This window comes from Copadichromis virginalis, unplaced genomic scaffold (assembly GCF_057382275.1).
Source record: "Copadichromis virginalis isolate Kocher_CV1m ecotype Utaka unplaced genomic scaffold, C_Virginalis_male_GT1.1 unmapped_scaffold_1, whole genome shotgun sequence".
NCBI lineage: Eukaryota > Metazoa > Chordata > Actinopteri > Cichliformes > Cichlidae > Copadichromis > Copadichromis virginalis.
Genome location: NW_028188589.1, coordinates 8,571,479 through 8,715,657, shown reverse-complemented (window position 1 = coordinate 8,715,657; position 144,179 = coordinate 8,571,479). Strand labels below are relative to the sequence as shown.

At 43.0% G+C, this 144,179-nt stretch overlaps 5 protein-coding genes and 5 long non-coding RNA genes across 10 annotated transcripts; 3 read left to right on the top strand and 7 right to left on the bottom strand.

Moving 5' to 3' along the window:
- Positions 1–10,490: 10,490 nt before the first annotated feature.
- LOC146679765 (protein NLRC3-like) lies at positions 10,491–12,340 on the bottom strand. The gene is made up of 2 exons (XM_085450429.1): positions 12,316–12,340; positions 10,491–12,274 (listed from the first exon to the last, which is right to left on the bottom strand). The coding sequence occupies exons 1-2, from the start codon at positions 12,338–12,340 to the stop codon at positions 10,491–10,493; spliced, it is 1,809 nt and encodes a 602-aa protein (XP_085306555.1).
- Positions 12,341–24,204: 11,864 nt separating this feature from the next.
- Positions 24,205–25,446, top strand: LOC146679764 (uncharacterized protein F54H12.2-like). Its single transcript, XM_085450428.1, has one exon. It carries the CDS (start codon positions 24,205–24,207, stop codon positions 25,444–25,446), a length of 1,242 nt encoding a protein of 413 aa, XP_085306554.1.
- Positions 25,447–32,123: 6,677 nt separating this feature from the next.
- LOC146679763 (uncharacterized) lies at positions 32,124–32,519 on the bottom strand. The gene is made up of 3 exons (XR_014918646.1): positions 32,458–32,519; positions 32,300–32,374; positions 32,124–32,215 (listed from the first exon to the last, which is right to left on the bottom strand). It is a non-coding gene; the product is annotated as an uncharacterized LOC146679763 (long non-coding RNA).
- Positions 32,520–32,683: 164 nt separating this feature from the next.
- Positions 32,684–33,604, bottom strand: LOC146679762 (uncharacterized). The gene is made up of 3 exons (XR_014918647.1): positions 33,184–33,604; positions 32,927–33,106; positions 32,684–32,797 (listed from the first exon to the last, which is right to left on the bottom strand). It is a non-coding gene; the product is annotated as an uncharacterized LOC146679762 (long non-coding RNA).
- A 3,259-nt stretch (positions 33,605–36,863) lies between these two features.
- On the bottom strand, positions 36,864–38,592 carry LOC146679761 (uncharacterized). Its single transcript, XR_014918571.1, has 3 exons — positions 38,165–38,592; positions 38,013–38,073; positions 36,864–37,902 (listed from the first exon to the last, which is right to left on the bottom strand). It is a non-coding gene; the product is annotated as an uncharacterized LOC146679761 (long non-coding RNA).
- Positions 38,593–47,381: 8,789 nt separating this feature from the next.
- On the bottom strand, positions 47,382–83,338 carry LOC146679757 (protein NLRC3-like). Its single transcript, XM_085450169.1, has 8 exons — positions 83,053–83,338; positions 81,104–82,901; positions 79,502–79,675; positions 79,115–79,288; positions 78,762–78,935; positions 64,641–64,814; positions 48,360–48,406; positions 47,382–48,211 (listed from the first exon to the last, which is right to left on the bottom strand). Exons 1-8 carry the CDS (start codon positions 83,336–83,338, stop codon positions 47,673–47,675), a joined length of 3,366 nt encoding a protein of 1,121 aa, XP_085306295.1. The 3' UTR covers positions 47,382–47,672.
- Positions 66,326–68,667, top strand: LOC146679760 (uncharacterized). Its single transcript, XR_014918500.1, has 2 exons — positions 66,326–66,839; positions 67,650–68,667. It is a non-coding gene; the product is annotated as an uncharacterized LOC146679760 (long non-coding RNA).
- LOC146679759 (uncharacterized) lies at positions 68,620–70,385 on the bottom strand. Its single transcript, XM_085450154.1, has 4 exons — positions 70,104–70,385; positions 69,711–69,962; positions 69,053–69,142; positions 68,620–68,881 (listed from the first exon to the last, which is right to left on the bottom strand). Exons 1-4 carry the CDS (start codon positions 70,231–70,233, stop codon positions 68,622–68,624), a joined length of 732 nt encoding a protein of 243 aa, XP_085306280.1. The 5' UTR covers positions 70,234–70,385; the 3' UTR covers positions 68,620–68,621.
- Positions 70,660–76,367, top strand: LOC146679758 (uncharacterized). Its single transcript, XM_085450141.1, has 2 exons — positions 70,660–70,939; positions 74,033–76,367. The coding sequence occupies exon 2, from the start codon at positions 74,348–74,350 to the stop codon at positions 75,857–75,859; it is 1,512 nt and encodes a 503-aa protein (XP_085306267.1). The 5' UTR covers positions 70,660–70,939; positions 74,033–74,347; the 3' UTR covers positions 75,860–76,367.
- A 33,510-nt stretch (positions 83,339–116,848) lies between the features above and the next one.
- LOC146679756 (uncharacterized) lies at positions 116,849–118,424 on the bottom strand. The gene is made up of 2 exons (XR_014918518.1): positions 117,968–118,424; positions 116,849–116,959 (listed from the first exon to the last, which is right to left on the bottom strand). It is a non-coding gene; the product is annotated as an uncharacterized LOC146679756 (long non-coding RNA).
- Positions 118,425–144,179: the final 25,755 nt, after the last annotated feature.

Below are 144,179 nucleotides of genomic sequence, written 5' to 3'. Positions count from 1 at the left end.
AAGATATGAAAATATGGAACAAATACCAATCAGAAGGAGGATTAAGATAAAGTAATCCATCCCCCAAATCATTACACATACCTCAACATATGCATATGTTGAGGTATGTGTAATGAGTTCGTTGTATTTACCAGTTCCCTAAGGAAAGTTTCTCATTGAATGTCCCCATTTAGGTTAAAGCGGAGTGTATTTGTGTTAGAAACATCCCCAAAAGTCAGAAGTTTATGGCATTCTAATGACTATAGTTGGATATGCTTTGGGATTTTTTTAAAAGATGTTATCATGTTCCTTTTTTCTGTATAAATCTACCGATAAAGTCAACAAACAATTTATCAGTGATCTCCTTACTCAAGTAAGGGTTATATTTGTAAAATCCTTCATTATGTCTAAGATTTGAAAATATGGAACAAATACCAATCAGAATGAGGACTAAGATAAAGAAATCAATCCGAAAAGTAGTTACACATACCTTAACATATGCATGTGTTTAATGATCAGAGTTCATTGTATTTACCAGTTCCCTAAGGAAAGTTTCCCACTGAATGTCCCCATTTAGGTTAAAGAGGAGTGTATTTGTTAGAAATATCCCCAAAAGTCATAAGTATACTGTACGGCATACCTATGACTATAGTCAGATATGTTTTTGTATTGTTTTTTACAAATAGTGTCATGTCCCTTTTTCAGTATAACTCAATACATGAAGTTCGAGAACAATTTATCAGTGATCACCACACTCAAGTAAGGGTTATTGTTGTAAAATCCTTCATTATGTCAAAGATATGAAAATATGGAACAAATACCAATCAGAATGAGGACTAAGATAAAGCAATCCATCCCCCAAATCATTACACATATCTTAATATATGCAGATGTTTAATAATCAGAGTTCATTGTATTAACCAGTTCCCTAAGGAAAGTTTCCCATTGAATGTCCCCATTTAGGTTAAAGAGGAGTGTATTTGTGTTAGAAACGTCCCAAAAAGTCATAAGCATATGGCATACTAATGACTATAGTTGGATATGTTGCAGGATTTTTTTTCTAAAAATAGTATCATGTCCCTTTTTCAGTATAAATCTATCCATGAAGTCTGTAAACAATTTATCAATGATCCCCACACTCAAGCAAGGGTTATGTTAAAAGAAAGAACAACCCCTTCATATTGTCTAAGATTTAAAAATACAGAACAAATACCAATCAGAATGAGGACTAAGATAAAGAAATCAATCCGAAAAGTAGTTACACATACCTTAACATATGCATGTGTTTAATGATCAGAGTTCATTGTATTTACCAGTTCCCTAAGGAAAGTTTCCCACTGAATGTCCCCATTTAGGTTAAAGAGGAGTGTATTTGTTAGAAATATCCCCAAAAGTCATAAGTATACTGCACGGCATACCTATGACTATAGTCAGATATGTTTTTGTATTGTTTTTTACAAATAGTGTCATGTCCCTTTTTCAGTATAACTCAATAGATGAAGTTCGAGAACAATTTATCAGTGATCACCACACTCAAGAGTTATGTTGTAAAATCCTTCATTATGTCTAAGATTTGAAAATATGGAACAAATACCAATCAGAATTAGGACTAAGATAAAGCAATCCATCCCCCAAATCATTTGTGTTAAAAACGTCCCCAAAAGTCATAAGCATATGGCATACTAATGACTATAGTTGGATATGCTTTGTAATTTTTTTAAAAATAGTATCATGTCCCTTTTGCAGTATAAATCTATCCATGAAGTCTGTAAACAATTTATCAATGATCCCCACAGTCAAGCAAGGGTTATGTTTTCATTATGAAACATATGCATATGTTGAGGTATGTGTAATGAGTTCGTTGTATTTACCAGTTCCCTAAGGAAAGTTTCTCATTGAATGTCCCCATTTAGGTTAAAGCGGAGTGTATTTGTGTTAGAAACGTCCCCAAAAGTCATAAGTATATGGCATTCTGATGACTATAGTTGGATATGCTTAGTAGAATTATAAATGTCACATAGCCCCAAACATGTCTTTTTCAAAGCCTGCGGTGAAGAGAAAGGTTGGTGATGAGCACCGACAATTTCAGGAAAAGTGGGAAATGCAATATTTCTTTGTTGAGCACAGGGGCACCCCGACCTGTCTTATTTGCACAGAGAAAGTTGCGCTGCACAAGGAATACAATTTGAAACGTCATTACACAACTAGACATGCTGAGCTGGATGCAAAATACCAGGGAGACGAGAGAGCGAACCGGGTTGCCAGTCTTAAAACAGATCTACTGAGGCAGCAAGATTTCTCCAAGAAAGCAACCAAAGAGAATAATGCAGCAGTCGGAGCCACGTGGTTAGTGAGATGATTGCTAAAGCAGGGAAGCCATTCACAGAAGGTGCATTTGTCTAAAAGTGCATATTGCAGGCTGCAAATATAGTCTGTCCGGGAAAGAAAGGTCAGTTTAGCAACATCAGCCTTTCTGCCAACACCGCAGCAGATCGCATTTCTGACCTGTCAAGTGACATTTATGACCAACTGTGTGAGAAAGCCAAATGTTTCAGTGTATACTCAGTCGCTCTTGATGAGACCACATACATCACCGACACTGCCCAGCTCCCAATGTATGTCCGTGGTGTTGATGACAGTTTTGAAGTGATGGAGGAGCTGCTCACAGTAATTCCAATGCATGGCCAGACCAACGCTCAGCAGATATTTACAAGCTGTGTGATGCCATTGAGAATGTTGGTTTGCCATGGAAGAGGTTTGTTGGAATAACAACAGATGGAGCGCCATCAATGACAGGGAGGAAACATGGACTGGTGGCACAAAACAAACTGGAAGAGGAAGGCGTGGAGGAGGCCATTGCTCTGCACTGCATCATCCATCAGCAGGTCCTTTGCAGCAAATGCCTGAAGTTTGACAATGTGATGTCTATTGTTGTGAAATGCATCAACCAAATCAGATCCAGGGGCTTAAAGCACCGAAGGTTCTGTGCTTTTTTAGAGGAAATGGAGTCAGAATATGGGGATGTGCTCGACTTCACTGAGGTACGTTGGCTCAGCAGGGGAAATGTATTAAAGAGACTTTTTGAGTTGAGAGCAGAAGTGAAGCCTTCATGGAGAAGGATGGAGTTAGTGTTCCTGTGCTAACTGATCCCAAATGGCTCATGGACTCAGCTTTTCTTGTTGATATGACACATGAGCTTAATGTACTGAACAAGACGTTACAAGGCCAGGGGCAACTTGTCAGTGCTGCCTATGACAACGTGAGAGCATTCTCCACAAAACTGGCGCTCTGGAAAGCTCAGCTCTCTCAGACAAACCTTTGCCATTTCCCAGCATGCAAGGCACTCGTGGATGCAGGCACACCATTCAGTGCTGACGAGTATGTTGATGTCATTTTGAGGCTACAGGAGGAATTTGATCACAGATTTGCTGACTTCAAGACACACAGAGCCACCTTTCACATTTTTGCGGACCCCTTCTCCTTTGATGTGCAAGATGCCCCTTCTGTGCTTCAAATGGAGCTCATTGAGCTGCAGTGCAACTCTGAACTCAAAGCAAAGTTCAGGGAGGTGAGTGGAAAAGCAGACAAGCTTGGACAATTTTTGAGAGAACTGAGCCCTAGTTTCCCTCGACTTTCCCGAATGTTCAAGCGGACCATGTGCCTTTTTGGTAGCACATACTTGTGCCAAAAGCTCTTCTCCACTTTGAACTTCAATAAGTCCAAGTACAGGTCCAGACTTACGGATGATCATCTTCAAGACATACTGAGGGTCGCAACTGCTTCCTTCCTCCCTTTTTTAACCATGCCTTTATTGTGGAAAACCTTTCCTTATAACAATATGAGCAGCTAATGCTAATTTGATGTGAATTAGCATTATATTAGTGAGGAGTTAATGTTAAGTAGGCTACCATTAGCAGCTAAAGCTAATTTGAGGTGAATAAGCATTAGTAGCTTATGCTAATACCCTTTTCTCTTGTGTTATAATGATGTGAGACGTTAATGCTAAATAGGCTTCCATGAGTGACTCCTTTCCCTTGCATTATAAAGATGTAAAGAGTTTATGCTAAGTAAGCTGCCATTAGCAGCTAATGCTAATACTGTTTTCCCTTTCTTTATACAACTTGAGCAGCTATTGCTAAGAAGGCCACTTTTCTCTGCTAAGGATTTGTGTGACCATGATGGAAACTCTGATAAGCTAATGCTACTAAGCTAATGCTGTTTATGGGCCCTGTTAGAATCAATATTTCATTCTCATTCTGTTGTTTGAGAACAATAACAGAAAAATGTGCACTTGAGAACAAATTTATTGTGAATTCAGCTGTGAATGTACAGTTTGTCATTATTTAAGCTTCCATTTCCAAATGTTAGCTGACACTTTATTAGGTACACTGGTATCTATATCAGGTACACCTGTGACCTAAATGTTCCCGCAAACAGACTCCTTGGAGACCCCTACATAAATATCCATGAACTATCCAGCTAGACTAGTGTGTCTGTCCCTGAAAATATTCCTGCATGTGTGATTGTTCATGTGTCATCTGCCCGAAACAAACAGGAAGTGAGTGAAGGACACAGGAAATGTTTCCAGCTCTTCCTCCTCTATCAGATTTTCTCTCCATACCTGAGAGTGTCCAGTCTCCAGCCTGGATCCTTCAGTCCAGCCGAAAGCAGCTTAATTCCTGAGGGACCTGGATGATTGTAGCTCAGGTCCAGCTCTCTCAGATGGGAGGGGTTGGAGCTCAGAGCTGAGGCCAGAGAAGTACAGCCTTCCTCTGTGATCAGACAGCCTGACAGACTGCAGACACACAAAACAACAATCAATCTGTCAACAATCGTTTTCTCTTTGTCACAATAACATCTATCCATCCATACATCCATTCAATGTAACTTTATTTATAAGTGACAATACCCAACAGACAACAACAGTCATCTGAAGCTGTTTAACAGTGTAAGGTAACCGCCTCCACTGTGAGCAGCACTTGGTGATGGTGGGAAGAAGAACTCCCTCTGATACAAAGATCCTCCCAGTGAAAACAGGCTCCAGGAGGAGCATCTACCATGACTGGTTGCAGGGTGAGGGGAAAGAGAAGAGATGAGCTCAGAGAGACAAGAACAAAACAGAGAGACAAAAGTTAAGGACATGCAGTAGTGACATATAAAAGCATCAGGAGTGAAAAGAGGGGAGAAGAAAGCAGAGCATCATGGGAAGTCCACCAACAGCCTGAGCCTATAGCAGCATAACTAAGGGATGGTTCAGGGTCACCTGATCCAGCTCGAACTATAAGCTTTATCAAAAAGGAAAGTTTGAAGCTGATCTTCAAAGTAGAGAGGGTGTCTGTCTCCTGAACTCAAACTGGGAGCTGCTTCCACACCCAGTCCAACATAGCCAGGCTTTCTTTGCTGCTTTGACAAAACCTCAAATCCCAGTCAGAGATGATGAGCATCATCACAGTGATGATCATTTCTCTGTAACCCAGGCTTTCTGCTTCAGGATCTGTGCAGGCTCACAGAACAAGGAGACCTTTAAACATCATTTCACTAAATGGATGGACTGAGCTCAGCCTACAGATGAACTGGTGCCAGAGATCATAAAGAACATCAAACAGTCAAATTCAACACTTTTAATGGAAATATGAGATTAATGCTGCAGACAATCATGAAGCTGCTGAATTCATGAACATCAAGAATGCAGCGAGTGGTAAAATAAAGATTTGACCTCAGTGTGCTCAGTGTTCCTGTCTATTCCTAACATATTCCTAACATGATAGCTGCACTTTAGAGCTCTAAAACTGGAACTGACACATGTTTAAATTCTACATGTTACTCAGTACATTCAGCTCTGACACTCGCCCACAGTCCAACAAAGGAAACATGGAGATCACATCAGTTTGTCATCAAAGTCTAATTATTAGGGCAACTTAACCTGTTATAATCTCGTTAACTCATTAACTGATTAACGTCAGCAATTATTTTAATCACAGTTTTTAAAATCATGATTATTGTGAAAGTGCTCACTGGCTCTGAATATAAAAGCCATGGGTCACAGGAGGGATGTTGATCAGTGCTGGCTTGAAATGGGCGTCATTATGCGTCTCAGCCAATGGGAGCATTGAGGGTGGGCCTAATACTACTGCAGCGCTCACATGACCCAGGACAGAGAGAAAGGGGCGGGGACAGAAACATGGAGACAGGTACAGATCTTTGACATGTTCATTTTAAACTGTTCCAGGAGGCAGTGTTGATACAACTAAAGTTATCTGTTGTTAAAGAAGTCGGTCTGAGGAACGTTCTTAGGATCAACAAATGACGGCATGTATGAGCCTCAAGACGCAGCATCACAAGAAGAACACATGAGCTGTAGAAAAAGGAGAGACTACGAAAGCCACGGCGTTACAACATGAACCAGCTGTTACAGATGTAACACATGAGCTGCTATTAAACATGATGTATTTCTCAGTGTCCTGTCTGTGTGTGAGAGACAAACAGCCTCTGTATGTGTGTGTAAATACAGCATGAATATGTAGAGGACATGTTTGTGGATATAAGTAAATGAAAGCTCTGCGTCATTTGAATCTTCTTGTTTCTGTTGCAGGTCTGTGACTGAACTTCTGGGAGGAGAAACGTTGGTTTCATGCTCTGTGATTCTGTGTTTTGTCATCTCTCTCAGGTGATGGAGAGCTCAGATGATGACCCCGCCTACGTGGTCAAATTCAAGTCTACATTCAGAACAGACCTGGAGACACGCAAGCAAAATGCCAACATTGTATATGTGAAAACTGCTGCTGGAGCCAGATTCAAGGAGCTCAAGTGTTTACCCAGATCTTACTGAACTCACTGCAGGAACAGAGGGTTGTTGGAGGGAAACCTGTGGAAGCAACAACATCCGAGCCACCAGAGAAGAAGTTGGCCCTGTTGGTGCTTCATCAGAGTGTGAACAGGAGGAAGACTCAGCTGAGAACAGTGTGGTGGATACAGAGCAGAGCCCACCATCAGTACAGAGGCCTGTCCATTAAAGTGCTGCTCCAACATGCAGCACATGTACTTGGCCACAGCTGCAACATCTGTACCTGTGAAAGCTTCTTCTCTGTTGCTGCTCATATTGTGCAGAAGAAGAGAGTTTCTTTATCATCAGAAAATGTCAATGAGCTTGTGAGTCTTAGCAGCTGGCTCGGTGCAGAGGAGGAAGAACATGTCAAGTCAGAGGAAGATAAATGCAGTTCATGTTGTCAACTCAACCTGGACTGTTGAAAGAGTTTTTCTTTGTCTGGTTTCTGACTGAGATTCTCCAAAGGAAATCCAGCACAAACACACACTTCACACACTCAAAGTCCTGCACAGTAAATGAGCTGATGAGCGTTTGTGCTGCTGCCTGATAACAGAACAATAGTTCTGCTGCTTCCTGTTCTGCAAACACACATTTATAAATGTTCACTTGCTGTTGATCAAAGGTATGTTGGTGGCTCTGGACGCTGAGGGAACTTTGTAAAAAACTAGATCAAATGTTAACGTCCTGGCAGAGGCAAAGAACTTTGATTTGATATTTGATTAGATTCATGTTTCAGCTCAGACTGACAGAAATATTTGAACTGCTGCTGTGTTAAAGGGAACACTGCTGTTAGAAAGCACCTGATCTGTTTCTGCACACTGAATGTTGCACTTCTCATACTGCAGGACTATTAAAATAAGTACACAATGCACTACTTTTGAACTCATGATTGAATGTTGCTGTAACAAAGCCATTAATGTCATTCAAAGTGTTCATGGTTTCCCAGCACAACAAATGATTGCACAAGTGTGACTGATCCACTTTCTAATGTGTGTGTAGCCCACACTGTGTGTCACTGTGTCACAGGTGAGTCTGTGTGTCCAGGTTCTATGAGGACAACAGGATATAGTGACTGAGTCCAGCAGCTTAAAGTCTGACTCCATCCTCCATTTAAATAACTCACAGCAACAACTGAATAGCTTTGCCTTTGTGTAGCTGACACTTCATTTTAATGTCCTTCTATTCTGGTTCATCTGGTCTCAGTTTCTATAAGCACACAGGTTTCATCAGGACTCTATGACCTCAGTAATCTTTGCTGGGCCTTAATGCTCTGAACAAAGCTGCACATCACAAGACTAAATAGAAATGAATCAGTCTTTCATTCTCACTGCTGTTTGACTTCAGCTCTCAATGTCCCACCATAACCCATGGAAAGAATTACTGTCCATCCAGGCTGCTGAACATGAAGCTGAAGAAGGTGGAGTATTGTGAGGGCTGATGGAGATGATGAATCCAGGAGCAGTGGGTGGATGGCAGCATCAGCATGAAGGATCAGTGTGAGAACACATCATCATCCACAAAGGAAACCAGTCTGAGTGTCTGACGCTCTTGTTAGAAAGATGCAGTCCCAGCAGTTAGCTTGTCTGCTAGTTAGCTGAGAGCTAACTCACTTGTACATTGAATACCAAACTGTGTAAACCAGGGGTGTCAAACATATGGCCCGTGGGCCAAATCCAGCCCATGAGATAATTTCATATGTCAAATATTGATGAATTTTCAGGCTTGCTGATAATCAATGTGAGCACGGCTGAGGTTTTATTCTGATGAGCAAACCATGTGGCCAAACACTTTAAGAGACAGACTGGGATCATACCATTATGTGAAAGAGGACATGTCCCATAGACAGCAAGGGTAGTGGTAGAGACCAGTACACAGAGAAATGGGAGCTGTACTGAAATGCAAGCGTGTCAGGAAAGAGTGAAAAGGCAAAATGAGCAGCATCTGGCTGCATTTCAGTGATATTGGAGAGCACAAAGCTGAGTGCAACATTTATACAGGAGATATACAGGAGACGCTGAGAGTAGAACTGATAAAATTAGGAGCTGGCTAAAGTGAGACCCATTTTTATTTCCACCCATTTTCCACTGTGGAGGACAAAAGGTTTCAAACTGGTCCAGGTCTTAAACCTCACGTGTTCTTCCTAATAGCAGTAAATGGATAGAAATAAGGCTTTTATGAAAACACTGAATAAAACTTGCTGCCTTTAAAAAGACTAAATGTACAGTTCAGTATTGAATCCTACATAAAATAAACTATATATAAAGTGTGTCTGAATGGCAGAGATGCAGAAATATGTGCATGTAGCACAGAGCCACGGCTCAGTGTCTGAATGAGTCTCACAGACCTGAATGTGCTGTTGAAGCCATTTATAATTATAACGTAATTCTTTACTCGTTTGATCTGCTCCTTACCACAAGCCACCAGACGTGGAAGGTTTTGGACTTTTAACTATATTTTCTGAAGTTTTACAACTTTTCTTACTGTTAAAAACCTCGTTATGGCCATTCATGCTGTACAAAGTAATTAGACATGTGTGGTATCTACAGAAACGTCAGAATCTCAGCTAAAAGTTCACAAAACCATCTCAACAACCACCAAACAGCTGAAACAGCAGGTGAACAGATCACACAAAAAAAGATGTAAACACAAATCCCCCTGATCATCTGTTTTTTAAACATGAAGTGTAGTTTTGGATGTTCATTTACTGCTGGTTCAGTGAATTTTGGTTGGACAGTGATGAAACCTGCAGCCTCAGAATCTGTGAGAAGTCTGCTTTCAGCTCGCAACAGCATTGTTGTGTTGTGTGCTGTGGATTCACCTCTGCAAACTCATCACTGTTTCACCATCATGTTTCCACTTAGACAATAACAAAGGAAGCAGTTCCCAGGAACTACTTCCTGTCTTGTTAACATAAGAGTACGTTGCCCTCCAAAACACCTCCACTTCTCCTCTTATTAGAGGACTGCCTTATTATTAATCTGCTAATTCTGTCAGTTGATGAAAGAAAAATGCTTGATCTCACCTGAGAGTTTCCAGTGTACAGCGTGGACTCTTCAGTCCTTCAGACAGAAGCTTCACGCCTGAATCCTTCAGGTTGATGTTACTCAGGTCCAGCTGTCTCAGATTAGAGGTCTGAGAGCTGAGACCTGAGGCCAGAGCTTCACAGCTTCTCTCTGACAGGTCACAGTGACTCAGTCTGAAAAATAACAGATAAACAATTACAAAAATAAAACACTTATGTTGAAGCGTAATGAGATACTATTATATTTAGCAATATTTAATCTTGTTTTGTCAGGAAACTGAGCACTGATGCAGAGCAACATGTGGAGAGAATCAGAGGAGAAGAAGTGAAGAGAGAACAGCAGTAAAACAACACTGAATTGTTCAGTGTGCTTTTGATATCAACAGAATGTGTCAAATTTCTTTATTTTGTATTTGTTTTAGTAGAATTGATGATTATCACTTAGATAACAACCACAGGCCAGGTCTAAATTGTACTTTGGTGACAGTTACACCCAGAAATATTTCAGAAACGTGGACAATTTGTGCTCCATTGTATTCAGTATTGAACAAACTGAGTACCGATGACCACTTAATATTTTTGATATTTTATTTGAGTTGTTCCACCTGATCTGTGTTAACTAGAATAAACATTTAAAAGCTAAAGCTATGATCACAGATTTACTTACAGAGCTTTCTTGGAGGCTTTGACCACTGGCAGCAGCCTCAGAAGAGCCTCCTCTGAAGCAGAGTATTTCTGCAGGTCAAACACATCCAGATCTTCTTCTGATGACAGTAAGATGAAGACCAGAGCTGACCACTGAGCAGGAGACAGTTTATCTGTGGAGAGACGTCCTGATCTCAGGGACTGTTGGATCTCCTCCACTAGAGAACGATCATCCAGTTCATTCAGACAGTGGAACAGATTGATGCTTTTCTCTGCAGACAGATTCTCATTGAGCTTCTTCTTGATGTACTGGACTGTTTCCTGATTGGTCTGTGAGCTACTTCCTGTCTGTGTCAGCAGACCTCGTAGGAGAGTCTGATTGGTCTGCAGTGAAAGACCGAGGAGGAAGCGGAGGAACAAGTCCAGGTGTCCATTTGGACTCTGTAAGGCCTTCTCCACAGCAATCAGGTGGACAGATGGTTTAAACCACCAGTAGGTTGTTTGTGGTTGTTCCATCAGAATGAGTCCAGAGTTGATGAAGGTCAGATGGACATGAAGAGCAGCCAGAAACTCCTGAACACTCAGATGGATGAAGCAGAACACCTTGTCCTGGTACAGTCCTCTCTCCTCTTTAAAGATCTGTGTGAACACTCCTGAGTACACTGAGGCTGCTCTGATATCGATGCCACACTCTGTCAGGTCTGGTTCATAGAAGATCAGGTTTCCTTTCTGCAGCTGATCAAAAGCCAGTTTTCCCAGAGACTCAATCATCTTCCTGCTCTCTGGACTCCAGTGAGGATCTGTCTCAGCTCCTCCATCATACTTGACCTTCTTCACTTTGGCCTGAACCACCAGGAAGTGGATGTACATCTCAGTCAGGGTCTTGGGCAGCTGTCCTCCCTCTCTGGTTTCCAGCACATCCTCCAGAACTGTAGCAGTGATCCAGCAGAAGACTGGGATGTGGCACATGATGTGGAGGCTTCGAGCTTTCTTGATGTGGGAGATGATCCTGCTGGCCTGCTCCTCATCTCTGAACCTCTTCCTGAAGTACTCCTCCTTCTGTGGGTCAGTGAACCCTCTGACCTCTGTCACCATGCCAACACAGTCAGGAGGGATCTGATTGGCTGCTGCAGGTCGTGTGGTTATCCAGAGGCGAGCAGAGGGAAGCAGTTTCCCCCTGATGAGGTTTATCAGCAGCACATCCAATGAGGTGGACTTTCTAGGGTCAGTTAGGATTGTAGTTTTGTGGAAGTCCAGAGGAAGTCGACACTCATCCAGACCATCAAAGATGAACACAACCTGGAAGTCTTCAAAGCTGCAGATTCCTGCTTCTTTGGTTTCAGTAAAGAAGTGATGAACAAGTCCCACCAAGCTGAACTTTTCCTCTTGCAGCACATTCAGCTCTCTGAAAGTGAATGGAAATATGAACTGGATGTCCTGGTTGGCTTTGTCTTCAGCCCAGTCCAGGGTGTGTTTCTGTGTTAAGACTGTTTTCCCAATGCCAGCCACTCCCTTTGTCAGCACTGTTCTGATTGGTTCGTCTCTTCCAGGTGAGGCTTTAAAGATGTCTTCTTGTCTGATTGTTGTTTCTGGTCTGTCTGGTTTCCTGGATGCTGTTTCAATCTGTCTGACCTCATGTTCATCATTGACCTCTGCAGTCCCTCCCTCTGTGATGTAGAGCTCTGTGTAGATCTGATTCAGGAGGGTTGGGCTTCCTGCTTTAGCGATCCCCTCAAACACACACTGGAACTTCTTCTTCAGGGTGGATTTAAGGTTACGGTGACAAACTGCAGCTGGAAGTTCTGAATGAGAAGAAAAATAAACACTCAATTCCAAAAAGAACTAATCTTTAAAACATGTTGCTCCATCTTCCATCTCTGGGAAATGTTCATTTATCCAGCAGCTTAAATCTTTAGATAAATCCTCTTACTGCTCTGCAGACGGTCAGCCAGCTCCTCCTGCTTCATTCTCCTCAGGAAGTCCACTGTGATCTTCACAAATGCCTCTCTGCTGCTGCTCCTCTGATCCTCTAAGCATTCTGGGTAATCTGGACTTAGAACCTTCTGGATCTTCTTCAGCTCGTTCTTCACAAAAGTGATGATGTTGTCCTCCAGCAGCTGGAACAGAATATTTATGAATGAGCCAATCAGACTGAAATCATGGAGCCAAACATCAGATCCATGTTGGACACACTGACGATCCACTGGTCTACAAAGAGCAGCATGGAGATGACTGTGAACAGAACAGATGTAACAGTAGTTGTTGTACATGTACAGACCATAAATATGGAGTCCAGCTGTGTTTGATGCTGCTGGGCAGACTGACCACTGGGAACCTCTGAGCTCTGCTGGTCCACTCTGTGGAGGAACCATGAAGGATTAGATCCACACAGGATAAAGATCCAGGAGTTTCTGCTCAAATAACTTCATCTGAATCAAGTCTGTCAAGTTTTAAACTCTCAGATTGTGAACATATCAGTAATTTTCAGTCTGTTTTCATGGACGTCCTTTCAGTGGTGATGTCAGGGATGATTTTGAAGAAGCTCATCAAACTGAACCATCAGCAGATCACTGCTCCAAAACCAGAACATGATCCGAGTCTCCCTCCACCACCAGAACACTAGCTTTACTAACGTGGTAGATCAGTGTAGTACAGATCAATAACTGATGAGTCATTTGATCAAAATCACTGAGTGCTTCACGTCTGACCCTCTGATGCTTCTGTGGACATTTTGCATATTTAATGAATGTCTGACAGTTTTACATTCATTCTATGAACACAGTGGAAATGTTGTGTTATAGTCTCCATGTTGTTTCCAGCATCATAAATTCTTCAGTTCAGAAAATTAGATTCTTTCTTCACAGCTGAAAAACAACAACATTTATTCTCTATTGAAATCTGCATCGTCCACTCCAAAGGTCACAATCTGAAGGTAACATCTGGTTTTGTTCCCTGTGGTTAACTCTGAGCATCAGTATGGTGGGATTTATCCACTACATCCACACCACTGTGGTTCAGTGTTGTCCTGATGGAGTAACAGCAGCCAGTATGATCCAGGCTTTAGCTGCTGGGTCTCTGTGTGACCTCTCAGACTGTTTAACAGATCAGACACAAAGAGAATCAGAGCAGCTCTGTTCTTTAAAGACAAACATGAACCCACTCAGGTCACACTTTCCCCACAGATATGAGCATCACTGTCCTCAAACAGCAAATGACCAAGTCGAACATTTGGATCTTTTCTCTTTCATTGTTTTCTTTTTAATGAATCTTTGTAACAATCTGAGGATGTTTCAGGTCATATTTATCCAGGAAACACAAACATGTAAAGGAGTCATCACAGCTCTCTGACCTCGTTGCTCCAGGTTCACCACTGAAGAGTGGAGGTTCAAGTTTGGACCGGTCACTCCTCACAGACGGACAGCTGGACCCTGCAGACTGTGACCTCTGACCTCTGCAGACACAAACATGATTGAAGCAGCTGTGATCACACAGACTGCAGATAATGCAGCTGTTTCCTGTCAGTAACATCCTCTTAGATTAGAGTTCAGCTTTTTACAGGAAAACTGGACAAAACTGATTTTTGTTACAAACTCATTTTCATTTCCTCTCAGCTCACAAACACAGTCAGACAATCAACCAGAGTCAACACTGATTATAATGTCAGTGCAGAATTATTTCTGTTACTCAGTGAGTTCAGCTCTCTGACCTCGTTGCTCCAGGTTCACCACTGAAGGCTGGATTTTGACCTTTGGACCGGTCACTCCTCACAGACGGACAGCTGGACCCTGCAGACTCTGCTCTGTCCTCCTCTTCCTCCATCATCGTCTTCAGTCAGTCTGAGAGGTAAACCACAAACACTCAGTGAGTTCACATTAACAGGAGGAACTGACCTCTGACCTGTCATGTGACCATGAAACCAGGTCAATATGTCTGTAGGTTCAGTCATCCAGGTCATGTGATCTAAGGAGCTTGGAGAGAAAAGAGACGTCTTTAAGTTTCTGGAAGACGTTTCATCTGAGAAGCTTCTTCAGCTCTCAAACCAAACGGTGGAGAGTCCCAGATATTTAAACCTGAGAGGGAAAGAAAGCATGTCGCTGACCCACCACTGATGTTATTTCAAGGAGGAAACTGAGAGCCTTTGCACCAGGAGCACAAACATCAGCTCCAGCAATGATCCACTGATGTGTTTTTATTCCATGTATGAATGTTGTTATTGACAGAGATGACGTTTGTGTGTCAGTGATGCAGTGACTGTTGTTGTTACCTGTACAGGCTGGTTAGACTCTATGAAACAGATCATACAGATCTCTGCATGTTAGAAGAGACTATTAAAGGTCATGAATGAGACAAAGGCAGGGAGGCGTCCTTTACAGCTAAACAGCAGAGTGAGAGAACAGCCAGCACCTCTACATTTATCACATTATACAGCACATGTATGATACTGACAGGGATGAGAAGAATTTAGTGATTCTGATCCCATCATTGATATTACTTATTGATTCTCAGTAGCTCTGCTCTGACAGTCACCACCATCACTGAGCAGCATATCAAAGACATTTGTGCACATTAACTGCATGTTGTGGCTCAAATGTTTGTGCATGTTGGAGGCATTTCCTCTTTGTTGTGATCAGTGTTGGTCATTACTCAAAACAGTCATTATTACACATATTACACAGAACACTTTGATTAAAAGTAATGGAGTACGTTACTTCATTACTCCTCATAACATTACTTTGATGTTAAAATGAACAAATGAGCATGTAACAACATAAAGCTGAGGTACAGCCCCACACACCAACACAGATCCTGATGAGGTCACGTGATGTTTCTCTGAGTGTTTATGAACACAAATCAAAGATGAAACAGCACAAAGACACTTCAAAGTGATTCTACTGTAGAAACATGAACAGGTAGAAACCTGCAGCCTGACTGCTCATCACTTTGTTACCTGTTCAAGTTCAGCAGCAGCAGCTCACTTTATCACGGTGCTGGTCTGGGATCAGTGTTTACTCAGCTTTAACCTCACTCTGGGTTCTTGGCTAGCTTAGCGTTAGCTTAGTGTTAGCTTAGTGTTAGCTGAACGTTAGCTTAGTGTTAGCATGCTGTGTGCTAGCTCAGCGTCAGAGCTCTGCAGGTGTCTCCTGTGTAAACATTAATCACAGTGACAGTAAAGGAGGTAAAGGGCTGTGACGTCATCACGTACGCTGCGTCCTCTGTGGGCTCTGAGTGAACTCAAAGTACAAACTACAAGTACACAAACACGAACGTAGCTCAGAGTGGCGGACACACTCGGCCTCGTTGGTCCAGCTGTGAGTCCGTTACCGTGAACTATGGAGCGGCAGATTTGTGCTGAACTAAGCTGCACACAGCTGATGTTAGCCAGGAAACATTACACACTGACTTTAATGGAGAGACCGGAAATACAAACACACACAGTTTGTTGTGTGAAGAAATCAAACACGAGCTGAACAAACAGTAAAGTTCCTAAAGACAAACTGTTAAAGGAGGAAACAAAGCAAACTTACAGTTTCTTCACACCAACAACAAGCTCCACTAAACACGGACACACAGGTGAGCTGCTTCCTGGAAGGAGGCGGGGCTCCACCTGAAACTCAGCACAGGTGGGAGGGGCTCAGCTCTGTGTGTGCTGATGTGTTAACTTTAAAAATATGCCGTCTGACTGCTCAGACTGAGTCAGAGTAAAGTTCACATGCTGACGTGTGGAGACATGAAACCTTGTTGTAGCTGCAGGTGTGAACACACTGATCCCAGATCAGCTCTGCTGTATTTGTAACATGAACATTTCTGCTGCAAAGCTTCAAATGTTCAGCATGTTTCTCTGTTTCCAGTCTATAGATCCAGTCACACTTTCTACCTTCACCTGTGCAGTAAAGACTGAGAGCAGAGCTGAAACCAAGCGTCCAATCAGTGAGCAGCATCAACACCTGAGCTTCATTCAGACTCTGTTATTGAAGATGTTGTTGGTACAAAGTTCATCTGCTGCTCACATGAATCCATGAAAGATTTATTTCACTGAATGTTTCTTCAAAGCTCATTTCAACCTGTTGAAGTCATGAATGAAAGTGCAGACTGAGAGTGGATCACATGATGTTTGAGGTGTGTCATGTGACATGTTCAGTATTGTCACACATGTCTAGATTGTCCCTGATATCATAGCTGCTCAAACACTGATGATTATATTTGAAGAATTATTCCTGATGGCAGCAAAGTTTGAATGGAGCTCTCTGTCTGTGCTGATTTGTCGCCCTCTGGAGGTCAAAGCACAAACTGCATGATGTCACTGTAACCACCACAGTGACAGGAAGTGTTTTTATGACTGAAACACTGAAATGATGCTAACGGCTGTCGTTAGGCTCACTGACAGCAGTGCTGATGTGTTCATGTCAAACACTGGCTCAGGTCAGACTCCTTCATCCTTCTCCAGCGTGAGGCCGCCCTCAGACCTACAGGAGCTCTGACCTTTGACCTCCTGACCCTAACCATTTTAGTCTTGTTGCATCTTTAAATGCAAATCCATCCAAACTGTAGCCGAGCAAAAGAAACTGGAAGCTGTTCTATGAATGATGTTGTCGAAGGAGCTTGGAAAGAAAAGCAAATAAGTACAAATAAGTAACTGAAGACACGTGTGGTCTGCAGATGTCGATGTACATGGATGTACATGGAGTTTAATGTGCAAAATGAACTTAGTGTGCAAAGTGACCTGATGTGCAAACTGCAGTTTGAGGTCGGTCAGCTGTTCAGGAGTCTGATAGCAGTGGGGAAGATGGAGTTGTTGAGTCTGGATGTTCTACATTTCACACTTCTGAACCTTCGTCTCGAGGGCAGAGGTGTGTCTCTCCTCTGGACTCTGTGATGGTAGCTGCTCTGCAGAGAGGGCAGCGGGGTCCTGATGATCTTCTCCACAGTTGTTATCACTCTCTGCAGGCGTTTGCGGTTTGCAGTAGTGCTGCCGTACCATGCAGTGATGCAGCTGTCAGGCTGCTCTCCACAGTGCAGCTGTAGAACCTGCTGAGGATCTTGGCCAACATACCAAATTTCCTCAGCCTCCTCAGGAAATACAGCAGCTGCTGAGCCTTCTTGACCAGCTGTGTGAGTTTGAGTCCCTCACTGACTCAAACTCCTTCAGTGACACTTGCAGCCTTGCAGATTAGTTTGCTGATCCTGATGCATCTCTGGAGCTGATGCTGTCCCCCAGCAGACAACAACAACATAGATGCTCTCACTAGTCCACTTTACCCTCTAATCACATCTCTGACATCTGCAGGTTGCTCCATAGAGACTCTTGTGCAACGCCAGGTGTTTGTGTTTGTCTGTAGGTACACATTAGATATGACCATAGACGCACACACACAAGTGAACACAGCAGCACAGATGGTTTCCACCTGCTTCCCTCTTTCTTCACACAACTGTGAGGATGATGAAGAGGTTTCAGGACGAGGTGGTCAGCAAGCACAGGATAAAGCAGGGCCATGAAACTCTCTGGTGCAGCAGATGTTTAATCAGACTCAGCTTTAGGCTTCTTTTCCCACCTGGCAGCAAAGTAACAGCTTCACTAATGTGAACAGTCACAATGTTAAACGTTTCTATATCTTCATATATTTTTATCTGTTGATGCTGCAGAATAAAGTCTGTTAACAGAGTGCAGGATGTGTAGAGCAGGTCCAGCTCTCCCTTTACTGTGTCCACTTTCATCAGCCCCTGTGAAGTGACACAGAGTGCATGTGTGTCTGTCAGCTGTTGTTTGTTGTGAAGGATGGAACAAATGAACACACACTTTTAGAGAAATCTGAAAAAGCAACACGTGCTTGGGCTCCTTCTGTGCTCGTCTTCATTAATGCTGATCTTTCTTTCCTGTTTGTTCTTTGGCACAAGCTTCAGTCTTTTCTCCCAGGGCTCCTTCACACTTAGAAACACACCTACATTCATTTATACACAAACATCATGAAACAAAGGCTTTGTAAAAGAGGACATGAGATCCTCTCTGAACAGCACATTCATATCAAACACAGGACTGAACAGGATATACTGAGTCTGTGCTGTTTTCATTGTTACTTGCTGAGTATTTTTCCAGTGTTTGAAATGTGACTCAAGTCTGATTCTTCTACTGTGTGTGAACTCTAAGCAGCTGCATTAAACAGCTGCAGAGAGATAATACCATACAGCTTATGACAAAATTTGATCCGAAGTGATTGATGGCCCTAATCACGACCTTTTGACCTCCCCCCCCCCCTCCCCCCCCGGAAGTGTGTAATGAGCGTGACGAATCGCATCCGGAGAAGGGGGGGTGAACCCCGGAAGCGCGCCATCTGTTGCTAAGCGTGTCGAATTGCATCCTGAGAAGGGAGGGGGAAACCTCCGGAAGCGCGCCATCTGTTGCTAAGCGTGTCGAATTGCATCCTGAGAAGGGAGGGGGGAAACCTCCGGAAGAGCGCCATCTGTTGTTGGGAAAAAAAGTTTTTAGTGGGAGGGACTGCAGCGGGGGAGGAGAATAAAAAGCAGAGAGGAGGAGTCCGTCACAATTTCTAAGTCACAGACACACAAGATGGATTTCCTTCTGCAGCCCAGCAGCGCTCCTGTTTACTTGGACGGCGAAGAAATCTGCTCTCCCTCCGAACCCTCGAGCATGGGGGGCAGCAGCAGCGAGTGGTCCTCGTCGATTATCAGCGATACGCCCGTCTCTGTCTACAGTAGCAGATCCGAAGCAACCGCCACTCCGCGGAAAGAAGGAAGAAGTAAGAGCGTCTTCATGTTCCGCAGCCAAATTCCAGCACCGAGAAACTTGCGGGGAGAATGGACTCTGCCTGCTGAGGGTTGTGGAAAGTGGGGTTACATATTCAAATATGAGTCAGGGGAGCTCTGGCTTTATCAGCTTAACGAAGGCGAGAGCTTGACGGAATTGAGCAGCATTGTGAAGCTGACTCCCGGTGACTGGGCCGTGCTGAAGCTGCTGGTTGCGATGGTTATCGGAGAGACAAACGAGGATTTTCCCATTCCTGAAGAGGAAGATGTTGCCGCTAAAAGACGCCGGAGAGAGGTAGATTCTCCTTCCCCTCCTCCTCCTTCTCCTTTCGGCTCCGATGATGAAGAAGAAGAAGAGCATGATGCTGCTGATGATGAGAATGATGAAAAAGATCCTCCTTCCCCTCCTTCTGTCTCCTCTGATGAAAAAGAGGATACTGACCCTGCTGTTGAGAATGATGAGGATAAAGAAAAGACCCCCTCTGTAGAGGATGTTTCCTCCCCTGATGAATCAGCTGTTGAATCAGCTGATGATGATGATGATCATCCTCTCTACACAGTTACAGAAGAAGAAGATGATGAGCCCCTGGATGAAAAACTTCCAGAAGACGACGATGTTCCCCCAGCTCCAGAAATAAAAGAGGAGAAAGCAGCCCCTGAGAATAAAGAAAACATTCCCCCAGCTCCAGAAATAAAAGAGGAGAAAGCAGCCGCTGAGAATAAAGAAAACATTCCCCCGGCTCCAGAAAAAGCTACGGAAGAAGAAATAGAAGCTATTCCCCCGGGGGAACGGGGGCATACGCTTCAATGATGAGCAACTGATCAAGACTAAAACAATCTTGTCAACCGTCTGGTCTTCAGGAACCACAGCCACGGGGAGATGGAGAATGAGAGCCAGCCTGCATTCGACGGATGAGTCTGATGCGCCTGACATTTTTGTCATGGAGAAATTCAACCCCGACTGCGGATTATTTCGCAGCATGATGGTTTTACCAGCCAAAGAGTGGGTCGTAAGAATGCTGCAAGTGAGGAAGGATATTACAATTCTTTTTCAAACTTGCCGCTGCTGGAGGGATGCTGTAGGAGTAAGGAAATGTCTCAGCTTTTGAAAATCCCCGCCCCTCCCGGACCACGCCCCCCTTCCTTCTGTTTTAAAAAAGGAAGCCCGATCAAAAAGCCTTTTTTAGCTCAGAGAGAGATGGACTCTGCACCCCTGCTTCGCGATGAGGAGACCAGCTCCACCGATTGTTTTTCTGACGAGGGCGAACTGGTACCCGACACTCCCGGCTACTACGGGCCTCTGAAGCGACAGCGGCGGCAGCGGCAGCAGCAGCATGCCGACGAGATGGACGGCTGGGCGTCTTCTTTATTCATCGACACTGTGAAAACGGCTGTGTATCATCTGGTCAACTTGGTGATAAACAAGCACCGCACCGACGAATGTAACGGCTGTAAGATAGATCATCCCAGCCAGAGACAACACGAGTGCCTGCAAATTCTGGAGGATGATTTTTATTCCGACAACTATTATAACATCAGAAAGAAACTGCTCACCCCTCGCTTTGTCCCTTCCATTCAACGTATGCTGATTGCCCGCAACATCAAGACTGAGGACGTTAAAGTTGGGATGGTTGCGGAGACTCTGCTTCATGAGCTGAAATCGGTGAGGAAAGTCTTTGACGCCATCACAGACGCTTATGACAATTTGGTGGGGCAAGACGTGGTCAAAATCGGGGAACTCCGTTTGGTTACGGAGTTTTACAAAGGTTGCTGATTCTTATCCTGCATGCTTCCTATATTTAACCTTGTTTTTTAATCATGTATTCTGTTTCTTTTTAAAAAACAAAAAAACAAAAAACTACCTCGTTTTTTAATCCTGCTTTATTTTAATCATGTATTCTGTTTCTTTAAAAAAAAAAAAAAACTACCTCGTTTTTTAATCCTGCTTTATTTTAATCATGTATTCTGTTTTTTAAAATCCTACCTCATTTTTTAATCGTGTATGCTTTAAAAAAAAAAGTATCCTGTTTGTTTGTAACCTTTTAGCATGTTTTTAAAAAAAGGAAAAAAAAGAAAGAGTTTTTTTGTAACCGTTTGACTCTATAAGTGTGTTTTATCTCAGGGTTTTGAATAAAAGTGTATTCCTGTTTTTTTCGCATGTTAAACCTTCTGGTTTTGAATAAAAAAAAAAAAAGAGTTTTTGTATTCTATAAGTGTGTTTTATCTCAGGGTTTTGAATAAAAGTGTATTCCTGTTTTTTGCATGTTAAACCCTCTGGTTTTGAATAAAAAAAGAGTTTTTGTAACTTAATTCCTGTTTGATTCTATAAGTGTGTTTTATCTCAGGGTTTTTGAATAAAAATGTATTCCTGTTTTTTTGCATGTTAAACCCTCTGGTTTTGAATAAAAAATATTTAAAAAGCATTCATCTCTGGTTTTTGAATAATGTATTCCTGTTTTCTGCACATTAAGCCCTCTGGTTTCGAAAAAAAAACAAAAAAAACATTCATCTCTGGTTTTTGAATAAAATAATAAAAGCCGACTCCTGCGACGTTATAACGCAGACGGGCTTTTTATCAGAAGACGAGATGGCCGAGAAAAGTGAGATGAAAAAAGTGTATTACGACCCGCATCACCCCGGTAGTTTCGGAGGAGTAAATAGACTCCGACGTGCTTTAGAAGATGAAACTGGTAAAAAAGTTGATATCCGCAAGGTGCAGAATTTTTTATCCGAGCAGGACGCCTATACTCTACACAAGCCGGCGCGAGTAAGATTTAAGAGAAATAGAGTGTTTGTGACCAAACCCCTGAAGCAGCTTCAGGCCGACCTGTGCGACATGAGACACCTGTCTGAATACAACGACAGATTCAATTATTTATTAACCGTCATAGACGTATTTTCAGAAAAGGCTTACGCCCGCCCCCTGAAAAAGAAGACGGGTTCGGAAGTGACTGAAGCTTTCGAATCTGTGTTGAGAGAGAGTGAAATACCGGAAAATTTACAGACCGATGCGGGAAAAGAGTTTTTCAACAAGAGTTTTCAAGCTCTGATGAAAAATCACAGCATCTCCCATTTTGCTACCGCCAGCGACCTAAAGGCCTCGGTGGTGGAGAGATTTAACCGCACCCTGAAAACGAGGATGTGGAGATATTTCACCGCGCACAATACCAGACGCTATCTGGAGGTGTTGCCCGACCTGTTAGAAGGATATAACCGCAGTTATCACAGCAGCATTAAAATGGCACCTGCCGAGGTGCGCCCCGAGAACGCGGATCAGGTGTTTCGCAACTTGTATGGAAAGACACCCGCCCGTCCTAAAATAAAGTTGAAATTTAAGAGGGGGGATCTGGTGAGAATATCCAAATTGAGAGGAGTATTTGATAAAAAATACGAACAGAGTTTCACGGACGAAATCTTTACTGTGATCCGGGTCCTTCACCGATCGCCACCCGTGTATAAGCTAGAAGATTACGACGGCGAGTCTATCGAAGGGTCGTTTTATGAGCCCGAGCTGCAGAAAGTGAAACTGACCGAGGACAAAGCGTTTCATGTGGAGAAGATTTTAAAGCGGCGCACAGTCAGAGGGGAAAAACAGGTTTTTGTCAAGTGGAAAAACTGGCCGGATAAATTCAACAGCTGGGTGAAAGCCTCGGAAGTGGTAGGCGTATAAAAAAAGAGACCCCTCGCATCATTCGGCTCATTTTTTAAAATTCATCATGGAGTCCGAAGGGTTTTACGTGACCCTGCCTTCCAACGCCAGCAAGGACTTATTTAAAGATAACACCAGCGGCTGCTACACGGTGGATCTGGCCAAACCCCTCGAGCTGACCGGAGAATGGAGCGTGGGCTTATGCGAATTCATTTATCCGCGCACATGGTACAATCTACCGCCGGACGCCTCCTACTTGGAGCTGATGCGGACGACGGAGGAAGATCAGCCCCTGGTGATTTTAAAATTCGGCAGGGGAGGTCATTACGGACGCGTTAAAGATCTATTGGATCACCTGGTGCCGGCGATCCAAAAGTACGACCCCTCCTTCGAGGCCTCTTTCAACAACATCACCAAACGTCTGGATGTCAAAGGAGTCGGGAGCCATAAAATAAAGGTCTTCCCTCCTCTGGCTTACATGCTGGGATTGAAAACGAACGAGTGGTGGACTCTGTCGAAGCGCTCTACTCCGTATCCGTGCGATATGAACGCGGGCGTATATAACCTGTTTCTCTACACCGACATCGTTCAGTACCAGCCGGTCGGTGACAGTTACTCACCGTTGCTCAGCGTCCTTAACGTGAAAGGCGATTACGGAGACGTGATCAGCATCAGACATAATACGGTCCATTACTTGCGCGTATCTAAAAAATACATTAAAACCATACGCGTAGAAATTAAAACGGACCGCGACAGATTCGTGGATTTTGTTTACGGGAAAACGATAGTCAAGCTGCACTTTAAACCGGCTTGAGAATGGCGGCGCGTCTCCCACAGGACCCCCACCGTTTTGTGAGGTATTATGAGGGGCAGGTGGGAGGTTCCCTTCCGGGTTTTTACGGAGCGCCCGTGATGTACGGCAGAGGGATAGGATCCATCTTCTCCAGACTGTTTCGTTTCGTGTCTCCTCTCTTCAAATCCGGGTTCGCCGTAGCTAAACCTCACCTGAAAACGGCCGCAACCAATATCGCTACAGACGCTGTGAAAAGAGTGATGGGTAAGCTGACCGAGCCTCGCCAGGAGGGGGCGGGGGGTATGATGGTCCTCTCCCGCAGGAAGAGGAAACGCCCTCCGGGCGAGCGGATTAAAAATAAAAGCGCCGGAGTAAAAAGTAAATCAGTCAAGACCAGCGGTGGGAAGAGAAGGAAGCCCCAGAGGAGCTCGGACATATTTTAGAAGAAAATAAATAAATAAAAAATGTCTCTCTTACACAAGAAATCTGCCGAATGCACCCTTGCCGAACTGGATCTATTTTCGGCTCCCATGACCCAGCTATCCATAGAGGATAAAAAATATCAAGAATGTCAGCCCCTCTCTGCTTTGAACGACAACTCACCCATTGAATTTTTCATCCCCGGAGACGGGGAAAAGTATCTCGATCTGAACGACACCATGCTCCATCTCAGAGTGAAAATTACGGAAAAGGACGGGAGCAACATCCCACCCGATGCAGGGGTAGCCCTCATCAATTATCCTCTCAACACAATTTTCAGTCAGTGCGACGTTATTCTGGGGGATCGATTGATTTCGCAGTCCAGCGCCACCCATCCTTACAGAGCCATGATCGAGACGCTGCTCAACTTTTCAGAAGACACTCTAAAGAGTCAATTCAGCGCCGGTCTGTTTTACAAAGACACGGCCGGAGACATGGATTCTATAGTTATAAGCAACGGGCCGAACAAAGGGATAAAACAGAGAGCCGTTTTCACGGCCGAGTCGCGAGAAGTGGACCTGCTGGGTCCCCTCCACGCTGATATTTTCTTCTGCGAGAGGCTCCTGCTGAACTCTGTGGATTTGAGAATTAAATTGATACGCAACAGCGATGCCTTCAGTCTGATGGGAACTCGGGATTCGCAGTTTGCCCTGAAAATAACTTCGGCCTCTCTGTTTGTTAAAAAGGTCACGGTCTCGCCGGCCGTCAGGCTGGGGCACGTCGCGGCCCTGATGAAAGGAAACGCCCTCTATCCTCTTTCGCGCGTTTCTGTGAAAACCTACTCCATCCCTGAAAATTCCAGGATCTGCAACCAAGAGAATCTCTTTCTGGGAGCCATACCCAAATACGTGGTCCTGGGCATGGTTCATCACGACGCCTTCACCGGGAGGAGGGATCTGTCGCCTTTCAACTTTAGACACAACGATGTGGAGTATCTGGCGTTGTGTCAGGACGGCAGGCAGGTGCCCGCCAAAGCTTTCCAGCCACAGTTTGACCGCGGAAATTCGGTCAGGGAGTTTTATCACATGTTTTCCGCCACGGGGAGACACCTCAAAGATTTACCTCTGAGCATCGACTGCCGGGAATTTAACGAGGGGTACGCCCTGTTTGCCTTTAATCTGGAACCCAGCGAGGATGCTGACGCCCTGTCTCCCGTCTCCAACGGGAATTTGAGGCTGGAGATGAGATTCAGAGTTCCTCTGCCTCAGACCACCACTCTCATAGTGTACGCCTGCTACGACTCCATTTTGGAGATTGACTCTAAAAGACAGGTGCTGGTGGATTATTACTAAAAAAAAATATATATACATGGATAACCTTCAGCTGGAGCACATTCTACATCGCGCCTTGGGAGACGTTTTCTGCGGGGTTTGGGCCTCGGACCAGCTGGCCTTTTTGAGGCGCGACTTTAAACCCCCCGCCTACTTTATAGTAAACACTCACCCCTCGCACTTGAGGGGAGAACACTGGCTGGCTCTGACTCTGGAAAGGGACGGTTCCTCCACTTTTTTTGACTCTTACGGATTCCCTCCCGACTTTGCTCACTATCCCTCGGTCATCTCAGAGTTTCTGGAAGGCCGCTCTGACAAAATACTCTATCACGATCGTCAACTTCAGCACCCTATGTCTGTCGTTTGCGGACAACATTGCATTTTTTATCTATGTCACAAGGCTCAGGGGTTATCCGTCGGTAAAATACTTTCTCTGTACTATAACGATGTGTTTAAAAATGATGACATGGTGTCTGACTTTCTGAAAGGACGCTGCCCCTCTCGCTCTCGCAGAGGTCATCACGGGGCGTGCTCCTTACAAAAGTTTAAAGATGTGTGTATCGAATAAAGAAACGTAAACAAAAAAAAGTTTATTGCAGCGTTTTTTATTTCATTTGTAAAAAACAAAAAACATTTGATTTTACATAGAGATCCAGGTCGGGGAAAGCGTTATTTTGACCCGAGAAGGTTTTCTCCCCCTTCGCGCAGGTGTCTGTCCTCCCTCCTCCTCCACAGATTTAAGACGCGCATACTGGTCGCGAGCTCTACGGTTATGTATTGAGGATGAGGGAATGTTTGTTTCGACCAAAGTAGTTAAAAACGCGTTCCATCCTTTCGGTCGCGTTTGGTTTTTACTTTTAAAAGAGAGGGAGAGGTTTTTAAATAGATCGATCATGTGCGAACCCCGCACCGCATCCCCCTTGTAAACAAATTCACCCCTCTTTGTCCATCCTCCTCCACCCTCAGCTAATTTCTGCATAATGTAGCGGGCGTTTTTGCGATCTCGAGGGGGTAAGGATTTTAATACTTCTTCCATCATTTCATCATCCTCCTCTCTGGGCCGCTGCACCTGCACTTGTTGCTGCTGCTGCACTTGTTGCTGCACCTGCTGCTGCACTTGTTGCTGCACCTGCTGCTGCTGCGCCTCCTCGGGCGGGAGGTGGAAAGTCACCCTACTCTCCTCGTCCCGGCCCTGTTTAGAGAGTGTGAGATATCTCCGCAGCAGAGACTCGTATCTTTTGATTTTTTCATACGAATTTAGCCGCGGATCCTCCAGTATGGCTTTCATCTTTTCGTCCAAATCGTCTTTGGCAGTTTCTCTGACGGTAGGCTCGGTGGGTCGGGTCAGTTTTTTCAACTCGTGAGAGGGAACGAGAATCATTTTTTTAAACATCTCACCGTTTTTGAAATATTCCTCCCAGCAGGTTCCCCAGAATGGGTACGGCTGCGGACAACAGAGGGAAAAGAAACCCGCCCGTTTGTTTCTTTAAAACTTGACGTTTACGGTTTAAACTCGTTTTCTTGTCGGCCAGCAGCCTGATGATCTTTTTCTGGCGTTTCAGTTTTTGGTATTGAGAAGCGGAAAGAGGTATGTTTCCCTTTAAAAGATTTAAAGCTATCTCGCACAGCGCCTGGAGGAAATCCGGGGAGCTGTGAGCGAGAATGTCTTTGCGTTTCTGCGGCGACGCGTGGTACAGAGCTTGCAGTAAGACTGCGTTTCTTTTTATACGCTGAGACATGGCTACTTGGGTTTAGGCAGGTAAATGACGGGGTACTGCCCCGGAAGCAGACCGGCGCGCACTCTGTAGCGTTCTGGGCACGAGGGAGTGAGATCGAGGATTAAATACCCGTGGGGCTCCTCGGTGGCGTCTTTGAAACTGTCGGAGAAAAATGTTTTTTGCGAAGGGAAAATCTGACGGGCCAAAATCTCAATCTGCAGCTTGTCTCTGGGGTTTTTAAACAACACCATATAATTGGAGTTTAAGCTGATGGTGCGGCTGTATTTACCCTGATGGAAAACATTCTGGGTCAGCATCATGACCGAGACGTTTTTATGGTGGCGGTATTGAGTGAAAATTTTAACCACTTCCTGGTGATCCGAGGCCTGAAAGATGACGTCATCCAGCACCACCAGAACGTCTCGGAAATCTTCAAAAGAATCAGGCAGCCCCTCGACAAATTTAATGTTTTTATTGGTCTTTGAAAGCTCCTCGTACATGGGTTGAAAAGAAGTATAAATCCACACAATATTCGTGGGCACAGTATCCATGACGCGTTCACAGTTTTCCAAAACACACTTTACAAAATGAGTTTTCCCACACCCGCTAGGACCCACAACTAGACAGGAAAAAGGCACTTTCAGTCTGTGATCAAAATCAGTTTCCTCCATTTTTTTTAGAAGAAAACTAAAACAAAAACACTAGTACCCGAAAGGCAGAGTTGTGCCGTCTGGAAAGAGACGTCTCTTGTCGTAAACCACGCGAAACTTTTTCTGAAATGTTCTGTTTTTGAGCACAAAGCCTCTCTTATCCCTCTGAATCCCGTTCTGAGGGGTCTCGAGCTCCGCCTCTTTCATACCAGAAAGGTAACTTTCCACCAACCCGCTCATACTGTCGAAATTGACACGTTCGTAACATTCTCTCGTCTGCGTTATTCCTTTCATTTTTACCACCAGTTTCTTTTTGTTTCTGGTCCGGTAGGCGTAACTCTTTGGACCCGCGGAGACAAATTCCTGGATGGTGTCCCCGTCTAATTCGTCCGTGAGATCCCCTAGATAGTTGCCCAGCTCTAAAGGTTCCTCCCCCTCTTTCACTACGTAGATCAGAGAGTCGGTGTCGGTGTACAGAACGCTGCGCTGCAATTTTTCTAAATACTCGTAGAGTTTTAGACGGGCGTAGGGTGTGGTGAAAGCGGCGATGAAAACGTTATTGGTCGCGCCGGGAGGTATCACGCACCGCTCGTTATAGCTCCACTGAATTAAAGCCACTTCCTGTTTTTTGGTCTTTAAAAAAGAGACGTGTTTAAAGACGTACTGTCCTGAAAAGACGTAGTTAAAAAACTGACTCGGCTTTCTGACCAGAGCGGTCTGAGTCATGTTGGTTCTCTGAGCAAACTTTCCCCAGAAACTGTTGAGACACAATTTCGAAACTTGTCTTTTGGCCGGATTCACCTCTATTTTTGACGGGTCTAAACGTATGCCCTGATGCCTGTGGTACTCTTCCACGTATTTGTTCCTCTCATCCTCGTCGCGAGCTTCCGGAGGATAACCGGAGGCTTCCTGTTTGCCTTTGAGAAAAGTGTTAATATAACCGGCGAAAATATCGCTGCTGCGGCTATCAAAGTGCCAGACCTCTGTGATTTTAGCCACTCTGTAACCTAATTCTAAGGCTTTGTTAAACTCGACGGTGACCCAGACCCCGGTGAGAACTCTGGCCTCGTCGTCGTGAAGGCACGGACCGCTTTGTTGATTAGTCTCGGCGCAGGTGCGACAGAGAGAGAATATTAATTTACCTCCGGGGGTTTTGTACGGTAGAACGGGGAAATAGAGCCCGCGCGGCGGGTAAACGGTGGCTCTGATCAGCCCGAAATAACTGCGAGGGTCTGCAAAATTCTCTCTGATGATTTGGGGGTGATGCAGAGGGTAAGCGCGCTTGGCGTTGACGTAAGGATACAGGGATGTGACGTCTACGTAATACACATTTTCTCCTGGCGAGGCGCTGTAACGCAGCCTCAAGGCCGAAGTGCGGCCTCCGTAAAGTCCCGAGCGAGGAGACAGAGGTTCCGGGACTTCGTAGCTCCGCATAAAATTTATAACCTCCTCGTTCGATTTTTTCATCTTGTTCCATTCGTGCTCCCACAGAGTGACCGTGCGGACTCTGTAAACGTTTCTCAGCTCCCGGAGCCTCGCCTCGGCAGAGGCGTGCAGGTCCCCGTAAGGAGCGCGGGTCAAAGGGCAGATTTCCTCAGGCCTGTAGCATTTTGGACAGCCGTGATAAAAGCATCCCAGAAATTCCCACACCCGCTTTTCCCCGTTAATCAGCGCGTATCCGTCGACAAAGTACGGGCCTATTTTTTTCTCCCCACCGGTTGTGAGAGCGTGTTGAACGGGAATTTTCTGAGAGCGAGCTACCCACTCCAGCCACTGAATGGACGCGTGCGAATAGGCTTTGAACCTGCGCCCGTAGTTGTCGGGCGAGGGAATGGCCAGACTGTTTTCGGGTAGGAAATTGGTGAGAAACACTTTCATGCAGGCTGAAGCTATAGTGACGCAGCTGAAAGGGTCTACTTTAGTTTCGCCTATAAACCCGTCTCTGAACTTTACGCACGCCTCCCTCAGGATATTAACGTCGTTTCGGCAGTAATACAGGGATTCTTTTTCAAAGTTAAACACTCCCCGGGAGGCCTCGCAGTGCCAACGCAAAAACTCAGCCCGTTCGGGGAGTGACATGCGCTCCACCCCGTAATCTGAAGGAGGAGGATACGGACCCAAGTATTTTAATCGGTCCCGCGAGCTGAATTTGTGAGGAAAAAATCCCTTGGATTTGTCCTCGAAGCCTAAAGCTTTGGGCATAGCGCTGAGACGGATGGTGAGAAAAGAAAGCGAGTCTATGAATTTGAGAAGGAAATCGGATTCTGTGAAACATATAATTTTACTGCCTTGCATGATGAGAGAGGGCGTCATCCCGCCCCCCACCAGGTGACTTAGAATTAAATAGCTGTCAAACCCTTTCGCGTTGTGCGCAACGAACGTGGTCTCTCTATATCTTTTCCTTCTGTATCTTTGGAGAAACTTTTCAACACAGTCTACACCGTAAGCGTGCCACTCTTCTCCTTCTAGAGATTTTGTGCACACTAGGTAAGGGACGTGCGCCCCCTCCCTGTCTGGGAAGGTTTCAAAGTCATAAAAGATTATGGAAGCGTTATCAGAGTTTTCATGTTTCAAAGGTTGGATGTAACACAGGTGTTGATCGTTGTCGGGAGGAAGCTCCGCGCGACAGATTTTACATCTGGCGGCTGTGCACCTGTGCTTTCCGCGACGGGAGAGGAACTTGCAGTCCGGACATTTATACAATTGTTGACAAACGCTGAGGCCTGAACCGGAGTGAATTCTAGGTTGTTTGTGCTTTAAATAACACGCGCGTGTGCGACATGATCTGTTACAATCCGTACAGATTACAGAGTCCAGAAAGTGAGAGGGGCATGCGGGGTCAAAACAGAGGTTGCAGCGGTTTTGACAAAAGTGTTCCTCTCTTTTATAATACCCGCGGTGACACTCCTCGCAAATGTACTGGATTCCTAAAAATGTTTTTAGATTTTTTATCCCGTAATAGTGATGCTGGAATAAGAATAAGTACAGCGGGTGAGGCGTGTTTGGGTAGTCTGTTTCGATTAATGAAAGAGTTCTGTCCTCGGGCGGGCGGTAAAACACGACGATTTTACGTTTTAGTATTTGTTCGAATTTACCTATGTCGGTGAGAGTTACCTGAGTGCGATCACTCAACCCCGCTAAACGCTGCAGCTCTCTGCCGCGTTCCAGGGCCTGTTTATCTGTGAAATGAGGTTGAGTGAGGTGAATCAGGTTGATGGCAAAACACAGATTATCGTTTTTGTTTTTTACCACGTACAGACAGCGACGCTTTTTGACTAGAATTTCATCATCTAACATTTTGTGAATCTTTTTACGCGGGTCATTACTGCCACCGCCTCTAGGATTTCTAATTACTTGCACGACAATTTCTAGGGGAGAGCCTGCGACGATCGCTCCGTTTGATTGTATCAGCCTGGCTAGCAGGTCCTCAAAAACCGGTACAATGTTTTCAACGCTTTCGTCGACGTTAAAAACAGAGTGATTTCGCGCGTACTCGCTGATGATCTCCAGTTGAACCCGGTCGTTACGACTAACTTCCGGTCTGACCCTATCCGCTAGATCTACAAAATTATCCCTGACGTCGAGATAAAATTGAGCGAGGTCGCTCGCTTCATCCGGAGAGGGAATGTTAAATACTCGCCTTATTTCGAAATTATTAAAATGTTCGCGGCGAGTCACCGCATCGTTCTGTACCCGAGATCCTCCTCCTCCTTGTTGATGCTCCGCAGGCCGGTCCTCCTCCCTGGGCTGCTGATGATGCTGCTCCACCTGCACCTGCTGCACCTGCTCCTCCCCCTGCTGCTGGTCGTAGAGCTGAAGAGCATTTTCTATCGGCTGCAGAGGGTCAAAGTTCAGTAGACCGGCAAGCCGTTCGTTTTCAATGTTTTGAAGGAGGACCTGCAATGCGTTTTCTAAAGGTTGTAGTGGATCGTTCGGTGGTGGGGCTATATTGTTTTCTATCGGTGGGGCTAAATGTTCATCGTTTCTGTTTAATTCTGCCACGGCTTCCAACAAAGCCTCAGGAATGCTGCGTTCTTCCGACATGATTTTCTTTATTTCTTAATTCACAGACTTTTACATTCGTATGCTTTTACTTTACAGGTCCTTGTGTCTGTATATCGATGCATATGTGCGAACTGTTATGGCGTACATGAAAGCGAGGTTTTCAAGGATTCTCTTCTTATGAAGCAGCCGTCGAGCTGTAAGAAAAGACGGACAGAATGTATTTTTAAACCTTACATTTTTTTTTTTTTTTTTTTTTTTTTTTTTTTTATAGAGCAGAGAAGTTTAATAGGATCGATTCATCCCCCCGTCAATTACCTCTCAGTCTCCTGAGAGGAGCTCTCAGTCTCCTGAGAGGAGGAGCTCTGGACGGTTCCTCCTCCGCCTGATTTTCTTCCGCCTGATTTTCTGTATCGGTCTCTGTCGGGGAAATAAAACAGAAGAGATTTAAGAAAACAATCTCCTCCTTCCTATTTTTTGAGAATGAAAAAACTTTTTATTTACCTCGCTCCTCCGCCTGATTGTCTTCCGCCCGATTGTCTGTAGCGGGGGATTGGTTAGGTATATCCGCAATCTCGGCTGCCGAGAAATAAAACAGAAGAGATTTAAGAAAACAATCTCCTCCTTCCTATTTTTCGAGAATGAAAAAACTTTTTATTTACCTCGCTCCTCCGCGCGATTGTCTGTAGCGGGGGTTTGTATAGGTATATCCGCAATCTCGGCTGCCGAGAAATAAAACAAAAAGAGAAAGATTTAATAAATAAAAACTTTCTAGCACGCTTTATACCACTCCAAGTCGGGAGGGGCGGTATAGCACACTCGGATTACTCCGTCACATCCTGATATTTATCGAAATGACGGATATTGCATCATATTGTTTACCTTTTGGTTTAAAAGGTATTTTCCTGCAGTTCTCCGGGTATGCGTTGACGAAAATAACGTCGTCGTCTTCTTCTTCTTTTCGCTGCGGCGGCGGCCGGGTCTGTATATTCTCGATTACCTCTGTCGAGAAATAAAGCAAAACTTTTTAAAAATCTGCTCCGGGTCGGGAGAGGCGGTATAGCACACTCGGATTACTCCGTCACATCCTGTTATTCAACAAAATGGCGGATAATGCATCATATTGTTTACCTTTGGTTTTAAAACTTTTTTCTCCGCGGTTCTCCCGGTATGCGGAGACGAAAATAGCGCCGTCTTCTCGTTCTTCTTTTCGACGCGGCGGCAGCGGAGGTTCTGCGGGGATTATGGCGTCTAATTCGCCGCGGAAAACGGCCGGATTTTTGCTGCTACTCTCTGCACTATCAATAGCCTCTGTAAGTATCAGAGTTTGGTTAAATCAAGTCTATCTAAACTTATTTAAAAAATGGTATATACTTATTTAATCGTACCGTAGTCCACTTGCGTGAAATCATTGATGTAGAAATCTAAAAGAAAGTAATCAAATTATTGACATCTCTGTTGATATATAATTTAAAGTCGTAAAGAAAAAAAAACTTACCGGGGTGAGGTACGAACAGTTCTGGCGAGATGGCCCTGGCGCTCTGATCGGCGGCGTTGTTTGAACGGAATGCTGACATAATATTCACGGATTCTTCCTCGCGATTGGTAGAACTGTCACAGTAGGGGCTGAGCAGATATCGACTCCCCTCCCGTTTCTTCTCTCATTTTATCCTAGTCTAGCGAAGCATCTGTTTTTCGCATCTTTCTCTTGACAATACCGATAGTTAGAGAGGGTTGTTTTTTTTTTTGATTGCCTTCTTGCGAACGCCGTCTGTTTTCCACATTCTGCAACGGTAAAATATGACTTTGAGACGGGTATTTGTTTTACCAAATGGGCAACAGTTGTCTGACCTTGTTCTTGCTGTTGACAAAACTCGCCTCATGGTTGACTCTTTCCCACAGAGGGGGGTGCTTTAATAAACTTATTTGAATATGAGCTTTTTTCCACTAAGACTTGTTTTATGGGGAGATGTACGAAATTATTTACCGGGTTACAAGCAATGATAATATCGGATGTTGACTCCTCAGCGTCATCATTTTCTATCTATTGAGAAAACTTATTGTTAAAGTATTGAAGAAAAAAACTCCTCCTTGGCCCACGGTGTGTGTGTGTGTGTGTGTGTGTGTGTGTGTGTGTGTGTGTGTGTGTGTGCCTTCTTGCGAACGCCGTCTGTTTTCCGCATTCTGCAACGGTAAAATACGACTTTGAGACGGATATTTGTTTTACCAAATGGACAATTGCTGTTGACAAAACTCGCCTCATGGTTGACTCTGAGAAAAAAACTCTTTCCCACAGAGGGGAATAAACTTATTCGAATATGAGCTTTTTTCCACTAAGACTTGTTTTATGGGGAGGAGATGTACGAAATTATTTACCGGGTTACAAGCAATGATAATATCGGATGTTGACTCCTCAGCGTCATCATTTTCTATCTATTGAGAAAACTTATTGTTAAAGTATTGAAGAAAAAAACTCCTCCTCGGCCCGCGGGGTGTGTGTGGGTGTGTGTGTGTGTGTGTGTGTGTGTGTGTGTGTGTGTGTGTGAAACAAGATCGCCTGTAGCTGCAATTATGGTTTGTTTTTCAGTCTCTCAAAAGGAAAAGTAGTATTCACTAAGGGATAGTTATTCGTTTTTTACACATAGACAGCCTGTAGGTTACAAGCGGATAGAAAGTTCTTCTTTTCATCACAAGCTATGGTGTATCTTAAAGGTTTTTTTTACAGCGTCTGTATTATAGGAAAATAAAATACTATTGAAATCTCTACAGGAAGTCACTCTTTATTTCCATTACAAACGCCGGTGCAGCTTAAGAAAGTAAAATTACATCCGCTCTGTCTCTCTATACATCACGGAATCATCTGCTGCATCACCGCTGTGCTTAGGGAACATGACGCATCAGGTCTGAAAATGACTAGACACTTCCGGAGTATTTCCGGTAGGGTCATAAGGTCCGGATCGAGGCCTTCCATAGTAAATATGCTGTATTTGAATATGTCATATTCAAAGCCTTCTTCTTTGGGAGAGCAGATCTCATCGGACACAGGAACGCTGCTGGGCTGCAGAAGGAAATCCATCTTGTGTCTGTGCCTTAGAAATTGTGACGGACTCCACCTCTCTGCTTTTTTATTCCCCTCCAACAGATGGCGCGCTTCCGGAGGTTTCCCCCTCCCTCTAAAAACTTTTTTTTTCCCAACAACAGATGACGCGCTTCCGGAGGTTTCCCCCCTCCCTTCTCAGGATGCAATTCGACACGCTTAGCAACAGATGACGCGCTTCCGGAGGTTTCCCCCCTCCCTTCTCAGGATGCAATTCGACACGGTTAGCAACAGATGGCGCGCTTCCGGGGTTCACCCCCCCTTCTCCGGATGCGATTCGTCACGCTCATTACACGCTTCCGGGGGGGAGGGGGGGAGGTCAAAAGGTCGTGATTAGGGCCATCAATCACTTCGGATCAAATTTTGTCATAAGCTGTATGGTATTATCTCTCTAGCTGCTTTTCAAACCAGGCTCAATCCTATGACTCTGTGAATGTAAACTTTTGTCACCTGCATGAATAACAATCCTTGATCTAGTCAGGACTGCAGTGCTCCTGTGATCCCAGCTTATAGATGGAGGCTAGCATGAGAGGCTCAGCAGCTAAAGCAGCACACCTGGGTCTCCCAGCCTATTAAAAGCAGCCCTTTGCTTCACCTGCTTCACTAAACATTATTATTATTATTTAAGCAGAGTGGTGTGATTCATGTAGGCATTGCTGTGTGACAGGAGGACTTTTCTTGAAACAGCTCGTGTGACGTGAGCTGACGTAAAAACAGTGATGTTAGCTTGATTCTCTTGGCTAAAACTATTTTAAAAAGAGGGTCAATCATGCAAATCTGCCAATAGAAGCCAAAGTTACAGCCCCTCAGAGTTTAAAGAGAAAAGGCCCGTTTCCAACACTCGGTTGTGCAAAGGGAAACAGGCCCACAGTGCCTGAGTGTGTGGGTAATTCTTCAAATAATATTCAAAAGCAAACATTTTTAAGCATGTAAATAAAATTCAATCATTTCTGCTCTTCAATACCTAAGAAATGAAAACTGGCAGATGGTCCCAAAATGTGAAACGCCTGGCTATCTGTGCATTTAGTGCTGCAAGTTTTCACTGTTTACCTTCAGAAGCATAAATCTCTGCACAGATAATGTTCATATGTGGATTCCTGGTTTTCTGGAGTTAATTGTGACCCAAAGCGTATTTTTAAAGTGGTTCCAGGCAATAAAGCCTAAAAATAAATACATCTACTTCCTTTTTCTGTGTTCCAGCCTCAGTGACTCTGACACAGTGCTGTAATATTTACACCTCTGATGAAAGCAGAGTTTGTAGTTGCAGAGAAATACTCGACTCATTTTGGGCATTTACGAGCAGGAACCTCAGAAAGCCCCTCGCTGCTTCACTGGTTAAGAAGCAAAGCAAACATTAGTTCACAGTGATGTTAATTAAGGCCCAAAGTTTAGGAACGAACGTCAGCACTTCACTAATGAATGTAATGCTGATTCATGTGCTTGTTTTGTAATGTGCATGTTGTGCATTGCTATTTCCCATATTCTTTGGCACTGATAGATGAAGAGTCTCAGGCAGGACCGAGGCTGCCAGCTGCTGACAGTGAGCAGGGAGAGAGCAGCAGAAGCTGGGCAAGAGCAGGGCACCTTCAGCCCCCTTCATCAGTCAGAAATCATTTGGGTGTCTGTGTGAAATGTCTGATTTTTAAAATCTTTTTGTAGACATATTTATTAAATGTTTAACAATTATATAGAAGAAAGACAATGTAAAGAACAAAACATGACAAAACAAAAATGAGTTGAAGTTATGAACTGTTTCTGAGAGACAAATAACACCAGGATCCTTTTTGTGTAGCTGACAGCTGGTAACTGTGCAGGGGCGGGTCTAGCAAAGTGTTGCCAGGGGGGCAGGTAGGGCATTAACAGGGAGAGGGGGGCACAAAGAAATACTTTTCTTTCTTGTTCTTTAAAATGTCTCACTTTTAATAAATAATTATCTGAATCTTACAAAAAACGTTTTCATCTGATGTAAAATGTATAGAAATCCATTATTGTACATAGTCATTTTTTAGGGTCCCATCATAATTTCTTCAGAAGTAAGTACTGCATATGATGCCAGTGTTTCCCACATTTTCTAGATTCTGCACCAGTACTGTGTGTAAAATGCATCAAAAAGTCAGTTTGATTCTTTCTCAGCTGTCTTTCTGTCTCCTTTCACTTTTTAAAGGTTGCCATGTTAGAAAACATATTTTGCCCTGCCGTGCTGTTTATTGATGTGGCAAATGAAAGGTTTATGAAAATATATCTAAATCTGTCATCAGTAATCAGCAATGATCATGTCTCACCTCTAGTCTCTGTCTTAATGTCAGGTTTCCACCGTGTGTTGTAGATGTTCAGGAGGTTAACTCGACCAACAGTCTACTTCCTGTTTAGAATACCAGGACAGGGAGGATGGTGCAGGTTTAAGTTTATTAGACTGATGCATGTATACCAACAAGACAGCGTCCATCACTGTGACAACAGCGTTTGTTTTCATTCAGAGGCTTTATGGTTTTTCCTTTAATACCTGGGGGGCCGGTCTCCAGTCAAAATGCCCGGGACCATTTTTTGTCCCAGTCCAGCCCTGGTGTCAGATCTGCATGCAGTGTCAATGAGACGATCAACAACAGATCAGACAAAACACTCAGGCGGACACTCCTCTGTAGAAGGAAACATGGAAAGTGTGAGGTAATCAGTGCACAACATCACTTTGTATTTCAGGCTGTTTTTATATAGAACTTCAGCACCAATGTAAAAGTTCTGGTTTTAGGAAGATGAAGAACATTTTCAGGAAGGATGCCGTCTGCAAGCAGAGCTGCTTGAACCTCAGCGCTGAGGTCCAGACTACTTCCTGTGAAGCCACGTGATGTAAATCTGCTGCTGTAACTTCACAGTTTACTGAAGCTAAATGCAACGTTACCATATAATCTGTTTTCAACAAAGGTTTCACTCCGTCCGGTGTTGATGGAATGATTCAGGCCGTACTCGTCAGGCTTCCCGTCGACCACACGCATTTCAGTCACAAACCCCGTGACTGACAACAAGGGAAACAGCAGAAGAAAAGATGTGGAAAATACTGGATGATGATGATGGAGGATTAACCGCGGTGGTTAAACTGTTTCCTGTCTTTGTGGGCGTACTCACAGGGAAGTTTCCAGGCACGTCAGTCTTGGTGGCTAAAGTCTCCATTTTCCAACATGTATCGCTACAGGTGCAAAGACACAACATTAATCATCAGTGTAAATATTTTAATGCTGTCCAAACTGTGTTTGCTTTGTCTGTCCTCTCGCACTCACAGAGGAAACGAGGACGCCACCTTCAACCCATCTTCAGTTGGCTCAACCATGGCCGGACTTCCTGTTGGCTTTGTGACAGCAAACCACTTGAAATGAGAGCAAACTGCAGTCAAGCACCACTTACAGCAACCTGTGGACACGCAAATGGAAAGCACTGAGAATCATACAGAAGCATAAGAGCTGTTTATTGTAACACGTGTGTGTGTGTGTGTGTGTGTGTGTGTGTGTGTGTGTGTGTGTGTGTGTGTGTGTGTGTGTGTGCACATTAATAACACACTGATGTATGTTAGTTTGATTTATGCTATATCTGAGAAAACAACTGCAGAATTTTACATCAAAGTTTCCAAAGCTGATGTTTTGTTGTTCACTCTGTTTTATATTCATATAGTTTGTTGTTTTTAAATCAGTGGACAAAATAAATATTATCACACAAAATCAGGGTGAAACATAACCAAATAACCTAAATGGTGAAGTCATTATAGAAGTACATGTTGCAAAGGTCGGCCTCCTGTATAGACTGCTAAACTGTCTGGGGGGGCCCTGCCTGTCCTCGTTGGATAAGCTCCACCCCTTTTCCATAAGACGGAGACATTTGTATGAAAATAGATGGGCAGTAAAATAAAAAATATTATGGATGACTCTGTAAATCAAAGTCGGCCTGAGGCAGAAGCAGAAACCATGAGGAGCACAGCACCACTCCCAGAAGGGCACGAAGTGAAGCCATAGCTGCTGAAGAGTGAAGACGTGATGATGGAGGAGATCACAGATGAAGATCTGCTGCCTGCTGACTCTTTATATAGAAGAGTGAGACTATCTCCCCACCAGCAGCTGCACTTATACAAACCCCAGGTGCTGGGATGGCTTTGAACATGTGACATTTTCTGCAAACACATGGACAGTTTCATAACCACAAAGATTATTCCTGCAGCGGCAGAATCGTATCCACTGTGTGAGAGGTGAACGTCAGACAGTTCTTAGAAAATGTAGTTTCTCTTTAAGCTTTTAACGTCTCTTTTACCCCCATTTGTCTAAAACTACTTGACAGCCCTTCATGTCAGAGGTTTATTACCTGTGCAGGATGGAGCACATGGTCTCAGTCAGGCTGGACACGATCACTCCTACAGGAAGTAAATGTGATTTTATTTCACCTGTGAAATGATGAAAAACAGCAGAATAGCTCACGCTAACAAACGGGTGTTGAAATGTTTCATTTTCTGCTGTTTCACAGGTCAAAAAGGGCGTCGAAGCAAACTGAAGCTGAGCTGCTGCTGCTGTTGTAGTGCAGCATCTGCTGTGTGCTTCATCAGAGAACCTTCTGTACACAGCAGACAGAGGCTGCTGCCACTGAAGTCCATCTGCTAGAGAGCTTTAAACACTGGTTATTGAAGTGGCTTTGATGATACTGATACACAGTCTTTGCTGCTGTCACAGGACAGGGATCCACCAGGGAGTAGTTGTCAGGATAAAGAGCCTTCGCTTCTCTAAATATAAACTGGATACTTGTAGGAAACTTTGGGAAGCAGCATTTTTCCTCATATCGTCTAAACTGAAGTTAGCTCAGGTGCTTCTTCCATACTTGCTCTGCAGAAAGCCAAAGAGTTTGGAGCTCTGCAAACATTTGCAGCACAGCTGGATGTTTGTAACTTTGGTCACCTCTGTATCATCCCTCAGATTCTTTCTGCACAGCTTTGAAACCATGACAGCACGAGTGATGCTGAGGAGACGTCCAGTTTAAACAGACCTTTATTCCTGGAACACAAACACATGAAGTGATGCTGCTAAAGAAGAACATTTAATCGCACTAATGAATCAAGCATCTGTTTGTCTGTCAGTCTGTCAACAGTTCCTCTGATCGACTTCAGACTTGGTGGGTATTTTGTTTTTGCAGCGGTCAAAGTCGATCAGCGTGTTGCTTTGTCTGCTGTAAATCTGCCTGTACAAAGGGAAACATGCATGTTTTAGATGCAAACTCACAACATGGCTGCATTTTTGTGATTATGTGTATTTTATATTGATTTATTCTATTATGTTTTGTATATGAATCTTTACAAGTGTGTCGATACAAAGGCTTGATTAAAACAAAGGTCTCAGCTGTGCTGTTAGGGATGCTCTCATATTTGTTTCAAATGTAATAAATCAAAGGATTTCAGGCTTTTCATCCTTTTTATTTGTTTGGTTCTAACAGCAGCTGGATAAAAACATGCAGGTGATGAATATAATTGTGTGATATTATGAGCATTGTGAATAAAGAAAGAGCAGAGATAGTAAAAAGGAAACAGGTGATGGACGTGAGATTTTCAGAACAAAAGCTCCTCAGTGAGACGATCACCTGGACACAAGGTCAGGCAGCTGGGACTCATCTAGAGAGCAAAATGGAAAAGTGATCTGTGCAGAACATCACTGTTGATTGCAGTTATTTACATCAGACTTCTTCTCTGAGATAAGAGCAGCATTTGTGGGAAAGATGACAGTATTTCCAGGCTGGATGCTGTTTGCAGGGAGAACTGAATGAAAGTCTCCTGCACCTCAGCGCTGAGGTCCACACCTGTGAACACAGATGAGGTCAATCTGCTGCAGCACGTAGAGCTTTACTGATCAGCAGGTTCAAAGGATTCAGCAGAGCGTAGAGTCAGAGCTAAATGCCACATCACCATAGAGTTTGTTAACAACAGCTTTCTTTGCCCTTTGTCTCGATGGACTGAATCAGGGATACTCGTCATACTTCACCTCAACCACGTCACTGAGAGACCCCAGCCTGACACAGCAGCAGAGATGATGAAAGCAGAAACAGCAAACAGATGCTTCAGTTGTGTTTCTCTCTGTGTGTGCGCTCACGCCCACTTGTGTGTGTGAACTTTCCACGTACCTCAGCTTGTTTCTCCAACATGAGCCATCAGGGCTGAAAAACATCACTAACACATGAATTCTTTCTCTTTTTGTTATCACCTGTGATCATGTGTCTCATGTTTCTGTCATTCACCAGTTCTTGTATAGTTACGTGTAACTAGACTTCTGTGGGACGTAAATGATTGTTTTGTATGCAGATCTGTACAAAGGATGTAAACACTTGATTACAAAGGAGATCTCAGCTGTGTTGTTATGGATGGACTTCAACGTATTTGTTAAAAAAGAGAATAAAGCAAAGTGTTTTAGCTGTTTGGGAGTTTTTGTTTGATTCGATTCAGTTTTATTTCTATGGAGTCAAATAATAAGAAAGGCTCTAGAACAGCCCTGAGTTTGTCCAGGTGACACTCCTCTGAAGAACAAAGACAAAGAGGAAGAAGGGGATTCGTTTTCAAGTCTTGTTTCTTTCAAAATAAAAGCTGAGATGTTTTGGAAGCATGATAATATTTCAGCCAGGATGCCGTCTCCAAGGAGACCTGCACCTCAGCGCTGAGCTCCACATCACGCCCTGTGAAAGCACAGATATAAATCTGCTGCAGTGAGAAGAACTTTACCCAACACAAGTGTAGAAGTAGACATTTGACTTTACCTACAACCTGTTAACAACAAAGCTTTCATTGCCTCTGCTGTTGATGTCATGTAGGACTAATCATACTTCACATCAGCCATGCACACGTCAGAGGATCTCCAGGCTTTCAGTAATAAAGCCAAGCAGATGATGTGAACATAGCAATAGTAAAACATGCATCATAATCAGCTGTATGTGTCGACTATGTGGCACCTCAGTCTTGTTGGCATGAAGAAAAGTTGTGTAACATGTAGCATAAGGGCTGCAAAGACATCATGTAGACAGCAGTCGTCTGTTAGTCGTAACGTATCTCCTGTTAAAGAGTTAAATGTGCGTTCTCCATCTCTGTCCTCTCACAGCTCGCCGTATACCAACTCCAGCTGTGGTAACCATGGCTGTGCCCATCAACACGCTGAAGCTGAGACGCCACCCGTCACTATGGCGACTCCAATAGGGTTACCTGTCAGCTGTGGACGCATGAAAGGAAAACAGCAGAAACACAGACATGTTTACTGGAACATTTCCTATTGACAGCTTTATGGAAAAGTGGTTTTAAACACTTTTCTATGTTTTATTTTGTTTATTTATGGATTTATTGTGAAAGGAATTTCAAAGGTTTAATTTGACCTTTCCCCTGTTTTTCATACAGACTGGAGACGAATGGATGGTGCTTTCTTTGTTTGTCTAAAGATAATGAATAAAACTCTACAGACATCTTAAACCACCCTCCTTTCTATATATTGTGTTATATAAATGGAAAGTATATAAGACACAAACTGAGCTTATATGATACTAAGGACCCTGGAGGTCAGTCCACCTTTATAATTCAGCACAGCCTGGAGTCTCTTAGTCAAGCTTGTTTGTGTTTTCTGTGAGGAAGTTTTCAGCAGCAGCTCTTTTCTTGGATGTTGGTTCCCTTTGTTTCCATCCTCTGTTAAGATGTTTCAGTAATGTTGAGGTCTGGGGAGGCCAATCCATGGCTGACGTCCTGTGATGCTGCATTAGCAGTTTGTTCATAGTGAAAAATGAAGCCACTGCCAATCAGACATTTGCACAGTGGATCAACTTCTGATGGTACTGTCCTGAATTCCACACCTATAATATGTTTGCACGTACTGATGAATATGTGCAGCTGATTTTCAGTCCAGTTCCTGTGTGACAGACGCCAGTCTTTCTGCCTGTGTCCTTCCTTAACAATAGAGCCATCCTTCCACTGAGACTGTTTCTGATGAGGCTTCACTGAGCAGTAGATGGATCCCTCAGCTCATCTAATCGTCCTATTTCTAACACATGACTGTCAGAAACTGTTAATCTGCTGCAGCTCTTTAACTCCTCCACTTCTTTTTTTGTAATCTCTTAGTTTCCTCATCTTTTAAGGTGGCACTGCACACCAGATCCAAAGTCAACATGCTGTTATATAATGGAGTTGAACCTGTAATGGAGTTTGATTTAAACCAATCAGCAATTAAGTGAATGATGATGAGCAAAGATGGTGGAGGTGGTGGATGAAGACCCGGACAGCTGTGGTTGGCTCCTCGTATAGAGCAGAGTGAGGTTGTGTTTGCACATTATTATAAAACCATGTTCACCATATATTTTAGCTGCAGACAATAACATGATTTCTTTGCTGTGGTGATTTTATTCCACTTTGGTAAAATGGAAAACCATCATTTCTTGCTGTAATTCACACATTATTCCAAGAGCCTCAACACGAGCCTTGTAGTCCGACCATATATAGACAAATCAATAGTTGTGTTTGTAACAGCTCATGAACATGAATCGTTCCACATTACTTTAAAATCATTGTAAACTAAACTGGAATAAATGAGTGTTTATATATAGTTTTGTCTCAGCTGTTCATACACAGTGTTTCAGTTCTTATCAGAGTCCCACCGTCTCACTGTGGTGAACCTTTAGCTCTGTTGGAAGCGTGTTGTTAGACCAGGTTTCCCTCATTTAAAAATAATCTCTCATTAGAAATGGACATGATGTCTAAGACATAGAAATGCTTATTATGGGTTCACTTGATGTCACTGAAAAGATGCACATGGGTAACGTGCAGGCCGTCCAGCTCCGAGGTTTATCTCCTCACCTCGAGTCTGCGACACTCTCTCCGTGTCCTCTCAGATAAGGGCGCGCACATTTCTGCACGATCTTCTAAATTACAAAGAGCGATTCACAAAACAGAAGCTCACAAAACACTCATCACAAACCAAAAATGGCTCCACTGAGCGTCAAACTGTCACCAGAATTTACTGATAATCTAAAGACTCACAGAACTCATTTTGTCTCATTGTGTCTTAGTTTGAGACATAAGTGCATGATCATAATACTGTGTAGTTAGATGAGACAGAGCTGATGCTTGCTCTTAATTATCCTCTTCATGTTTCCCGAGCCTCAGCAGTGGAAGCTACCATGGATAGAAAGACTACGACTCATCTTAAATCTCAAATCTTTGTCTCCAAAGAGCTGCTGATGTGTCCGATATGATCCACAAGCTTAAACTAGGATTATAAGTGTGTGCAGTGATGTGTGTGAAACCTCTGAGGACTCACACGTGTGTGCTTCAGCCCACACACACATATGAAGCACTGCGACCTCACACAGAAGTGTTTTACACATCCAACCTGAATCCTGATCATTTCTACAGTTTATTAAGTTCAGCTTCACCTGAACATCAGTGATGACGCTGCTCTGACTCCATCACAGCTCACAGCTGTTGGAATGAGTCAAACAATGAAGAAGGTTCAGAAACAGCTGATGATTTTACAGAAACATGATGCAAACATGAAAATGGACACATGATTTTTTATTAACAGACACTGTTTATGTTTCACTGTGCATGACGTCATCAACACTGACACCAGGGGGCGCTCATCAGCAGCCTGAGGAAGTGTGATAATGGGGGGAGACGCAGTGTTGTGTGTACTGCAGTCGGACAGAAGGAAAAACTTCCTCCTGAAAACATTTTCATCCTTCCCAAAAGTCTTTGAGTCAAATGTTACAAATATATAAATACAATAAAACACAGGGTCTTACATAAAATTAGTGATGCAGTTGTGCACTGAGCACCTTTCCAATGTTCCTTCCTCAGATGAGTCCAGCTGCTGAACACATTAACATCTGTATGTAAATGTAGCCGAGAACCAACCTGAGCACTGCTGGGAAAATACAAAGGCAACCATCAAAGTGCTGTATTATCTTATTTATTCTGAATGTTGACTTAGATCCACACCACGATTTATGAAACTATAGAACTAAAATAACAACAATCGTCTGCTTCTTTAAAATTTCTTTCATTACATCAAACCAGTGAAAACTGAAAAAAACAAAGAGCTGTTAGCATGTTCAGACCAACTTTGAGACAGAGACTGTAAAGTTCTGCACTTTAAATCCTGCCTGTGTTCCTGCAAATGATTCACACTGAAAGTATCTTAGTTTAGTATTGAGTGAGCCACAAAGCAGCCTGATAGCTTTAAAACAGTAAAAGTAAATGAAATTGACAGTTTCAGTGTAGCTGGATCTATTATTGGGGGGTCATGACCCCCGTAACCCCGCCTGGTCCTGAGGTCAAATCCAACATCTTGGTTTCAGAGCTTCATGTTCTCCCGTGTTTGTGTGCGTCCTCTCCGGTACTCCGGCTTCCTCCCACAGTCCAAACACATGCAGTTAGTGGGGTCAGGTTAGCTGTGAGTGGTTGTGTCTCTGTGTTATTCCACCTTAATAAATGACTTCCTGTTAGCATGAAGTGCTTCTGTAGGACTGATGTCATTTTCATGGTTGGATCATTTAAATGAAGCTGGACTCAGATGCAGTAAATAAGCTGATTGATCATTAATGAATAAAGCTGGTCAAACACATCACGTGGACACATGTGATTGTGTGTTGTAGTATTGATCCCAATGCTGGTATCAGTCCTGGATCAATAACACTGGATGGATGCGTTCAGCATGGAGCCCCTGAGCTGTGTTACAGACAAACATGGAAACTGACAGGTCTGTGTCATTCACAGTCTGTAACACTTCTAAACAACAGAGGCTGACCCAAGTGCCTCAGAGCCAGGCACGCTCACATCACAGCTCTCTAAATAAGCCAGTTTCAAAATAAGAGCTGAAAGCTGTGTTTGCTTGTGTTAGCTTATTATTGTGGAGACTAACATTCAGTGATCATGTGTTCAGACTCATAATGATTACTCTCAGAAATCCTGATCTTTGTATTTACTGTGTGTTGGATCAATAACTGAGATTCATGGTATCACACAGCTGTGCTGCTGCTGCTGTCAGCACATCTGGAACAATACGAGGTATCTGCTAGCAGACTGAGCAGGACGTGAGACCTGTGGACTGTTTAAAGCTGTCCCTCCACAGCTCACTCAGACCTGATCCACACCTCAGTGATATTCTCTGACTTCCTCAGTAGAGACAGAAACCATTCAGATCTGGGACCATCAGCTGACTGATGATGTCACACAGACTGTGTTTTTCAGGAACAGTGATTCTGATGTGAGCCTGCTAGCTGACAGCAGACCTGATGAAAGCACATGTTCACATCTGTGAGGACAGACTGGACTCTTTGACTGCACCTTGGTTCTCCTCAGAGGTCTGTACAGGAGCATGTCCACCCCCACTGAAGATCTCAGTCACTGTGAAACATAGAAAGCTGCTTGTGTGGCCTCTGCCTCACATGTAGATACAGCTACAGGTTTCTCTGTCAGTCAGACTGAAACAGTGTCCTGATGCTGCATCATTCAGCTCTGTGCCCCAGTCAGCATCACTGGGAGCTACCAGTGTTTCTGCCCTTTTCCTGTAACACTACACTCAGCACAGGCTCAGCTGGTATCCAGTGTTGGACTTTGGCTTCAGCTGCTGTGATAGATCCTCTAACATAGATCAGCTCTGCTACATGTTGTTAGATAAGTGCAGCTGCTGTCATGTCCTGATGTTTCTCTGGCTCAGCAGCTTCTCCATCAGAGGTTCACATGGAGCTGATCCAGTATCTCCAGTAACTGTGTTCTGTGCCTCACTGGTTCATCCTTCTGTCTGTGTGACGTCAGTCAGATGTTGAAGTTAAACTCTGTAATCTTCACTGTGTCACAGAGTTCAGTGAGTCCCGTTATTCACAGTATCAATCAGATCATCAGAGAACAGCTGATCAGCAATCAGTGGTGCCAACAGCGCCTCCTGTGGTGAGAGGATGCAATAATGCAATGTAGCATTTTTCCACTCAACACTTGCAGTCATGGAAACTGTCTGTTGGATCTGTGTGACGTTGCTTTCTTGGTTAGAGTTCCTCACAAATGTCCAGATGATTCTTCTAATGAGGCGTCGACCATGTTTGCAGCTCTTTGGAAGAAAACGTCGCCCTTTGCCATCCTTACTTTTCTTTGACTTCTTCAAATGCAGCTGAACTCCAGCTGGTATTTTCTTGGACTTTGCAGCTGTTTCTGGTCATCAGTTCATTCCTGCAAACCTCTGAAGCTGAACAACAATGATGCTGCATTGCTGGCTGATCCCAAAAGGTTGATTCTGTTCATCTGGACGTTTTCAGAAACGTTTGCTCACTGATCAGGTGACTTCTTCAGTCTCAGCTGACTGCAGCTTTACAAGCTTACAAACAGCACATTTGCACAATGACTGAAAGCAGCAGCACCTGATATATATGATACTAATATAATACATATACATATATAATCCATACTAATGATGAAGGAACTGAGCTCACAGTCCATTGTTCATTCAGTGAACTACTCAGTTTATTTTGGGCCTCAGAAATGCTCACTCTGTTTGTACATCACTGTCAGCAATAGACTCATTCTGCTGTGTGGACAGGAACACATGTGACATCACTTCCTGTTTGTTTGTGACTGAAGAGGAAGAAGTTTACAAGGAATCATTTAGAAGAGTTTCAAACATCAACTGATTGAATCCATGAATCTGAAAACGTGTTTGTGAGTGAAAGAGACAGACATGTACAGACTGAACTATCTGTTCAACAGTCAGAGTGTTTCTGTAACAGGAGACACTCTTTACACTCCACTCAGCACAGGGACACTGAGCCACCAGGAGACCAGTAATAAAACCCAAACCCAGGATAAAGAGTTTGAGTGAATGTGGTGTTGAAGGTGTGGAGGTGGATCAGAGTGTCAGAGGAGACTCTGTAGAAGGACAGAGTGCCAGCAGGACAGTCCACATACACTGCTGCTCTGTGAGAGACAGAGGAGGAGGAGGAGATGGATGTTTTTATATTATTGTGCCAGACATAACGAGGACCATCATCAGAGCAGATCAGACTCCAGGACTGATCATTGTTTCCAAACACACAGTCATCACTGTCTCCTTTCCTTCTGATGCTTCTGTAACTCACTGATATATAAACGCCTCCTCTCCACTCGACCTCCCAGTAACAGCGACCAGTCAGACCATTTCTACACAGCAGCTGAGGATAAAAACCATCAAATCTGTCTGGATGATCAGGATATGACTGAACCTCCTCCACACGTGTCACCTTCCTGTTGTTGTCAGACAGTTGGAGCTTTGTGTTCACTGTGTTTGTGTCGATTGTGAGTTGACAGGAATCTGATGGAGAGAACAAACACAATCCAGCTGCAGTTATTGATCCATCATCTGTTCATTGATTGACACTTTGATGATGACTCCTGACATGATGAAGATGGTTGAATGTGTGCTGCTTTGTTTTCATGAATCCCATTAAAAACACACTTACACTTCCTCAGACCTGGTCTCAACCATCGGACTCCAGCAGGCTCCACCCTGAAAGGAGGAGGGGGGTCAGAGCAGCACAGTCAGCATGCACACATGGACATTACATGGCTCTCACACACACACTGTTACACACTGAGCTCAAAGCTCGGCTCCACTGTTTTATTTCAACTTTGTTTTATTAATTTCAACAATGACATACAAAGTTAGCAACAGCTAAGTCCATCTTGATTTCAGAACAGTGGTATGTCCATTATACCCTCCAACCCCCCAACCCAAATTGTCCCCCTACCAGGTCTACAATAGACAAAACACTGCAGAAAACCAGTTTCTGCCCACACACACACACACACACACACACGCACACACACACACACAAAAACCTAAAAAATAAATTTAGAAAAAAAAAAAAAAAAAAAAAAAAAAAACCAACACCTCAGGACCCATACACATAACAAGCATAACCCCCAAAAAACAACAACCACAACTCCCCCCCCCCCCCCCCCGCCCCGTAACCAAACAGACAAACAAAAACAAACAAAACAAAAACAGAGAAAACAAATAACAGAGAAAGGACCAAGCAAAACAAAAGGAAAAACAAATAGATAAGGTATAAATAAGATTAAAAAAAACAAAAACAAAAAAACATTATAATGTAGCTTCGCTCAGTTCACTGCAGACTCAGGAAGTAAAGTAATAGTGTCGACCAGCAAGAGAAATGATTTCCAGATTTTATTAAATTCCCTAATAGAACCTTTTAGAGAGAATCTAAGTTTTTCCAGCTTTAAGTTAAAGAGTACATCTCTCACCCAATGGTCATGAGTTGGGGGGTGGGGAAGCTTCCACTTCAACAGAATAAGCCTCCGGGCCAGTAAAGTGGTAAAGGCTAGGGCCTGTTTGAGGGGACCAGATAAGTTCAAGTCAGGAGGAATGCCAAAAATTGCAGAGAGTGGGTTAGGAAGGACAGTCTGGCCATATGCTTGGCTAAGTGTGTCGAATATATTCCTCCAAAATGCACTCAGTTTCGAACATGACCAAAACATGTGGACATGGTTGGCAGGCGATAGTCCACATCTGCTACAGGCATCACTGATGGTTGGATAGATTTTAGATAATTTTGCGTTTGTATAGTGTACTTTATAGACCACCTTACACTGAATCAAAGCATGACGAGCACAAATTGAAGACGAGTGAATCAATTTCAAAGCACGATCCCACTGCTGTTCTGGCAGGGTTGTCTGAAGCTCTTCCTCCCATCTCAGCTTAATATGAGAAATGGATTTGGGGACCAAAGCATCTAGTATTTTATACAAGGCTGATATCAGTCTGTTTTGATGAGGGTTCGTCTGCAGGATGATATCCAGATTTGTTTCTGGAGGCCGATTGGGAAAGTGAGGGAACTGCGTTTTTACAAAATTTCTAGCCTGAAGATAGCGAAAAAAGTTGGAGTTAGGCAGGTCGTATTTGGACGATAGGTCAGCAAAAGATAGAAAGGTGTCCTGACTATACAAGTCCTTAACAGTCCTAAGTCCGTTATCTTTCCAACTATTAAAGGCCGCATCAATGTTTGAAGGTGCAAAATTAAAAATTTTTGATAAAGGTGTTAGCAAAGACGGTCCAAGTAGCCCGAAGTATTTTCTGAACTGTCGCCAAATAGTTACTGTTTCCTTAGCTATTAGATTATCCCCAACAAGGGTTGGAGAAAAAGGGAGTGGTGAGCTGAGTATTGATGATAATGAGTAACAGCTAGATGCAGTTTCCATTTGTACCCAGGCTGTTACAGGGGGGTCGTTATGAACCCATTGTAAAAGTTTTTGTATGTTAGCTGCCCAATAGTAGTGTCTAAAATTGGGCAAACCAAGACCACCATCACTTTTAGAGGACTGAAGAATAGACTTGCAAATTCTAGCTTGTTTCCCTCCCCATATGAAATGTAACAGAATCTTTTCTAACTTGTCAAAAAATGCCTTGGTAAGAAAAATTGGGACATGTTGAAAAAGATACAAGAATTTTGGGAGGACACTCATCTTTATCAGGTTAACTCTCCCTGCCACTGACAATGGTAGAGAAGTCCAACGGTCACAATCTTTCCCAACATTTTCTAGTAGGGATAGAAAATTCTCCCTCATCATTTTATGTATAGAAGAGGAAATAAAAAACCCCAAATATCTAAATCCGGTTTCTGTCCACTTAAAAGGCACTATTGAGTGGGGAAGAGCTCTGGCCAGGGAATTAAGGGGTTGCAACTCACTTTTTTGATAATTGACCTTATATCCTGACAGTGTACCATATTGGTCCAGTATGTCAAAAAGCACCGGGAATGAGTTTAGAGGGTCAGAAATGTACAGGAGCAAGTCATCTGCATAAAGGGAGAGTTTGTGAGTCACACCGAACCTTGTAATGCCTTTAAATCTATCCTCTGAACGCAGCCATATTGCAAGAGGCTCGATAGCAATGGCGAATAGGAGGGGTGAGAGAGGGCACCCTTGCCTAGTGCCCCTCTCAAGTGGAAAAGGCAAAGACAAGTTGTTGTTAGTACGAATACAGGTGGATGGCGAGGAATATAGTAGCTTAACCCAGAGAATAAAGTCAGCCCCCAAGCCAAACCTATCCATCACCTCATAGAGGAAGCTCCACTCGACGCGGTCGAAAGCTTTCTCCGCGTCAAGAGATACCACAACCTCTGGAATTGAGTTGCACGATGTATGGATAATATTCAAGAGGCGTCTTGAATTGTCATATGAGTGCCTGCCGGCCATAAACCCCGTCTGGTCAAAGGCGATAATTTGTGACAGAACACGTTGTAGCCTAAGTGCGAGGATTTTAGATAGTATTTTAAAATCAATATTTAAAAGAGAAATTGGTCTGTAACTACTGCACAACAAAGGATCCTTATCCTTTTTCAAGATTAAACAAATAGTAGCTTCGGACAAAGTCTTGGGTAATTGACATTTTGAAAAGGCTTCATTATACATATCTTTCAACAACGGTGCCATAAGATCAGAATTGACTTTATAGTATTCTGCAGAGTAACCGTCAGGGCCCGGCGATTTACCTGTGTTTAAGGATTTAATGGCTTCTTGTACCTCTACTACTGTCACGGTTTGCGGGGCAAGCCGTGTGGATTTGTAGTAAGGACCCAAAAGGCGGCAGCTCTGGTGCAGGTGAGTGTTTATTTACAGCAGTGGGTACAAACAGCAACGGGGTGTGAACATGAAACCGAAACCTAAACTGGGTAAACTAACAACACAAACCAGGAATGACGGTGCAGGGAGGTCCGGGGAAATACATACAGGGAGACCGAGGGGAAACAACACAGACGAACCAGCAACTACTATGACAGAAGACACAACTTAAATACACTCAGAGAACACAGGGGGATTACATACAGGTGGGAACACAGCTGGGAGTAATTAACATGACGAGACTAGGGAGGCAAACTGAAAACACTCACATAAGACACAGACCTTCACAATAAAACAGGAACTTACACATGAAAGGACACAAACTAAGAAACGCGGACTAGATACAGGAACACACGGGCAGAACAGAGTAAACACTAACCAGAGGAAGAACAGAACCAAAATCGCGAAGAGAAAACACAAAACGCTGGGTCAAAAGGACCCAGGATCATGACAACTACAGTGATAGGTCCCCCTAATCCTTTCGTCAGATCTCTATCTATTCTTGGAAAATGTATATTTTGGAGAGTTTCTTCTGATAGAGGGGGAGAACTTGAAGTGTACAGATTGGAATAGAAACTTACAAATACTTTATTAATTCCCTCTGGGTCCGATATTATGTCACCAGCAGCAGACTTGACCTTTGGGATTAGCTTAGAGGTTGCTTCGGCACGGGCTTGATAAGCCAGAAGTTTCCCTGCCTTGTCGCCAGATTCAAAAAAGCGTTGCTTAGTCTTAATTAATTGAACCATAGCTGTTGCGGTGGTGGTTAAATTGAGACTGGCTTGAACTTTCACACGTTCTGTATAGAGGTTAGGATCTGGGTTTGATGCATATCTGCCATCTAGATCTTTGATCTTATTCAATAAACTGGACGTGTAAGTTAACTCTTTCTTCTTTAAATTTGACACAAATCCTATAAGCTGGCCTCTCATGTAGGCTTTCGACGTTTCCCATAATACACCTCTTGACACTTCAGTAGAATCGTTCAACTCAAGGAAAAGTGAGAACTGTGATCTCAAAAAATGTGTGTAGTCATCCCTTATCAACAGGCTAGAGTTAAATCTCCAATGTTTAATGGGTCGAGACGGGGTCGCTAATACCACATCAAAAGAAACTGGTGAATGATCTGAAATGGCGATAGCATGATACTGACAATGGCTAATTTTACAGAGAAACCTAATATCAACAAGAAAAAAGTCTATACGTGTATATGTACGGTGGGGATGAGAGAAAAAGGAAAATGCCTTAGTAGTGGGATTCGCATGTCGCCATGGATCCACAATCCCCAGCTGAGTTTTGAAAAATTCTAGGGTTTTAGCAGATTTATTCAGGGAACAGGCCTTAGTTGACGATCTATCCAGCAGAGTGTCCTGAACCAAGTTAAAATCACCTCCAATAATAAGATGATAGTTTTCCAGATTTGGAAGTGAAGAGAAAAGTTTAGCTATAAAAGAGTCGTCATCCCAGTTCGGCCCGTACACGCTAGCCAGTATCACAAGTGAGCCCTGCAAGTTTCCTGGCACAAATGTGAAACGGCCATCTGGATCAGCAATAACTCTATGTTGCTCAAACAGAATATTATTACGAATAAGTATGGCTGTCCCTCTGGCCTTGGCGTTAAATTTGGAATGATATATATTGCCGATCCAGTTTCTCTTGAGTCGCCTCACTTCTCTGTTGCAGAGATGTGTCTCTTGAAGAAAAAACACATCTCCTTTAAGCTGCTGTAAATGCGCCATAACTTTGTTAACTTTGGTTGCATTCCCCACCCCTCTCACATTCCAGGAGACAATTCTAAGACCATTGATTGTGCTCGACATACCTTACTATATTCAGACAGGTCTTTGGTTTGACAAGTTGACCGTGGCCAGGGGAAAGCTGGTGTCTGTATTTGAGGTAGTAGACTGTGAACAGAACTGGGGGAAAAAAAAAAAAAAAAAAAAAACAGAAAGAAAAATAAGTAAATAAAATAAAATAAAATAAAATAAAATAAATAAGACACAACAACAACAACAACAACAGAAAAAACATAAAACAAGACAATACATACATGCAGATCGAACAACATAAATTGGACCTGGATACCCCCGAAAACAAAACTTGCAAGTGTCCATTGCACAGCAGGGTGTAAACATTCCCATGTGAAGACTTCGCCATCACAACTCTTATCAAATGGCTTGCTTCCCTGTGGCGGCAAGGTCTCACTATGAAAATATGCCTTGTCAATATTCTGCTAGAAAAAATTGAGGAACTAGGATGTATCTTACTATACAAAAACGGACAGAAGAAAAGCACAAAAAAGGCAGGCTGGGGTATTGTTGTCCCCCATTTGTACATGGCAGGAATCAAACTGTAGGAGAGGCAATAATAATGAAAAAATGTGTGTTTATATAAAGTAAAACAGTATATACATATATGTATACGTAGCAGACTAGCGTGCCAACAGTGATATTAGAACAAAATATAAACAGGGGTATTATAAAGGAAAATGAGAGAAAAACAGAAAAAACAATGAGGTTAGAATTACTCAAACCATGCTGTCCTCTAGGTACCAAACATCAAACTAAAATGTCATGAGCCCTTCTATGGAAGTGGCAGGATCCAACCATGACCCTCAGATCAGGTTTCCAGAATGTTAGAACTCAGGGGACGGTGTAAGGCGATATAGCTCCGAGCGTCGCCTGGTGACGCCAGTCGCTTCCGGTTCCCTTCGTCAGTCATAACGAACAGTTTGGCCGGGTAGCGAAGCTGAGGCTTGAGTCCAAGATCGTACAACTCCTTCATAACTCCGCAGTAAGCGGACCGTTGTTCCAGCACCTCAGGGCAATAGTCCTCGACAATATGGATGGGGGTGTCCTTATATTTCAGTTTACCCCGCATTTCCCGAGCTTTGCGCACAACGAGCTCACGGGTCTGGTAGCTATGGAAACAGACAACAACCGCTCGGGGTTTCGCGTTGGGGCCTGGTCTTGCCACCAGTGCCCGGTGGGCTCGATCCAACTCCGGGGCCGTTTTCAAAACGTCCACTCCAAATATGTCCACAAGCACCTGAGAAAAGAACACAGTCGGCCTGGGCCATTCAATATTTTCAGGGACCCCCAAGAGGCGAATATTGTTGCGGCGGCTCCTGCTTTCAACGTCGATTAGCCTAGCTCTCAGCTTCTCGTTATCCTCCGCCACCACCGCTAACTTAGCCACCACGTTCTGGAGCTCCGCGCTCGTAGTTGTGGCCATAGTTTCCAAGGCTGTAATCCGTTGGTCATGGTTGTTGAGAGTCGTTTGGATGCTGTCCAGCTTGTTTTCAAGTCGCTGAACGGATGTCTTGAATTCTGCCGAAAGCGAGGCTTTGTGCTCGTCCAGCGTGGTCTTTAGCATAGCCATGATGGCTTCATTAGCCGCAGCGAGCTCATCTCTTTTTTGCTCCTGGTTCCTGGTGTTTCTACTGGTCATCTTGGCAGATTATGACACCAGACACACAATACCACCAATACAACTCCACACTTTGTTGCGGGTAGTGAGAAATTATCAAGTAGTTGTGATAAAAGTAGAAGCCCAGCGAAGAGCGACTATTTCGACATGCCGTCTACCGGAAGTCCTCCGGCTCCACTGTTTTATTCAAAGAAATCTACATTTATTTATCAGCACATTTAAAAACAGCTTGAGCCAAAGTGCTGCACAGAGTAGAGAGAAAATAGGAAACATACACAGTAATGACTATAAAGACTGGTCAGGATTGAAAGCTACAGAGTACAAATGTGTTTCCAACCGGCTTTTAAAAATGTCCAGTGTTGGTGACGACCTGATGTGAAGGGCGACTGTTCCAGAGTTTGGCTGCAGCCATCGATAAAGCTCACCTCTGTTTTTACGTCTAGTTCTGGTCAGAAGCTGCTTATCTGCAGACCTGAGGGCTCCACTTGGATTCTTTTGTTAAAGAGAGATAAGATGGAGCCAATCCATTCACAGATTTAAAGACAACCAGATCTGGAAGTGGATTCTACCACGTACTGGTAACCAGTGGAAAAAGCTGGTGATGGGTCGTCTAGCACAGACCCACCGCTGGAACCAGACAATTGATGAGGGAGAGAACTGTGACAGCGCCGTTCCTTCACTTGACCTCAGTCGCTCTCGTCTGCTCCCTCGTAACACTGCTCTTTATTGAGCTTACATGAATATGCACAAGTTCATTATGACGTCTTACACAGGTATGAACAAAGAGTACCAGTCTGTGCATAGTGTGTGTGTGTGTGTGTGTGTGTGTGTTCCAGATGTGACCCTGTGACCCCAAAGCTGGTGCTAAGAGTCCAGCGGTCCCCCTAACAAAGGGCTCTTATACTTAACCAGACACAGAGTAGGTGTCCTCCTACACCAGGGGTCTGAAACTCGCGGCCCGCGGGCCGATTGCGGCCCGCAGGACGATAGTTTTTGGCCCCACCTTAATATGAAAATGTAATGTTAGTTTGATAATGTATGACACTTTACAGTGTTGTGGGCGGAGCTGAATTAACCCACCAATCAGGGTGGGATATGGATCTCAGGGGACACCAGCCGGGCTTGATGCAAGCAGGGAAACATTTGTCAATGAGTCAAAGTTCCAGCAGCGTTGCCCTGGAGTGTTTCTTTCTTTCCTGTGCCTGGCTGGCTTCCTCCTTTCTATTGGGCAAACGCCGACATTCGCCCCAGCGCGCTGCGTTCACAACACTTCAAAAAAAGTTGTTTTTTTAAGTTGCTGCCCAGCGGGACATTATACGTATATAGATTTATACACACGTCAGTGGGATTTAAAGTTATTTTTCCACAGAGAGAGATCTCATATTAACTCTCACAGTGATGCGTAGGCGGCGGGATAAAAGAAAAGTCATGAACTCAATGCAGCCCAATTTAGTCTGCAGTCACATAGCGACACCTGTTCATCGGCAACAACAGTCCCCGGTAACCCGGACTAATTATAGGGTCGCACCGTAATTTGTGGCTCCATGTTTTTATTTGCATCACTGCGTTTGCATTGCAGCAAACATGAACATTACATATATTTCAATATAATGTAAAAGCAGTCAAAACAACTAACATCAGAAACAGCTGATGTTATTTGTTATATGTCACGGTGTCGTTTCCGCTTCTTTCTCCTGTAACAACAGCCCGGCGCCGTGAGCAGTCGCCTTTTTTGCGCTCGCTATCCCTGCACTTTCTACCATCTGCAAACGCCACGGTGTTCGTGTCGTCATGAAAGACATGAACATCGAGCGTAAAAACAAAGGAGACTGCTACCGGCTTTTTATCTGCCGATCGCCGTGCTACGGTTGCAAGAAAAAGAAGCAGAAATGACGTTCTCTACGCGTTGAGACGTTCCCCGTCCGTCGGCTAAACGCTTGATTGAAACTTCAATGCGACAGTGACACCAAGTAGAATTATAAATGTCACATAGCGCCAAACATGTCTTTTTCAAAGCCTGCGGTGAAGAGAAAGGTTGGTGATGAGCACCGACAATTTCAGGAAAAGTGGGAAATGCAATATTTCTTTGTTGAGCACAGGGGCACCCCGACCTGTCTTATTTGCACAGAGAAAGTTGCGCTGCACAAGGAATACAATTTGAAACGTCATTACACAACTAGACATGCTGAGCTGGATGCAGAATACCAGGGAGACGAGAGAGCGAACCGGGTTGCCAGTCTTAAAACAGATCTACTGAGGCACCAAGAAAGCAACCAAAGAGAATAATGCAGCAGTCGGAGCCACGTGGTTAGTGAGATGATTGCTAAAGCAGGGAAGCCATTCACAGAAGGTGCATTTGTCTAAAAGTGCATATTGCAGGCTGCAAATATAGTCTGTCCGGGAAAGAAAGGTCAGTTTAGCAACATCAGCCTTTCTGCCAACACCGCAGCAGATCGCATTTCTGACCTGTCAAGTGACATTTATGACCAACTGTGTGAGAAAGCCAAATGTTTCAGTGTATACTCAGTCGCTCTTGATGAGACCACAGACATCACCGACACTGCCCAGCTCCCAATGTATGTCCGTGGTGTTGATGACAGTTTTGAAGTGATGGAGGAGCTGCTCACAGTAATTCCAATGCATGGCCAGACCACCGCTCAGCAGATATTTACAAGCTGTGTGATGCCATTGAGAATGTTGGTTTGCCATGGAAGAGGTTTGTTGGAATAACAACAGATGGAGCGCCATCAATGACAGGGAGGAAAAATGGACTGGTGGCACAAAACAAACTGGAAGAGGAAGGCGTGGAGGAGGCCATTGCTCTGCACTGCATCATCCATCAGCAGGTCCTTTGCAGCAAATGCCTGAAGTTTGACGATGTGATGTCTATTGTTGTGAAATGCATCAACCAAATCAGATCCAGGGGGTTAAAGCACCGAAGGTTCTGTGCTTTTTTAGAGGAAATGGAGTCAGAATATGGGGATGTGCTCGACTTCACTGAGGTACGTTGGCTCAGCAGGGGAAATGTATTAAAGAGACTTTTTGAGTTGAGAGCAGAAGTGAAGCCTTCATGGAGAAGGATGGAGTTAGTGTTCCTGTGCTAACTGATCCCAAATGGCTCATGGACTCAGCTTTTCTTGTTGATATGACACATGAGCTTAATGTACTGAACAAGACGTTACAAGGCCAGGGGCAACTTGACACCCCCCTCCTCCAATCCCTCTCTCAGCAGCAAGACATCTCCCCCCCCCCTCCTCCCAAACATCTCCCAAATGTCACAGTGGATCAGGTCAGGAGACAACTGAGGAAGCTTCGCCCCAGAAAGGCAGCAGGCCCAGACAAGGTGTGTCCTAGGATGGTAAAGGCGTGTGCTGCTGAACTTGGGGAGCCGCTACAACGAGTCTTCAATCTCAGTCTGTGACTGGGGAGAGTGCCCGCCCTATGGAAGATATCCTGCATCGTCCCGGTCCCAAAAAGGAACCGGCCCAATGAGCTGAATGACTTCCGACCGGTGGCACTGACGTCACATCTTATGAAGACTCTAGAGCGGCTCTTTCTCAACCTCCTCCGACCACAGGTACAACATGCCCAGGACCCACTACAGTTTGCATACAAGGCGGATGTCGGAGTGGAGGATGCCATCCTGTACCTCCTGCACAGAGCCCACTCACACCTGGATGGGGGAAAAGGTCAGGATCCTGTTTCTTGACTTTTCCAGTGCCTTCAATACCATCCGGCCCTGTATGCTTCAGGAAAAACTTCAGGGGGAACAACTAAGCTGTAGATGTGTATATATATATCCACAACTACAGCTTAGTTGGGTTATGGGTTTATATATATATATATATGTATGTGTGTGTGTGTGTGTGTGTGTGTGTGTGTACATATATATATATATATATATAATATTCTGTAACTGTAACTTCCGTCGGTGCTGTGCTTTTGGAAACCGAATTTCCCAGAGGAACCCACCCGAGGGATTAATAAAGTTTTATCTTATCTTATGACAAGATGAGAGCATTCTCCACAAAACTGGCGCTCTGGAAAGCTCAGCTCTCTCAGACAAACCTTTGCCATTTCCCAGCATGCAAGGCACTCGTGGATGCAGGCACACCATTCAGTGCTGACGAGTATGTTGATGTCATTTTGAGGCTACAGGAGGAATTTGATCACAGATTTGCTGACTTCAAGACACACAGAGCCACCTTTCACATTTTTGCGGACCCCTTCTCCTTTGATGTGCAAGATGCCCCTTCTGTGCTTCAAATGGAGCTCATTGAGCTGCAGTGCAACTCTGAACTCAAAGCAAAGTTCAGGGAGGTGAGTGGAAAAGCAGACACGCTTGGACAATTTTTGAGAGACTTGAGCCCTAGTTTCCCTCGGCTTTCCCGAATGTTCAAGCGGACCATGTGCCTTTTTGGTAGCACATACTTGTGCCAAAAGCTCTTCTTATTTTTCATATTTTGTGTTAAAAAATAAAAATAAAGAGATTTGAGAAGATTGGAATTTTTTAACCATGCCTTTCTTGTGGAAAACCTAATGCGGCCCAGCTTCACCCAGACTCTGCCTGCAGCGGCCCCCAGCTAAATTGAGTTTGATACCCCTGTCCTACACCATAAATCAGTAAGAGAGGGTACGACCTCTCTCATGGCCCCAAGTGGTGTGTGCATGCCAGAGCACTCTGGAAGGCACACAGAGTCTTTACAGACTACTAAGCATCGAACCTCTATCATTATGCAATCGATTATAAAACTAAGCATGTATGAGTAAATATTTTTAAGCATAACCCATATGGAAAAGACTAAAAACTTATTTGATGAAAGTCATACTCATGAAAGTAGCCACTTTCTCATTACTTTCATATATTGTTTTAGTAAGTATCCAAAACATTTTCATACAAGTTTCACACAAGACAGATACAAACTTTATAAGATTTATATATCTTTTCCATATGGGAAATGACAATCAACAATATAAAGCTTACAGCTGGTTTTACTAACAGAATTTATTTGTTTCTCAAATGAGAAAGGAGTGTTTCTCGATAGCTCTAAATCTTTAGTTCTTAACTTTTCCAGTGGGCCAAGGTCAACATTATCTGCTAATGCTAAATAGGCTGCCGTTATTAACTAATGCTAATTTGATGTGTATTAGCATTATGCACAAATGCTAACACTTACTTTTTAACAATGTGAGTAGCTAACGCTAACACTATTTCCCTTAACGTTATAACAATGTGAACGGCTAATGCTAACACTCTTTTCCCTAGCATTACAACAATCTGAGCTGCAAATGCTAAGTAGGCCGCCATTAGCACATACGTCTAATTTAAGGCAAATACGCATTAGACCCTAATGCTCATATCGTTTTCCTTTGCTTTATAACAATGTGAGCAGCTACTTCTAAATAGCATTAGCTAATAACAGCAGTCTAATTTAATGCAAGTTAGCATCATTTGAGTTATAACGATGTGAGGAGTTAATGCTAAGTATGCTGCCATTAGTGGTTAATTCTAATTAGGGGTGAATAATTATTACCAGGTAATGCTAATATTGTTTTCTCTTCCCTTTTAACAATGCGAGCAGCTAGTGCTAGGTAGGCTGATGCTAGCAGCTAATGCTAAAGCTAAAGCTAATTTGAAGTGAATTAGCATCACATTAGTGAGGAGTTAATGCTAAGTAGACTGCCATTAGCAGGTAATGCTAATTTTAGGTGAATAGGAATTGGCAGCTAATGCTAATACCATATTTTCTTGCTTTATAACAATGTGACCAGCTAATGCTAAGTAGGTTGCCGTTATTAGCTAATACTAATTTGAGGTGAATTAGCATTATCCCCTTATGCTAACTATGTTTTTTCTTACTTTTTAACAATACGAGTAGCTAATATGAACACTTTTTTCTTTATCCGATTTTAACTTTTCCCCTGCGATGTGAAGAGTTAATGCTAAATAGGATGCCATTAGTGGCCAATTCTAATTTTAGACGAGAAAGCATTAGAAGCTAATGCTAATACCATATTTTCCTGTTTTATATCAATATCAGTAGGTAATGCTAAGTATGTAGCCATTATTAGCTAATGCTAATTTAGGTGAATTAGCATTATCCACTAATGCTAACAATGATTTTGCCAACTCTTTTCCCTTGCATTATAACAATATGAGCAGCTAATGCTAAGAAGGCTGCCATTATTAGGTAATGCTAATTATTATGTGTGCTAGCATTGTCCGCTGCTGCTAGCAATGTTTTATCTTACCTTTTAACAATATCAGCAGCTAATGCTAACACTACTTTCATTTCAGTTAAGCCTATTTAGCATTAAGAAGTTTTTGCTAAATAGGCTAATATTAATGGATAATGCTAATTTTAGGTGAATAAGCATTGGCAACTAATGCTCATACCATATTCTCTTGATTTCTAACAATGTGAGCAGCTAATGCTAAGAAGGCTGCTGTTATTAGGTAATGCTAATTTAAATCGCTAATGCTAACAATGTTTTTTCTTACATTTTAACAATATGATGTGTATTACCGTTAATAACTATTGCTAATTTGATGCGAGTTAGCATTACCCGATAATGATAACACTTTTCCCTTCCCTTTTAATAACGTGAGCAGAAAGTGCTTAGTAGGCTTATTCTAGCAGCTAATGCTAATTTGATGTGAATTAGCATTATATTCGTGAGGAGTTAATGCTAAGTAGGCTGCCATTAGTAGCTAAAGATAATTTGAGGTGAATAAGCACTAGTAGCTAATGCTGATACCCTTTTCTCTTGTGTTATAATAATGTGACGTTAATGCTAAATAGGCTGCCATGAGTGACTCTTTTCCCTTGCATTACAACAATGTGAAGGGTTTATGCTAAGTAGGCTCCCATTAGCAGCTAAAGCTAATTTGAGGTGAATAAGCATTAGTACCTAACGCTAACACCCCTTTCTCTTGTGTTATAATGACGTGAGACATTAATATTCTTCTCAAACAACAGAATGAGAATGAAATATTGATTCTAACAGGGCCCATAAATAGCATTAGCTTAGCAGCATTAGCTTATCAGAGTTTCCATCATGGTCACACAAATCCTTAGCAGAGCAAAGTGGCCTACTTAGCAATAGCTGCTCAAGTTGTAGAAAGGGAAAACAGTATTAGCATTAGCTGCTAAATGTGCACTTGATAACAAATCTATTGTGAATTCAGCTGTGAATGTAGAGTTTGTCATTATTTAAGCTTCCATTTCCAAATGTTAGCTGCTCCTGTCTGCCTCTTTGTCACACACACAGACTGAAATGATTCACAGCCTTATTCCATCCTTCTGTCAGCGTCACTGACTGTCACTGTGACTGTGGACATACAGCATGGGAAACATACACATGGCTGACACCTTATTAGGTACACAGTGGCCACTATCTCAGGTATAGTACACCTGTGACCTAATAAAGTGTATCTAAAGTTACAAAATGTTGTCTCTGTCCAAATATTTATGGACCTACCGTATTTTCGCAACTATAAGGTGAACATAAAAGCCTTAGATTTTCTTTAAAAAGTGCGGCACGCCCTATAGTGCAGTGCGCCCTGTGTGTTGTAAGGAGGACGTAGTAGAGAACACCATGAGAAAGCTAAAGGGTGAAGTGTGGGCGTTGATCGTATATACCGGGACAATCGCATATACCTGTATAAAAGGACAGGTATGTGCATTATGCAGGACATCGTTGTTTTAACAACCCTGAAAATGGAAAAGAGACACGCTTACGAAGCACAGTTTAAACTGAAGGCCATCAGCTACGCGGAGGAACATGGAAATCGAGCAGCGGCGAGAGAATTTAAGATTAACGAATCGATTTTCTCTCTTCCCCCCCTTCTCACCGTCTCTTCTCCCCTTTGGTTTCCTTTCTCTCCCTCTCTTTCTTTCATTCTTTCCCCCTGTCCTATCCCACAGTTATGTCTGTCCCGTTTGTAGCAACTGAAAATGAAATAAATTCATCATTATAATAAAGGTCAATCAAATGGACCAATATGGCAAGGCCATGATGATCCACTTGGTAAAATAAATCCGCTTGGCATCTTTCTTGGCCTTAAGACAACAATTCTGATGGCTATAGATCCAACCGGGACACAAAAAAAATAAATAAAAAAAAAATAAATAAAAAAAAGATTAACGAATCGATGGTTCGCAAATGGAGGAAGCTGGAAAACAAGCTCCGGCAGGTCAAGAAAACGCAGCTGAGTTTCCGCGGACATAAGGCGAGGTGGCCCGAGTTGGAGGAAAGGCTCGAGCGGTGGATCATCGAGCAAAGAACGAGCGGGAGAAGCGTTTCGACGGTCACCATTCGGCTAAAAGCAGTTTCACTAGCTGAAGAGATGAACATTGAACATTTCCAAGGAGGTCCGTCTTGGTGCTTTCGTTTTATGAAACGGTGCCATTTTTCCATCCGGACCAGGACTATGGTAGCGCAGCAACTTCCAGCGGATTATAAGGAAAAGCTGGCCATCTTCCGCTCCTACTGCAGCAAACACATCGGCGACAAACACATCCAGCCCAGCCACATCACAAATATGGACGAGGTCCCGCTCACTTTCGACATCCCGGTGAGTCACACTGTGGAGAAGAAGGGGACCAGCACGGTAGCGATAAGCACAACGGGGCACGAAAAGTCTTCTTTTACTGTTGTGCTTGGCTGCCATGCTAATGGACAGAAACTGCCGCCTATGGTGATTTTTAAGCGAAAGACTTTGCCTAAAGAGAAGTTTCCAGCAGGAATCATCATTAAGGCAAATGAAAAGGGCTGGATGGATGAGGAAATGATGAAAGACTGGCTGAGGGAGGTGTATGTAAGGAGACCAGGTGGTTTTTTCCACGCATCACCATGCGATGGATGACCGATGGAGACCACAGTTTCACCAAGAGTGGAAGGCAGTGCCGGGCGAGTTACGCCACAATTTGCCAATGGATTGTAGATGCTTGGGCTAACATGTCTGCTGGCACTGTTGTTCGAGCTTTCGCAAAAGCCGGCATCATTTCTGAGGAGCCGCACGGCACGGAAAGTGACTCTGACAGTGAAGAAAGTGAACCTGGAATATTTGATGGAGATTTAGCGCAGCTGTTCAATTCAGACACAGAGGATGAGGACTTCGATGGGTTTGATTGATGATAAAAATGTGAGTACCAAACTTTGTTTTGCTCCTGCTTTATTTTTAAATACGCACACTTGTATGCTTGTGTGTTGTTGATGATGACGATTACTGGTAATAAAAATGTGAGTAAGGTACCGAACTCAGGTTTGCTCCCGCTTTATTTTTAAATACGCATACGGTACTTGTATGCGCCCTATAATCCAGTGCGCCTTATGTGTGTGTTAAATACAGTAATGGCACACATAACTGAGACTGCGCCTTTTAGTACAGTGCGTCTTATGGTCGTGAAAATACGGTAACTGTAGGTCTACTTTTAATGAAACTCTCAACATATCAGTTATCATTAATGTTCCTGCAAACAGACTCCTTGGAGACCCCCTACATAAATATCCATGTACTATCCAGCTAGACTAGTGTGTCTGTCCCTGAAAATATTCCTGCATGTGTGATTGTTCATGTCTCATCTGCAGGAAACAAACAGGAAGTGAGTGAAGGACACAGGAAATGTTTCCAGCTCTTCCTCCTCTATCAGACATTCTCTCCATACCTGAGAGTGTCCAGTCTCCAGCCTGGATCCTTCAGTCCAGCCGACAGCAGCTTCATTCCTGAGTCACCTGGATGATTGTAGCTCAGGTCAAGCTCTCTCAGATGGGAGGGGTTGGAGGTCAGAGCTGAGGCCAGAGAAGTACAGCCTTCCTCTGTGATCAGACAGCCTGACAGACTGCAGACACACAAAACAACAATCCGTCTGTTATCCATCTCTATGGCAGCATAACTAAGGGATGGTTCAGGGTCACCTGATCCAGCTCTAACTATAAGTTTTATCAAAAAGGAAAGTTTGAAGCTGATCTTCAAAGTAGTGAGGGTGTCTGTCTCCTGAACTCAAACTGGGAGCTGCTTCCACACCCAGTCCAACATAGCCAGGCTTTCTTTGTGTTTCCTGCTTTGACAAAACCTCAAATCCCAGTCAGAGATGATGAGCATCATCACAGTGATGATCATTTCTCTGTTAACCCAGGCTTTCTACTTCAGGATCTGTGCACGCTCACAGAAGAAGGAGACCTTTAAACATCATTTCACTAAATGGATGGACTGAGCTCAGCCTACAGATGAACTGGATAAATAAAAGATTTGACCTCAGTGTGCTCAGTGTTCCTGTCTATTCCTAACATATTCCTAACATGATAGCTGCACTTTAGAGCTCTAAAACTGGAACTGACACATATTTAAACTCCACATGTTACTCAGTACATTCAGTTCTGACACTCGCCCACAGTCCAACAAAGGAAACATGGAGATCACATCAGTTTGTCACCAAAGTCTAATTATTCCAGAGGGCAGTGTTGATACACCTAAAGGTATTTTTAAGCAAAGTTGAGTTTTTTATTGTCGGAGTACTTCAAGTCTGAAGTATCACTTACACGCTGTTGATGGCAGCAAACAAACCACCCACACAAACAGCGGTGGGAGGCTTGGGCAGACTACGTAGGATCAGCTTGTGGGAGGAGTCTAGATAAACCAAAGAAAGACAAGCTAACAAACGCCACAGTGAAGTGAGTAGCTACAAACTGCAGGCCAATTAGTGTTGTTGAAGAAGTCGGTCTGAGGAACGTTCTTAGGATCAACAAATGACGGCATGTATGAGCCTCCCTCAAGACGCACCATCACAAGAAGAACACATAAGCTGTAGAAAAAGGAGAGACTATGAAAGCCACGGCGTTACAACGTGCACCAGCTGTTGGTCTCTCTGAAGACTACTGGGCGTGGCAGGGTAACCATGGTTACTTGGAAGTTACAGTACATGATATTAATGAAGAGTGGGAGCTGCGTTCTTGTCAGAGTATTTTTGCTTTTAAAGATTTTATTATTCATATAATAATCAGCTAAGAGTGTTTATATTTCTGTTCTGTACTCAACCAGCTGCATATTTTAATTGCTGGCTCCCTACTTTATAACGGAAACTGCTTGCCTTCACATTATCAGTCTTTGCCTTCACATTGTCACTGTTTGCCTTCACACTAGCAGGAAACCGCCACCCACGAGTAAGAAACAACCTTGTAGAGAACACGAAGTTTTTTGATAAACCACACCTGTTTTCTTGACAAGATAAGGATGATATTTCCTTTTTTGTATGCTTCATGATGTATATAAATAAAGCCAGACTGCACCAAGGAGGTGTGTGAGTCTCTCCCTGAGTCTCCTACCCGTGCACGTTTAAAACTGCTCTAACGGTGTGTTCACACCGAACGCGATGGACGCGAATAAAACGCCCCAAACGCCCCTAATTTGACGCGTGTACATTCGCGTCTCAACGCGTGTCCAAGAAAAATCCATCGCGCGTCAAAATATGATATTTTGACGCGCGTGACGCGCGTGAACCGGAAATGTGGGAGGAATGTGGGAGGGAGTTGTGCCAGACCTGGTTTTGCAAGATGGCAGCTATCGAGCTAGCGCTTGAAGAGAGAGTCTCCCTTCTCTATGTACTGTGGAGAGCAGAGCAGCAGCGTAAAAGACGTCCTCGCCGTACCTGGGTCCATCAGGTCCTCCAGGCGCGTGAGCAGTTTGGTGAGTTTCACCATTTGCTCCAGGAGCTGCGCCTGGATGACGGCAGATTCCAGCGATATCATCGTCTGTCACCCGGCCAGTTTGAGGACCTGCTTTCCCGTGTCGGTCCCAGAATCGCCCGCCTAGACACCAATTACAGGCGCTCAATCCCACCTGCAGAGCGCCTGTCCGTCTGCCTGAGGTTAGTAAAAGTGGTCAATACGGTAGTCCTTTATTGATACCTGTGCTAATATATGCTAAACCATCCATTTATACACTGCTAACATGGATGTGCTATGCTAACAGTGAATGCTGTCGGTGTTTACTGATGGCATAGCACATCCATGTTAGCAGTGTATCGTGTATACACTGCTAACATGGATGTGCTATAACAGTGAATGCTGTCGGCGTGTATAAACTATCGTTTATACACTGCTAACATGGATGTGCTATGCTAACAGTGAATGCTGTCGGCGTTTACTGATGGCATAGCACATCCATGTTAGCAGTGTATCGTGTATACACTGCTAACATGGATGTGCTATAACAGTGAATGCTGTCGGCGTGTATAAACTATCGTTTATACACTGCTAACATGGATGTGCTATGCTAACAGTGAATGCTGTCGGCGTTTACTGATGGCATAGCACATCCATGTTAGCAGTGTATTGTGTATACACTGCTAACATGGATGTGCTATAACAGTGAATGCTGTCGGCGTGTATAAACTATCGTTTATACACTGCTAACATGGATGTGCTATGCTAACAGTGAATGCTGTCGGCGTTTACTGATGGCATAGCACATCCATGTTAGCAGTGTATCGTTTATACACTGCTAACATGGATGTGCTATGCTAACAGTGAATGCTCTCGGTGTTTACCGATAGCAAACTGGTACTGTTTATAATATTTCTAGTGATACTCAGATGGTCTCATCAAGTCCCGATTTAATTTAATTCGATTTATGCTGTTATCAGTGGTTGAATGATAGCATGGCTGTGGTGTCATAGGTATGGTGAGCCAGATCATCCCCCAGGTAGCGACGGCCATCTGGGACTGTCTAGTGGACGATTTCACGGCTGTGCCTTCAACTGAAGACTGGCGGTCCATCGCAGAGGGATTCCAGGAGCGCTGGAACTTCCCCCTCTGTTGTGGAGCTCTGGATGGGAAGCACGTCCAGACGAAGGCACCCCCCAACTCAGGATCCATGTTCCACAACTACAAGGGAACTTTCTCCTTTTTAAAATTTTCTTAATAAATGGATCTCTACTCCAAAATAACCTAACCTCTCTTTATTCTCTTAAGTAACTTGTCTTCACTATGTTCCTATAACCAGTGTGATGCAAAAGTTTGAGCAACCTTATTAATAGTCATTATTTTCCTGTATGAATCGGTTACAGTAAAAAATGTCAATTACATATATCATATAGGAGACACACACATTGATATACACTACATATTTATGTTATTTCTCTTTTTATGTGTTGCCAATATATGCACCTGCTTTATTTAGTGTAAAGTTATTGCACACTTTCTGTAAATCCAGTGAACTGCATTTCACTTCTCAAATATCACTGTGTGTGTCTCCTATATGATGTATTTAACTGACAATTTAAATTGTGACAAATAACGATTTGTACAGGACAATGATGGCTATTAACAAGGTTGCCCAAACTTTTGCATCCCACTGTATCAGTATATTTTGTCATTAGTATAATATGAAATAAATTCTACTTGTGTCAAGTCGGGTGCCAATATTTGCTGTGTAGTAGAACAGAGACATTTGTCATTATAAATGTTTATTTGATAAAATATATAAATTCAGTAATAAAAAGATTCAACATAAATATATAAAATTTAACTATTTACAGAGAGACAGGAATAAAAAGGACCCAGCTTGGAGTGGAAGAGCCTCAGGGGAGAAGGAGGAGAAGAATAAGAACATTGTTTCTGCCCTGGAGAGCTGCTGCCTCATCAGAAAACTACTGATCATTAGGGTCCAATGTTTCCAAATTTAGCACAGCTGTGCTGTTGTCAAAAACTAATTTATGAATTTGGAATTTCACGAATTCTCGTGTCTGAGGCGGCATGCTCTCCAGAGCAGGAACAAGGCCGAGGAGGAAATACTCTGTTGCAGACGGGCGTGGCCTCTTTAGGGACTCCAGGATAGCCAGCTCCACCGCCGATGGACCATCCTGGGACCCTTCCCTCGACCGCCTTCGAGCTCTCCTCCTCTGTGGGCCTGTAAAAAACAGAACAAAACACCACAAAGAAATGAGAAGGCTGCTACTAGATTGTCATTTTCAAAATTGAAAAAAACCAGGATATGAACAGATTGGTTGTAGATATTTAGTAAAGGTGATCACAAGGGAATCCAAGCAAGTAAAAAGCTATCAGTGCTTGATGTTCATACCTGTGGGTGCAGCAGCAGGAATGGAGGGACCAGGGACTGGGGAGTCAGGAGAAGCAACAGGGGAGGACTCTGCTGCATGATAACTTGACTCTATCAAGACAATATTAAATGTTAACAGGTTGAAGACAATAGTCATAGAGAATATTATATTATTATATACTTATTATTATATACAGTGGTCTCCCATTTATTGCAGCACATGAACAGTAGTCACAGTTCTCACAAGTTGATTCTCAAAGTGCAAACCTTTGTCGATTTTAAAACGTAAAAGTATTATGCCGCGCTTTTTCTCCGTCTGCGGCGCCACTTTTGTGCGCCTTTTTTGCTCCCGGTGCAGGTGTCTATTTCCGAATGAGGGTCATAGTTATGAGTGTTTTTGTGCTGTTTTTTTCTATTTGAAGTGATGGTTATCAAAACCAAACATGATAAGTTTGGCAAGCGCAGGAGACACGACACGGAGGAGATTTGTCATTTGGGCTGCAGAATGCAATGCGCATCGTTGAAAGCTGTACGGTGCAATAAAAAAAATCAGCGAAAAGGCGAGGCAGTGACGGATGAACAGCGGGACTACTTTATACTGTTTATTAATAAACAAAATATATTCCTGTATGACAACACGCATAAATTAACTGCCTACATTAATTAATTGTAAACATACCTTCTGACTGACACTCCCCTGCTGCCTCTTCGGGCTGTCCCTGGTCCTCGGGGGAGAAGTTCTCCATGGTCCGCACCATATTACCGCTGGTCTCCCGCGGGGTGAGGAAGGGGTCCAGAAACCCCATGACCGCGAAGAACTTCCATCTCCTCCCCGATCCTGCTGCAGACCCACTCCTCTTCTCCTTCTCTGACCTCTTCTCCTTATTATAGGTGTCCCTGAGGCTCTTCCACTTTCTCCTGCAGATGTCCTCTGAATAAACGCATTATCTGGTTAGCGGAAAGGTATTTGTACAACAGTGGGAAAATCGCGGGACAGTAGGCGCGCTTGCTAGCTTTTGCACGGCTTCATCGGGTCAGTCTGAAAATTAAAAAGAAGAAGGAATGAACTTACCAGGTTGCCCGATCTCCTCACTTATGTGTCTCCAAGCTAGGTCCTTTTTATTCCTGTCTCGGTAGAAATAGGAGCTGGCATCATATAGCTCGGGGTGGTTAGCCACGGCGCTGATCAGCTTTTCCTCCATACTGAATGAAGAATGAAGGGCTTTGGCTGGATCTGCCCCTTTGACCTAGGTCAGAGCCACGTCACCAGGCTCCTGATTGGTTGTCGCGGCGCGATTTGACGCTGGAGTTCAGATTTTTCCAACTCGAGCGGTAGACGCGAAACGCGCGTATGCACAAAATGCAACACAAAAACTCACGCGCGTGGTTTTATTCGCGCGTCAAACGCGCCTGACGCGCTACACTGACGCGCGCTTCGCGCGTCAAACGCGCCTGACGCGCTACACTGACGCGCGTTTCACGCGTTTTGGCGTTTTCGCGACGCAAATCTGCTTCCGAATTTTCGCGGGACCCGCAATCGCGCGTCATCGCGCCTTTCCATTGACTTTACATGTAAACCTGACGCTCTATTCGCGTCCATCGCGTTCGGTGTGAACACACCGTAAGTGTCTGAGTGATATTTCATTGCATCTGAGTACTTTGATAATAGAATATCTTTAACATTTAATTGGTCCTTCGAGCCGGAGTGGACATTGATATTTTTTCAATGCTCCAATAGGAGACCTTCGTCAAGTCCTGACGTCGTGAGAAGCCCACGCTGTCGACTCCTCTCCAGGCAGAGGATAAAGTCCAGAGACGTGACGTTCGGGTTCTGGCCAGCGTTCTTATAAGAGGTCCACGACTTCAGGGGTTGATGAAGGAAACCAAAGCAACCACACAATAACTCAGGTGAATATTTAGCACTCACTCACATCTTGCGCAAAACGACTGAGGCAACCTGTGGTCTATACATTAAATAGTTTCCCGTCAATGTATGACAGATTAATTAAGTAACATTCTCGTCTGAAAAAGGACTGGTAGAGGTTACAGCTCGCCTGAAAGAGGGCTTGGAGCAAGTTTAATGTCAAAATACGACAGGATAGTAACATTCTCGTCTGAAAAAGGACTCGTAGAGGTTACGAAGCAGCTCGCCTGAAAGAGGGCTTGGAGCAATGTAGAAAGACACAGTGTTGCCCAGAATAAAAAACTCATTACGCGTATAATCTGTTGTTTTACTGTTTTGTTGGTGGAGTAAGTTGATTTTACAGCACATTAAGGAGGCTGAACTACTCCACCGAATTGTTTACCGTTGGTTGCTCGAGTTCTGGTGGAACGGGAAAAGGTTGTGTTTCATCACATAAAATTGACACCGCTTTCAAGGCTAGCTTGAAAGTAGAAGGCCGTGTCAATAGCCTCTCCCATTCCTCGTGCCAGAGAAAGCACCACGGGTGTGTATGTGTGTGTGTAAACGTAAATATATCTATGAGCTAATAAAAATAATAAGAAAGAAAAATGGGTAATAAATCAACAAAACTCACTGCTGACGAGCAGTGGCTAGAGAAAAAATGTCCAGGCGCCGGACAAACTGCAGTGACTGATAAAACCCTTATTAAGTGAAAACTAGAGATCAAAGTAGTTTAAAAAGGTTGGAAACAGACCTCAACGAATAGATATAAATATAAGAAGTACAAAAATAAAATAAATAAAGACAAAATTACATTAGAACTTATTTTTAATGTATTGAAACTAATAATAGGAAGGATAACAACCTGTAAACTTATATTAACAATGAAACATAGTTGGCAAGACGTTCATGCCCAGAATGTATAAAATAAATAAAAGGAAATAATTCACACGAAAACCTTTTAAATACAATAGAGAGATGCATAAGGTACATTAAGGCTGTGTCATTGGTCAGCCAAGGAAAGTGTGTGAAAAGGTAAATGTCTCCAGCTTGGGAAAAGGTGAAGCTGCAGATCACCCGAAGCCCTTGATGGACACAAAATAAAAAATAAAATATATAATAATAAATTGCTTGGTTAGACATGCAACAGAAAGAATGAAAGTGACCGAAGGTTGGATCTGAGATGAGGCAAACAGAAGACCAGTCTAAAAAGTAGGCACAAACCTGTTCAGAGAAGAAGCAAATTTGTACAGATTGGATGAATTCTAAGTTATCTGTTTGCTGAGTAAGATGATCCCAACTATTAAATTGGCTCAGTAGTAGTATAGTAATATACACTTTTATATACACTGATAAAATGTTGTAATATACTGTTGTTATTATATGGAAAGAAAAAGATGATAATAATAAGAAGTAACCTAGTCAGTATGATGTGAGATGGACAATTGTTATGAAGTAGTCTGCATCAAGCTTAAGGTTTGCTCAAACTCAGTATAATGACATAGGAGATGAAGAAAATAAAGGAAATATCTAAACTACTTAGGTGCATAGAGGCACTTGACATGCTTGAAAACCTGGATAAAATATTACTGAGATATAGAGCACATCTATAGTAACAACTAATAAGCCAAACCCTGTAGACAACAGCTAAAGTTACAGGATTGTGAAGCTGAATTAAATATGTGGACACCGCTAAGTTGATGAGCATGTTACACATTTTCTTTTATTTTTTATTTATTTGTTTTTAGAGCAGAAGCTGCATAAAAGCCAACACATGCAGCTGTCTGTGAGCTCAGTTTTCCCTCACATGTCTGCTCTGTTTCAGTAGCAGCATTTTTCTTTTTGGGTCCTGACTCATGTATGTTTTCGGTTTTGTTTGATTATTTTATTTTGTTGATTTGGAAACAAATTTGTGACAATACTTGTTTAAAATATGTAAGATGTGTGAGATGTGTGAATTCTTTGAAAAACTAGAAATTATCTAAAAATGCCTCAAGTGAGAATGTAATGTTCCATCTATAGAGAAGAAAAAAAAAATCTTGCTGGAAGTGATCACCTTGCCAAAACAATTGGCACTGTGCACATGTGGAGCACATCAAAAAGACAATTATATTGTCACAAAAGGAAATAATTTTGCAGAACAAGCAGCAAAACAGGCTGCAAACAATCGGCAGAGCTACTAGAAACCAACTACTGCCTACAAATACCACTTGATGTACTAAAAACCGAACAACAAGCTGCAACAATCACTGAACAAAACAAGTGGCTGAAATGTGGAGTAAACTGAAAGATGACTTAATGGTCTGTGATGGAAAACCTATATTAACAGAGTCATTACACAGGACAGCGGTTGTAGTGACACATGAGGTAAACACCTGTGTCAACAGGAGGGAGATATAGTATAGATAAACAATGCAATACACACTATAAATTTTGAAACTTTAGCGAATAATTTGTAAGAACATGCCTATTCTGTCAAAAAACAAAAAACAAAAAAAAACAACAACTCACAAGGAAACCCACATGGATTTTATTGAACTTAACGAATGCCAAGCATCAAGATATGCTCTAGTAATTATAGATGTATTTTCAAAATGGCCAGAAATCTATCCAGTAAAAAAGAGCAGATGCAATATCAGTGGCAAAGTGTTTATGCAATCACTTCATCCCCACATATGGCATTCCCAGTCTGATAAGGTCAGACAATGGAACACATTTTGTTAATGACATCATCAGCAAAGTCTCTGAAGCTCTAGGATTTAGCATCAAACATCACTGTGCATATCACCCACAAAGCGCAGGATTAGTGGAAAGAACTAACGGCACAATAAAACAGAGATTAAGAAAATGCATGGAAGAAACAGGAAGACCATGGCCTGAATGTCTAGGCCTAGTAAAGATGTGGATGAGAATAACACAAGGTTCTCAGAAACTTACACCTTTTGAAATCATCCACGGGAGAGCGTTTCCATTGCCAATTACCAGTGAACCTATTAATAAATCAATAAGGGAAACTACCCTAGCAGAATGGATGACTAAACTGTTTGAAAATAAAGAGATTGTGTTAAACAACCAACTGCCGAGTGATTTCTCTCCAGTGTCTTGCAGGTTACAACCAGGTGATTGGATCCTGATCAAAGTACTCCAGAGAAAGAATTGGAGTTCACCAAGGTGGGAGGGCCCATACCAAGTCCTACTTACCACACCCACCGCCTGCAAAATAGCAGAAAGACCATCTTGGATCCACCAAAGCCACTGTAAAAAAGTGAGTGACAATCCAGACGCTTAGACGCCGGCTCCCCTGGCTTCTAGGTGATCTATTGGTGAAGGGAAGGGCTGATTGGGTATATCCCGCCCTTTTTTACTTCTCGCCAATAGTCTACTCACCAGAAGTCTAGGTGTGCCTGGTCATCATGAAGACACTTGTCCTCCTAGTGGCCAGCATTGCGCTCCTAGTGAGCCTACTAACACTCACCCAGATGAGAGGAAATAAACAACACCACCTGCAAAAAAGATGGACACATGATAATTCGCATCTGCGTGACCTGAACCAAGACCATAACCACCCATGGATGAACAACGCGTGGTATAGATATGTGTATGATAGAACACGCACCGACAACAGCACGGAATGCTATGTATGTTCACATATGCCAACAACAGCCGTACACGCAACAATATATGGAAAGGCACCTGAACTTGACGAAGCGATGTGTGTGTTCAACAAAGCAACAACTGGCAATTGCACACGCAGAGATTTGATGGCAACAGGACTGACCCTAAAAGGTCAAAGCACAAAGAAAGAAGACCTAATTCCATGGTGTAGTGACACAGACGTCAAACGTGTCACGAAACCACTTTCACAACGACGTATCCTAATTGAACAGAAAACCCCTTGTGCCTACAATCTGACGAACTGGAACTACACCTGCAACGAAAAACATTGGGTAAACGTCAAAGCCAACAACACAAAAAACAAATCATTCGCCATAGTTTTGCCGCCGGACATACAGCACCCAATGTGTTTCAACTTCTCCGATGGAAACAGGAAACTTGGACGAAACCGCAACTGCACACAGACACTTGACCTGACCCAATCCAAAGGAATACACACCTTCAAAAATGGAACTTTCTGGATCCAGGGAGCCGCTTGGGCCTGCGGGCCTAAAACCTACTTCATGCTCCCACCGAACTCCACCGGTCTGTGTGCACCAGTACTAATTTCAGACCACACCTTCAAGATCACAGCAGAGACACACACGTCAAGAGCAAAACGTGAAGTTGCTGAAGTCACTGAAGTAATGCCACATGACTCAATCTATGGATCAGATGTGCCCAAGAACTTCAAACTATGGACTGATGGTCAGAAAGTCCTCCACTCCTTGTTCCCTTGGGTAGGAGTTGGGAAAAACATGCTGAGGATCGAGACACTTGACTATCGATTTGGACTGTTCCTAAATGCTTCAATGAAAATCAACAAAGCGCAAAATGAAGAAATCGACGCAATACGCATTGTAGTGATGCAACACAGAGTCGCACTAGACATGATTCTAGCTGAAAAAGGAGGTTTGTGTGTATTGTTTGACACTACATGTTGTACATACATCCCAGACAACATACACTCACAAAACATGACCGACGCTTTGAACACCTTGAGAAAGATTAAAGATGCTGAACAACAAGACTATGTCACAAGCACTGATGATTGGTTGACATGGTTACTAGGTGGTTCATGGAAGTCCCTACTGATTAAAGGACTTGTTGGAATAGCATTTTTGCTTTTACTGTTATGTGTTTTCACAACATGTGTAGTACCCTGTCTGAAGAAAATGGTATCAAACATGGTGACAACTTCTATCAATGCTTATGTGATGACGTCTCAAATGGAAGAAATTTTGAAAGATGATCCATACAGTAATGTTTAGTCTAATTGAACACAGGACTGTTTTATGACGTTCAAACCGAAAATGTTTAGACAAGAGGTTATGAACTGACAAAAATAACAGTACTGTCATGTGAGAAATCTAAACAACAGGAGGGAATGTCAGAGTATTTTTGCTTTTAAAGATTTTATTATTCATATAATAATCAGCTAAGAGTGTTTATATTTCTGTTCTGTACTCAACCAGCTGCATATTTTAATTGCTGGCTCCCTACTTTATAACGGAAACTGCTTGCCTTCACATTATCAGTCTTTGCCTTCACATTGTCACTGTTTGCCTTCACACTAGCAGGAAACCGCCACCCACGAGTAAGAAACAACCTTGTAGAGAACACGAAGTTTTTTGATAAACCACACCTGTTTTCTTGACAAGATAAGGATGATATTTCCTTTTTTGTATGCTTCATGATGTGTATAAATAAAGCCAGACTGCACCAAGGAGGTGTGTGAGTCTCTCCCTGAGTCTCTCACCCGTGCACGTTTAAAACTGCTCTAAGTGTCTGAGTGATATTTCATTGCATCTGAGTACTTTGATAATAGAATATCTTTAACAGTTCTATAGCAAACAATTTGTTTTGAGGTAATCAGCTGATCTTACTTTAACCGGAAGCCCTTCGCAATAATTGCAAAGCCTTTATTTTGTACAACTACCATCAGTTCGTCTGTACTGATGGTAACTTAAAGTTACACTCATGCCGTTTAGTTTCTATAGTGTATGTAGTAGAAGTATACTACAGTACCCTGATCACTGATAGGATAGATTTATGTAGATATACACCTTTGTGTTTAACATTACTGCATTATAGTACTGTGATCTTTGTCCTTATATATGGCTATATTAGCTATACTGATGTATGTACATATATGTACGTACATATAACTGGATATGTAACTTATCTATTCATCTTATTTGTCATGTCAAAGTCAAAGTCAAAGTCAACTTTATTGTCGATTCTGCCACATGTACAGGACATACAGAGAATAGAAATTGCGTTACTCTCAATCCCTAGATAAATAGCAAATGAACATTTAAATATATTTAAATATAAAAGTGATTAAAAATGCAAGTAAAATAATTAAAAAGTAAAAATTTAAATAAATACAATTTTACATATAACAAGAAAGCTATACAATATACAATATAATGGGTAAGTGACATTGAGTGTAAACCAGGCAGAGTAGTGCAAATAGGCAAATAGTGCAAATGGAGATTTAGTAATGTACGGTAAGATGTATTTGTATTGTGTACTTCCTTTTTGTAATAAACCACACACGTGATCACAGCCACAAGAATCAATCAGTGAAAGAATAAAGTGCCTCAAACCGAACCTTAAGCTCCTTATTCCACACGCTGGGATCATTTGGCCTTCAGTGGTGTTCTGGCTGACACACCGGAGTGAACGGAGTGCTAAAGAGTGAATCGAACACACCAGTGTCATCCCTGATATCTCCACTACATTTAATCGTCCTTCAGCTTGTGGCTGCCGTTAGCTGGACTGCTAGTTAGCTGATCTGCTAGTTAGCCGGTGTGCTAGTTAGCCAGTGTGCTAGTTAGCCGGTTCGCTAACCAGTAGGTTACAAGATGAGCTTGTCTGTCTGATGAGCCAGCTCTCTCTGTCTTGGTCATTTTGTCCTTGGGCAAGACACTTCACCTACCGCTTACTGGTGATGACCAGAGGGGCCGATGGCGCGATATGGAAGCTACAACTGTAGCTTACCTACACCAGTGTGTGAATGCGAGAGTGAATGAATAGTGGAATTGTAAAGGGTCCTTGAGGGTCTCGAAAAGCGGTATATAAATGCAATCCATTATTATTATTAAGAGGGTCTTTAGGCCTGACTGTGCTCATTCTTCCTCCAATCTCTCCTTACCAAAGATAACAACTACATCAGTATTAGCTCAATAACAATTTCTGCAATTCAATTGTGGACATTCATTTTTAAACCTTGTGTAAAACGATAAAACCTAAACGTCCGAGTATTATTCTTTGTGCAAACAGCTCTTGCAGGTTACCCCGGACTTAATAATTAAATAATAATAATAATGATAAAAATAACCTTTCCTTTGAGCAGCTGTTCAGGCTACTAAACTCATCCCAGAAATAACAAGTGACACCATTAATAGTGGAGCTACCTTTAACAGGTGAAACTGATTTGACCTATAAGGCTACTGCAGTTACTTCTTATCAGGTTTAGTAGGGAAGACATCTGGATGAGGTAGTTAGTAGTATGTAGTTAGTACCGGGCGACTCCCCTCCCCCACATCGGCACCAGAACCCTGTATTAACTACAGGGTAAGACTGCCTGTTTTATCAAACTATGGCTATTACTACTGTGATCATTTTCAGCCCAGTGTGCCGCTCTCTCTGCTGGGATGAACCACTGGAGCTCACCCAGTCATCCCTTTCTTTCTCTCAAGAAGAAGTGAAATAAATGTATTTATTATGTTACGAGTCTAATATTCTTTAAATTAAACTGTAATGAATAAATGAAGCAAGAAGATTTGGTGGCTCCAAGTGTTGTAGAAGAAAAGATAAACATCTCATTTTGAGAAATCAGCCTTTAAAATTAAGTAAGTACTGTGAATAAAAAACAAACAGCGAACCAATCAGTAGTCGACAATGTCCTCCTAATTTCATTCAAAAAGAAATCAAATATATATATTATGGGCCCAAAGGAGCCTAAATCTTTAAATTAGGCAGTACATGAAGTATTTTTTTAAATAAACAAAGACATGACTATAACAACTTTTAGTAATTCAGAGTCCAATTATCCACTCAAATGTAAATAAAAGTTCACTTGACAGCTGTATAAAAGTTACCTGTTTATACAATAATATAAGTCACATTTCAAATGATCATCTGTGGAAAAGTTTGAATCCTGACCTGAGAGTTTCCACTGCACACTGTGAACTCTTTAGTCCAGCGGACAGAAGCTTCACTCCTGAATCCTGCAGGTCAGAGTTACTCAGGTCCAGCTCTCTCAGACTGGAGGACTGGGAGCTGAGGACTGAGGACAGAGCTTCACAGCTTCTCTCTGACAGGTTACAGCCACTCAGTCTGAAAAATAAAAGACAGTCTATACAACAAATACTCATGTAGAGTTTGTTAATACATTTCACAACATTAAATTAAATCTTGACTTTCTATTTTTAAAGGAAACAAACATACTAAGATACAACATCATATGGATGAACTTTAATTAATAATTCTAAAAACTAAATGTTTTCTGATCTGACCTCAGAGTATTCAGTTTACAGTTTAAACGTTGTAGTCCAGCAGACAGAAGCTTCACTCCTGAATCCTGCAGCTTTCTGATACTCAGGTCCAGCTCTGTCAGACTAGAGGACTGCGAGCTGAGAACTGAGGACAGAGCTTCACAGTTTTCCTCTGAGAGTTCACAGATGTTAAGTCTGAAGATAAAAACATGAATACAGATTGTTGTTAAAGTGTAATCAGAGTGCAATAGCTTATTGTCTTGTGGTGAGCAGGTTAGTAAAACTTCACTTTAACTTTGAAATGAATAAAAATGCTATGAAACAAGGATAACTGGATAAAGATATAAACAAAAACAAACATCAAACACACAAACAAACAGAACTAAACAGAATACAAATTGATCTGACCTCAGAACATTCAGTTTGGCATGTGGACTCTCCACTGCAGCAGACAGAAGCTTTACTGCTGAAGCCTTCAGGCTGTTGGTACTCAGGTCCAGCTCTCTCAGACTACAGGACTGGGAGCTGACCACTGACAACAAATTTTCACAGCCTTCCTCTGAGACGTTACAGCTGCTCAGTCTGTGAGAGAAAGGGAAAAAACAAAAACAAAAAAAACAAAGAATATATGTGATCAAATTAAATTTGTTTATATGTTGAACCTTTTTTAAATTTTTTTTATTTTAAACCTTTGAGACTATGAGTGCTACCAGTCCAGTGCACACGATTGGTACCTTGATGGTACCTTGCTCAGGGGTACCACAAGGTAACTATTCGGTGGATTCGACCCCTGACCTTATGATCATGGGGCGACCACTCTGCCTACTGAGCTAATAATTCTGTGTACACTATCATACAATATTAACTAAAACAATTATTTTAGAAAATTTTACTAATTCAATAATCATGCTCATTACCTGTGTATTGTGAAGAACACTGGATTTTAAACACTAGCTGTATAAAACTCTTCCTGTTAAAGGTGTGTATAAAGGAAATGAGCTGAAATCCTGTCTTCCTTCTCTCAACCCAACCAGTCGCATCAGATGGCCCCGCCCCTCCCTGAGCCTGGTTCTGCTGGAGGTTTCTTCCTGTTAAAAGGGAGTTTTTCCTTCCCACTGTCGCCAAAATGCTTTCTCATAGGGGGTCATATGATTGTTGGGTTTTTCTCTGTATCTATGAGGTGCCTTGAGGCGACTTTTGTTGTGATTTGGAGCTATATAAATAAAATTGAATTAAATTGAAAATGCAGACTTCATGGAGAATGTTTGCTGTCAGGATATATCAAAGACAAAGCAGAGATCGATCCAGTCTCTTCCACTAAGCCCACAGAGGGACAGACAACCACTCTCACTCACACCTGCATGAAGTTTAGATCACCAGGTAATCTAACTGCATGTCTGTGGACAGTGGGAGGAAACTGTAGAGGACCCAGAGAGTAATTCTGTGGGAACACTGGTTATGGAAGCCTTACAGTTACACATATGGTTACTGACAAGAAACACGACCTTAGAGGCAATTTCAGTAATAAAGACCGAGTTTCTCCCTCCATACGGGATGAAAACATGACAGCACAGCAGAGATTTATATTTAAAAAGGGAGGGTGTGCACTGAAAGTGAGATACAAACTTGAACTTAAATTATGAACATCAGAAAAAGATGTAGGTGAAGTCTGGCAGGTGAAGTTTGTGCTTTAGAATAAAACAACCAAACTCCTGGAGTTGGAGACAAGTGAACAAGCTGAGGATAATAAACCTGTCAGAGGGGCTGAAGCATCAGAGCTCATGTTCTTATAGGCTGGGTCTGGATTGTCCTTTGATAAGAGTTACAGAACAAAGTGTGTTTTAGAAATGCTGGAGTGAAACATTTAAATTACCATATATTTACTGAGTGACAGATGATCATTTAATTTACTATTTTAAAAAAAAAATGTTACAGTGCTCTTTGAACTAAGCATTTCTGATTTATTTCCCATGATTTTAACAATGAAGCGATGACAACATGTTTACTTACAGAGCTTTGTTGGAGGCTTTGACCACTGGCAGCATTCTCAGAAGAGCCTCCTCTGAAGTAGAGTATTTCTTGAAGTCAAACTCATCCAGATCTTCTTCTGATGACAGTAAGATGAAGGTCAGAGCTGAGCACTGAGCAGGAGACAGTTTACCTGTGGAGACACTTCCTGAAGTCCTGTATTGTTGGATCTCCTCCACTAGAGAACGATCATTCAGTTCATTCAGACAGTGGATCAGATTGATGCTTTTCTCTGCAGACAGATTCTCACTGAGCTTCTTCTTGATGTACTGGAGTGTTTCCTGATTGGTCTGTGAGCTACTTCCTGTCTGTGTCATCAGGGCTCGTAGGAGAGTCTGATTGGTCTGCAGTGAAAGACCCAGGAGGAAGCGGAGGAACAAGTCCAGGTGTCCATTTGGACTCTGTAAGGCCTTGTTCACAGCACTCTGGTAGAAGGGTTTCTCTGCAGATTCTCCTGTTTCAGACTTCTGGGAGGTTGTTTGTTGTTCTTCCAGCAGATTGAGTCCAGAGTTGATGAAGGTCAGATGGACATGAAGAGCAGCCAGAAACTCCTGAACACTCAGATGGATGAAGCAGAACACCTTGTCCTGGTACAGTCCTCTCTCCTCTTTAAAGATCTGTGTGAATACTCCTGAGTACACTGAGGCTTCTCTGATATCGATGCCACACTCTGTCAGGTCTGATTCATAGAAGATCAGGTTTCCTTTCTGCAGCTGATCAAAAGCCAGTTTTCCCAGAGACTCCATCATCTTCCTGCTCTCTGGACTCCAGTGTGGATCTGTCTCAGCTCCTCCATCATACTTGACCTTCTTCACTTTGGCCTGAACCACCAGGAAGTGGATGTACATCGCAGTCAGGGTCTTGGGTAGCTGTCCTCCCTCTCTGGTTTCCAGCACATCCTCCAGAACTGTAGCAGTGATCCAGCAGAAGACTGGGATGTGGCACATGATGTGGAGGCTTCGTGATGTCTTGATGTGGGAGATGATGCTGCTGGCCTGCTCCTCATCTCTGATTCTCTTCCTGAAGTACTCCTCCTTCTGTGGGTCAGTGAACCCTCTGACCTCTGTCACCATGCCAACACAGTCAGGAGGGATCTGATTGGCTGCTGCAGGTCGTGTGGTTATCCAGAGGCGAGCAGAGGGAAGCAGTTTCCCCCTGATGAGGTTTATCAGCAGCACATCCACTGAGGTGGACTTTCTAGGGTCAGTTAGGATTGTAGTTTTGTGGAAGTCCAGAGGAAGTCGACACTCATCCAGACCATCAAAGATGAACACAACCTGGAAGTCTTCAAAGCTGCAGATTCCTGCTTCTTTGGTTTCAGTAAAGAAGTGATGAACAAGTCCCACCAAGCTGAACTTTTCCTCTTTCAGCACATTCAGCTCTCTGAAAGTGAATGGAAATATGAACTGGATGTCCTGGTTGGCTTTGTCTTCAGCCCAGTCCAGGCTGTATTTCTGTGTTAAGACTGTTTTCCCAATGCCAGCCACTCCCTTTGTCAGCACTGTTCTGATTGGTTCGTCTCTTCCAGGTGAGGCTTTAAAGATGTCTTCTTGTCTGATTGTTGTTTCTGGTCTGTCTGGTTTCCTGGATGCTGTTTCAATCTGTCTGACCTCATGTTCATCATTGACCTCTGCAGTCCCTCCCTCTGTGATGTAGAGCTCTGTGTAGATCTGATTCAGGAGGGTTGGGCTTCCTGCTTTAGCGATGCCCTCAAACACACACTGGAACTTCTTCTTCAGAGCAGATTTAAGGTTACGATGACAAACTGTAGCTGGAAGTTCTGAATAATAATAATAAAAATACAACTTTAACAATCACATTATGCAAAATGCTGATGACAATTTCTGACCCACTGAGAAATGACTGAACACACTGGTGTCACAAGTGTCTCATTTATCCAGCAGCTTAAATCTTTAGATAAATCCTCTTACGTCTCTGCAGACGGTCAGCCAGCTCCTCCTGCTTCATTCTCCTCAGGAAGTCCACTGTGATCTTCACAAATGCCTCTCTGCTGTTTCTCCTCTGCTCATCATCCTCCCTCTGAAACTCCAAGCACTGGGGCTTATTTGGATTCAGAGCCTTCTGGATCTTCTTCAGCTCGTTCTTCACAAAAGTGATGATGTTGTCCTCCAGCAGCTGGAACAGAATATTTATGAATGACCCACCACTCTGAACTTTAGTCCACACAACATCCACTTCCGAACGATCAAGGGGCATATCATCCACGAACTCTTTACCAATTATAGGTTTGACTTTATCTTATTAACTGAGACTTTGTCCACAACTCCATGATCCCAAAACGTTGATTCTGTTCATATGAATGCAGTGATTTAAGTGGGAGAAACATTTCACTGGTGTTCAGAGCTGAACTACCAACAGGTTGAGAATCGAAGCCAGAAACTTGGAGATGTTTCAGGTGACTCATACAGACAACTGGTCTTAAAGGTAGATATTACGATATTACGTATCGGTATCGGTCCGATACTGACCTAAATTACTGGATCGGATATCGGAGAGGAATAAAAAATGTAATCCGATCCATTAAATATCAAAAAAGCACCTCACAGAACTTGCGACACGGCGTAACTCGGCTCATAACCGTAGCACGTCGGAGCAGTGTGCTCACGTGATGGAGCGGCTGTGTGTATTTGTAGCTTCGGCATTTCATCTCCGAGGAAGTTTTCCCAGAGAGAAGTAAAGCAAGTGTGTAAGTTCATCTCTGAATGTTTGTAAAGCATTCCCACATTAAGCTTAACAACCGATATATGAAGTGACTGCCTCTCTCTCTCTCTCTCCTGCTGCTACTTCAATCATGAAACTGCTTAATGATCAGCTGATCGGCTTTTCTGTCGCGAGTCCGTCTCTCTTGTTTGTTTTTGGCCCACTTTGCACCAGAATAAGGAAACCAGAGGCTGAACAACAGCAGCACGTTTAAGCTTGATAAGCTGTTGTTAGAATTTATTTAATATTACTTTCTACACCAGGATCTTTTTCTACGTAGCTGACGGCTGGTAACTGTGCAGGGGCGGATCTAGCAAAGTTTAGCCAGGGGGGCCGATAGGGCATGAACAGGGAAAAGGGGGCACAAAGATAGTTAGCTGTCGATGATTTTCTCAGTAAGATTGTAGGATTTTGAGTTATTCTTCAGATTTATTTAAACTCCTATATTGTGCAGTGTTGAGCGACCCATATTTTCTCTGTACTTTTCATAACAGAAGCCAGACTTTCAGCTAGTTTTTCTTTTTTAAGTGCTCTAACTTCCATCATGTTTGTCATTTATTGCTCAAAGATGTTGAAGAAACAGTTATTCAGCTTCATTCCCACTGATCTCGACTACAAACTGTTTCACTTTGGTTTTTGTTTAAAGCCTCGATGTTTAAAACGTTTCCCTGTGATCACATTTGCACCGTCTGATTTCAAAGTTTGTTTTCTTTTGGTCATTTAGTCCACAGAGTCCTTGGTGTTCTGAAAGGGACCTATAAATAAATGCATTATTATTAATAATAAAGTAGTTGTTGTACATGTACAGACCATAAATATGGAGTCCAGCTGTGTTTGATGCTGCTGGGCAGACTGACCACTGGGAACCTCTGAGCTCTGCTGGTCCACTCTGTGGAGGAACCATGAAGGATTAGATCAACACAGGATAAAGATCCAGGAGTTTCTGCTCAAATAACTTCATCTGAATCAAGTCTGTCAAGTTTTAAACTCTCAGATTGTGAACATATCAGTAATTTTCAGTCTGTTTTCATGTACGTCCTTTCAGTGGTGATGTCAGGGATGATTTTGAAGAAGCTCATCAAACTGAACCATCAGCAGATCACTGCTCCAAAACCAGAACATGATCCGAGTCTCCCTCCACCACCAGAACACCAGCTTTACTAACGTGGTAGATCAGTGTAGTACAGATCAATAACTGATGAGTCATTTGATCAAAATCACTGAGTGCTTCACGTCTGACCCTCTGATGCTTCTGTAGACATTTTGCATATTTAATGAATGTCTGACAGTTTTACATTCATTCTATGAACACAGTGGAAATGTTGTGTTATAGTCTCCATGTTGTTTCCAGCATCATAAATTCTTCAGTTCAGAAAATTAGATTCTTTCTTCACAGCTGAAAAACAACAACATTTATTCTCTATTGAAATCTGCATCGTCCACTCCAAAGGTCACAATCTGAAGGTAACATCTGGTTTTGTTCCCTGTGGTTAACTCTGAGCATCAGTATGGTGGGATTTATCCACTACATCCACACCACTGTGGTTCAGTGTTGTCCTGATGGAGTAACAGCAGCCAGTATGATCCAGGCTTTAGCTGCTGGGTCTCTGTGTGACCTCTCAGACTGTTTAACAGATCAGACACAAAGAGAATCAGAGAAGCTCTGTTCTTTAAAGACAAACATGAACCCACTCAGGTCACACTTTCCCCACAGATATGAGCATCACTGTCCTCAAACAGCAAATGACCAAGTCGAACATTTGGATCTTTTCTCTTTCATTGTTTTCTTTTTAATGAATCTTTGTAACAATCTGAGGATGTTTCAGGTCATATTTATCCAGGAAACACAAACATGTAAAGGAGTCATCACAGCTCTCTGACCTCGTTGCTCCAGGTTCACCACTGAAGCCTGGAGGTCGAACTTTGGACCGGTCACTCCTCACAGACGGACAGCTGGACCCTGCAGACTGTGACCTCTGACCTCTGCAGACACAAACATGATTGAAGCAGCTGTGATCACACAGACTGCAGATAATGCAGCTGTTTCCTGTCAGTAACATCCTCTTAGATTAGAGTTCAGCTTTTTACAGGAAAACTGGACAAAACTGATTTTTGTTACAAACTCATTTTCATTTCCTCTCAGCTCACAAACACAGTCAGACAATCAACCAGAGTCAACACTTCAATTCAATTCAATTCAATTCAATTTTATTTATATAGCGCCAAATCACAACAAAAGTCGCCTCAAGGCGCTTCATAGATACAGAGAAAAACCCAACAATCATATGACCCCCTATGAGCAAGCACTTTGGCGACAGTGGGAAGGAAAAACTCCCTTTTAACAGGAAGAAACCTCCGGCAGAACCAGGCTCAGGGAGGGGCGGCCATCTGCTGCGACCGGTTGGGGTGAGAGAAGGAAGACAGGATAAAGACATGCTGTGGAAGAGAGACAGAGGTTAATAACAGATATGATTCAATGCAGAGAGGTCTATTAATACATAGTGAGTGAGAAAGGTGACTGGAAAGGAAAAACTCAATGCATCATGGGAATCCCCCGGCAGCCTACATCTATTGCAGCATAACAAAGGGAGGATTCAGGGTCACCTGGTCCTGCCCTAACTATAAGCTTTAGAAAAAAGGAAAGTTTTAAGCCTAATCTTAAAAGTAGAGATAGTGTCTGTCTCCCGAATCCAAACTGGAAGCTGGTTCCACAGAAAAGGGGCCTGAAAACTGAAGGCTCTCCCTCCCATTCTACTTTTAAATACTCTAGGAACAACAAGTAGGCCTGCAGAGCGAGAGCGGAGCGCTCTAATAGGGTGATATGGTACTACAAGGTCATTAAGATAAGATGGGGCCTGATTATTTAAGACCTTGTATGTGAGGAGCAGGATTTTGAATTCAATTCTGGATTTAACAGGAAGCCAATGAAGGGAAGCCAAACCAGGAGAAATATGCTCTCTCTTTCTAGTCCCTGTCAGGACTCTTGCTGCAGCATTTTGGATTAGCTGAAGGCTTTTCAGTGAGTTTTTTGGACATCCTGATAATAATGAATTACAGTAGTCCAGCCTGGAAGTAATAAATGCATGAACTAGTTTTTCAGCGTCACTCTGAGACAGGATATTTCTAATTTTAGAGATGTTGCGCAAATGGAAGAAAGCAGTATTACATATTTGTTTAATATGTGCGTTGAACACTGATTATAATGTCAGTGCAAAATTATTTCTGTTACTCAGTGAGTTCAGCTCTCTGACCTCATTGCTCCAGGTTCACCACTGAAGTCTGGATTTAGATCTTTGGACCGGTCGCTCCTCACAGACGGACAGCTGGACCCTGCAGACTCTGCTCTGTCCTCCTCTTCCTCCATCATCATCTTCAGTCAGTCTGAGAGGTAAACCACAAACACTCAGTGAGTTCACATTAACAGGAGTAACTGAGTTACAGTCGCTGACCTATGACCTGTCATGTAACCTAGAAACCAGGTCAATATGTCTGTAGGTTCAGTGATCTAAGGAGCTTGGAGAGAAAAGAGACGTCTTTAAGTTTCTGGAAGACGTTTCATCTGAGAAGCTTCTTCAGCTGTAAAACCAAACGGTGGAGAGTCCCAGATATTTAAACCTGAGAGGGAAAGAAAGCATGTCGCTGACCCACCACTGATGTTATTTCAAGGAGGAAACTGAGAGCCTTTGCACCAGGAGCACAAACATCAGCTCCAGCAATGATCCACTGATGTGTTTTTATTCCATGTATGAATGTTGTTATTGACAGAGATGACGTTTGTGTGTCAGTGATGCAGTGACTGTTGTTGTTACCTGTACAGGCTGGTTAGACTCTATGAAACAGATCATACAGATCTCTGCATGTTAGAAGAGACTATTAAAGGTCATGAATGAGACAAAGGCAGGGAGGCGTCCTTTACAGCTAAACAGCAGAGTGAGAGAACAGCCAGCACCTCTACATTTATCACATTATACAGCACATGTATGATACTGACAGGGATGAGAAGAATTTAGTGATTCTGATCCCATCATTGATATTACTTATTGATTCTCAGTAGCTCTGCTCTGACAGTCACCACCATCACTGAGCAGCATATCAAAGACATTTGTGCACATTAACTGCATGTTGTGGCTCAAATGTTTGTGCATGTTGGAGGCATTTCCTCTTTGTTGTGATCAGTGTTGGTCATTACTCAAAACAGTCATTATTACACATATTACACAGAACACTTTGATTAAAAGTAATGGAGTACGTTACTTCATTACTCCTCATAACATTACTTTGATGTTAAAATGAACAAATGAGCATGTAACAACATAAAGCTGAGGTACAGCCCCACACACCAACACAGATCTTGATGAGGTCACGTGATGTTTCTCTGAGTGTTTATGAACACAAATCAAAGATGAAACAGCACAAAGACACTTCAAAGTGATTCTACTGTAGAAACATGAACAGGTAGAAACCTGCAGCCTGACTGCTCATCACTTTGTTACCTGTTCAAGTTCAGCAGCAGCAGCTCACTTTATCATTGTGAAAACAAAAATGTCAAAAACATTGCTATTCTCTATAAAACAAAGCATGTCCTGAACAAAAAATCATTATACACACTTTATTGTATTCTGTTGCTTCCATATACACTCAACAAAAATATAAACGCAACACCTTTGTTACTGCTCCCATTCCCCATAGGATGGAAGTAGAGACCTAAAATTCATTCCAGATACACAATATAACCATCCCTCCCAAACAGTGGTCACAAATCAGTCCAAATGTGTGGTAGTGGGCACATCTGCCATATTGAGATAATCCATCCCACCTCACAGGTGTGCCACATCAGGATGCTGATCTGACATCATGAGTAGTGCACAGGTGTACCTCAGACTGCCCACAACAAAAGGCCACCCTGGAATGTGCAGTTTTTTGCGCTATTGGGGGTCTGGGGACCCAGAACCGGTCAGTATCTGGTGTGACCACCATTTGCCTCATGCAGTGCAACACATCGTCGCATGGAGTCTATCAGATTGTCAATTGTGGCCTGTGGAATGTTGGTCCACTCCACTTCAATGGCTGTGCGAGGTTGTTGGATATTGGTGGGAACTGGTACACGCTGTCGTATACGCCGGTCAAGCACATCCCAAACATGCTCAATGGGTGACATGTCCGGTGAGTATGCTGGCCATGCAAGAACTGGGACATTCTCAGCTGCCATCTGCCCTGAACAATGTGAACCATGATTCATCCGTGAAGCGCACACCTCTCCAACGTGCCAGACGCCATCGAATGTGAGCATTTGCCCACACAAGTCTGTTACGGCGACGAGCTGGAGTCAGGTCAAGACCCCGATGAGGACGACGGGCATGCAGTTGAGCGTCCCTGAGACGGTTTCTGACAGTTTGTGCAGAAATTGTTTGGTTGTGCAAACCAATTGTTCCAGCAGCTGTCTGGGTGGCTGGTCTCAGACGATCTTGGAGGTGAACCTGCTGGATGTGGAGGTCCTGGGCTGGTGTGGTTACACGAGGTCTGACAGTGATTTAAAAAGGTGTGGTTCATTTTCCTTGTTTAAAAACATGTTTAAAAATAGAGTATTAGAAAAATATATAAATCAAGAATGAAAAGAGCAAAAAAAAAAAACAAAACCAAAAAACAAGATATTTTGTGAAAAGGGTTGGCGTAATAAGCAAATGCTTCAGCCAATACCTTTTGATTAGCCTTGTATCATGCTTTCTTGCTTTATGGTAGATTTTTGTTCTGTTTTCACTGAGATATTTGAATGCTAATCAATAAAATCAAAATCAAATCACGGTGCTGGGCCCTATTTCAGGAAGCCGGTTTAGAAAACTCAGAGTGAAAAACGATACTCAGGGTTGAGTAACCCCGAACTGTCCAACTCGGAATATTCGGTTTCAGAAAGGCTGATAACAAGTAGTTCAATCAACGCGGAGTTGCTACAACCCCAAGTCAAGCGCGCGCACGAGGATACATAAAGCCCTGATTAGTGGAGCACAGATTAAGCGAGTCACCATGGAGACGGAGGGAAAGAAGGCGCGGTCAATGTATTTCACAGCGCTTGAGGCGGAAATTCTGATGGCAGCATATGCCGACAGCATGCACATCATGCAGAAAAAAAGTAACACAGCCGCAGCTGCAAAGGAAAGGGAGCATGCATGGCAAAACATAACCGACAGAGTCAATGCGTGAGTGTTAATCTAAACATTGATCTAGGGATCACCACCCATTTAACACGTCATCTCAGTATATGTCATTTCATTGCCTATGTCATACATTTTATGTTGTGATGTGATGTGAGCGCAGGTGCAACCCAACAGGCCCCAAACGTGCCTGGCAGCAAGTAAAAATGAAATATAAAAATATAGTCCAAACAGGTAAGGTGTAATTGTATTATGAGCCATAGTGCTTGGTCTGTTTGTCCCATGTAAATCAATTGCAGTTAGAGGCTACAGTAATATACCTCCTGTAAGCACATATTGAAATTATCTGAGCACATCACAAGTACATATTTGCTTACTCTGTATGCCCAAATGTGGCCCGTTATAGCCAACAGAAAAAAAGCGGAGGCCCGAAAAACAGGTGGGGGTCCTCCACCACCACCACTCACAGAGGCTGAGCAGTTGGCCCTCAGCCAAAACAGTGGGCGCCCTGTGGCTGAAGGCATCTCTGCGGGGACATCCTCTGAGTCAATAACCCCACAAGACACAAGTGCCTACATAAGGGGTAAATCCAAAACAATACATGGCGTGCATACATCCATTCTGCACAGTCACCTTGACCAAAATGAACTATGTCGTAGTGAAGTTATTGTCCTACTGTCAGAGAATGACAGTTATCAAACAGTCAGGTGAATAAACAACACTGAGACACTTGGAAACTGTTAACGTGCTGCATGGGTGAGGGCCCAGGGAGAGACTCACACACACCGAGCTGCAGTGGTACGTCTTTATTAAGAGCATAGCAGTGTCCTTTAATTTTGCATACATGTGTGTGTGTGTGTTAACCTCTCACACACCTGAAAGGCCCTGGGGACCTTTTGTGGCTTTTGCATTTTTCAATTCCAAGCCATTTGCACTGTGTTGAACTGAATATAGCCAAATTCTCCAAAAAAAAGTTTGGTATAATTTTATTTCAAAATTCATTTGTTGTCACATGGTATCGCACGTGTGTGCTGGAGAAAGGAGTCCCACGCAACATGCCCCGGTGATCGTCGCGACTTACCCCGGGAAGAGGCACTTCTTTCGGCCTAGAGGAGCAGCATTGGCCGCCTGGAGACCATTTTCTGCTCCTGCAAAAAAAATTAAAAGTGGATCGAAATTAATTTTGGTGCCAATCTTTGGACCATCTAAAGGCCTAATTATAATAACAATCAAATATTACTTCAAATGTTTTTTTTGGAAAATATTTAGTTTTTTTGTTTTTTGGGGCTAAAAAAACAGTGCGCTCATGTAATACAACTGGGATTTAAAGGGTTAAAACAACGAAAATATAATTAAAACTTTATATGAATATTTCAGGGAGAAGTATTTTTAAAAGACTGACCAATTTAAAGTGAAAAAAATAAATTAATATTTAATATTTTTATTGCACTTTTTGGGGAATGGACATAGGCTTAAAGGTGGATGCATTTTTTTTAATGTGCTCCTGCAAAAAAAATAAAAGTAGATCGAAATTAATGTTGGTGCCAATCTTTGGACCATCTAAAGGCCTAATTATAATAACAATTGAATATTACCTCAAATGTTTTTTTTGGAAAATATTCAAGTTTTTTGTTTTTTGGGGCAAAAAAAACAGTGCGCTCATGTAATAAAACTGGGATTTAAAGGGTTAAAACAACGAAAATATAATTAAAACTTTATATGAATATTTCAGGGAGAAGTAGTTTTAAAAGACTGACCAATTTAAAGTGGAATAAAATATGAATATATAATCTTTTTATTGCACTATTTGGGGGGTGGACGTTTTGGTCCACTAGGGCCTTTAGAGGGTGCATTTTTTTAGGGCCTATTAAGAGCATAGCAGTGTCCTTTAATTTTGCATACATGTGTGTGTGTGTGTTAACCTCTCACAGGGTGAGCTCCCTGTTCCCAGAGACAGAGCGAGTAGTACATTTCGTACTTTTCCCAATAAGAGTAACATATGAACATATACCTTAATGCAACATAAAGCTCATAAAAGCGTTTCCACCCTAACACCTACTGATTTTGCCTTCCCTCAGTGTCGGTTGTCTCTGAGAGCATACTGACAATGAGGTGTATGGTGATTGGTATGTCTGGTAATTGCCATTTGCGCCCACATAAGTCATGAGTGACCTGTATGAACCCCATATACTTCCAGTTGATGGTGATGGTGTACTGCATCTGGTGCAGCCCCCTGTTGAGCCAGACCGACATGCAGTTGTGAGTACTCGTAATACTCCACAGACTACATGTGTCAACAGTAGAACAGCAATGTTGTTAAATGTCTTGTAAAATTATGATATTATTTTATGCCATGTTATACCCCTAATTAAAGATTGTGAATTATTATGTAGTTTTAGTTTGCATTATTCTCCTGAATTAGAAGAAGCTGATAACTATTGCATTAGTTAAACTGATTTGCATTACATTAAATTGCTGACTTGTTGTGAATGAATGATATTGTTTTATGATGCATTATATTGCTGAGTTATAAGAAATACTGTTCGCAGAAGGTTATTGTCTAATTTGTCTGAGTAGAAGAGAACAGAGTGTGCTGGAGTTTTCTGCCCCATTTCAGCAGGAGCAGATAAACAGGGAGCCAAGGTCGTAGCTTAGGCGCTGTGTGAGAGAGAGCATGTGAATGTTTAGGCTTTTTATGATAAGGTGGAGGCACCAGAGGTTATAAAAGTTTGAGCAATGCTCCACCATTTTGAGATTTTGAGGCTGTCTGCATCAGTGTTCATCTCCCACGTGTGTGATCATTAAATCATCGTTTGACTCAACCCGGCCGGACCAGTGTTGTTATTGTGGTTTTTTCTCTTGTCTCCATCCCCAATATTTTGAACCTTAACAGCTTGGGGGCTCGTCCTGTGGTATTGGGGTGGAATTTAAAAGTTTGGACGGTCCGAGGTTGTCGAACGGACAGGCACGAGCCAGTGGTCTGATGTGAGTGGACAAAAGCCGGCTTATCTAAAGGTAAGGCACTACCTGTTGAATGATTTCCAAAATGTGCCAAATTGGATATGACTAAATTAAAGTCTACTCACTGAAATTACTGGTAGAGTGTCTGTTTTGATTTTGATGAGAATCACCGTGTGTTATGCAGTTAAAGTTGCTTAAGAATGTTTAATGAAGTTGAAGAAATATGAAAGTAATAATGTTGGGTTTGAGTCCCTGGATATTGAGCTGAAGGCTCAGGTAGTTTGGTAGGGAAATTAGGACAGAAACTGTTCCAGAAGTAACAGATACTGTTTAATAGTTTTACAAATTAGGACAGAAACTGTTCCCAGAAGTAACAGAGACTGTTTAATTGGTCGTAAAAAAGTTATCTTTCTTCGGTGGGACCCGTTATGGTAAAATTTTTCAAAATCGGTTAGGTTAAAATTATTATAGGACGGCACTGGAAGATGCTAAGAAGCACATAGCCCGGAGGTTACGCTCCCTCCTGGCCGTGGACGCGCGGTCTTGACCTGTCGGCGAACAGGGGTAGTTCAGTTTTGGTTTAACTGTGGGGTACAGGGCATCCCGAAATAAGCTAGGAGTTACCGAGACTCCTCATCGTTTAAAACGGTGTCATGTGCTTGTTTGGACAAAGTTAAATTGAGTTAGGGATTTAGAAGTTAGGTCAGAAACTGTTCCCAGAAGTAACAGATACTGTTTAATTGATTACAAAAAAGTGAAGCTTTCTTCGGTTGGACCCATTATGATAAATTTGTCGAAATTGTTTAGGTTCTTTAGAAATCAGGCCATAGGCTGTTCTGGAGGAAACAGATACTGGTTAATTGATTACAAAAAAGTGAAGCTTTCTTCGGTTGGACCCGTTAACTTAAATTTGTCGAAATTTGTTAGGTGCTGAATCTGTCAGGCCTGTCAGTAATTGTAAATATAAGACGTCTTTGTAATATAAAATAGAAGAGTTTTGTCTGAGCTTTGTGTGACCCTGTGTGTGACGACAGCGCACTGCAGCGCTGCGAGCTATTTTTAGACGGTGTGTGAACATGCAAATGAGCTGTGACGCGCACAGAGGACTTTGCTTCCTGTTTAGCGTGTTTTTGAGTTTTATAATTTTGATTTGCAAACAATGATACATGCCTGTAAGTAAAACGCTGATTTTGCTGATTATGATACTACAAATAAGGTGTTGAATGACTGGGGTGTGAATGATGTTGGAGTTTAAAGCTGAAACTCAGAGAGGAGTGTGTTGGGAGACTGGCATGTAGTCTGCAGTGCAAAGGTGGGCGTCTTGCCTGCTAGTCTATTTAACAGTAATGAAAATGATATTAAATAAATCTCTCAGTGTGTTGATACAGGTGGCTATGGGGCTGGACCAACTGCCCCCACAAGCACGGCGGCCGAAGCAAAATTATAGTAATGGACACAAAATCAGCAAGAATCAGCAGCTGTGGAAAAGACAGCAGCTAGCAGAGAATTAAAGGAGAAATTAAGAGAAGTTTTACACATAAAATTGCGGCCAACAGACTTGTGGAGGTTGGGAAGGCGCCTGGAGCATCACAACAAGAAGGTGAAACAAAAACACACACAAGCAGAGAAATGTGAGAGAGAGGCACGTGCTAGAGAAATGCCTCGTTTGAGAAAAAAACGTTAAATTAGCCCATGTACAAACGCACATACACGCAATGAAGAAACAGCTTACACCCATGAACACGTGAAGATTTTCCAGCAAGTTTAAAGCAGTGAAACTTAACATACACCCGCCGTTACACAATAAAGTTTATCCACTACTAACAAATAAACCCTCTGGGTTGCAGGACAACAACTTAACTTCAAAAAAAAAAAAAAATCACAACCAGTGATAACACGACAAATTTAGTGGTTAATAAAAGTCAAATTGTGACATGTTTTCTTCTGATTGATTAATACAAGTGATTACTGAATGAAAGAAAATTCCATTTTTGTGCTTTAAACATGATCTTAAGAATTTTAACATGTACCTGTGTTGTCCTGTCAGCTTGGTGGGTTATGAGAGGATTATATGGTGAAAAAAAAAAAAAAAAAAAAAGGGGGAGAGAAGGCTGACACAGGGCCTGGTCCCGTTGTTTTTCCCCTCTCTGAGTAACACAGCCAATACAACATGATTTTCCTGTTCGTTTGTTTTTGTTTTGTTTTGTTTTTTCTCTTTATGCTTGATTACAGGCTGCTTTGTCGGCCCGGAAAAGCCGAGGCTGACCCTGGACTCCTGCTCTCCCCTCTACCATCTTTGCTCTCTCCTCTACCATCTTTGATGTGACCCTGACCAAATGCTAAAGCAGCTGAACCCGCAACAACAACTTGAAAATGTCAACAGTGCTGCAGGAAAATGATCTCATGCAGCAGAGACGGAGAGCGGTAATCCAAGGCCCGTTTCACTACACGGGGAGATTTCTGTCAGCGTCTTTTCTTTCTGAGAAGATTGAGAAAGGCCCGGCTCCCACCACCGATTCTGACCACCTTATATAAAGGAACTATTGAGAGCATCCTGAGCAGCTATATCACTGTCTGGTTCGGGAACAGCACCATGCCGGACAGACAAGCACTACAGAGGGTTGCGCAATCAGCTGAGCGCACCATCCGCTCCGAGCACCCTGACCTGCACTCAATCTACAGCAGGCGGTGCTGGACCAAGGCCAGGAAGATGGTGAAGGACCTCAGCCATCCCAACAACAGACTGTTCTCTCTGTTGCTGTGTACGTGACAAATAAACATCTGGATTTGGAAAACGAGGCACTCGCAAAGCCACCAGCATTGTGCCTGATTGGACACACCCCTCTCACACACTCTTTACATTCTTGCCATATGGAAAAAGACAGCTTCAGCTGACAGAGCTGTGACGAGACGCCCATTAAGCCCAGATGAAAAGTGAGGCCGAGCAAAACCATGCTGACCTTAACCACTCTGCATTAAAACTGTGCAGGACAGTGACGGACCAACAATGACCATCGGGCAGTAAAAAGGGCGTGCCAGGGACAGGAGGAGTAACTGAGGTCACCTCAGAATGGACAAAACACCAGGAGAAAATAAGCTGAAGGCACAGGTGTCGGGGCTCGGCCAGGAGCTGACCTCTGAGAAGAGCCGAACAGCAGAGCCGCAAAAGGCCGTGGAGCAAAGCAAGGAAAACATCAATGGACTTAAATCTGATTTCTACGGAAAAGACTCTGAGGTTTCTGCCCTCAATAAGACCTCGAGGCATCAGAGCAGAAACTGAGCATGGCCCAGGAGGAGCTAGCTGAAAATCGAACCCATCAGGCTTGGAGTCCTAGACACCGGACTTGAAATCAGGCCGGAGCATCCTGGAGCTAGATGAGCAGTGTGATTTGTCCGGTCTGCTATGGAGCGAACGTTAGGGGGATGGCTTCCTGTCGCCTCTGCCGTCCTCCGATCGCTCAGCGTCCTGGGCTGCCCAGCTCTGGACTGAACGCTCGGGCCGAGACACCCAAACAACCATGGACTCCATTCCCGTGGAATGGGACCACGACTACGACCTCAGCCGTGGGCTTGAGAGTGCAAGAAGGGATCCCAGAGAGCCTTGAGGCCTGTGTAAAACTAACAGAACAAAGATTGAGGTCTTCCACTGGGGAGGTGGAAGCTGCAGACTCTCCTATACACCTTCTGGATGTCAGCCGTTCCACCTGCAAACAAACGGACAGCAGTCGCACTTCTGCAAGCAACAAATGGACATCCAGACAATTGAGCTGCGTATCAAAACCCTGAAGGAAGACCGAAGCAAAAGGGTCAAGTTAAGGAGGAGCGAAATAAGGAGAAGATGCTGGACACTGGAGAAAAGGACTGCCTCAATTGGGGCCAGAACCAGTATGGACAGAACTCTGAGCAGCAGCACCAATGGATGCAAACAGACTGAAAAGGAGGAGGGCAGGACCCAGGGCACGCTTCAGGCCGTGGTTTACCCAGAACACTACAACAGGAAAGTGATGAACACAAACACCCACACAAACACACACATCTACATGCACCGACTCAGAGTGAAAAGAAACATACATATGAACATATGCACTCGTTGATTGAGGGAGGAATGACACACATACACACACAAATTAAAATGTTGATTCAATGAACTGAGAAGTGATCCACACACACACACACACGCTGATGCAATGAAGAATGCTTTACTAACAAATGCTGCACACAAACATCCAAATACGGAGTTGGTTACAACAGCAAGAACTGATTGATTATTTATTGCTTAAATGTATTTCATGCCACGCAGAGGGCATTTGTGTAGATTTAGAGGACATGGTCTGAAGCACTTTGATAATGAAAACAATGTCTGTGCGTGATGTCTGTTTATGGCTCAAAGCCTCCACTGAATTGTTTACTGTGCTTCACACAGTCTAACAAGGAGCAGTGGTACAGAGCGAAAATGATGAATGAATGGTGTGAGTTTTATTTCGAAGAGATTATGAAAAGGTTGTGTTGATTCAACTTAGTTGTTTACGTTTTTGCCAAGGTAAAGAGTTGGTGTGTAACTAGTGTCCACTATTAAGTCAAGTAAATCCAACATGTTTTGTTGGTGCAAAAAGGAGTTTTGGTTGATCTTTGGGTTTTGTTTGACACTAGGTTGATTCTATCAGTGAGGTTTGGATTGTTCTCTTTCTCTAAGAGAGAGAAAGATGGTTTGAACTTTGGACATGTTTGCAATGGGCCCCAGTATCTGTTATTATATGAGTGTTTAATTGGTTACGTCTGTGTTTGCTTTTGTTACAGTGCACTGAGATAAGAACATCTGAGAGGTGTGATCCACCGGTGGTGATATTTTGGTATTTTGTGAGTTCCTGATTTAATAAATCAGCTCTTTAATCCAGGCCTGAGAGATTGAACTTTAAAGCGCTATAAAATATTCTTATTGAAAACAGTCGCAAAGTATTTTTTCTCCATGATTATAATGGGCTTGGGAGAAAATTGACTTATATGGGACACTGATCCTGAAGCCTAAAAGGATTGCAGCGAGTCAATCCAGTCCAAAGAAGGAAAAACAAACAAGGAGCTGTTTCCTTTAAAATGATGACGTCATCTTGCTGGTGATGGAGCCTCGAATAGGCTGCGCGTGAGACTCCATTATCAGCAACTTTTGGTATGAATGTGTGTGGATGTATGCATATGACTGACGACTAAAAGTCATGGACTGACGACTAAAAGTTTAACTGACTTGATACTGAGACAAAAACGGTGCTGACTTTAGGATTATTGAATGTCCACAGACAATTCACCCAGCCTGTAAAAGATGGGTGGATGTTTTGTTTTGCTTTGTTTTGTCTGCAAGAACAGAAGAATGACAGAGACTAAAGAGCTGTAGCTTCACAGCAGTGTGAACTGCAGACTGAACCCTTTGGTTGCTAATTTTGAGCTACTGATGTTTGCATTAAGGAAATTGTGTTTTAGTAGCTGTGTTTTAATTAAGGTATTACATTATATTGTTGGGAATATTAAATGCTAAAGTGAAGAAAAGGTTTGATCCCACTCATGACTGAGCATGTTATTATTAACCATAGTGGGTCACTATAGAGAGTCAATTAATTTTAGAAAAAAACAAACAAACAAAAAACCCTCCACCGAGGTTTATGAATAAGAGGGGAATGATAGACAGCCACACTCAAAATGGAGATATGTAATGATAAACACTGGTCCCCGTCTTTTGGGCGCTCTCTTGAAGTAGTCAACAATTTAAAAGTAAGATAAAATAACAGGGGCATGTGCTGAGGGGTGGTGCTGCACAAGAACAAGAGTAAAATAAAGAAAATATTGTTTTTAGAAGTGCAAATTAAAATGTACCATTACACTCAGAGGATCAATATGAAGCTTAATATTTGTTAATTTTGAATGAAGTACATGACTGGTGACTGTTCTGTCCTGAGCTTTTGTTTTTACAGCACCCGCTTGATCACACCAACAGTTTCTCGCCACCGAAGAGGGGTACTTGAAAAAAATAAAGAACGGGGAGGAATATCATCAAAACTGGAAACAGGTAATCCCCAAAGGGGGTGATAATGCCATAACTTTCACTATGGTCAAATTCTCAAAATTTGACCCTCAAAAATTCTTCAAACATTTAGACACAAAGTGGAGATTTAGATAAATATAATGTCGTAAACCACATAAGCATGAAGTATTTGATTCAATAAGATGGTGAAGTAACAAGCAGCAAAAGGTTGATCATGTTAATGGTGTTTATTCAAGGGTGCAGAGGAGATTATTATTATTAAAGACAACAAATGAAATAACGAAAAGTAGAAGTGGAAAAAATTTGCGTTAACGGTAATAAAATCAAAAAAAAAAAAGAAATACTAACTAAAACTGTACTGAATGTTCACAAAACTAACTAAAATTAACTAGATTTATAGCAAAATGTGTTTGGTTGCATTGATGTGTGCGTGCCCTGCTATAGTGAAATTAAGGTAGTACGTTAGTCGAGTCGTCTGTGTTGCTGCTCCGTTCACGCGCAGAATTAGGTCAGGAAAAGTCGGGAGACAGCGCCAGAATAGAATTGAGGATGATTTTAATATGACTGTTTTGTAGACATAACAAGAGTCTTGTAGTGGAGAGGGACGTAATGTCCTCCTGAGACCCAGAGAATAAGAAAAAACAGGGAGAAAATATTTTCGTTTTTTCTTTTTTCTTTTTTTTTCTTTTTTCTTTTAAATGAATCAAGTGTTATTAAAATAACAATCTCATAAGATGAAGATCAGGGACCAACCCAGAAGTCACTGACACTTCACTAACTGTAAACTATTGGTTTAGGAATAAGTGATGGCACTGAACTTTCTATTTCACAAAAGTCAATTTATTTAGGATATCTGAGTAAGTACTGATTTTATTTGGAGACACAAAGGAACATTTGGCACTTCCCTCATCTCACATCTGTTTCATTGTTGTACCCAATCATTCTACAACTGAAATGCCTTGGACTGCTAACCATTTCAGGCAAGTGGAGTGAACCATATTTTGCTAGACTCTCATCAGATGGGGGCTTCCTTTTATTGATCTTTGGAGAGAAGTCTTCATTACTGGTATTATTCAGGTCTTGTTCACATGTTTGTCCCAGGTTTCTCAGCCAAGAGGAGCTTAAACCCCAGATACTGTGAGTTCTTTTCACACGTTGAGATCACTGATAACTCTCAGCAACGACGTGATCTCGTAGAAACAATTAGGTGTTATGGATTCAACTATAATTGCGACACTTATTTTTTTACTTTACTGGAAAACATTTCTGCATTTTACCCATATTTTATTTTTAACTCAAAATCAAAATTCCAGATTCTACTACAGGTTGGTTTTGCACCAGATAGGACGACAGATTTCAGGTGGCCCTGTGTCTTTCTCTATTACATCTGCCACTGCATCTCGATAATCTTTGTGTGGCTTTTAGTGGGTCCTGACCCTCTCATATTTTGAAAAATCTATGTTTGAATCTCCCTTAATAATTGTGTTAAGAATTCTCTCCGCCTTTGTCAAAAGTTGGGTATTAGGAAAAAGTGAAATAAATATAAATATAAAGTCCCAATGTGTAGAGCACACATTAATAAATTAGTCATGTTCCCTGTGAAAGTAAATGAGCCTAATTCTTAAAGACCCCTGAAATTATTTACCAGATGTTTATTTTTTGAATAAAATAAAAATCTGAGTTTAACAAAACATTTTAATTGTAAATATCAAGCTTACCTTTCTTTCTTCCATAAAATGTGCTTGTGGGCACGCCAGCCATTTTGAAAAGGTGGGAAAAACAATTGGCAAGGCCACACCCCCACACATGTGACATAATTTTAAAGGTTCTGTTGTCCTCTCTAAGAAACATCAGGACTTAGAGGAGTGGCAAGTAGAGTATGAGAGCTACAAGCAAAAAACTAAATGTGTACTACAGTGCGCAAAAATGAATTACTGGGTCATCAGGGGGTCTTGAGGGACATTTATAAAACAAAAAATCCCACAAACTTTAAAAGTGCACTTGAAAAGCTCACACAAGAAGGTTAACCTAGCTTACCTAGAAGACCTCATCAGGGGGAGCACGCTCCCCCTCGTTGAAGAGCTCACCCACTTAACTCGCATCCCAAGAAAATAGCTAACCCCAGATAAGGCAGCGTGATGTATCCCGAGATAACAGGACTGAGACATCTAAATAAAGGTGTGAAACAATCGCCTTCAAAAGGTTATCAATTGACTTCAACCAAAATTAGGAACACTCGGTGCGGCAAGAGTTAATAGTTATTAGTCTCAACACCCAAGGATAATTAGAAGAGCATGACTGATATGATGCAACTGAGATTTTGTTACACTTAACTTTTGCAAAACACAAATAAAACTAAATTGAAACTAAGGATTTTCAGAAAATAAAAACTAGACTAAACTAGCAAAGAATTGGTAAAAACTAATTACAACTGGCAAAAAATTGAAAATCTGGAGTCGAAACTAAATAAAAGATAAAACCTAATGAAAATGGCGAAACGTTTAAAACTCTGGTGCAGAGATTGGCAAATCTGACCAGGAACGTTATAAAATGGATTGTCAGAACAGTCAGCGTTAAAGCCACTTTTGACAGTCCATACTAGGATGGCATTGGACATCTTGGGGGTGGAAGGGGGGTTGGTGTGACCAAGGTGTGGTTTGGCTTGTCGTATGTATATTTGAGATCATATGGCTCTGGATGGACCAGTTACCAGGGCATGGAAGGAGGACAGACTCATTAAAGGAGGAGAAGGCATTTCCTGGGATTGGAGATCCTCTGGGTGGGTGGTTGATTAAAAGCATGCATAAAATAGAAGTTATCTGTTGTTATTGATTGGTAATAGATTGATAATTGGCCTCATTTACAGCTGTATTGACTTGTTGTGGACGTAGTCGACTTCAGGTTTAAACACTTTAATTAACAGGTTGAAAATAGTGACATTAAAGGAAGAGTATGCAGCACCACCCTGTCAGACGCCAGTGATGGTGGAGCTCACTGATGAATCAGGTGAGCTGGATTCATGGCTGATTCAAAACTAAGATCCCCCTGCTGTGGTCAGTAAGGGGAGAAAAGGGGGAAATAAAATCAAGAATTAGAGAGGCATTTATAAACGTTTAGGTGTCAAGTGAAACGGGACAAAAGGGGGTGTTATACTGTTATTTTCAATGTCAGCATTATTATTGTATGAGAATCATGCAACAAGCATTGCATCGATGATCATTTATTGAAGCTTTTGACCTTATACTAACATCTGTGTTCCTGTGATTGTTATAACCTCTGATGAATCTTCTATTTACAGGTGTTAGGATAATGATATAATTTTTCATTGCAGGTGTAACCATGATCATTTTTATACATATTGCAACTTGTTGCTCATTGTAGAGTTGTGCTCAAGTTAATAAGGGTTAAAAGCTACAGTCAGCGCGAATGTCTGACTGATCTATTGAGGGGAAAGGCTTCGAGCATAGAAGGCCGCACGCGCTTACAAAACACTGATATCATGTTATTTTTTGTGATCTTTTCTTAAATTATGTCTTTAAGGTTAGTTTAAATAGTGGCAGTTAATTAAACGAGATTCATTAAAATATTAAATACCTGAGTCAGAACGTTACACGCGGATCACCTTAAGAGTCTGGGAAACTTTGTAGCTGCCTAACTTTTTTGAATGTTCTAGCTCCGTTGATTTGACACATTGGAATGTGTCAAAAAAGGGGGGGAAGGTTGAGCTTTAACATCAAACAAGGATTATTTGAACATTTTATAACTTCATTTGTGTCTTTAATAATTTAGGAATGGTAAAGCTTAAGCTAATAGCGGTCCGAGAAGACGGACCTTTTAGAGAATCAGTGAAAAAGCATAAACTATCACTTTCATGTTTAATCATTACTCATTGAAATGAACTGAATAGCGTTTAGAAGATTTGTTAATTTTTTGTCTTTTGTTAAAAAGAGGGGTTTCAATAATTTTCAGACACACCTTGCAAATGTGCTTATAACGAGTTGGCACTCGGCCTTTTGAAGGTCAGAAGCTTCGTTCGGCGTGACTGTCCGGACTGATAAAGTGTAAGAAATGCCTTGAGTGCGGAGGGCTAAATGCAAACACTGCTTACACACACATAAGATATGATTAGAATAAGTCCCTGGGACATTCTGAATGTTTTAGACCAATTCTGAATCACTAGAAGGTCAGTAGATAAGAACATTAGATTATTAGGGTTAGGAAGAGAGGTGTTTTGGTTTTCTGTCTCTTACAGAGAAAGGAACAGACACCAGACGAGGTCACAGAGATGCGAGGATCCTCCGTAGCAGAGTCAGACACAGTGACTGCCGAGACATCAACTGGGTCCAAGGGTCATGGCGTTTGGGCTCCAGCTAGTCACCACAAAAGGATGGATCCCATAAACACAGCAATAACCATGAAGGGGTTGGCGGAAATCCGGGAACACCAGACCAACGAAGTTCGAGAGGCTTTTGGGCAAAAAGGGGACACCTTCCTGTTCCTTTTTCTGGAGAATACACAGATCGTTGTTTGAAATCGGAGCAGAATAATCCCCTGATCTGTGTTACGACTGAAGGGTTGTCTAACCCCTAAGGTTGAGGAATTGAGAGCAGAGGATCACCCAACTGGACGACACTGGTAGCTGCAGCAATAAAATAAAGGTTAAGAGCTCTTCGGACAGAGGTTCTAGTCTACGTCTGAATGGTATCAGGGAACACCAAATAAAGCTGTGGGAGAACAGGGGAGTGTCATCTGGACCTGCTATCCTTGTAGTAATAGTTTGTCTTGCACCTGACTTGCGCAAACACAGAGGTCATCTTACATATGGTTTGCCCCTCAGGGGGACAAAGGACCTCAGGAGTGAGAAGAGATGAACCCGGCCACACTGGGCTACAGGGTGTTTGTGAGGTCATTATTCTAATGACCTCATCAGGGGGAATTGTAAAATTATGATATTATTTTATGCCATGTTATACCCCTAATTAAAGATTGTGAATTATTATGTAGTTTTAGTTTGCATTATTCTCCTGAATTAGAAGAAGCTGATAACTATTGCATTAGTTAAACTGATTTGCATTACATTAAATTGCTGACTTGTTGTGAATGAATGATATTGTTTTATGATGCATTATATTGCTGAGTTATAAGAAATACTGTTCGCAGAAGGTTATTGTCTAATTTGTCTGAGTAGAAGAGAACAGAGTGTGCTGGAGTTTTCTGCCCCATTTCAGCAGGAGCAGATAAACAGGGAGCCAAGGTCGTAGCTTAGGCGCTGTGTGAGAGAAAGCATGTGAATGTTTAGGCTTTTTATGATAAGGTGGAGGCACCAGAGGTTATAAAAGTTTGAGCAATGCTCCACCATTTTGAGATTTTGAGGCTGTCTGCATCAGTGTTCATCTCCCACGTGTGTGATCATTAAATCATCGTTTGACTCAACCCGGCCGGACCAGTGTTGTTATTGTGGTTTTTTCTCTTGTCTCCATCCCCAATATTTTGAACCTTAACAGTCTCCACCACAGGCATATGATGACGAAACAGTGACAGCTGCTACAGAGGAGGCCGCAACAGAGCCACACTATGAGGTATACAGCGTACAGTGGAAAATATAACAACTGACTACAATGTGGTACTATGATGACACCATGGACTTACTATGTCCCTGGCAGAGTGATGCTGGAAATGAAGAGGAAGAGGGTCCAGCCACTCCTACAACAAACCTTTCCACAGTGGGTTGTTCAGCACTGATTTACAACCAACCTAAGTAGGCATGTACTATGGATGCCAATGCTATGTCCTTTGTTGCAATAGCTCCCTGTAAAGCAGCTGTATAAGACATATCTGGCCAGGAAGATACAGAAGTGCGACATGGAAATGGTGCACCTCCAGCTGCAGATCCAAAAGTCGAAGCTGGAGATTGTACTGCTGGAACAACAGTTAAGGGTGGGTGGAGTGATCATAGATGGACGAATCATGTCAGTGTTTGTACAACATACTAATATACGCATTTATACTTTGTGTACAGGACATACAGGGTGACCAATAAAGCCAGTTGACCACAGTATCTGTGTATTTGTCTTGTAACATGTTGGGGTGACGGGTCACAGGAAATGGTTGTGGCATATGGTGTCTCTGACTGCTCTTCCATCCTGTACGTTCATGGGTGGGTCAGGATGTTCATCGTGTGGATCACTGCTCATGTCTGGTTCAGCTGGACAGTGTTCACCTCTAATCGTGGCAATGTTGTGTAGGATCACACATGCCACAATGATGTCACATGCCCTTTCTGGGGTGACCCTGAGTCTACGAAGGCACTGGAACCGGGCCTTGAGCATTCCGATGGTCATTTCAACTCTGGCCCGTGTCCTGCAATGGGCCAGATTATAACGCTGCTGTGGGCCCGGTTCAGGGTCAGGGTAAGGGGTGAGCAAATAGGGTAGACATGGGTACCCCCTATCACCAAGCAGGTGGCCAGTGAACTCTCCTAGGACAGAAGAATACATGTCAGTGCAAACGTCCCTGTGGCAATTGGTCTCTGTATATTTCACAGTTACTTCGACCCACCATGTCCAAATTTGGTGCTCAGTGTACATTCCCGGAAGATTCGTGAGTCATGTACAGAGCCTGGCCACTTGGCTTCCACATTTGTGATGATGTTGGCAGCATCACATATGATCTACACAGTGCAGAGAACACATATTAGCATCCATTACCATGATGCCATCACTTGTTGGTGTGAAATGCTACAGGGAATTATGTACCTGTACATTGATGCTGTGGAAGGACTTCCTGTTCACATAGTCTCCTTCATTTGCTGAGGGTGCAATGATTGGAATGTGGGTGCCATCTATACAGCCAATCACGCCTGGGAACCCTGGAAATTTATGTACCATTTGAGTGGTAGTTCACGTATCACCACATCATGCATTGAGTTTTGTTCATCCTGATACCTGCAATTTTGTGGAATCTCTCTTTGATAAATCTTGTGGGTCTGTGACCGGGGAACACCAGAGACGAGTGCAGGAGACGTTTCAGTGCAACTGTGACATTCCTGACTGCCCGACAGACGGTAGCCTTGGAAACGTGCTCAGCGTCACCAATATTGTACAGAAAGCTCCCGTTTGCAAAGAAACGGAGTGCGGTACAAAGAATATGTAATGGACTGAGCGCATGTCCGCGATGTGTCACATGCGCAATATATGGCCTGAGGATGTTATCCAAATAACTTATTGATTGTGCTGAGAAACGGTAACGTTCGCACAGGAAATCATCAGGTAATGATAAAATGTCCATACGCGCTCTAATGTCCATACGCTCCGTCATCAACGAGTGCCCAGTGGAGAGAGTGGACAGCTTCAAATACCTCGGAGTTCACATCACGCAGGACCTGTCATGGTCCTGTCACATCAACACCGTGGTGAAAAAGGCCCGACAGCGTCTCTACCACCTCAGACGCTTGAGAGACTTCCAACTGCCCTCCAAGGTGCTCAGGAACTTTTACTCGTGCACCATAGAGAGCATCCTGGCGGGAAACATCTTAACCTGGTTCGGGAACAGCACCATGCAGGACAGACGAGCTCTACAGAGGGTTGTGCGGTCAGCTGAGCGCACCATCCGCTCCGAGCTCCCTGACCTGCACTCAATCTACAGCAGGCGGTGCTGGACCAAGGCCAGGAAGATCGTGAAGGACCTCAGCCATCCCAACAACAGACTGTTCTCTCTGTTGAGGTCAGGAAAGCGATTCCGCTCCCTGAAGACCAACACAGAGAGACTGAGGAGGAGCTTCTTCCCGCAGGCGATACGGTCTCTCAATCACACCACCACACAGTACTGACCCACACATACAGTTCTTACACACACACTGGACTTTCTGGACATTGTTTTTGCACAACACTGGTCACTATATTCTTCATTTCCAGTTAATACTTGTACAGCTGCTGTTATTGTGTATATATTTATTTATATTTAGATTTCTTCATACATTCTTATATAGTTCTATATTGTGTATTTTGTTGTACAGTTATTTTATTTTCAACTTTAATTTATATATTTTATCTTATTCTTCCCAGTTAAATTTACCCTTCATTCTAATTTGTGTTGTACAGTTATTTCATTTTTAACCTTAATTTATATTTTATTCCTTCCTAGTTAAATTTACCCTTTTTAATTTTTCATATTTATTTCCTATCTTATTCATAGCCTTTCCTTTTTTGTTTTCTTTAGGTCACGAGCAGTTGTCCAAGCATTTCACTACATATCGTACTGTGTATGACTGTGTACGTGACAAATAAAATTTGAATTTGAATTTGAATTTAATCACTCTCTCCCAGCGGAGAGCTCTGCGGAGAATTTGGGCTTCAAGATCTACTGGCTCTTCAAGGAAGGGACACGCCATGTCTGACACTTCCTGCTGTCAGGTTTCCGACAAAGAGGCGGGGACAGTCAGGGTTAGTTGTAGTAAACCTGCTAGGGGGCAGGTTAGCTTCACGGAGTGTGTCGTCATAGTGACTCACTCAGGCTTCAGCTGAACTCGCTTTGTGGAACCGAAAAACCAGAGTTTTCGTTAACTCAGGGTATACTTAGTCAGAGTTTGCACTAAACCGGCTTCCTGAAATAGGGCCCTGGTCTGGGGTCAGTGTTTACTCAGCTTTAACCTCACTCTGGGTTCTAGGTTAGCTTAGCGTTAGCTTAGCGTTAGCTTAGCATTAACATGCTGTCAGGTGTCTCCTGTGTAAATATTAATCACAGTGACAGTAAAGGAGGTAAAGGGCTGTGACGTCATCACGTACGCTGCGTCCTCTGTGGGCTCTGAGTGAACTCACAAAGTACAAACTACAAGTACACAAACACGAACGTAGCTCAGAGTGGCGGACACACTGTGAGTCCGTTACCGTGAACTATGGAGCGGCAGATTTGTGCTGAACTAAGCTGCACACAGCTGATGTTAGCCAGGAAACATTACACACTGACTTTAATGGAGAGACCGGAAATACAAACACACACAGTTTGTTGTGTGAAGAAATCAAACACGAGCTGAACAAACAGTAAAGTTCCTAAAGACAAACTGTTAAAGGAGGAAACAAAGCAAACTTACAGTTTCTTCACACACCAACAACAAGCTCCACTGCACGAAGTTCAGGAAGTGAAAGTAAACTTTGAGCAGGAAGGAAACACCCAAAGAGACGTTTGAGGACAATAACGAGCATTGGAACACTGTGCTGCGTTCCAGTGCACCTGGGAAACTCCAAACCTCTGGAAGGCTGTGATTTATTTCTGCTGGTTTTCCTGTTTGAAGCACAAACATCCGTCATCACTTTGTTGTTCTTCTTCCTGCAGCGTTTAAATGTTTCAGCACTGACCTGATGTTTCTTCAAAGCTCATTTCAACCTGTTGAAGTCATGAATGAAAGTGCAGACTGAGAGGGGATCACATGATGTTTGAGGTGTGTCATGTGACATGTTCAGTATTGTCACACATGTCTAGATTGTCCCTGATATCATAACTGCTCAAACACTGATGATTATATTTGAAGAATTATTCCTGATGGCAGCAAAGTTTGAATGGAGCTCTCTGTCTGTGCTGATTTGTCGCCCTCTGGAGGTCAAAGCACAAACTGCATGATGTCACTGTAACCACCACAGTGACAGGAAGTGTTTTTATGACTGAAACACTGAAATGATGCTAACGGCTGTCGTTAGGCTCACTGACAGCAGTGCTGATGTGTTCATGTCAAACACTGGCTCAGGTCAGACTCCTTCATCCTTCTCCAGCGTGAGGCCGCCCTCAGACCCACAGGAGCTCTGACCTTTGACCTCCTGACCCTAACCATTTTAGTCTTGTTGCATCTTTAAATGCAAATCCATCCAAACTGTAGCCGAGCAAAAGAAGCTGGAAGCTGTTCTATGAATGATGTTGTTGAAGGAGCTTGGAAAGAAAAGCGTCTGGACTTCTTTAAGTTGTTTGAAGAGGGACATGGACGTCTTAACGCCCACTCACATCCTGGGACATTTGATCACAGGAAATCACATGATAGCGTGGGGCTAGATCTCACAATGGGTTCACCCAAAACCTTGGCTGATTGAGACCCACACCCGTTTTCACGGAGGAGGAGGAGTTTCACATCCTGAACATGTGACAGCCTGGTTTAAAGGGACCAAAAGTAACTGGACACCTGATTCAGTTCAGTTTTATTCATCCGCTCCAAACCACAGCAGCAGTCACCTGCAGGGAACCAGCTTATCCATGTAACTAGGGACAGACCACAGCCCAGAGCACTGGTTCATGATGTGTTTGTGGACTGTAGGTTGTTTGGATAGAGATGAGATGTACTCAGCAGTCTGTCTCTAATGTTTAATGAAATGTTCTGAAGATGATAATAACTTGTGATTTTCTTTTGAATGAATCTTTAATCGTGTTGTAGGGCCTCTGACTCTCATGAAGATTTTCACATCAATGTGCTTTTCACAAAGATATTAACAATGAAAATGACGTGCAGCCCTGAACTACTCATGCGTTAACTCAGCGGTTCCCAACCCCCGGGTCACGGACCGGTCCGTGAGTCGTTTGGTACCGGGCCGTGAGAGTCGAGGCTCGGTGTGAAATTGATGGTTGATAGGTTTGTAGCATAAACCTGTTCGCTGGATCGTTCAATCCAGCTACACAGCAAAGCAAGACACGAGTAGTTCTTTCTGTTTCTCGTGCACGGGAGAGACCTGGACCAACGCCGTTCCTTCGCTTGACCACAGTTGCTCTCGTCCGTTCCCTCGTAACACTGTTCTTTTATTGAGGTTACATGAACATACATAGGTTCATTAACATACACGTGAACAAAGGTACCAGTCTGTATGTTATGTAGGTGTGTGTGTGTGTGTGTGTGTGTGTGTGTGTGTGTGTGTGTGTGTGTGTGTGTGTGTGTGTGTGTGTGTGTGTGGAGTCAGAGTGTGACCCCATAAACGACTTCCCTAAACCTGCTGGTCTGGAAGTCCAGCAGTTCATCTAAACAAAAGGCACTTAGACTAAAACAGACATCCTACCACAAAACAATAAGAAGGTAGCACCTCTCCCATGATCCCAGGACGTGGGTGTGAATGCCAGAGCACTCTGGAGTCACACAAAGTCTTTAAAGACTACTATCATTACACAATTGGTTCTACACCTCTGAGCATATATGGTTAGATATTCCCCAATAACAATGACAATGATAAAATATAAATCCAACAATGGTTTTCAGGGTTTTTATCGTTAACTTCGTTTCCCTGGGTCTTTTCCCGTGTTGTAGTCGTGTGTCTTATTTTGAAAGAAATGTTTACGCGTTACCATAGTGACCAGAGAGCATTAAGGGTGCAGACAGGTGCATCCAACAACATTTTATTTTCCCTTATTTGATTTATGGACCTAACTGTATGAACTGGACTTTGGCTTTAATGCTGCTCCTCTTCATCATTGCTGTGTTGCATTTCCATCATTCTGCTGCTGGATTCACTGCAGGCTTTAACAAACACTCCTTTGGGTCCAGGCCCAGCCACGTGTTTGTAAGCTGCTGTGCTCCTCACAAATAAAGCCTGAAGCAGCTCAGACTGTTAGAAGCAGCACTGAGCCCTGTTACAGTTATAGTGTTAGAGCAACGGCTGCAGCCTACAGCATTTAAACTAGCTGACAGTAAACACATCAGTCCAGATGTTACCACATTACTTTGTGATGCTGAGAGTTAAAGGAGACTGGCTGATTAAAATCCCATTCCTTACATCACCGTCCTCTGCTCTGACTGCTTTCATTTAATCACAATCAGAATACTTTTTTGATCCCCAGGGGAAATTATTTAGGTTACAGTGCTGCAGCACAAACAGGAACAAAGACACAACACACTAAGTAAGAAATAGCACAACATACACAATATATACATGCATACATATGAGTCACTTATAAGTAACATGTGAGTGCTGGGGTCTATGACAGCAGGCAGGTCTGTATTTATGTCCAGGCTGACATGAACAGCTAGTAGTTCAGGGTTCAACACTCAGGAAAGTGTGTGACCTTCCACACTGACAGAAGATGCTAAACATGACTTTAAACTGTTGTTTGTTAAAGCCTCACAGATCTGAGAGCAGGGCTCAGTGGGTACATGAGCCTTTATACATGAAGGCTTTCTGTTTCCAGGAGAGGAAACATGTGATCCAGCTGTGTTTGGTCACATGGATCTGCTCTGCATGGATCACCTGACTAAAACATGTTGTTATTATTGTTCTTACAGTCTTAAATCGGTACATCAGGCGGGTCACATGACACCCGGGGGTGACAGCAGCATCTTTCCTCTTTAGAAAGCTGCTCTCTGTCCCAGGAGCTGTTGTCACAGTAACAGCAGGAACAGGAAGTCACATGCTCTCTGCTCTGTGATTGGCTGCTTCTTATCTCAGCTTCCTGCAGAGGGTGGGGTCTGCTGATAACGCACAACAACAGAAGTGTGACTTTCACTTCCTGTTTATTGCTGTTGTTCTTAAAGCTCTCAGGCGATGCTGCAGCGCCCCCTGCTGACACAAACTCCTCCCTCTGTCTCAGAGGTCACAGGTCAGCCTGCTGCAGAGGGTCTGCCTGTTCATGGACTTCCTGTTACAGAGACGGGTCTCAGTGTGAACACTGGTTTCTGATTGGACGGTGTGGAAACCCAGCTTCCTCCAGCCGAGTGATGTGTGGATTCATCACTCTCTGTGGATCAGTGTAAGTCTGTGTGTGGGTCAGCTGCAGGACTTGTTTGACCTTTGACCCTGGCAGACAGAGCTGGTTACTGCTGTGTGACTCCTGCCGTCGCTCCACTTTAAATTTTACTTAAAATAAGTCCTGACATGGCCCCGCCCCCTCTGACCTGCTGCTCCTGGATGTGCTGAGGACACAGCGGAGGCTCAGAGGGGGCGGGGCTTTTCCCGTGGCGGTAACCAAACTGCATTAGGTCGCTGCACTGCCAGTGTTTAACCACACCTCTTCTGACTGACCTCTGACATGTTGATTTGATACTTATTTAATGACGTCTTTTATCTAGTGATTTAATTCTGTGTATTTATATGTGATGGTGTTCCTGAGTTCAGCCTCAGCTGATATCCACAGACGCTCCTATTGGCTGGTTTTAAAAACACATTTTTCCATTCGCCTTTAGGTCAGGAGATGCACACGCCTACAGTACAGCCAGGGCTAATCTAAAGAAGGGCATCAAAAAAGCCAAACACCATTACAAAAAGAAGGTAGAAGAACACTTCTCCAACTCCAACCCCTGACGCATGTGGCAAGGACTCCAGACCATTACAGACTACAGGACCACCAAACCCTCCCCCGCATCCTCTGATGTCTCCTTCCTCAACGAGCTCAACAACTTTTATGCTCGTTTTGAGCGAGGGAACCCCACAACCACAACCAAAGCAGACATGACGCCAGACCACCAACCTCTGACTCTCTCCCCCACCGATGTAGGAGCGGTGCTGAGCAGGATCAATGTCCACAAGGCTGCAGGCCCTGATGGCATCCCCGGGCGTGTTCTCAGAGCGTGTTCTGGGGAGCTTGCAGGAGTGCTCACAGACATATTCAATCTGTCCTTGGCCCACGCTGTGGTACCGGCCTGCTTCAAATCCACCTCCATCGTCCCGATACCCAAAAACTCCAACCCATCTTGCCTCAATGACTACCGCCCAGTAGCACTCACCCCCATCATCACTAAGTGCTTAGAGCGGCTGGTCCTAGCACACTTCAAATCCTGTCTCCCCCCCACCCTGGACCCCCACCAATTCGCATACCGCTAGAACAGGAGCACAGAGGATGCAGTCTCCATCGCAATGCACTCCGTCCTCTCACACCTGGACAACAACAACACCTACGCCAGAATGCTGTTTATAGACTTCAGTTCAGCATTCAATACAATCCACCCCTCACAACTCATCAGGAAACTGACAGACCTGGGCATCAGCTCCCTCATCTGCAAATGGTTACTGGACTTCCTGACCAACCGCCCCCAACATGTCCGGCTGGATAACCGCTGCTCATCTACCATCACAATGAACACCGGTGTACCACAAGGCTGTGTGATGAGCCCTTTCCTCTACTCCCTCTTCACCCACGACTGCAGACCTGCTGATGGTTCCAACACCATCATTAAGTTTGCAGATGACACCACGGTGATTGGCCTCATCAGTGACAACGATGAGGCCGCCTACAGGGAGGAGGTGGATCGTCTGGCTGAGTGGTGCGACACAAACAACCTGCTGCTTAACACCGAGAAGACCAAGGAGCTCATCGTGGACTACAGGAGGAATGCTGACCCACATCCACCCATCCACATTAAGGGGACGGCTGTGGAGCGTGTGAGCAGCTTCAAGTTCCTGGGAGTCCACATCTCCGAGGATCTCACCTGGACGACCAACTGCTCCAAGCTGGTCAAGAAGGCTCACCAGCGCCTCTTCTTCTTGAGGACTCTGAGGAAGAACCACCTGTCCTCAGACACCCTGGTGAACTTCTATCGCTGCACCATCGAGAGCATCCTGACCAACTGTATAACAGTCTGGTATGGGAACTGCTCTGCCTCGGACCGGAAGGCGTTGCAGAGGGTCGTGAAAACTGCCCAGCGCATCGCCGGAGCACCACTTCCTGCCATAAAAGACATCTACAGGAAGCGGTGTCTGAAAAGGGCTGGGAAAATCATCAAAGACCCCAGTCACCCATCACATGGACTCTTCACCCTCCTGCCCTCTGGGAGGCGCTACAGGAGCCTCCGGACTAAGACCACCAGGTACCGGAACAGCTTCTTCCCCACAGCTGTCAGACTCCTGAACTCTGCCTCCTGACATCAGGCCCACATTAAACTCATGGACTGAACATACACACACCCACAATGGACAACTGTACCCTCAAACACACAATAATAACATGGACTGAACCACCACTCACAACCACTAGCACTTTATATAGCCTCTGTAGAAACTATCTACACCCTCACTTATCTTAACTGCACTACTGCATAGCTCTGTGTAAATAATCATTCTGTACATTCAATAATCTTTAACCCTACAACTGTTTACAACTTGCATAGTTCCCATTTCTGTATAGCTGTATATCTCAGATTCCTGTAAAGTTATTTATTTCATATTCTGTATAGTTTTTCATATTTATATCCTGTTCATATCCTGTACATAGCTTGTACTCACTACAGCCTGTACATACTTATAGTTATAGAATATTCACAACATACTTCATACCGTGTACATTATAACATAATAGACCCATTTCTGTAATATACTCACATATCTATACTATTGCTAATATATATTGTAATATATCTATATCACTAAAGCACTTCTGGATGGATGCAAACTGCATTTCGTTGCCCTGTACCTGTGCATGTGCAATGACAATAAAGTTGAATTCTATTCTATTCTATTCTATTCTATTCTATTCTAAAGTGACTCTTTTAAAAACATGTCTGCCTGAAATTCACATTTCATTTATTTTGGGGGATTTTAACAGAGAGATAGAACTTTATGAATCCCTCATGTTTATCCTCCAGGGAATCCAGTTTGTAGCAGCAGAACACCGACAAATTTTTACACAGCACAGAATTAGGATATCAAATAAAGGGGAATAAGAGAATATGAATATAAGCATAAATACACTGAACAAAAATATAAACGCAACACCTTTGTTACTGCTCCCATTCCCCATGGGATGGACGTAGAGACCTAAAATTCATTCCAGATACACAATATAACCATCCCTCCCAAACAGTGGTCACAAATCAGTCCAAATGTGTGGTAGTGGGCACATCTGCTATATTGAGATAATCCATCCCACCTCACAGGTGTGCCACATCAGGATGCTGATCTGACATCATGAGTAGTGCACAGGTGTACCTCAGACTGCCCACAACAAAAGGCCACCCTGGAATGTGCAGTTTTGTCTCACAGCAAAATGCCACAGATGCCACAAGCAATGAGGGAGCGTGCAATTGGCATGCTGACAGCAGGAATGTCAACCAGATCTGTCGCCCGTGCATTGAATGTTCATTTCTCAACCATAAGCCGTCTCCACAGGCGTTTCAGAGAATATGGCAGCACATCCAACCGGCCTCACAACCGCAGACCTCGTGTAACCACACCAGCCCAGGACCTTCACATCCAGCAGGTTCACCTCCAAGATCGTCTGAGACCAGCCACCCAGACAGCTGCTGGAACAATTGGTTTGCACAACCAAACAATTTCTGCACAAACTGTCAGAAACCGTCTCAGGGACGCTCAACTGCATGCCCGTCGTCCTCATCGGGGTCTTGACCTGACTCCAGCTCGTCGCCGTAACAGACTTGTGTGGGCAAATGCTCACATTCGATGGCGTCTGGCACGTTGGAGAGGTGTGCGCTTCACGGATGAATCATGGTTCACATTGTTCAGGGCAGATGGCAGCTGAGAATGTCCCAGTTCTTGCATGGCCAGCATACTCACCGGACATGTCACCCATTGAGCATGTTCGGGATGTGCTTGACCGGCGTATACGACAGCGTGTACCAGTTCCCACGAATATCCAACAACCTCGCACAGCCATTGAAGTGGAGTGGACCAACATTCCACAGGCCACAATTGACAATCTGATAGACTCCATGCGACGATGTGTTGCACTGCATGAGGCAAATGGTGGTCACACCAGATACTGACCGGTTCTGGGTCCCCAGACCCCCAATAGCGCAAAAAACTGCACATTCCAGGGTGGCCTTTTGTTGTGGGCAGTCTGAGGTACACCTGTGCACTACTCATGATGTCAGACCAGCATCCTGATGTGGCACACCTGTGAGGTGGGATGGATTATCTCAATATAGCAGATGTGCCCACTACCACACATTTGGACTGATTTGTGACCACTGTTTGGGAGGGATGGTTATATTGTGTATCTGGAATGAATTTTAGGTCTCTACGTCCATCCCATGGGGAATGGGAGCAAAAACAAAGGTGTTGCGTTTATATTTTTGTTCACTGTATATACATATATACACAGACCTCACACAGAGACAGCAGCTACACTGTGTGTGGATGTGATCCACAGTCACAGCTGTGGGTTTCAGTCAGTGTGTCTCTAACTTCATGGTCACATTTCAAAGCTTATTGGAGCCAGAAGATGTTCAAGTAAAAGATTTATTGCTGTACTCGTCTACCAGGATAACAGGAGGTTCATAAAGCTGTGTAATACTTCAGCTTTACATCATGGAGTAGTAGTTTATTAAACCCCCCAAAATATGACTATCCAGAGTTGGGACCAGGAAGCAGAGTTGCAGTCTTACACGCCTCTCTGCAGCTTCTCTCCTCCTGCTACCCCCCCAAAAACCCATCTCCATAGAGACTGTGTCAGCTTCCAAACAGACAAAAAACAAACTAAAAACCAGCAACAAACAACTTAAACATAAACAATCACAAAGAAAGAACAATACAGTATCCACATCTGAACCAAAGAGTAAAACAGTGAAATGTGGATTATTAAATATTAGGTCTCTCTCCTCCAAGTCTCTGTTAGTACATGTTAGTAAAAACATTTCTGCAAATGTTTATATGCTGATTATATTGCTTTATATAAGAAAGGCCTAACTCTGAGTACACTCTGTGCCAAAAAGTGCTGACAGGAAACTGCTTGCTTTTGCAGAAACGTGCTTTTGCAGCTAGAAAGTGAAGCTGATATATATATCAGTTTTAATTAGTTTTTACCAACTGCTTGCTAGGGCAATCCCACGAGTTTGGTGTTTTTGTATTGAACATGATTCCAAGTGCTTTCTATAACACATAGCAGAGGTGCCACAACAAAGACTGAGAAGAGGACAGGAAGAGACAGTGAAAGAGATGCACTCCTTCGCCATTCATGTTAAAGCGTTGCATAGCTTTAATTTTAGAGAGTGTTGCATAACTTTAGTCATTTTTCTACCACAGGTGAAGCCAAGAATTGTGAAGCTCTCTTTTGGCCAAATACCAGAATCTGTAAGAAGAAGAAAAAACAAACAATCAAATAGGTCATTATTAAGAGAACAACAATCTCTTGATGATTATCCACAGTGTCTTTGATAACTCTGAGATACAAACTGTCAAGGATATACACATCCCAGCAAACAATAGCTGTGTTTGACTAAAGCGATTAATAACAAGGACAGAGCTACAATCACTACAGTCAAACATAAAGGGCTTAATCCTGAATCCAAGTCTGAGCTGTGATGCCGTTGGTGCTGAAAGCTGCTCAGATCCTGAAGCTGCACGTTTTGTCTCTCTCTAACCAAACCAGCAGCAAAAGAAGACACATTTCGCTTGACATAAACATTGTCATGAATTCCCTCTTACTTTTGCTGGTTTGCTTCCACCACCATTAAAACACACACAGAAAAACAACACAGCACAGCTCTCTGCCTCTCTCAGTGTACTTTAAGAACACCGTTTCCCATCTCAAATCTCTGTTTTTGGCATTATTCGCTTGCTTGTTATGAAGCAGTCTACCGTTGTTTACAGCCGTTTTTTTTTTTAATGACTTCCGACAAGACAGCCTCATTTCTGCTGTTCAATACCAAATTTTATTTATTTTTTCAAATTAAGTGAAACTGCAAAATGCTCTGCTGTGTCTCTATTAAAACCTCTTATTAAAACCTCTGAATCACTTCAGCAGCATCAGCCAATGTACATTTGTTGAGTCGTGGTTCTCGTCTGCTTTTGTTCTACTGCAGAATAATATTTTTAAGGTTATCTACTGTAAAAAGCTAGGCCAGGAAAATCTGCTTCATGGTTTTGTGTTTTATCCTCAGTTACTTTGACACAAAAGCATCTGCTGTGATGCTCACACCTCTGATGAAGTTTCACAAGTGTCAGTACTGATAAATGATCAGAATTATAATGTTTCTGACTCTCTGAGTAAGAATTAAATGGAATCTAATTGGGACCTTGTGAATTGGAATTGAACAGGTTCTAGAAATCAGTGATGATACTCAGCTCCAATACCCACCTATGATATTAGGCTGACGAACGCTGACTGGGTTTCATTTACCAGCTTTTTATGTTCTTCCTGCAGTTTCCTCCCCACATCACTCATCTTAACTTTTTTCCAGTCCTCCTCAGTCTAAACAGAACACACAACAATACAAAGAAAAGCTCAGGTGATTGATCTCTAACACTAGGCATCCCCAGTCTTATTCTTAGCAGTCTAACTTCTCACCATATCTTTGAAGGCCTCTCCATTGTAGTAGCGCTTGGATGCTGGATACTCTATCGTTTTGTCACATAGTTCCAGGAAACTGGAAGCCACCAGATGCAGCTCCTCTCCGTCATAGCCGTACAGCTTTTTGTCCTCACGCGTCATCAGCACAAGCTCGTCACATGGACATGAGGTGCCCTTTACCACACCAATAACCTGCATTTTTACAATCTCGGGAAGGTAGAATTTTCCCCAGGCGTTAACTTCATCCCCGTTGTATTTGGTGTTCTCAAGCTCTTCTATCCACAGGTCAGCACCACTTGGCTTCTTCAGGTGAACGCACATGCTTTTGTTTTTGGAAACAAAATCTTTCACCCATTTCAGGTACTTTTCACCTGGAAAGAAGCAGACAAGGAAATATGGATGAATGTAGAAGTGTTGGAAAAGACAAATAGCAAGGTTATCCTACAGCAGTTTGTGAAAATGTTGTATCTTGAAATAAGCAGGCAAAATGAGGATCTCACTTATCTCATATGTTCTGACTACCGACTTTCTTCAGTTAAAGGACAAAAAAAGGGCACACTGGAGGCTGACAGAGTGTGCAATGGTGGGAATCATTTTGCAGAACTCACTAAAGTTTGTTTCTCCTGGAACAAGCTTTTTACACTTCGGCACATGAAAATACTGTGTTAAACTAAAAAAGAGCACCAGACCAAGGTCTACAGTACTAACAGAAAAGCATGCCGTTACCTGTTGCCTGTCGACACAGCTGCTGATCTTCCTCACCAAAAAAAAAATGAGGATCCCTGAAAGGAATAGAAAGGTTATGTTAAAATGAATGACTGTCACGGTGATCATGGGAAGCTCCGAAATATCACAACAATAGCTACGAAATCACAAAATGCATTGTGATGTCTGTAAGCACCAAACATGACATCTCTGCAAATTCATCTTGAAACATGTAGGTACCTCACACGTACAGCTGCAGCCATCTCAGCCATTTATCACTGTGGCTGCCAAGTGGCTGCCACTTCACAAGCGCATGGCCCAACATAGAAGAGCCACCTCCACAGGACAAGACTCAGCAGTCCATCTGCATCTTAAGGATAAAGGACACTCTTTCGAGGATGCTAATGTTCACATTTTGGACAGAGAGGACAGATGGTTTGAAAGAGGAGTGAAAGAAGCATCTATGTCCACTGTGAGCGACCATCTTTGAACAGAGGCGGGGTTTACGACACCAACTCTCTGCCATCTATAATCCAGTTTTGAGATCCTTCCCAGACGCCTTAACGCCCACTCACATCCTGGGCCATCTGACCTCAGGAATTCGCATGATAAGGTGGGGCCAGGTTTCACAATGAACTCACCCGAAACTCTGGCTGATTGGGACCCACACCCAGTTTCACACCTTGGCTCAGGTGATTAGAGGATCATCAGGGGGTCCTTTTGTCCCTCTGTGGGGGGTCACTCCCACTAGGTTTATATCTGGGACTCTCCACCATTTGACCTTAGAACTGAAGAAGCTTCTCGGATGAGAGGTGAAACGTCTTCAAGTAACTTAAAGAAGTCCAGACGCTTTTCTTTGCAAGCTCCTTTGACTACGATGACCTGGATGACTGAGAACCTTCACAGACATAAGGTGAATGTGACAAACAAAGCGCCTTCTTGTTCTCTGTGATAATGTAAAGTTATTAATGAAAAAACAAACGAGTAAAAAACGGACTGGAAACATGTCTTCAATCAAAACTCGACAAAAACAAAGAAACAGCCTCACTTCTCTGCGACGCTCCCTAAAAATGACGTTACGTGTTACGTACCAGAGATTTCTATACAGCCCTTTATCAAGCCGAGAGAAAGTGACGCAAAACCCTCCAACTAATAACGACTAGCAGAGAGGCTCAGCTGAGTGTAGTTACCTGGTTTGCAGACGCATACAGACGTTTCCTGTCCTCTCGGACGCAGCTGTGATAGAACATGTGGTGCATTACCGCCACCAACTGGCTTGGAGTGAGGACCGGAAATCGCTCATGCCAAATCAAAAAAAAAAAAACATAAAGAAAGATTAAGTGAAGAGATAAATGAATACATTAAATCAAGAAGAAAAAAACCCACCACCGGACATATACATCCTCATATCCTTCTGTACAAATGAGTTTGTTTTAGAAACTGAAAAAAGCCACAAAACCTTCACATCTAGAAATCCTTTGCAGTAAAACTTGTTTTTTGGCAGGTTCCACAGGTTTTGAATCAGTTTTCTTCTTTATTCCTGATAATTTTGACAATGAAAAAGAACATGTTCTATAGGGCTTTGGAGTTGACGTCACGCCGCAATGCATTGTGGGAGCGCGGCACCATTTTCGAGGTCTACGAATCAAAACAAACACACTGTGTTGGAACGACGATTACAAGATGCTTAAAAGCAGCTCAAAAGAGAATGGACTGTATAGAGACCGATTGCGTCCAGAGGCGAAGCGGCGGTACTTGCAGAAAATAGCGTGCAGTGGAAATGTGGACCCGTATGAAATACGGCCGTGGAGTAGAAACCCTGAAGACGTAGCCTGATATATTTTCGTACCTTATCTGTGGAGTCAGCGCGTACAAGTCGTCATTCAAACAAAGGTAAGTCAGCTCGAGTACTGCGTGTGAAATGCGTTTGATTTCCCTGCAAACATTCACATTAGTGCAGCATAAATTCATTCATGAGGGGAAATTACAGTGAGAACATGTGGAGGCTGTTAGAGGGAGAAGATAGTGAGTTCAGTGCAGGGCTGTGCAGAGAGCAGTGTTGGTCAAGTTACTTGAAAAAAGTAATCAGTAACTAATTACTGATTACTCCCCCAAAAAAGTAATCCCGTTACTTTACTGATTACTTATTTTCAAGAGTAATTAATTACTTAGTTACTTAGTTACTTAGTTACTTTTTAAAAACACGATTTACAACCTGAAGAGGTGATAAAGTGATAGATCTTTCAGCCCAATTCTACTTTTTCTACATAATCCATCATACAAAATGTAATCAAATGGAAAAGTCTCTTTTTTTAACTTGTTTTATCAGTTTTAATCTTTTAACTTTATGCATCAAGCAAAACATTTAATTATATGCAACATTCTCTGAATTGAATAAATTAGTTTAACATTTAAACCTATTTTCTACACATTCCAGCACATAAAATAAAATATTTTTTGTGTTTTCACTCACTCTTTCAAACAGATGCAAGTAAAACACAGCAGAAAATAAATAAAGTCAAAGACTCAGCGGTCCTTTTGCTCTATTTTCACCTGTAAAGCAGGAGCAGGGTAGGCGGAGGGTTACCCTGGTGCAGGTGTGCTGCGGTCAGTTGAAGAATCCGCGCGAGTGTCTCTGTGAGTTTCCCATTACGTCGTAGCTACTCGGTGCTTGCTCGGAAGTTTAGGGTTTTTTTTCGCTGTAAAAAGAAGTTTTCTTCCCACGCACGATGGACGCTAATGTTTTTGTCACTTTTTATGGAATCAAACTCAAAGTAAGGTCAGTACTTCCACACTTTAAACGCTGCACGCTCATACTCTCTCCCGCACTCGATATATGATCCATTGTTGATCTGCACACAGCTGCTGTCACCAACGTCGCACTTGCTTACGTCACTGTCATGAGACATTCTCGCAAAAAAAATCACGGTTTTAGTAACGCAGTAACGCAGCGTTCCTACGGGAAAGTAACGGTAATCTAATTACTGATTTTGCAATAGTAATCCCTTACTTTACTCGTTACTTGAAAAAAGTAATCAGATTACAGTAACGCGTTACAAGTAACGCGTTACTGCCCATCTCTGGCAGAGAGGTTTAAAGGGGCGGGTGCTCAAAGTTAAAAAGGGGCACATTGAACCAGGCTGAATAACAACAACACACATTCATCAAGAATCTAATATGGGAAGGGCAGGGCTGTGTTGGTCTGAGACTGTAGACATTAAAAAGTCCACAGGAGAGATGGTAGCTGATTAAACAAGTGTCATGAAATAATAACAAAATGCAAAGATTGGTGACAGCGCTTGGAACCATAAGGCAACAAAAAACTATGTATGTAAAAAAAAAAAAAAAAAAAAATATATATATATATATATATATATATATATATATATACAGTGGGGCAAAAAAGTATTTAGTCAGCCACCGATTGTGCAAGTTCCCCCACTTAAAATGATGACAGAGGTCAGTAATTTGCACCAGAGGTACACTTCAACTGTGAGAGACAGAATGTGAAAGAAAAATCCATGAATCCACATGGTAGGATTTGTAAAGAATTTATTCGTAAATTAGGGTGGAAAATAAGTATTTGGTCACCTCAAACATGGAAAATCTCTGGCTCTCACAGACCTGTAACGTCTTCTGTAAGACGCTTTTCTGTCCCCCACTCGTTACCTGTATGAATGGCACCTGTTTGAACTCATCATCTGTATAAAAGACACCTGTCCACAGCCTCAAACAGTCAGACTCCAAACTCCGCCATGGCCAAGACCAAAGAGCTTTCGAAGGACACCAGGAAAAGTATTGTAGACCTGCACCAGACTGGGAAGAGTGAATCTACAATAGGCAAGCAGCTTGGTGTGAAAAAATCAACTGTGGGAGCAATCATCAGAAAATGGAAGACATACAAGACCACTGATAATCTCCCACGATCTGGGGCTCCACGCAAGATCTCATCCCGTGGGGTCAAAATGATCATGAGAACGGTGAGCAAAGATCCCAGAACCACACGGGGGGACCTGGTGAATGACCTGCAGAGAGCTGGGACCAAAGTAACAAAGGTCACCATCAGTAACACACTACAACGGCAGGGAATCAAATCCCGCAGTGCCAGACGTGTTCCGCTGCTGAAGCCAGTGCATGTCCAGGCCCGTCTGAAGTTTGCCAGAGAGCACATGGATGATACAGCAGAGGATTGGGAGAATGTCATGTGGTCAGATGAAACCAAAGTAGAACTTTTTGGTATAAACTCAACTCGTCGTGTTTGGAGGAAGAAGAATACTGAGTTGCATCCCAAGAACACCATACCTACTGTGAAGCATGGGGGTGGAAACATCATGCTATGGGGCTGTTTTTCTGCCAAGGGGACAGGACGACTGATCCGTGTTAAGGACAGAATGAATGGGGCCATGTATCGTGAGATTTTGAGCCAAAACCTCCTTCCATCAGTGAGAACTTTGAAGATGAAACGAGGCTGGGTCTTCCAACATGACAACGATCCAAAACACACCGCCCGGGCAACAAAGGAGTGGCTCCGTAAGAAGCATTTGAAAGTCCTGGAGTGGCCTAGCCAGTCTCCAGACCTCAACCCCATAGAAAATCTGTGGCGGGAGTTGAAAGTCCGTGTTGCACGGCGACAGCCCCAAAACATCACTGCTCTCGAGAAGATCTGCATGGAGGAATGGGCCAAAATACCAGCTACTGTGTGTGCAAACCTGGTAAAGACCTATAGTAAACGTTTGACCTCTGTTATTGCCAACAAAGGTTATGTTACAAAGTACTGAGTTGTATTTTTGTTATTGACCAAATACTTATTTTCCACCCTGATTTACGAATAAATTCTTTACAAATCCTACCATGTGGATTCATGGATTTTTTTTTTTTCACATTCTGTCTCTCACAGTTGACGTGTACCTCTGGTGCAAATTACTGACCTCTGTGCAAGTTCCCCCACCTAAAATGATGACAATCAGTGGCTGACTAAATACTTTTTTGCCCCACTGTATATATCAGCAATCAATCAGAAAATCATTGGTTCATATTACAATTAAATATGAACAGGCTCCTTAGATGTAAGCAGTTCAGATCTGATGTCATTTACATTCTTCACACAGCACATTCGTCCAGGCTGACAGGTAAACATAGAACTAATCTCAGGTAACATGACTCATAGTAGAGATCCAGTAAGAAAGATTGCAGGCTCTAATATTATTACCACACAATCCAAGGACACACCAACAGCTCAGATTTGTAGAACTATTTAAACAAATGTCTTCTGAATATTCAATTCAGGTTCACAGTGGGGGGGGGGGTTTCGTGGAATTTTTTAAATAAAGTCTGCAACACAGAAAGAGCTGTGATCAAGCTATTTATTACTGCGCCAACACACATCAAACATCACAGTTCAGTCATGTCAGCGCTGCCACAGAGGTCGTGCTCCTCCTCCTTTACGCCTTCCAAGGAAGAGGGAGGAAGTTACAAACTGATCCTACCACACTTCACGTGTCTCGCTATGAAACCTAACGCATCAATGGTTGTGCTGTTTTGTGCCCTTGGCCTTATCAGCACCTGTAAAGGGAGTTGTTTTCTCAAACTGCTGAAGTAAGTTCATCTAGTTTTAGAAACTTTCACTGAACAGTAACAGTGTCACAACTAAGCATATGCATAAGCACTTAAACACTTTAAATGAGAATAACAGAACATTTCTATTACAGAGGCTGGAACCTGTCCCAGTAGTAGGTAGAGCACACCTGGACAGGTCACCAGTCTGTCAGAGGACTAACACAGAGACAGACATCAGAGTAACAAATCTATTTAAAATTAATGTAAGTTTGCTGCAGCTGTATGTATGAACATGTGTTTCTGTGCTCACAGTCCACCTCTCAGGAACCTGCAGTTCACTTTTAGTCTACTTTAAACAGACCTCACAAAAGGCTGATGTGGCTGGATCAGTAGTCTGATTTGAGTACGATACCTTTGGCCAGGGATTCATCTGGTGCATCGCTTCACTGCAGTCTTACGTATTTTCCCCACACCTGAATAAAAAAATACTGATATATACAAATAACAGCTTCAGCTGATGCAGCCTGACTCAATCCTAGACGTTCAGCACACAGAGACACAGAGGTGCCGTTTAAAGTTTAGTGTTAACCTGAGTCACTGATCATTTGCAGTATTACAGAGTCTGGCAGTCTTTGCATGATGTCCACGTCACTGTAAGTTTCTAGCTGACTTCACTGCAATTTCAATTTCAATTTCTGCTGTTCACAAACGCTGTCCATCTAATCTGACTGAGCTGGAGCTGTTTTGCAAAGAAGAATGGGCAAAGATTTCAGTCTGTAGATGTGCAAAGCTGGTAGAGACAGACCCTAAAAGACTGGCAGCTGGAACTGCAGCAAAAGGTGGTTCTACAAAGTGTTGACTCAGGGGGCTGAATAATTACGCACACCCCACTTTGCAGTTATTTATTTGTAAAAAATGTTTGGAATCATGTATGATTTTCGTTCCACTTCTCACGTGTGCACCACTTTGTGTTGGTCTTTCACCTGGAAGTCCAATAACATTGATTCATGTTTGTGGCTGTAATGTGACAAAATGTGGGAAAGTTCAAGGGGGCCGAATACTTTTGAAAGCCACTGTATATGTAGACACAGGACTACAAGTAGAAGATCAGACATGAAAGTGGAGATAACACAGAAGACCTGCAGCAAAGGTCAGAGGTCAGACTGGGCCCTGGATTCAACAATGAGCCAATGATCATCAAGCAGTGACTAAAGCAGAGCCCTGACGTTCTGACATTCATCACACAGTCAGAACAAATGTCTGCTGATGACTTCATCTCATGAAACGACTGATAGATGTCAGTTCATTGATCAGCTGAGCTGCTGATCTTCATCGTCACAGAAACATTCAGCTTGTTTCAATCAGTAAATAACTCCCACTACTCCCAGTTTGAACTGTTCCCACTCAAAATGCTGTGAGAACAATGATCATTGTAGAACTTCACAAACATCACGTGTTGTTTTCCACATGTAAGATCAGCAAACACACAGAAACTTCCTGTTGCCACACACGGCCTCTAAAATCTCTTCCACGCTTTCTGTCTGAAGTCCACTCTCTGTGTCGGATCCACAGGAAACAACAAGATCTTATTAACATGGTTTTCAATGTGTCTCCTTCCAAAAAGTCCAACCAATGAACAAATGTGTGTATTTGTGGAGGCCGAACAAAAGCATGACACATTTCTCTGTTTCTATAAACTGGAGTCAAACACAAACATGAAGAGTTTCACTGACAGACTCCAAAATGCCCCCACAGTGGATCAAAGGGAAATCCTACAGTGTGGCCAGAGACTCTTAATGGCTCCAACATCAACACATCCACAATGTTGGATCCAGTTCTGCCTCACAGAGTTACTAAGACACACCCTCTGCCAGCATCACAACAGCTCCACCTGCTTCACCTGCCTCCTCAGCATCCGTACACCTGAAGAGAAAAGAAAGGCTCCAACAGCTCAAATCTACAAAGGATTCATGAAGTTTCATCCAACAATAACATGTTTGCCTTCCACAGTGTGCTGTTAGACACCACTGTACCTCTGCCATTTCAAAAAGAGCAGCTTGGGAACATTTTGGCTCCAAACACTTTGTGTTTAAGTTCTTTGTTTTCTTTGTGAAGCCGACAACATCTGGAGCTTTGTGACTCATAGAAACATCATTTTGTTCTTTAGATGACAGCAGATTGGGACTGAATAATCAATCACTATCAAACCAATAAAGACAAACATGCTGATTTTACAGGAACTTTGTTGGAGAAGCTGCAAAGACATGAAACTGGTGGAGATCCCAAACCAGTTGATAGTGCTGGTTATTCCAAATAAAGCTGTTTCCCTTTGAGATGAAATGACTTTGTGTCCTGATATATAATAAAGATGTTGTTGTTTTTGAGCCCCTGTATTAAAAGTAGTTTAAAGTCAGCTTGAGTTTGATGTCTTTATGTCAAAGCTGCTCATGATGTTGAGCTGCTGATGGAATAAAAACAATATAAAAGCATGTAGTCCAGACTTAAATGTAGCCTGTTGTTAGCTGAGGTCCACACACAGTGTTTGACAGTGTAAAGTGTGTGAAAGGGCTGCTGGTGGAGCTCACTAGGATGAGCAGGTGACCACGAGGTGGAGAGCAGCTGGCCTGGCTTTGACCCGGGCCACGCCCCCTTTCTCTCTGCTTTGCTGTCACTTATCTTCACTGCTCTGTCCAATAAAGCTGAAAAAGGCCCCGAATCAAAGAAATCTGCTGCAGCCTCTGAAATGTCTTCTGTTTCCTTCCCGACGGCTTTTTCACCGTCAGCCCATCAGACAGTCCAGCAGCATTTATGATGATGTCATGATGTTGAAGAGGCTGCTACGGTGGCCTCCCATGACCCCCAGCCTCATCACAGCTGAGATGCAGACATTTGAAAACATTCAGCAGACAACTGAATAACAGTCCAACACAACAGTCTGTGTGCAGACACACACTGACCTTTCATATAGTCAAACACAGCTGGTTGAGTCATTTCTCTGTGAGTCTAAAGTGAATCTAGTATTTGAAAGTCCACTTCCTGTATTTGTTGTTGAAGACTTCTTCAGCTTCTTCTCAAGGACATCAGCTGCTTGTTTGGCAGCAGAGGCAGTTAAGAAGCTTCCTGAAAAACACTGAACAGTGAGTTCACTGTGGCATATGACAGATTCAGCTTTCTGTGTGCAAATGTGTCTGTGTCGACCTTTCAAATGCTGTTGAATCCAAAACATCAGCGGCTCCTCGGCTGCTCACTTCATGCACTTCTGTCTGTGTGACAGTCCAATGACATCACAGCTGTTTCCAGCCCCAGTGTCTCAGGACTGGACACCTTTAAACATGTCGAGGATCAAACAGCGTCCAGCTAAACACACATGAAACTATCAGAGCTGACAATCATTCCAATAACATCTAATGGTTCATGTATGTAGACACAGGACTACAAGGAAATGGCTCTCAGCATCTGGCTGTGGGAACACATGAGTCCCTGTTTGTGTTCAGATTGTGTGCATGTTTTAGACGTGTGTCACATGTAGAAACACAACAATCCCACAATGACACACAGATGTGTTTGACACAGCTGTGCAGCTGTAAGTTGTTTCTAATGATTCATTGAAGCTCTTCTAACATTCTGGAGACGATCAGTACATGAATCTGTTCAACACGACAACAATTTGACTTCAGTGTGAACGTTTGCATTAAATAACCTTCTTCATCCAGCTGACAGCATCTTCATCCTATGATGTGAACAGTTCCTCCTGTTGATGACAAACCTCTGACAGGATCTGCTTGAGGAGCTTTTTCATGTGCAGCTCTCTGAGCTCAGGGCTGAGCTGCTGTTTCATCTTTAAGAGCTGCTGCCTCCTCGCCGGACTTGTTCTCCTCTTCTTCTCCTAATGACACCATTTCTGCTTCATATAAAATTCAATAAAGATGCTGACATGTATCTGTAGCAGCAACATCATTGAATCTAGAACAACTGGAGCCAAACCAGTGGCTCTGCTGGGATCACTGGTGAGCCAACACTTCCTTGTTGATGCAGATTTCAGGGCTTCCTTTTGCTCCTCCGTTATAACTGTTCTCTCTTCTCAACACATGATGACACAAAGGAATCAGCAGTGACAAAGATGATGCTGAAGAGAAGCACACACTTCACACATATAACAGACCAGTGCAGTTACACACACCTCTGCTCGACATCAGGCCTCAAACAAAGACACAAAACACTAACTTGACTCTAAACAGAAGAAACGAGCAGCTGTTTCTGTTCTGTGCTTATTTATATTTGACACACATGCTTCTCTTTGTGCAAACACACATCGCACTATAAGGGTAACCTCGCACACAATGATTGGACAGCACAGTGATGATGCTGGGAGATCCTATACGCAGCAACACAGAAACACTGAGAACTTTAAACAATGATGGAAAGTGTTATAAATGACTTGTTGGCCTCTGATCTGTCACAAACAGCTGAAACGTGTCTCTCATGAGTCACATGAAGGTTTTTGACAGAAAGGACAAAAAGTAGCTGCAGTCAGTTTGTGTCATTTTTATATTTATTCATCTGGGAGAAAAATCTGAGGGACATTAAAATGTGTTTTCAACAGAGACAAGAACATGAATATAACAGAACAGGTAAATGAACATGTTTCAAGTAAACAGCTGGACTGATCAGGTCCAAACACAGAGTGATAAACTTGTCAAACAGCTGTCATATCTTTATATAGAAGCTCTTTATAAATGCTGCTCACTGCAGTCTGTTTACTAATAATGTCAAAGTGTTAGAAACACAGAAACATCAGAATGGTCTTTGTTCACAGAAACCTGTCTGGGATCCTTTGTTGTTCTTTTGATGCAGAGTTACATTATAAATATAAAGAGTTATTTCAGAGTCTCATCAGTTTTCCTGCATGTCTTTATTTAACACATCAGCAGGGCTGAAGCTCTCATGTTAAACACACACTGATCTATGGACACGTTCATGTGTTTCTAACAGAACCAGGCTGTTATCAGCCTGCACTAACATTATGTCACACACACTGAATGTAACAGTGACAGTTTACATCATCACACAATCAGCTGTGATTGTTTCACTGTCATCAAACGAGTCAACAGGAAGTAGAATCAATAGAAACCAATCATTTACTGACAGCATGTCTGATGGAAATAAGTGCAGATTATGTATGAAGTCTAACTGCACACAGTAACTGTGTTACAATAAGGACTTAACAGCGCCCTCTGCTGGAGTGTTTCAGTACTGCGTTAACTAGAATACACCACCTCCTCCTCACACCACCTGCTACAGCTCTACTCTTCTATGACTACAGTCATCCACAGCACTGATGTGAGGTCACATGGTTCATATGTAAGGAGCACAGCTGACCTCAGGTCAGTTTAATGACTGTGAGCAGCAGCTGTGTTATTGTCACTGTGACAGGGAGACACTCTCAGACACAGCGCTCATGTCAGCTTGTTCTCATGCAGGAGGATCAGGAGCTCCATGTTTGTCTTTCTGTTTGAATCATGATGTGTTTGTGCCATCAGAGTCTGTCATGAGTACTCAGGGTTTCACAGCAGCTCTTCTGGATGCTGACGAGGACTCCAACCTCATGTTTCACCTCTCTGAGCTTCTGATGTCTGTGAACACTCGTGTTTCTTCTCTGGGCTCATCTGGACAAAAACACCTTTCTGTGTTTGGCTGCAGCCTCATTCTGACTGACAGGAAGTGTGTTATCCATGAGCTGCACTTCTGTGAGGAAGTTTCCTGCTGTGTTTCCTGTCTGTGGACAAACACGAGTGTTCCAGCTGAGGACTTGCTTCCTTCCACCTGTCCATACAGGACATCACGCTGTCTGCAGCTCTGTAAATGCAGCTCCAGGTCCTTCCACGTGCTGCTCTGTATTTGTGCAGTTTGTAGTGTGTCCTGGGAAACGTAGCACACATGGTGTTCTTCTGCTGTTTCCTCCTTTCACTGAGTGTGAAACACTGACGCTGTGCTGTTGTTCACAGAGGGGAGCTGATTCTAGCTGCAGCTGGACTCTGTCATCTAACTGAATGTGTTGGTGCTGATCACGGGGCTCTGAGGGGGGAGCAGCAGGAGGACTCTGGATGCTGACGTCAGTGTATCTGTGGAAGCTCCCACAGCGTGTCTGTCATTCAATATTGTGCTGTATATTGTATCTATGCAAAGATGAACAGACTGTGTGTTCACTGGTCTCTGTGCTGCAGCTCTGATGTCATCATCACTCCCTCCTCCACCCTCAGCAGTCCCAGCATGCTGCTGTGGTGCACCCCACCCTCACTCTACACCTGAGCCACAGACCACACCCTCCACCTCAATATACACCACAGTTTTCTCTGCTGTGGAAATGAGATCAGGAGGAAATCATCATTATTATTATTTAATAAACGCTCACATTAATGTGGGCTTATTTGTTTCATATTAGAAACATTAGTTGAGTGTTTTTAGTATAAAATGGTCAAAGTCCCTCTTTTTGCTCCTCCCCTCACCTGTGGATGGGCGGTGCTGTTACCGTGGTGACAGCTTGGATGTGTTTCAGTCCTGCCTGGTTATCACTGCAGGAATCTTTCACATTTATTACAGGTAATAACTCTGATTTTTCTGTGTATTATGAACCAAATGTATCCTGATACACACAGAGATGGATGAGCAGAGGTCACATGATGAAAGAACAAACATGGAGCCTTCTGGATCTTCTTCAGCTCGTTCTTCACAAAAGTGATGATGTTGTCCTCCAGCAGCTGGAACAGAATATTTATGAATGACCCACCACTCTGAACTTTAGTCCACACAACATCCACTTCTTTACCATCAAGGGGCATATCATCCACGAACTCTTCACCAATTATAAGTTTGACTTTATCTGATTAACTGAGACTTTGTCCACAACTCCATGATCCCAAAACGTTGATTCTGTTCATATGAATGCAGTGATTTCAGTGGGAGAAACATTTCACTGGTGTTCAGAGCTGAACTACCAACAGGTTGATGATCAAAGCCAGAAACTTGGAGATGTTTCAGGTGACTGAGTTGATCGTACAGACAACTGGTCTTAAAGGTTCACTCTGTTTACACATACAGATCAGTATTTAAGGTTTGACTCTCATCATCCACTGGGGCACAAACTGGGCGTCATCAGGACACTACAACACAGAACAAACACCATCCCCACAGACACAGCAGCCAGCGAAGCAGAAGAACTTCACATCAAGAAGGTCCTGAGTAAATGTGAACGCTGGTTTGAGGGCGGAGTCAAGGAGGCCATTTATGTGAAAAGGAAAGACCATCTCTGAATAGAGGAGGGGCCTAAGGGTACAACTGTCACCATCTTACATGCTGTGATTGCAGCCATTCCCCAGCTCTCTGTGAACTGGACTCATGACCATTGATCAACAACCATTGATCAATGGTCCTGACAATATGCGTACCAATGATCAATGAACTGACCTCTAGGGCTGGGCCATATTATACCGTTCACGATAATACCGGTATAAAGTTCGGCAACGATAGGAAAATGAAATATCGCGATAGAATGTGGGCAAAATGCGCATGCGCAGTGCCTTTGTTTTCATACGCACATGGCAGAAAAAGTATGGCGGCAATGGAGGATGACACGGACGAAGGCGCGTCTTTGAATGAAGCGGGTGAGCCAGAATTGGTCAGTAAAAACGGTGCAACTTCGGTGGTGTGGAAGTGGTTTGGTTTTCGTCCATCGGATACCCACCAAAGCAAAATTTTTTGTAGAACATGCAAGCGGGCCATCGCGGCGAAGGGAGGAAAGACTACAAACCTATTTTATCATTTGAAGCAGAAGCACTCCTCTGAGTACAAAAAAGCCATTAAAGCACGTGAAGAGTTGTCCGCTTCAACTAGCGAGGTGGTAAGACCAAAGAAGATGACTCAACAAACAATCTACGTAGCTTTAAATAGCTCCATGCCTTATGACAAAAGTAACAAACGCTGGGGGGAGCTAACTAATGCAGTGACACATTGTTTAGCCAGGGATATGATGCCTATTCAGAGTGTGGAAAGAGAAGGTTTCAAAAAGATGCTTAAAACGTTCGATCCACGCTACAAGCTACCCACAAAGAAATACTTCTCTAAAGTCGCCTTGCCTGCTTTATATGAAGAGATCCGTACTGAGGTGTCAAATGCGTTATCTTCGGTGGAGTTTTTTGCGTCCACCACGGACATGTGGTCAAGCCGAACATCAGACCCCTACATGAGCCTCACAATACATTATGTGGACAAAGACTGGAAGCTACAAAACAAGTGCCTTGAAACATGTTTTTTCCCCGAGGACCATACTGGGGAAAATATAGCCAGAGTCTTAAAAGAGTTCCTCAGCTCGTGGAATCTTCAGGAGGAAAAACAAGTGTGTGTGACGACTGACAACGGGGCCAACATTGTGAAAGCCGTCGCACTCAACAACTGGACCAGACTTTCATGCTTCGGACATCGCCTGCACATTGCAATAGGTACGTTTTTTTGGTTTTTTTTGCTATAGGTAAGTTAATTATAACCTCAGATTAAGAACTTATTGTATTAGTTTAAATGATGTTAATAATACTGTTTGTGTTATTAATCTCTGAATGTGGGTAGTTGTACTGCAAGATAGATAGATATATATATTTGAGAGAGAGAGAGAGAGAGAGAGAGAGAGAGAGAGAGAGAGAGAGAGAGAGAGAGAGAGAGAGAGATGTGTGTGTGTAAATAATTGTGTGTTATACAACTTAAATGTCACATTCCACACCGCATTAATAGTGCTGTTGAAACTGTGTTTCCTTTTAAATGTATGTCTTTTAGAAAGAAGTGTGAAGGACCCAAGGATCGAACGAGCAGTTGGAGTGGGAAAGAAGATTGTTGCTGCTTTTGGCCATAGCTGGAAGTGCCAGCGAGCTCTGCAGGCTGCCCAAAAGGAACTGGGCCTACCAGAACACAAACTCATAACTGAATGTTGCACTCGTTGGGGTTCAAAGCAGAGAATGATCCAACGGCTGCTGGAACAAGAAAAAGCTATAACACAGGTTTTAGCTGCTGATAAAACCACAAGGCACCTCATGTTGACATGGCAAGACATTGAAGTGCTTGACTCGGTCAGCACTGCACTGAATCCACTCCTAGAGTTTACAGATGCTTTCTCTGCTGAAGAGTATGTAACCATTTCATGTGTTAAGCCTGTTCTTCAGATGTTTAACAATGACATGTTAAAAGTAAAAGAAGGTGACACTGAGCTGACCAAAGACATCAAAACAGCAATACTTGACTACATGAACAAAAGCTACACAGACAGTGTCACAGAGAGGCTTGTTAACATGGCTTCTTTCCTTGATCCACGGTTTCATACAGAATATTTCAGTGAGAGAGAAAGCAAAGCCATCAAAGTTCAAGTCATGAGTGAACTAGAGCATCTTGTCCCACACCAGGGTATCACAGGTTTTTCAGAAACACTTCATACATCTACTGGTGACCAAACAAATCAGGGAGCTGTTAAAAAGCAAAAGAAGAGTCTCGGGAGTTTTTTGAAGGGACCAGTTAGTGGCAAGATGGAGGTAACTGCAGAGAGGTTATCATCTGAACTGAGATGTTATGTGAATAGTCCACCAGCAGACAGTGAGTGTGATCCTCTTTCGTGGTGGAAAGTTCACACAGTAAACTTTCCCCACATCAGCAGATTAGCTAGGAAATACCTCTGCATTCCAGCAACTAGCTCTGCATCTGAAAGGTTGTTCAGCACAGGTGGAAATGTTGTAACTTGTCAAAGGTCCTCCCTTAAGCCCGCATCTGTGAACATGTTAGTGTTTCTGACAAAGAATCGTAAAACTTGAAATGTAGAAAAACTTCCAGGAGCAGTAGCATAATTTATCTATGTTTTTTGTTTGTTTTGTTTTTACTCAAGAGTTTGTGCAATATTATTATTTGACTTATTGATTTTGCACACTGCACTTTTGTTACAAAGCACCTCTTAAGTTTTGTGGATATACATGATTATGGATAACCATGTATATAACAGGATAACCACTGTTGAATTTTGTGTGGCTGTAATGCACGTTAAAATAAACAGCTGCTTGATGGGGTTTTTTTCCACTAAAAAAGTTGTAGAGTTGTATTTTGTTTTGCGTCAATTATATCGTCAGTTATATCGTTATCGCAAATTTTCAAATCTATATCGTGATAAATATTTTTTGCCATATCGCCCTGCCCTACTGACCTCCCAGCCCATTGTTCCTTCAGTGGGCTGGTTTCAGTCCTGTTTCAAATGTCCTGTTTATGAGATTGAAACCTGCAGTCAGCTGAGACTGAAGAAGTCACCTGATGATGATGAAACGTTTCTCCCACTGAAAACATCCAGATGAACAGAATCAAGCTTTTTGGGATTTACGTACCTGGATGATTGAGCATCAAGACACAACTCTGTGACTTTTCTCAGATGAATAAATCCTCTCCTCCAGCTTTGTTTACATCTACCAGCCCTGTGGCGCTGCCCAGGGAAATAATCTATGTGAGAGGTGGAAAGTCATACAGGTGTCTGCTCCTGCCTTCAGTTATTTTATCTACTGTGTGTCAACTGGCTGAACCTCCTCCAACTGTCTACTGTCTCCCTAAACTCAACAATGACTTAGTGATCTATCCATTCTCTGACCAAACACATCCTGCTGCAGGAGGTTAACATAGCAGCCGAAGCACTTCCAGCTTAAAATATCACAACAATGCAAAGCACTGATGACACAACTGCCAAGTGGACAAACTGCAGACCTGTTAGTGTTGTTAATAACATAGTTTTGGTTCCTCGTGTCAAAGACTTGAAGAAGAGTGACAGAGAGTGTTAGACTGCTGCAGGATCAGTGCCACCTCCACAGACCTGTGAAGAAAATGATTGTTTGACAGATGGGCTCAGATTCAGGATCAGCTGAGGAGTTTGTGGCTGACAGAATCCTGCAGGTACAGAGCAGAGCCCATCATTAGCATGCAGGACTGTCCCTGGGGGGGTCGGCTCATTCAGGAGCTTAATCAATGTTTACATGTTCAATAAACATGTTAAGTGTGTAAATTTGCCCTTTTCTCTCGAGTCTGTTTGCTCATGAAATGAACTTTGATTCGTTTACATTAAAAATGATGTTTAATGGTGATTAATCCAAATGAATCCACAGTAACCCTGTGATGAGTCTGATTAAACATTTTCATTAACAGCAGTAATATAGATTATATATTATTATATATTAGTGCACACTTAGCTTTTAGTATATATGTTTGTTACAAAGTTGTATTTACAGCAGAGAAGCTGAGTTAAAGACTGAAAACTATTCAAAGTCTCTTTGAATTGAAGCGTTTAACATTCTTTGTGTTTATTCTGCATTGACTTCATTATATGGTGTAAACGTCTGTTACAGGCTTAAATATAAAGTTGGAAAAATGTAACTGCAGCTATTGATCAAGTAATTGTGATTAATCAGGATTAATGACAGAAGATTGTGTCATTAATTAGTCATGTTTTAATCTACTGACAGCACTAGTGTTCACTCTGGTGCCTCCAACTGTTTTACGCCCTTTCAACACCTTCGTGGTCAAAAGTGTACACGCACAAAATCTACAATAAAATCCTCACGCAGCAATAGGACAGACACACAATCCATTTATCTCTGTGTCTCAAACACACACACGTGTATTCAAAGCCTCGATTTGTTCATATTTCATCTGTTGTGTTTTTATCTTCAGCGTTTTCAGTGTTGCTGCATTTACACCAAAAATGTTTCCATTGATGAATCAGATTGATTTGAATGTGTTTCATCCATACAAATCCCTCCCTGGTGGTCACATGACTCTATAACATAACAGGAGTCATGTGACAAGAGTTTCATGCTGTAAAATGTCAAAATGGTTGAATGTGGTGGAGTAAAAATGTGAGATATCAACGACTTTTCTCCAATATGAAATGTTTGCAGGGCCTGACAGGAAGTGGACGGACGCTCTGATCACTTCCTGTTTGCTGAAGTGGGTTTTCAGTTGTTTAGAAACCAAAGGCTTGTTTTAAAAGACAGTTTAAATGGGACTGAGGGAACGACGTGTTTGTAGTTTATATCCAACAACATCAAGCAGTTTAATCAAAGAGTTCATGTTGCTAACAGCTCACCTCTCTGCAGCAGACACAGGCTGGACTTTAAAATTAATGAGACGATCGTTAGACCAGTCACTCCTTAAGGACACACAGCTGGCTTCAGGTTCATGTTTACGTTTAGTTCCTTGTTTCTTCCTGTGAATAATGATGCAGCAGTGATGTGAGTGCTGAGCTGTGACATGGAGAAGAGTCATGGACAGTTAGAGATGGTCATCTCACCTCTGAGCTTTGGTCTGGCTCTCATGTTCCCCACACAGAGTGCTTTTAGAGGGAGGGACTCCCTCCTCTCTGTCCTCACACTGATCCATGCTGCTCAATTCACATCAGCTCACACACACTTTCTACCTGCAGAGGAAACACAAATCATTCATGTGCACATCAGCTGAAATCCTCCTTTCATCATGTGTGCTGTCCAAATATCAGCTGCTTCTTTCCTGCTTCATCTCAGTGTCAGCTGGATGCAGTCAGACAGCAGTGTGAGGCAGAGGAAGCTGCCATCAGCTGCTCTGCTATCAGTCCACTAGATGGAGCCTGAAGCACACACGATGCATTCACTGACACACACTGATTCACTGTGACTGGAAGCTTCAGTCAGTCCAACACGTGTGAACAACATTTTAAACATTTCAGCTGATCCAGGATTCAAAGAGGATCAGCAGAGTTAAAGCTTCACACTAATTCTTGCTGCTGAGTTTGCAGAGAACTGCACACACACTGATTCACTGCTAATGAGAAGCTTCTTCCATCCAGTAATTCATCATCCATCAGCTCTGCTGCTGCTCTCAGTCCTGGACTCTGATCACACACTAAAAGCAGCTTTTTAACTCGTGTCTGTAAGAACTCTTAGTGTTAGCTTAGTGCTAGCTTAGCGTTAGCTTAGTGTTAGCTTAGCGTTAGCATGCTGTGACAGTAAAGGAGGTAAAGGGCTGTGACGTCATCACGTACGCTGCGTCCTCTGTGGGCTCTGAGTGAACTCAAAGTACAAACTACAAGTACACAAACACGAACGTAGCTCAGAGTGGCGGACACACTCGGCCTCGTTGGTCCAGCTGTGAGTCCGTTACCGTGAACTATGGAGCGGCAGATTTGTGCTGAACTAAGCTGCACACAGCTGATGTTAGCCAGGAAACATTACACACTGACTTTAATGGAGAGACCGGAAATACAAACACACACAGTTTGTTGTGTGAAGAAATCAAACACGAGCTGAACAAACAGTAAAGTTCCTAAAGACAAACTGTTAAAGGAGGAAACAAAGCAAACTTACAGTTTCTTCACACACCAACAACAAGCTCCACTCCACACCTGGACACTAAACACGGACACACAGGTGAGCTGCTTCCTGGAAGGAGGCGGGGCTCCACCTGAAACTCAGCACAGGTGGGAGGGGCTCAGCTCTGTGTGTGCTGATGTGTTAACTTTAAAAATATGCCGTCTGACTGCTCAGACTGAGTCAGAGTAAAGTTCACATGCTGACGTGTGGAGACATGAAACCTTGTTGTAGCTGCAGGTGTGAACACACTGATCCCAGATCAGCTCTGCTGTATTTGTAACATGAACATTTCTGCTGCAAAGCTTCAAATGTTCAGCATGTTTCTCTGTTTCCAGTCTATAGATCCAGTCACACTTTCTACCTTCACCTGTGCAGTAAAGACTGAGAGCAGAGCTGAAAGCAAGCGTCCAATCAGGGAGCAGCATCAACACCTGAGCTTCATTCAGACTCTGTTATTGAAGATGTTGTTGGTACAAAGTTCATCTGCTGCTCACATGAATCCATGAAAGATTTATTTCACTGAATGTTTCTTCAAAGCTCATTTCAACCTGTTGAAGTCATGAATGAAAGTGCAGACTGAGAGTGGATCACATGATGTTTGAGGTGTGTCATGTGACATGTTCAGTATTGTCACACATGTCTAGATTGTCCCTGATATCATAGCTGCTCAAACACTGATGATTATATTTGAAGAATTATTCCTGATGGCAGCAAAGTTTGAATGGAGCTCTCTGTCTGTGCTGATTTGTCGCCCTCTGGAGGTCAAAGCACAAACTGCATGATGTCACTGTAACCACCACAGAGACAGGAAGTGTTTTTATGACTGAAACACTGAAATGATGCTAACGGCTGTCGTTAGGCTCACTGACAGCAGTGCTGATGTGTTCATGTCAAACACTGGCTCAGGTCAGACTCCTTCATCCTTCTCCAGCGTGAGACCGCCCTCAGACCCACAGGAGCTCTGACCTTTGACCTCCTGACCCTAACCATTTTAGTCTTGTTGCATCTTTAAATGCAAATCCATCCAAACTGTAGCCGAGCAAAAGAAGCTGGAAGCTGTTCTATGAATGATGTTGTTGCAGGAGCTTGGAAAGAAAAGCGTCTGGACTTCTTTAAGTTGCTTGAAGAGGGACATGGACGTCTTAATGCCCACTCACATCCTGGGACATTTGATCACAGGAAATCACATGATAGCGTGGGGCTAGATCTCACAATGGGTTCACCCAAAACCTTGGCTGATTGAGACCCACACCCGTTTTCACGGAGGAGGAGGAGTTTCACATCCTGAACATGTGACAGCCTGGTTTAAAGGGACCAAAAGTAACTGGACACCTGATTCAGTTCAGGTTTATTCATCCGCTCCAAACCACAGCAGCAGTCACCTCCAGGGAACCAGCTGATACATGTAACTAGGGACAGACCACAGCCCAGAGCACTGGTTCATGATGTGTTTGTGGACTGTAGGTTGTTTGGATAGAGATGAGATGTACTCAGCAGTCTGTCTCTAATGTTTAATGAAATGTTCTGAAGATGATAATAACTTGTGATTTTCTTTTGAATGAATCTTTAATCGTGTTGTAGGGCCTCTGACTCTCATGAAGATTTTCACATCAATGTGCTTTTCACAAAGATATTAACAATGAAAATGACGTGCAGCCCTGAACTACTCATGCGTTAACTCAGCGGTTCCCAACCCCCGGGTCACGGACCGGTCCGTGAGTCGTTTGGTACCGGGCCGTGAGAGTCGAGGCTCGGTGTGAAATTGATGGTTGATAGGTTTGTAGCATAAACCTGTTCGCTGGATCGTTCAATCCAGCTACACAGCAAAGCAAGACACGAGTAGTTCTTTCTGTTTCTCGTGCACGGGAGAGACCTGGACCAATGCCGTTCCTTCGCTTGACCACAGTCGCTCTCGTCCGTTCCCTCGTAACACTGTTCTTTTATTGAGGTTACATGAATATACATAGGTTCATTAACATACACGTGAACAAAGGTACCAGTCTGTATGTTATGTAGGTGTGTGTGTGTGTGTGTGTGTGTGTGTGTGTGTGTGTGTGTGTGTGTGTGTGTGTGTGTGTGTGTGTGTGGAGTCAGAGTGTGACCCCATAAACGACTTCCCTAAACCTGCTGGTCTGGAAGTCCAGCAGTTCATCTAAACAAAAGGCACTTAGACTAAAACAGACATCCTACCACAAAACAATAAGAAGGTAGCACCTCTCCCATGATCCCAGGACGTGGGTGTGAATGCCAGAACACTCTGGAGTCACACAAAGTCTTTAAAGACTACTATCATTACACAATTGGTTCTACACCTCTAAGCATATATGGTTAGATATTCCCCAATAACAATGACAATGATAAAATATAAATCCAACAATGGTTTTCAGGGTTTTTATCGTTAACTTCGTTTCCCTGGGTCTTTTCCCGTGTTGTAGTCGTGTGTCTTATTTTGAAAGAAATGTTTACGCGTTACCATAGCGACCAGAGAGCATTAAGGGTGCAGACAGGTGCATCCAACAACATTTTATTTTCCCTTATTTGATTTATGGACCTAACTGTATGAACTGGACTTTGGCTTTAATGCTGCTCCTCTTCATCATTGCTGTGTTGCATTTCCATCATCTTGCTGCTGGATTCACTGCAGGCTTTAACAAACACTCCTTTGGGTCCAGGCCCAGCCACGTGTTTGTAAGCTGCTGTGCTCCTCACAAATAAAGCCTGAAGCAGCTCAGACTGTTAGAAGCAGCACTGAGCCCTGTTACAGTTATAGTGTTAGAGCAACGGCTGCAGCCTACAGCATTTAAACTAGCTGACAGTAAACACATCAGTCCAGATGTTACCACATTACTTTGTGATGCTGAGAGTTAAAGGAGACTGGCTGATTAAAATCCCATTCCTTACATCACCGTCCTCTGCTCTGACTGCTTTCATTTAATCACAATCAGAATACTTTTTTGATCCCAGGGGAAATTATTTAGGTTACAGTGCTGCAGCACAAACAGGAACAAAGACACAACACACTAAGTAAGAAATAGCACAATATACACAATATATACATGCATACATATGAGTCACTTATAAGTAACATGTGAGTGCTGGGGTCTATGACAGCAGGCAGGTCTGTATTTATGTCCAGGCTGACATGAACAGCTAGTAGTTCAGGGTTCAACACTCAGGAAAGTGTGTGACCTTCCACACTGACAGAAGATGCTAAACATGACTTTAAACTGTTGTTTGTTAAAGCCTCACAGATCTGAGAGCAGGGCTCAGTGGGTACATGAGCCTTTATACATGAAGGCTTTCTGTTTCCAGGAGAGGAAACATGTGATCCAGCTGTGTTTGGTCACATGGATCTGCTCTGCATGGATCACCTGACTAAAACATGTTGTTATTATTGTTCTTACAGTCTTAAATTGGTACATCAGGCGGGTCACATGACACCCGGGGGTGACAGCAACATCTTTCCTCTTTAGAAAGCTGCTCTCTGTCCCAGGAGCTGTTGTCACAGTAACAGCAGGAACAGGAAGTCACATGCTCTCTGCTCTGTGATTGGCTGCTTCTTATCTCAGCTTCCTGCAGAGGGTGGGGTCTGCTGATAACGCACACCAACAGAAGTGTGACTTTCACTTCCTGTTTATTGCTGTTGTTCTTAAAGCTCTCAGGCGATGCTGCAGCGCCCCCTGCTGACACAAACTCCTCCCTCTGTCTCAGAGGTCACAGGTCAGCCTGCTGCAGAGGGTCTGCCTGTTCATGGACTTCCTGTTACAGAGACGGGTCTCAGCGTCAACACTAGTTTCTGATTGGACGGTGTGGAAAATGTTACGAGTTCAAAATATTGGGGATGGAGACAAGAGAAAAACCACAATAACAACACTGGTCCGGTCGGGTTGAGTCAAACGATGATTTTAATGATCACACACGTGGGAGATGGACACTGATGCAGACAGCCTCAGATCTCAAAATGGTGGAGCATTGATCAAACTCTTATAGCCTCTGGTGCCTCCACCTTATCATAAAAGCCTAAACATTCACATGCTTTCTCTCACACAGCGCCTAAGCTACGACCTTGGCTCCCTGTTTATCTGCTCCTGCTGAGATGGGGCAGAAAACTCCAGCATGTTCTCTTCTAATCAGACAAATAAGGCGATGACTTTCTGCAAACAGTATTTCTTATAACTCAGCAGTATAATGCATCATAAAACAATATCATTCATTCACAATAAGTCAACAGTTTAATATAATGCACATCAGTTTAACTAATGCAATAGTTATCAGCTTCTTCTAATTCAGGAGAATAATGCAAACTAAAACTACATAATAATTCACAATCTTTAATTAGGGGTCTAACATGGCATAAAATAATATTATAATCTAACAAAACCCAGCTTCCTCCAGCCGAGTGATGTGTGGATTCATCACTCTCTGTGGATCAGTGTAAGTCTGTGTGTGGGTCAGCTGCAGGACTTGTTTGACCTTTGACCCTGGCAGACAGAGCTGGTTACTGCTGTGTGACTCCTGCCGTCGCTCCACTTTAAATTTTACTTAAAATAAGTCCTGACATGGCCCCGCCCCCTCTGACCTGCTGCTCCTGGATGTGCTGAGGACACAGCGGAGGCTCAGAGGGGGCGGGGCTTTTCCCGTGGCGGTAACCAAACTGCATTAGGTCACTGCACTGCCAGTGTTTAACCACACCTCTTCTGACTGACCTTTGACCTCTGACATGTTGATTCGATCCTTATTTAATGACGTCTTTTATCTAGTGATTTAATTCTGTGTATTTATATGTGATGGTGTTCCTGAGTTCAGCCTCAGCTGATATCCACAGACGCTCCTATTGGCTGGTTTTAAAAACACATTTTTCCATTAAAGAGACTCTTTTAAAAACACGTCTGCCTGAAATTCACATTTCATTTATTTTGGGGGATTTTAACAGAGAGATAGAACTTTATGAATCCCTCATGTTTATCCTCCAGGAAATCCAGCTTGTAGCAGCAGAACACCGACAAACTTTTACACAGCACAGAATTAGGATATCAAATAAAGGGGAATAAGAGAATATGAATATAAGCATAAATATGTACATATATACACAGACCTCACACAGAGACAGCAGCTACACTGTGTGTGGATGTGATCCACAGTCACAGCTGTGGGTTTCAGTCAGTGTGTCTCTAACTTCATGGTCACATTTCAAAGCTTATTGGAGCCAGAAGATGTTCAAGTAAAAGATTTATTGCTGTACTCGTCTACCAGGATAGCAGGAGGTTCATAAAGCTGTGTAATACTTCAGCTTTACATCATGCAGTAGTAGTTTATTAAACCCCCCAAAATATGACTATCCAGAGTTGGGACCAGGAAGCAGAGTTGCAGTCTTACACGCCTCTCTGCAGCTTCTCTCCTCCTGCTACCCCCCAAAAACCCATCTCCATAGAGACCGTGTCAGCTTCCAAACAGACAAAAACAAACTAAAAACCAGCAACAAACAACTTAAACATAAACAATCACAAAGAAAGAACAATACAGTATCCACATCTGAACCAAAGAGTAAAACAGTGAAATGTGGATTATTAAACATTAGGTCTCTCTCCTCCAAGTCTCTGTTAGTACATGTTAGTAAAAACATTTCTGCATTTTATCCATATTTTATTTTTAACTCAAAATCAAAGATTCCAGATTCTCCTACATGTTGGTTTTGAATCAGATAGGACGACAGATTTCAGGTGGCCCTGTGTCTTTCTCTATTACATTTGCCACTGTGTAACTCAAAGTTATTTAAGGACTAGTTTATTTCAATGGATGAGTTTACTGACTGACGCGCAGAAGAAATAGTTCTTTATGGAGCCTAGATGGTGTGAATGATGAGACCAAAGACTGCAATATCTTGTACCAAAAATATGTTGAATAAATGGAGGAAAGGGGAAATGGAACAAAATAATTAATACAACACACAACATAAATGCCCACAATTAAATAATAAATCAATGCTGTGATCTTTCTGTGCAAAAGTCCTTTTTGGTCCTCTTCTTTTTAAAGTTCACTTTTAAGGTATTCCTCCTTAGAGTCCAGCTTCATACAAATGGGGAAATATGTCCGTAATCCAAAGACGGCTAAGTGGGGGAAAGAGGGGAAACAAAGAATGGTCCTACCGGTGTTCCAGATCTACTGGCGTTTAGATCAACTGGCGTTGGTCGAACAGATGTGTGGCAGTCTTGCGTTTCAGTAGCTCCTACCGACAAACCAGCAAAAAAAAGCCAAATGTGTCACCTGTGACACTTGTGAGGTTGTCTCAAACACACTCCGTCAGTCTTGATGCTGTTGAACAACAAAATGTT

Bases quoted from the DNA above. Each gene is read 5' to 3' on its own strand.
- LOC146679758 (XM_085450141.1), top strand. From the start codon at position 74,348: ATGAAGACACTTGTCCTCCTAGTGGCCAGCATTGCGCTCCTAGTGAGC.
- LOC146679765 (XM_085450429.1), bottom strand. From the start codon at position 12,340: ATGGAGCAACATGTTTTAAAGATTA. The intron at 12,275-12,315 runs GTTCTTTTTGGA...CTTCTCATTCAG, and splicing joins GCAACATGTTTTAAAGATTA to AACTTCCAGCTGCAGTTTGT.
- LOC146679759 (XM_085450154.1), bottom strand. From the start codon at position 70,233: ATGGAGGAAAAGCTGATCAGCGCCGTGGCTAACCACCCCGAGCTATAT. The intron at 69,143-69,710 runs GTATGTTTACAA...TTGTCTTGATAG, and splicing joins AGGGGAGTGTCAGTCAGAAG to AGTCAAGTTATCATGCAGCA. The intron at 68,882-69,052 runs GTATGAACATCA...TGTTTTTTACAG, and splicing joins TCCTGCTGCTGCACCCACAG to GCCCACAGAGGAGGAGAGCT.
- LOC146679757 (XM_085450169.1), bottom strand. From the start codon at position 83,338: ATGCCCCTTGATCGTTCGGAAGTGGATGTTGTGTGGACTAAAGTTCAG. The intron at 79,676-81,103 runs GTAAGTAAACAT...TTTCTCTCACAG, and splicing joins AAAGCCTCCAACAAAGCTCT to ACTGAGCAGCTGTAACGTCT. The intron at 48,212-48,359 runs GTAAGTGTGTTT...TCTCTCCATCAG, and splicing joins GAGACCAGGTCTGAGGAAGT to ATTCCTGTCAACTCACAATC.
- LOC146679764 (XM_085450428.1), top strand. From the start codon at position 24,205: ATGACCCAGCTATCCATAGAGGATAAAAAATATCAAGAATGTCAGCCC.